This window comes from Falco cherrug, chromosome 8 (assembly GCF_023634085.1).
Source record: "Falco cherrug isolate bFalChe1 chromosome 8, bFalChe1.pri, whole genome shotgun sequence".
NCBI lineage: Eukaryota > Metazoa > Chordata > Aves > Falconiformes > Falconidae > Falco > Falco cherrug.
Window position 1 is genome coordinate 36,210,122 of NC_073704.1, and position 144,179 is coordinate 36,354,300.

A 144,179-nucleotide genomic window follows, 5' to 3' on the forward strand; every position below is an offset into this window, starting at 1 on the left:
ATGCAACAGGAGCATACACATCTTCAGTCCATCTAAAAAGAAAAAGCAGCAATCAGTTTCTTATTATCTGTTACTAGAAGTTAAAAAAAGTTTTTGAAAAACAGCATCTCTCACAGAGGAAATTTATTCTTTAAGACATGAAATACCTAGATCACTATTTTTTCAGCCTCAAAGCATAGGCATAGAAAATAGCAGTTCCACATAGGAGTGACAACAAACCCATCTCCAGACAGCTCGATATTTAATGGTTTTTTATTTAAAAACCTACAGCATAAGACACTGCTAAATACAACAGAAGAACAATGAAAAATTCCTTTCATTTAAAACAAGCATCTACATAGCTTGATGCTGAAAACCGCTATTGGATTATTCTCTTCTGCATCTGGATGATGGCACTGAAACCCAGAATTAATAACAAAAGTAATACATGTGTGTCATTTCTTTAAACAACTTCCCCGTTTAAAAACTCTGTGTAAATGAGCCATCATGTATTACTAACAGCAGATTGGTGCATTCCACAGTAAAGAGTTCAGAGGAATTTAAGACGTTAGCTATAGAGCAACCCTTGCCAGAAAAGAATGCATTTTCCAACATGTAACTAGTCAGCTGTACAATTCAGTTCTCAGCCCTTAGTCTTCCAGCAGATAGTTGGGGTTGACAACCAGGTATGGATCTTCATCAAAAGTCTCCTCTTCTTTGGACCCTCTCAGTCCTGACTGGGACAGTTCTATCAGAATGTGGTCCTGCAACAGACAAAAAATTGTATTCAAACAAGAACAGAAAGATTTATTTGTACTTTCTGAAAGGTGCCTCCTTTTTGTACTGGTACCACCTCTTATTGATGAATCGTTTAACCCTTTTAACTGTGAACTCCCTCTTTAACAGGCTCCTAATATTAACAATTACATTCAGTAGAAATCTCTTATTTGTTGTATGCTTTCTGGGAACACGTCAATCTAGTGGGTTTGTACCTTTTAATTATTTTATTTTTTCGTATTTTTTTCCTCCAAACTGCCCTAGTGCCCCCCTGACTTAAAGCTATCCGTTGAATGAAGTGTTGTTTGTATTTCCGTCTCCTCATGTATAACTAACATTACAAAAAAAATCATTTACACTTCTATAGGGACATAATATGGTACTGTGAACTTATATATAACCCTTAATTTATTTCAGAGTTTTCTCTATAATGATTTTTAACAGGTATTAAACAAAGGTGGCCTTTATACTGCATAGTCGATAACATGGAAGCACAAAACATATTTCTTAAATTAGGAATGTATTCCATAAAAAAATGAATCATTGCACTGTGTAAATTAAAAACCTTTTTCACTATCCACAAATCTCTATACATACATAATGCGTAAGTCGGTGAATGACTCTCTCTATGATCTTCTTTTTATTTATTAGGTCTTCTTCAGATTCTATTTCAGATTCAATTTCCTTTAGATACCAGTTAATAAGTTCACTCCTCTTTAATGATGAATCGTCCTCTTCTGCAAAGAAAATAATTTGCATAAACACAGTAACATTAAGATACCGTTCTAACCACAAGAGAAAAGGATATGTATGTTAACATTTACAATGCCGAAGAGAGAAACGTGCTTTTTGAGATGTTTAAGAAACATCAGACTTTCTTCTGTTTCTTAAGCATCATGTTTTGTACAGAAGGCTGTTGTATCAGGATTTAATTGGAGGTATTTAGATTGAGCACTGAAGCTCCTCAGTTCTATGCATCCAAGTGGCTTTACTGTAGTCTCCACACCCTCCCAAAGACTCCATCCCACTGGTATATGCTATGAAACAACTGCTGCATTTCATTACAGAAGTAGCCTCATTGCAACTGAAATATTTATTCACCCCATGAAATGAAGAAGCCATTTGGCACATACTGGTTAAGTATATACTTTGGGTTGTGGCTGCTGACATACGTTAAAGCTCTTGCTACAGTTTTCATTGCTGCTGACTCTTCCAGCTGGGTTAAACCAACACATACTACAAATCCTTTCCTGGATCTGCTTTGTTGACACATTCCTTTGCTTACCAGGTTTTGACAAATGGCTAAGATACCACAGCCAGAAAGTCCAAGGAGTCATACTTATATCATCAGATGTAGTAAGGCCACATGTGTACAGGTTCACACCTGACCTAACAACTTTCAAGTCTCAGCAGGAGTGAAAATCCCAAATGCAACAGCATGAGACGTAGTAACAGTGAGTCCCTGAATTCAGGGTCTACCACCCTTTTAATAAAAAAAATTTCTTACCTTCCTCTGCTTTCCTGAGGTGCAGCACCAAGAGATTAGAAATGCGGCGATACTCAGAGAAGCCCAGTCTAAGAGAAGCTTTGGGTGCAGCATCCTTGCCCATGTCCTCAGAATGACCATTGATTCCATTTACAAGACCACCAACCACAGCTGGAGCTTCTGCCTCACCTGTTTGGACACATGCCCTGGTTTAATACTGTAACATCTTTAAACGGCTTAATTCTCTGAGCCACTGAAAAGCGTTGCATTGACCAACCAGGTGAGTGGTCCCACAAAGAGGCTGAAGAAGCAAGAGAGTTAAGAACAGGAGTCAAGATTTCTAGTCCTTAGTAGATAAGAAATAGGTGAGAAACTGAAGAGAAGCATATACTCAAACAGGATAAGTTGTAAGCCTAGAAGTACTTTCCCCTTTGAAAAAATTCTCTGCAAGTAATTTACCATTGACTCCATCCTGGTCCTCTTGATCCCCCATTTGCTGTTCATCGTCTTGGTCTAAATTGATGTCAGGAGTCTCAACTCTAATGATGGACTTATTTAAAAGCCTGAAAGCTTCTTTCACATGTTTTGGGTGAACCTGATTTGAAAAAAGATGTATTAAATAGGCACAGTGGCTCTTCTAGTGTTAAAAAGCTTTTTTTCCCCCCCCCCAATAGCTCCAGAAACACAGCTCTGACTGACAGTGGGCCTTTCTAACCATCTCACCTAATTAATCCTGAACAGTATAGCCTCTGCAAATCAAATTATATCCCACTACAAGTACTCTGAGTTCACAGAAGGTTATGGAGGGAATAAGCAGCCTGATGAATCTTTCAGGCTTAAGCGATCATGTGCAGTCGATAAAATTTTTTACTTAAGCCAAGAACATTTTGAAGAAAGATCAGTGGAGCAAAAAACATGAAAGAAATGGGTCTGAACAGAAACAATATAAAAAAACCTCATGTGATTAATGAGACTCTCCTCCAGAGTTGAAAAGCAAAAACTGGAAAAATAATCTCTAGCTGAGCCGTAACCTTAAAGCTATCCGTTTCTTTGTAAGCTGAATTTAATTAACAAGAACCCAATGGGTGTCCTTATACAAGGAGTGAGCAAGCTTCTATCACCGCACGTGTCACATAACCCCTAAATCAACATTTCAAAAGGCCTGCTGAGTTTTAAAGCAGACTAGATGGATAGTAGTCATACTAGTTAATACACACAACGCGATACACATTTCAACATTTGTTGACAGAAGGAGAAGCTCAGATCACAAATACAGGTTCTTTTAGGGAGGTTCAGATACTTTGATGAACTTTGGCTTTTTAGATTGCAGGTGGAAGAGAGCTGTGAGAGATTACAAACTACACAAGATGAGGAGACACACTACCAACAGCCCTGGATGATACTAATAGATGATTGTTCTTCCAATTTGTCATAATTTGATAGTAATGGGCTGAGAGTGCTGATACAACTGTTACGCAAAAAGATGCCATGTTCTCAGTTTGGACCAGCTGATCTCCGTTTTAAAAGACATACCTTAAGCACAGTTTATCTGGCATACAAATTCAGACCAAGCATGACCACATGACAAGTGAAAATATGATCCAAGCTCTCCTCCTCACCCACGGGATTTAGGTATGTACAGTCTCACAGTCAAATAGCAAAGCCAAAACTCCCACAACATTTATATAAACAAACTTCCATCAAAAACCTGATACCTCATCACAGCAATGCATACGGGCCATAGCTTCAGACAGACGAATCATGCTTTCCAACTGCCGCACTGTGATTCTCCAGGATGACTTTGTTGCGCCAGAGCCATCACGCTGCCGTAGTCGTTTATACTGCTCCACTATGAAGTCCTCAGACTCCTTAGATATCTTTGTGACAGCAGACAGTATGACAATGTCATGTTAGAAGTATTAAAGTTCATTCTTTTTGCATTAGATTGGCAGTTCCCAGACTTTTCTGTACTAGCTACTGCTTTTCTCTGAAATAGTCTATGCTATACACATACTACACATAAACATAATGGCGATCATATTATGTTAAAATTATATTGTAATAATAATTACAGTAACAACGATATTAGAATAAGTACATTGACACATTGTTTTACAGCAGATTTTTGATAATATCTATTTTTCTGTTCCACTGACTTGCTTACAGGCATCATTCATGTCTGCCTCTACTAGACTGTTCCATGTTTATTTACCTTTCATTCTGCATGCAAACACACACAGGTGTATACTCAATACACTAACATTGACAACAGCTTTGTGTGCATGCTTTTTAGCCTGAGTCTATCTGCACATACAGAGATCCAGCCAGAAAAAAAACTCGCGACATGGAAAAGAAGTGGGAGTTTTCAAAACTCTGTAAGGGAGGGTAACTCCTTCCATTTAAGAAGAACTGCATTAGAAGTAGTTCTGAAAAATCTAATGCACAGCCCATCCAAGCTGCTACTTGGATTGACCACAAAAATTTGTACTTAGAGCAGTTTCCCATGTTCTGTATTTTACCACAAAGAAATATTGAGGAACAATACCCTTTTAAAATAAAGACAAACTGTTTGATTAACCTATGTCAATAAAAGACAAAAATCTCTGCAGTGTTGAATAACCCATGCGCTTGAGGTATGAGAAAGCTAGGAAACGATCCCTCAGTCATTCCAGACAGAGGTTAAGAACTGCAACCAGAGCAGTTGGTGATCATAACAACTACTGATTCTAACACTCTCAGCTCGACTGGCTGGGTTTCTGGAATTTCAAAAAAAAAAAAAACGAAACAAAACACACACAAAAAAGAGTACATGGTTCCAAATGATGTCATTTTCTAGGTAACTGAGTTTACAGCTCCTTTCTTGAGAGAACACTACACTAATGTCTTTGCATTTGCCGGAAAAAAGCACGCTACAAAGCAACTGTTCCATTGGACCTCCTCATACAGAACTACTCATACAGGAAAGCAGAATTACCTTTGGTTTAAACTGTCTTGCAAACAGCAGATACCTTCTGATATCATCCAATGAATAGACACGATCAACAGATTCTTCTACTCTGGAATGCAGATCCACTATGCGTCTGGCAATGGCGTAGTCTGTAACCTGGGATATTATTGCTCTGTCAGGTCACTTTTACAACATCAGCCAAATATCGAACAACAACTACATTCTTCCTTCCCATTCCCCTCCCTCACTTGCAACTCTCACGGCAGAGCCAGTCTTTCCAGAGGCCAGACTCTGTCAGAAGATCAAGAGAATGTCCTGGAGGTTTTTAATATAAGGAAACATAGAAGAGAAGGGATAAAAAGCAGTTTAAAGATTTATAACCTCCTTGGAACTCTCCTGGGTTACACGTTAGCCATAGAACAGGCAGAAAGCAGCACTTTGCAGCGTGGGAACTGCTTTCTTCCTTTTCAGCCTACTCCGTCTCTTTCACCAGTCCCTTCTCAATTAGATAATCACTCCAAGCAAAACAGCAGAGAGAACAGTGCTGAACCAACATTAATCTCTGTATCTCACGCGTTCCCAAGGCAAATGCCACACAGACAGGTGGTAGCAGCCTTAGCCTTAGTGACCAGCGATTTGTAAAAATGACTAATGGTGTCAAGTTTGCAGGTCAAATCACTACAAGATGAAAAGGCAGTATCCTTGTATTCAGCAGAGCATGTTCAGATTTGTACTGCAGGCTTTTAACTTCAGACAGAGAAGAAAAGCAGAAGCCAGACACTCTCACGAGATCAGCTTCACCTAAAATTGCAGAGGGCCACCAAGATGGTCAGAGGGCAGGAGTACATGAAGTATGAGAAGCTGAAAAAACTGGGTCTGTTCAGCTTGAAAAGAAAGCAACTGCCTCATTGGCGAGTATAGATGTGAGATGGAGCCAGATTGTTCTCAGAATTACAGAATGCACAGAATTATAAACAGAACCAGGGGAAATTCTGATTATTAGATTAGTTATTATTTTCTAAACACATTGAGACTTGTTAAAAATTGCACTAGGGGCCTAGCGAGGCTGCAGAATCTCCATCCTTGGAGATACTCAGAACTAACCAGGTCAAGGTCTTGGCAACCTGTTCCCAGTGATCTGCTTTGAGCATGAGGTTAGACTACAGACCTCCAGAGGTCTTTTCTGACATAAGTTATTCTACAGTTCCTTAAAATTACCTCATTACATTCATCCACAAGAATGAAGAAGAGATCAAAGCGAGACATGATGGGAGCTGACAGGTTTATATTCTGTTTCAGTGACTTGGATCTGTCATAGCGCCCACCAACTGGGTTTGCTGCAGCCAAAATAGAGGTCCTGGCGTTCAGGGTAGCCTGACAATGAGGGGAAGCAAAAAAAAAAAAAAAAAGGGGGAAAAAAAAATAATCTGTGACCACTTTCATTCGAAGCAAATCATTGTTATTCAAATGATCAGCACAACATCTTTTAGATTAGGAGTTTCAATGGAGATATGACAACAATCAATCCTCAGAAGAACCCAAACCAGCCCTTTCTAACCAGGTCTCTGCCCCATGACACTTGGTGAATCAAGTATTTTAACCTTTTCACGCTCTTGACAACGAGCCCTTAAAAGTGCTTTTCACAACTCCCTGTTTTTAACAGTGCAAACAGATAGTTTGCTTCTACAAACACACACAGAAATCTATATCCTCTTTTGGGGTTACTTCAAGGTTAGGATTTCCCCATTTTCTGTTTCCTGTCCACTATAATTTTTTTTCTTTTCCTTTCAGTAACATTTCTGATCTTTTTGGGGGTATGTGGCCCAAAAACTGCAGGCAAGCGATCTCTGTCCTGCCACAGTGAGGCAGCTGCAGAGCTGACAAGAAATTCTGACAGATCAACGCTAGATCAGTACACGTAACTAACAGTCAGATGATTGTACAGACTACACAACCAGTGGAACAGTGCAAGCTACCTTCACTCCTGCTTTAGTAATGGATATAGTCTGCTGCTCCATTGCTTCGTGAATGGCTACTTGATCCCGCATCTCCATTTTGTCAAATTCATCAATGCAACAAACACCCTGCAGCCGAAGAATAAAAAATGGTAGGTCACCCAAATTAAATCATTTTTGGAAAAAACCACCATTAAGACAATTTGGGGCTCTTTGTCATTAATCAATGATGGGATGCGGGAACCTCTCTAATTCCCAAACTCACATTATCCGCCAGCATCAGTGCTCCAGCTTCAATGACGAACTCATGAGATTCTTCATCTTTTACAACAGCTGCTGTTAGACCAGCAGCACTGGAGGCTTTTCCACTGGTGTATACAGCACGAGGACTGAACTCATCTACATGTCTATGCAGAGAAATAACAGTGAGAAACATACTTAAAACGTCAGATTAAAACCTGCAGAAACAAGTCAACTGTAACACAGTACTGCTTTCAACCTCTCAGGCCAGGATTTGTTCCTTCCTTCAGGAAGCAATTAATATCTAAGTAGGCCCTCCCACCTCTAATGATTGAGCGAGCCTTGGAAACTAATCCTTAGTCTATCACAGGGCTGTTATTCACTCACCTCTGCTTAAACCAGCAGAACAAAAGTAATGATCCAGACCTCCTCCCACAAGTTTTCTGTGGACTTCACAAGCTAACCAGCTCCTTACAGGTCAGGTAAATGGCAGCACAAGGGAACAAATGCTTTCATAGTAGGAAGCAGTGAGACTGACCACAGACAGCCCAAGGCAGCTTCTGTGGTGCCTCTACATTTCTGAGTTGCAGTGTACACAACTATTATAAGATGTAGCATAAACCACAATTGTTTCATGATTATTTTTCAGGACTAATAGTTGTCCATTTGTCCAAAGTGTTGGGACCTACCAATTTAATCCAAGCTAAAAATAGGGGCGTGGGGGAATCATTATTTCAGCTAACTCCGATATTTTAAGATGTGCAATAAACTTTGTAATTTTAATATTTAACGTCTTTCAAAAATATTTGGAAATTCATACTTTCATAACTACCTAAAAAACAAAAAAAGTCTTAATTCATTCTTTGTTATTACCACAGGGGCTTTCTGAGTTTGCTTCAGCCCTGTTCAAATACTTCAACCACATCCAAACAATTCCTGGAAAATATTCTTAAATATTTCACTTCCCTTTCCTCTGTTTAACATAGAAGAGACACAGTACACATTTATAGCTCTAGTCACCGTAGACAAATTATAAATACTGAGTTTTAATGAGATGCTTACTTTAGAAATTGACTCTTGGCTGTACTTGGATCACCAACAACACAAACATTGATATCCCCACGCAGTGAAGTGCCTTCTGAAGTGGTCTTAGGAACTCCTCCAAAAAGCATCAGCAGAACCCCACGTTTCACTTCATCATTACCTGCCCCAGAAAAGACAACTGACTAAAAATCCAAAGAAAATACCACATTTTTCTTATTCAAAAAAAACCCTTCATCCCACTATAATTTTAGAGCATTTGAGCACATCTGCTCAGGATTTACCTATTTGCTAAACATCCACTAAAATTGCATTTATGTGTTTGATACAGTTTCAGGGCAGAATGATTCAGAAAGCAGCTGAATTCCTTTATGCTACAGTGGCTCAGAATATGGACCAAATTCAGCAGATCAAACTTTTCAGACCTAAGCAATCCGAGTCCTCAAACTAGCTCTGAGCCAGAAACAACTGCAAACATATATACACACACTTACAGAACAGCATACAAATATTTGGAACCCGTAAATCTTTTGAAGGAAGGCCATATAAAACAGAACTTAGACCCAGCTATCAGTTCTAGGGTTTAGTAGTAGATCACTCAATAGAAAAAACATTTTGACTAGTCTTGCAGGCTTTCATGATCAAACCCAGCAAGTACTCAGCAAATAGGTTCTCCTTTTCTAGCATAACCAGTGCTGGAGGGGAGAGTTTATGGTAGCTGGCATAGGGCTTTCAAGCTTTCACAAAAAGGCACTACACAGACAGCAAAAGGAGTATTTTTACAAGTGAAATCTTCCCTCTCTGAGGCAACAGCTGGACTCTTACCATGGATAGTGGGAAAGAGGCTGGTGCACAGATTATGGTAGAGGTTCTTGTCTTGGCTCATTTCAAAAACCTTCTCCCACTCTTTCACAGACATTTGGTTTTTAATGCTTTCTGCAGTTTGTTCTTCATCTCTGAGCTCTTTTCCACCAAACTAAACACAGGAAATACTTTTTTTAAAAAAAAAGTAACAGAAGTAATAACATGGCCACTACTGAATGAGAGTACTGCAGGCAGGAGGTTACAAAAACTTGCTCTGTAAGCTGAATGGGAGGAACACATTCAGAAAAGCTGACCTTAGGCTAAGGAAGCTCATCAACTTATACCTTTAAAAACCAGTAAGACAATTTCCTAAGAGGGCAAAAATCAATGGAGTGTACTTCAGGTAGTGAGAAAACCCAGCAAAGATGCCTGTCCAGAGATTAAAAAGAGAGTAAACCGGTACACATTCCTTTGGCTAGAATCTGCCTTTGTAAGCATTCTTCATTAACCGGAATTTAGAAGGTTTTTCATTACTCTGGAATGAAGCAGGAAACTTCTACCCCCAGAAAATAACAGACACTAATTTTATCCTAAGTGAAGGTGCTAGCAGAATTATAGATTCAAATATCATACCACGCTCAAGCTCAGCCATATTCAGTATTACTTACTATGTTGTAGTAGCATCCCAAGATGTTATGTGAAATAACAGAGGGAACAAGAAAGAAGGATTGCTGTTTTCCCTGTGACAAAATGCAGCAATAGGACTTCCTGGAGGAACAGGAAATGCTGCAGAAATGGATGAAATCTGAATTGAAATCAATGGACCACATAACTCCTTAGAATAAATTGGTAACACTAGCCAATAATCACATTTGTGAAAACTGCCACGAACAACAAAGAAAAAAACTTGCTGTATAAGTCCAGTCAGAATATATAGACAGTCAAACATACAGGAAGGTGGTGCACACATTTAAAGCTTTATCCATTCCTGCTCCCTGATTTTCTTTCCAGACTCACCCGTGGATTTGTTGGTGCAACGTAACAAGCTAGAAAAACTAGCTTATATGACAGCTCTCTGACTCCAAGGGCGCGAAGTCCTCGAATGCCTTCAGTTTCATAGCCCTCTGTCCCACTCACTCGGGAGCTGGTTTCTGCGCGCACTCCTGCCATTAGAGTGGGGTTAGAACAGCAGTTCCCAGAAAAAGCAGGGAAGGACTTCTCATTGAGGTCATATGCAGTAGCAACAAACCTGGTGTTGAGAGCTGGGACACATCAGGCACGACAATCAGTGACCCCGTGAAGTCACATTTGTCACCTGCCTGAGCAGACTCCACTGCTTCTGCACGCAAGATCACTTCCACGCTGCGAGGAATGCTACCACGCGGCAGCTCAGCCTGTGTCTCCTGAATGCGAACCTGGGGAGGGAAAGAATATTAAGCACTTAGTGAACATCACCAAATCTCAGAAGCTAAACTGTTAATAAATACAGTGAGTAGCATTTGATTGCTGCCATCCATGTCAGTCATGAAATTCCTCTTACAATAAAAAAAAAAAACCAACCAAAAATCCCTTCACTAATCAATTTCTAAAGGTGCCTTGGAGAAACGCAAGGGGATACACAGGGGTTACAATGACAATTCTGAGAGCCTGCAAAAGCAACTTGAAGAGTCCAGATAACATGACTGACACAAAATATTATTGCAGGTTGTGAAGTGCTGAGCATTTGACAGCGTAAATCTACTTGGAAGAGCAAAACAACGTAGATACTAAAAGACCTCTTTTCATACTTGTCTAAAACAACACCATGTGATGTACCCCCAATATAAGACTAATAACGGCTCAAATATGTCTGTTTTCAGTGGCTTGCTTAGGCAATGAACATCATACAACAAAACTACTTTGATGCTATACTACTCATGATTTCCCATGCTTAAACATAAGCCTTCCACAGACAGAAAGAAACTATTTGCAAAAATGCCAGTGCCTTTTGTTGGTGTTGACAGAACTAAAATCAACTGTCTTCAATGTGCAGGAGTACAAACAACACCTTTCAATTACCACAGGAGCTGTCCCCCAACCTCACCACCATACCTTCTGGAAATCAACAAATCTTGATTTGTTTGTGTCCAGCAGGAATCTTCTTCTATTGGCACAGACTGGGTTTCTGCAAATGTTTGGCTGTGTGTATTTAAATTGCTGTTCCACATCTTTAATCACTGTCTGGCAGTCAAGGCACAGGAAGGTTCCACTTACAAGCTCAGGATGGACGGGGTGGGTACGTACCACCTGTCCACTGATACGCATCAGCGAGCCAATTTTTGCTGAAGTCAGTTCTCGAATTCTGTTTAAAACAAATTCATACGGATTAAATTCTGAAGTTGAGCTGACATTTTTAAGCCCAGGGTACTACCCAAGCACCAAGATGCAATGCAGGTTCATTCAGTCTGTGACTAAAACAACAGCTGTAACAGACAAGAGAAAGAAAGATCCTAAAATATGTTATCATTTTATGATTTTACATACTATAAGACTAACACTAGAAGTCAAACCAACGCAAAAGTTACTTCCCTGGTACTTCAAAAGCAACATAATATAAATCATTTTTGCAAACTGAGAGAAGTGACATTTGTTTGTGGAGTATGATAAATGTTAAGCATCCGAGTACAATTCACAAATGAAAAACTTTCAAAAAATACCCTGCACAAGATCAGGAAACTTCTTTGTAATTGTGTTGGTCAACTGTGCATTTCACACTATGTAACAAAAACATTTTCAGTATGCTTTGAGACCTTTTTTCAGTAGTAAAAATGCACAATTTTCTGGAATAATAATCTTACTTGTGTCTGGAAGGTAGGTCTTGGAATGCAACGTAGAAGTCCTTGCTTGAAGGAACATTTCCATGGTCTCTGGCAAAAGTCTTTACTGCTCGGCAAAGGTAAGGGTAAACTCTGAAATATGGAAAATAAGTTCAAATTTTATGGAAGCTATCAAATTGCCTTCTTCACTTTAGACTACATCAAACGCTTGTATCGTACGTTTTCAGGTTCTGGCTTTTACTGCCACATTATGCAAGAACACACAAAAGCTAATTTAAATATGCAGAATGTAAGACTACTGTATAATAATGCCATTTGCTTTATCGTCTGAAAACGGGCTCTTTTAAGCCTCATTTTATGTCATTTCCATCCTTCTGTTAAGAAGGTAGGTCCACAAAATAAGCCACTGGCTCAATAAAATGTTTTTAGAGCAAGAAGTTCTAGAGTTTATTCTGTATTCCCACACTGAGCGTTTATTTCTTTACCAGAATAAATGCAACTGCCTAGTTAACTAACAGTCTCTAGAGAGGAATCTACTGAGAATATAAGGTTTGATCCAGTAAAAAAACAAAACAATAAAAAAATCTTCAGTGTAAGTGTTTTCAGGATACAGAAAGCAGATAAACCTCTTTTTTTTTTTTTTTTTAACCTAACATGTAAGATGTTATGGTGCTGAGACCACAGCACTGCTCAGCTCTCAGGTAATCTCTACATTTTACCTGTAAAATTCCTCCTGAATAGTGGTAGAGAGCTGCTGATTGAACTGCTCCAAATCCGCAAAGCTTACAATCAACGTGTTCCGCTCTGGCCGAATCAGTTCTTCAGCATCACGTAAGTATTTGACCTCCCCATCTCTGCTCTGGAATCTGAAAGTGATACAGGAAAACATTTCATTGCAGTTACATGTCAGGTAGCAACGGAATACTTCTGAATGCAGGAAAGAAGGCGAAGAAAAGGATCGCACACATTCAGGTGTGTGCAAGAGAACGATGACGGCGCAAAGGCCCTTCTGAACAGCCTTTCTTTCTTCTTCCACCCCCTTTGCTGTGTCTGTTCTACCAACACCGCAGCGCAGACACACCAGGTTTGCACCCCATACAGCCGGCCTGCCACACAGAACTGTACTGGGAGTTTAACAATGACTCTGCACCATCAAAACAGGTTTTGTTTCCTCAGGGTGATGATAACGGGCCTCCCAGTTTGCTGCTGACAGGAGCCAAACCTAGGCAACCAAGTGCACCAAAGTGTAACGACCAAGCCGTGAGCGGGATTTTCAACCTGGCCCTCACAAAACTTTACTACAAGGAACCAGAGGCACGGACCGGGGTCCCCCCGAAAGCTCTCCCAGGGGTGCCGCCAGCCCAGGGGGCTCCCCCCCCCCGCGCCCCCTCGCCAGGCAGTCACTTCACGGCAGGGCCCAGCCCGCGGGAGAGCTTTCCTGGCTGAGACGCGAGGGGCAGGGGCGACAGGCCCGGTCACCGCCTCACCCAAATGGCGGCCCGCTCCGTCAGGCGCTTGCGGGCCGCCGCCTCCTGGCGGCCCTGCCCGCCCGCCGCCAGGCCCGACCCCCTTCACTCACTCCTCTAAGAAGTCCTGAAACAACTTCTGGCACTTCTCGGCCACCTCATCGCGGAGCTGCTGGTGCTGCTGCGCCGCGGCCGCATCCCCCGCCGCCGCCGCCAGATCCATCCCGACCCGCACCCGGCACCCGCGCCTGTTCGCGCCACTGCGCGCCCCACGTGCCCCGCCGTGCCGCCGCGCCGGCCAATCAGCGCCCGCCGCCCCGCCGCCCCTGCTCCCCCCGGCGCGTTTTCGCGCCAACGAACGAGGGGCGCGGGCGGGGCTCGTGCCGGCGCTGGCGCGAGGGGCGGGCGGATTCCGCCAGAGCCCCCCAGCCGCTCCCCTCCCCAGCCTTGTGCTTGGCTTTACCTGCCGGGGCAGCGGGTGGGTTGGTTGGTTTGTCAGCAAACTTGTCAGTGCTGTGGAGGACCTCAGCCTGTGCTGGAGGAGTGTGTCCCGCAGGCAGGCAGGCCCCTGCTGCGGGAAGCTGCTGCGAGCTTGCGCGGGGCCCTGGTAGCACGGGGGGTGGCAGAGCTGCAGGCACAGGTGACAGGGCCATGGCTGCCCTGGGCGCTGCCGAGGTGTCCCGGCGCTGTGCGCAGCAGGCCCCTGGGTGGGCTGCCGCTGACAGACCCGCTGGGTGCCGTGGGGGCCTGTCCTCAGGGGTGACGGGTATAAACTGAGCCGGGTGAGGGTCAGGCCTTGGTCTGGCTGCTTGGCTCCTCGTTGGAACCGCTGCGTTTCAGGGGAGGGTGGCGTGAGGTAGCTTGTGCCATTACTACCGGCAGCTGGTGGCACACCATGCCTGACAGTAGGAACTGTTCCGCTATCTATGAAAAATTGCTTAGAATTGCTCTGCCACCTGCAAAGTCATTACTCTCTGCCTAAACTGGTAATTTTGTTTTAATTAAGTCAGTCCTGAAACCTTTTTAAAAGCACTAGCAGCCCAGGCTCCCTGGTGCTGTTATTTCATGTCAAGGTGCACTTGCCATATATTGCACAGAGCCTAGTCTTAATTGCGAAAGGGAAAGGCTGCCTGGCAATTTGGTGGTTTTGGGTATAGTGCTGTGGATTCAGTTCTGCACGGTCCACTCACTTCTCACTGCAGAGGTCAGAGTGGAAGTCCTGGCTCAGTTAGTCTTTTTTGACAGTTATTATTTTAATGCAGTTGTGCTTTGGAAAAGAATTACAGCTTTTTGAGAGTTGGGGGATTTTTTTGCCTTTTTCTTTTTGAAGATGGCTAAGGGTTAAAGTGGTGGCAAAGTAGAAGAAAAACTGCTCAACTGTATACAACTTATCCTGTGCTTCCATGCTTTTTTAAGTCAAAGAAAATGAGAAACCAGTAGAATTAACAGTAACTTTTAAAAAACTTGTAGTGAGTAAATTCCGTATTTTGAGACTCTACCAGCAAAAATGTGCAGAAGCAAAGTTGGTTAGTGAGGCTTATTTTTAAAAAAGTAATAATTCACCCTAGATACTTCTGGTTTTTCACCATTTCTCTCCACCAAAAAAAAAAAAAAAAAAAAATTACCCCACCCCTGCATGCGAATACCCAAACAAGGAATAGTGAATAATTAAAATCTGTTTGGGCAAGTTGTGTACTCTAGAGATGGCTGTCAGGAACACATGCTGTTTTTCCAGGCTTGCTCTTTTTTGGCACACAGGACCATGCCCAAAGGGGAAACCATGGCTGGCAGCAGGGTGTGTGGAGTGGTGGCTAACAGTGGACTCCTGTGGCCTGAATGAAAGCGTGCCACTGTACGGGACATGCTGGAACCCCAGGATGAATGGGAGCCCAAGGCAGCCAAGCAGTGTGCCCCAATGGATGTTGCAAATGTGTTCTCCTCCATCCCTTTGGCAGCAGAGTGCAGACCACCGGCTGCTTTCATGTGGAGGGCTATCCAATACACCCGGAATTGATTGGCCTGGGGTGGCAGCGCAAAGTTTTCCTGCTTTTACTCTTCCTTTCCTCTCCCCCTGGCCCACTGGGCAGGGAGTGAGCAGCTGTGTGGCGCTTAGCTGCCCACCAGGGCTAAACTGCAGCAGGTGTGTGCAGCTGTGGGGAACCCGTCTTGCACTTCGCTTCCAAAAGACCAGACTGAGTCCTCTTTCCTGCTGGGAAGATTCAGACAAGAAGCTCAGTGAGCAGAGATGGGTTTTCACAGGAAAATGCTTGTAGTTAAAACTTCAGAAGCAAACTGAAGCTTTAGTGTTTGTTTTGAGCAGATGACTCCCTGTCTAACCCTTACCAATATCCTTTATAGTACCTCGTTTTAAGAACTGCACGATTGTAATCACCATCTGTATATGATGAAAGGAGAAAAAAAAAACACCCACTGAAAACATTGTAACTGGTGGAGAAGCAGCAGCAGCAGCATGGACTCCATGTAAAATGCTGAACTTCCTGCAAGTTACTGGAAATAAAGGACGATGTACAGGTTTGACTTTTCCAGTACTACCAAACCACAGTCATTACCTATGAAAGCAACATAAAGTTCTAAAATTACTGTTTGCAAGGTTTCAAACTCAGTTCTAACTATGTGCAACTCCCACTAAAGTATCCCATTAAGATTACATTCAGGACACATGGGTTTTGCATTTTGATTTATGATCATAATTATTTTCAGTTAGCTAAGAAACACTGCATGAAAGGATTCTGCATACAAAGGAATCGGGGCCTCCATCTGAATTCTCATTCTTGTGCAGCTACTGAATAAATCAAACTATACCATGAGCGTGAAGAACTCTTTAACAGAATTGGGACAAGCACAGTAGTTAGAGGAATGTATGCACAAAACTTGCTGCCAAATCTAGAGCAAGAAACGTAGTTCTCACAATATTATTTTTTTTTGTTGGCAGGAAATGTAAGTCAGTAATTTTGCTCCTTATTAGAAGGATGCGCTTCTGTTGTGTAATACGTTACCAGTTCTGTGTGAACAAATTAAATTCATTTCAATTGGCCTAGCTGAATAAACTGTTTTGAAACTTGGGTTCATCAATAGGAAGTCTGTGATGACAAGTTATATTTACAACCCACTTAGCTTTGTAAAGTACAACTGGGTACACTGTAAGATCTTAAAGTTAGTAATCTGGGGAAGATTCCATGGTAAATTAATTATGACAGACTCATAAGCAAAGCTGCAAAGTATGTTATTCCTTGAATTTTGTGACTTCTAAACAAAGTTAACTTTTACATTTGTAGTGCTTTACCTAACTGACCTTTAGTATGATTGTTTTCTAATGGAGAACTCATCACAAAACATTAAAATTAAGTCTTGTTCAACAGCAGCTGCAAAAGATGATTTGCCCTTTTATGAATTCTACACAATTTATACACAGCCTTGCTGACCTTTTTGTAGCATATCCAATATGTGACTCCTCTGACATTTAAAAAGCAAGGTAGTAACAATAACACAGACTGTCTAAACTGTACCTCCTCCTGAAAGCCTTATCATGTAAAACATTAAGCAAAAATTAAGTCAGGAATTACAAATACGTATGAATATTAAAGTATTACAGTGTCCAAGTAAGGAATTTGCGCCTTTGCTCTTTGGCATCCATACTTAACAAAAATGTTTTAAGTTTGAAAAGCACCTATCTGATCCATAAAAAGAAGTCTGAAATACACTGGTTCCTCTCCAAATGCAGGGCACATCCTTTGGGTTGGGAGCACGAGGAAGAGAAGTAGCTTTGCACATCACTGCAAATTGAGGAGGTTCAAGCGAGTCGTTTGAGAAAAAGGATGTCTAGAAAGAATTTTAGAAGTACTCTGACTTAGAAGCTAACACCCAGTGTCTCTAGATGTACAACAATCGGGCTGTTCACAGCATTTATAAATGAAAAAAATGACCTGAAATAGGTTGGCTTACATTATTTGACTTTCTTTCATTGGCAACAAGGAAATCCTTGCAAGATTTGTTTTGTTTGTTATCCTGGAGGCTGGGTCAGGCAGGAAAACACATGACCTGCTCCCAAACTCACTGTCCATTTATTTTCTGAGGATATTATATATCCCTTGTGTATTCCATGAGTGTGTGTAATCTTCTATCCTTCTCAAATAGTAACATAAAATAAAAGAACAGGCCTATGGCTTATATACAACTTTCAAAAAAAAAAAAAAAGGAAGATGACAGAAACAAAATAAATTAATAAATTTAAACTTCAGGCAGATACTGCATCATTAAAAAAACCAAACAGCCAAAACAACCCTTATTGATTCATGATTACCTTGTGAGGATATAAAGCAAAACCCAGAAAGACAGATTTTGTATCTAATTTACTTTGAGAGATTTATTGCAATCTATTTTCACAATTTCATATGAAGACTTTCTGTTAAGAATGTTCTTCGCACCTGCTTCTCTACCTGACACTCACATAAATTAACAATTGACTGGCTTCTTCCTGATTTTTAAATTGCAAGCATCCAGTTATTTTAGCTTTGAGCCAATTCTGTACTTCAGAATATTCCATCTTGCTGATGGAACTTAAAAATGCAGAATGTTTATTGCATAATTTATTAAAATATTTAGAAACATAATACAATTTAATGTGACACTAGAATACTAACTCAAAGTATCACATTTTCATTAAAAATATGCAGAGTTGCCAATACAAAGAGTCTTGATCTGTTAAAACATTTTCTTTTAAATAAACAGCTAAGGATAAAAAAATTCTTGTGGCACTTCAGTAAATGAGATGCTCTTTTTTTTATTGCATATTTTAACACTCAAATCGATACAGGTTCATCAGGAGCAGGGGATATGCTTGCAATCATATCATACTTGCAGGGCAAATCATCTCAAACTTTCAAAAGTTGCTCATGTCAGGGTGTCAGCCGTTTGGGATCCCGTGGGAACATGGAGGTCTGACGAACATTATGCAGCCCTAGGTACAGCATGGTTACTCTTTCCAGCCCTAGAACAAATGAAAACACTCCATCAGTATAGTCAGTCTTTTGTTTGAAACTCTTCAGAAGCTAAAGGTACTGATACCTGCAGCCAGCATTGCACAGTAGCGTGACCAAAGACTGAGATGTGTGCATTAGCACGTTTCGCTACAGAGAGGAGCTAGAATCAAAAATTAGGAATTTTACATACAGTGCCTTCTGTCACGACACAGGCTTCATCTGGAGCATGTATCCATAAGCAATGGTACTAGAGATACGACTCTGCTCTGACTCACTTTGGACTTTCAAGAAAGGTTGTGTAGAAAATTGAAAGGGGAGGTGGGTGATCAGGAAAACTGTACCTTGAATACAGTAACAGGACAGTCCAAACCAGCCCTAATGGCCTCAGAGTAAGAGACAATAAGTGCCACGGGCAACTACAGTAAAAAACTACAGCTGGGGAAGTTTATCCCAAAACCTCTGCAGTTCAAAAACGTAGATTCAGCAACAAGTACCCATGTAACCATCTACTGACATCTTTATGGTAGTATTTCACTGGTCATTACGTCCCTTCTTCCTGAAATCTTAGAGGTTATGTGTGTACTGTGGAATGCGGAAGGACTTCCCAATCCATGGGGCTCCCCATGCACCCCAGCCATGCTAAGATGAAACCCAGAGGCACACTAGTGTTCACACACTGCCCGTCTGTGTTAAGGTTTCCACCTGAAACAGCTAGAAACCAGTCTTAATTCTCACAGCATCTGTTTGGCTGGTTCTTGGCCAGACCTCTGGGATGTGCCACAAGGAGCACTGACTCTGCAGAAGAGATGTAGCTTCAGCTTCCTTGATGTCAGTTCTGACCCACCTAAATGATTCTGGATCATCTGCAAATGCTGCACGGCCTCTGCTCACAAGTACTGCATGATCACCAACAACTACATCTCGTAGGTACTGCAAAACAGTTGTCTCAACAGCATATTGCAGATCTAATGCATTTACTGAAGGTGTACTTACAAAGCTGTTCTGAGAGCATGCTGAGAATATACTGAATATACTTTACAAACATAAGGCAAATGCAGGAGAGACTGAGTCGAAAAATCATTGTGTGTATTGATCAGGCCCTACAAAGTATTTTGTCCTATTTCCAGACAGATTTCATCCTGCTAATGAAAGCAATGTGCATAACTGTGAATTATTATCATTAAGATGCCTAAAACTTTTTTTTTTTAATTTTAATACGTAAAATACACCCAAGACATGAAGGTGCAATACCCTTTGCTGCAACAATTAGCATCAGCCAAGCTGACCAGTGACATTCAGTCACAGCACCAAGTAAGAACAGAAGTGATCACTTATTTCTCCTCGCTGCAGAACAGCTTCATCAAATGCACTACAAGACCGGTGCATTCTCGTATTAGCAGGCTACGATAAATCCATACACAACACAGTATTTTCTTGCTTCCTTAATTTTCCTCATTGGTCACATTTGAAAGTTATATGCCTGGCTAATAAACTGGCATTTTTTTATTGTTATCACCTACTTTTTAAACTTGCCAGACTGTGCCGTTAATATTTTGCCTATTTATTTTATGATGATGCTTACATTTTAGCTTCTTGCCTTAAATTCTCCAGGATAAACAGCCCCACACATTTACCTAACAAGGCTATTATTCTGAATTTTGTATTGAATCCTGCTTGAGACTGAGCAGTTTAAATTAAGCTCAGGCTAACACAGAACAAAATAAAATACAGATACTTACCTATTCCACCACCTGCGTGTGGAGGTGCACCAAAACGAAAGGAATCGATATACGCCTTTATCTTCTCCAAATCTAGAGAAGAAAAACATTTCTCATTGGCTTAATGAACCCCAATCCCAACATACAAGTGACTAGAGGACTGCAAACACAACAACAAATTTACCAATTTAAACTAACTAACAGTGGGGCTCTACTTATTGAAGACATAAATTATCCAGGACTATCTAGAAGTTACAACACTTAACAGTTTTGTTTTATAATTTTGTTAATAACATAATCAGGGAAGAAATTCTAGACTGAACTCTTCATTTTAACTTACGGAAGATGAGGACTTCTTGAATAAACTGCAGTGAGAAAGTGAAGATTTAGCAACTATTTTTCCATCTTGCTACAGTGGGAGCTGCTCCTTTGCTACTGCCTACCTGCCACTTTGCCATTCACTGAAAGCATAATTTACATTTTACTCTTGTGATCTCCACCTAATCTGCTCTTTTACCCTTCTACTGTTAACTGGCCTTGTCCCTGCTAAATCTTTTTTTTTTCCTTCTTCTTAAATTTCACCAACAGAGAGCTTATTTGCTGTCAGTACAACATTTAAAAAGGACAGCCAACCAAGACTCTGCTAGAGCACTCTGTAAAGTTTGTTAGAGTACACAGAGGCATAACTGAATGAGACCTGTTTGTCTACCCTCAGTCTGTTCAAGCTTTTCCCTGCATTACATACTCTCTGAAATCCTTGGAAACAATTCCTTTTCATCAAGGTGTTGCTGGGAAACTAACTAGTCTCTTAATATAACCACTCTAGATCAAACAGAATTAGATGGGTTAACAGTAAGAATGGAACCGTACTGCGATTTTAGCACTACTGCCATGTAACAAATTCTGAACCCAATTCTTCCTCTAAAGGAAACAAACCCAATCATGATTTATATTCTTTTAAATTCAGCTTCACGTTGGTTGACTTGTTACCAATGCCGTGATGCTGGGCTCTTTCTGTCAGCAGCTGAGGATCGTGAATTCTCTGAGCTCCAGACAAGATCTCTTCCCCTCTCATGAACATATCATAAGAGTTAGAGCTTTTCTGGAAAAAAAAAGATGAGTTTACGTACAGTTGTTCTATCCTTAAATGGCAAATATGCACCTCTCAATAACTTCACTTATGATACCCAAAGTTGTGCAGTAAGAGTACAATGTATTTGGAGTCTGACTGGGAATTACAGCCCTTTGGCTCCTCTCATTAGACTGGCAAAGTTCATCTACACACCCTCACATGTAGTTATCCTAGAAAAAGATGCTCTATAGATACTTACCCTGGGTTTAGGAATAAACTGGGGAATTTCTAAAAATGTAAGAAAGCATATTTTCTGTTAAAGTGTCTGTGTCTCTGGAAGACTGTTTTTGCCCCTTTTCAGTGATGGCAGCAGGGCTCTTGACCATGGAGATCCTTTCATAAAGCTCTCCCAATTTTAGCTAGATTTGTTTCTTTCTGGTATGTTTTCACCACTGAAGAGTAACTGTAAACCTTTTACAAGTCACGTAACACTAACCTAATCTTGTTCTCAGAACTTCAATTATAACAGCAGATCATATAAACATACTTTATACATTTTGTCAAGATATCCCTACACAGAATAATTTCAACTACGAAAAAACCCCACTGACAAATTTTTTACTTACTGACAAAAAATTTTACTTACAGGATTTACTGGGTCTGGCATTGTATAAAAGGGCCTCACAGCAAGAGGGTATTTGTCAAGAATATAGAAGTCTGTGTCATACTGAAAGAAGGTAATTGAAAACAGTGTAGTAAAGGAGAAAATGATGTAAAGAACAAATTACAAGAGGAGGACACAACCACTGAATCTTTGAAATAAAATAAAAAAAAAATTATATCTTTACAGATATATACAGATATATATACAAATAACTTTACAGAAATTTGACAGTATTATCTTAAAAAAAATAACAGTTATCAATAAAAGTGGTGTATTATTTTTCAGTTTTCCAATACTACTTCTAGTGTAAACCTACAAATGTTTAGCAGTAAAATGTCTTGCTGTAGTAACAGGTACTTATTTTTATGCCAAAGATCTCATCTTCTCCTATTGATTCAGTTAGAATCTGGTTTGTTCTTTTTTAATTATCCTAAGAACTGGTTTTGGAATGTACTATCCTGTTTGGTGTACTCAATGTAACAGATGACAGAAAAATGTATCAAAAAATATATATTAAAAAAATTTAAAAGATTGAAAGTGTTTCAAACAGCTTACTAATGATAGACAAAACTGTCAGTAGATTAAATAAGCTGTGACAAAATGTGGATGCAGTCAGACAATTAAAAAATGCTCATGTTAATCCCAAACTCTTCACAGCTTCTGCATGTTCTGACATACCGTATTCTCAATGAGTGTGTAAAAAGTTGTTTTACATGAAGTAGGCATTTATATCCACCCAAAGACTCCATGACATCATGTTTCAGATTCAATGACAAATCTATTTATTCTAAAACAATTGTTACCTTTTCCTTTACCAGGCGTCCCAGGAGCTTTTCATTAGGTGTGCTGAAACAAATTATCACCAATAAAATTAAGTGATTTAAACTTGTACTGATTACATAGTTCATCAAGCTAAAAAGATTTCAAGCTACAGATCTGCTCCACCCCACTCTTTGGAAAAATCTAGTACTTTGTTCTGAATGGTTTGGTTTGTGCAGACACAAATTTCAGAAATAAAGTATATTTATTTCTGTTCCTAAATATTTTGTATTGGTCCTGGAAATCCCTTAAATTAACTGATACCTAAAGATATTCTTGCTCTTAATATAACTACTTCCTAGTCGTCATATTCTGATTACTGAAGAATTGTGTGCTCTGTTTCCTATTGGCATATACCTTCTACAGCCATTTCTTCTTGGGCACAATAATTGAGAAACATCCTAAGCAGTTGCTGGGGAAATTATTTTGCTCTATCAAACTCTTACAATTGAAACTCCTTTGACGCATGGATTGTTTAACTGTAAAATCACACATTATCCTAATGGTACTGGGTATATTTATGGGAAAAAACAGAAATGTTTTTATTTATTAAGTGTCTTCAGAAAAATTAAATCCATCTTTAAGCAGATCAGTGGAAATGCAATCATGACTGCATTAACCATTTTCCTGAGAGGTAGAAAATAAAAATGGGAAGGTGGTACTCAAAAGAAAGACCTTAATACTGAAGAATCTTTTTGTTTAATCCTATTCAAAGATGTGACAATTCACATGAAGGACTGCGATTATTAGAAAAACAAATGTTTCTTATCCTTAGAAGGTTCAAGTTACTCTCACTTTATGTTGTAAGTTATTTTCTTTTGGATTTCAGAGTTTGTGCATATAGTATATATTAAAAGAAGGGGCTATTTTCATATCCATTCATTTATTTGTCAAGGGGTCTGAATGCAAATACTGTTTATTCCTCTAAAAGCTTGTGTTTCCTTCTTGGAGGCTGTCAGTTGCACAGCACAAAACTGACACGTTACTACCACATTCACAAGACTGACACATCTGTGTACTGCCAAAGTACCTCAGATCTTCTTCATCACCCATCTCAACCCCAGCCTCTCTTAGCATGGCCACAGCTTCACGGTATTCCAGCCTCAGAGTTGGCTCCAAAAATTTAAATGGCTCACATGGGAACTGTTTGTTCACTGTCTGAATTTCCGTTTGGAATCTATACAGGAGGAAACAAGAAAAGAAACAAAATACAAAACAATCAAGAAATGTACTCTTCTTGCATCTAATAATGCTTTTGCAATGGCAATACAATTTTGCCACAAGAGGTCCCTCTTGCAACATAAAAAACTGTTAAAGCCACATCTGGAGAAACTGTTCAATCCTAATAACGTGTTTCATGTAAGTTGATGCATCTACGTCAATTATATATATGTTAATATTTTACTATTACTTCCGTTTTGTTCCTTTTGTAAGAAATAATGGACTAGGTCAATTTTCACAGTAAAGACACTGAGAAACCATCCCTTTGACTTTTAATATTTACCTGGTTTCTTCTTTGATTTGAGTGATATCCTATTTTAAATATAAAAGAGAAATTTCCTTCTAGACAGATGAAAAGATTTTCATTTCACTGGCAAGATAGTCTAATTTGTAAGCAAATGAAAACCACTTCCTAAATTCCTGGCCTGGCTTTTTACTGAGTTAAGACTGTGAATAATGGAAAATAATCTTTGCTGCTTTCAGGGCACAAATGCAGGCTGTTACAATAAATTTGGTTCAGAAAAGCTTTCTTAGATAGTAAATATTAATTTCAAAATAGAACAACCAGTGTACCTGTAGTGGCACAAAAAGGAGGACATTTTAAATTAATGATGGGTTATTTCTGTGAGGAAGTCCATCCAACATTAAACAGTAAGTTTTCTTAGTGCAAGCTAGCATACTCTAGGAGATGCAACCTGGGCTGAAAATAGACAGTTTGCTGGCCTATGGCTTGAGTGAACTTCAAAAATTAGGCACAAGGAAATAGTTAAGAGTAAAGCAAAAACGTTTGTTTCAAAGTTGTGTCATAAATCAGATTACTAACGATTATCTGACAAGCTGAGGATAAAATGCTCGCCCATTTCATACCACAGTGCCAGAGATCTCGAAGTTGCTCACGAAATGGAAAATGCTCTTAATTACCTTTCCTGAAGTCCCTTGAATATCTGCACCAAGGTATCTGCAATCTCATCTACCACTTCATGATAGTGGTAGTTAAAAGCCATTTCGATATCCAGACCAACAAACTCAGTCAGGTGTCTGTGTGTATTGGAGTCCTCAGCTCTAAATACTGTAAAATTAAACAACAGAAATTCTAACAAACCTGAAATGATCATTGCATTTTGAAAAATAACTGACAATCAATCACATCAGCATTTGGATCAAGTAGACAATGCTTTCTTTAGACATGACAATTCTCAGTGAAAAACAAAAAGAAAACTAGCTGCCTCAGAGCATCATTTGTAATAGTGACAGCATTATTGTAGCTGTGGTGCTCAAAGGAGACAAGACACACAAGACCTGTAGAAAGGCAGGATCTCGTTAGACCAACAGACAGAATGGAAAAAACAGACAAGCTTTCAGGCACACAAGAACTTTGAGATTTGAAAACCGCCTTTTTCAGAGGAAAAGGACGTGTGCACCTGTGTGTGTTCTGGGGTATTGGTTTTTTGTTGTGGTTTTTGGTGTGTTTTTTTTCAGATATATGAGTCTAATATAAACATGTCTTCCTATAAACCATGATTCATTTGTCAGTAATTAACAAGAAATTTAAGATCTCCTAAATTACTTGCATCTTTTTTTAATTATTTTATGAATTGTTACTTTTTTCCCAGCATTTCCAGCTTACATCTCTTTAAACTGGTCTTTGACGTCTTAGAAAAAAAATGCTGTATTAAAACTTAATTCAAAAACCTTATTAAAAACTTAGAAAAAAACCTAAAGAGGCCATGTACTATCAGCTTTTAAGAAAGAGAGCATAAGTCTGGAAATTATTCATTTTTTATTATTTAGTGACAGCCCAGTTGAAAGGATGCAGTTTCTAAGTAAAGTTATTTGGTACATACACAAAAGCAAGGGGTAAGCGTATGTTAATATGCAATCTGAAGTATGTAAAACCTAGTTTGCCTATTTTAACTGCTTACTACTGGGCAAATAAAGGCAACTAGGCAACGACTACTGAACATCGTTAATAGGAAACTATGGCTTTAGTAACCACAGGGTTGTACCATGTTTTAGTAACTTCATCGTACTATCAATCTCCAATACAACTCTATATTCTTTCTCTTCACAGAACAGCAAGCACTGGAGTACTCCAGCCCTATTTCAGCATTTTAGTTTTATTCTAGCAACTTCTCTGCCAACTTTACTCTCATTAGTCACCCCAACTGAAATCTGTGTTTGGTAAGTGAAACTATATTAAGTGAAACCATTCAAAGCTTTCAGTGTGCATATTATCTTATTTTTATCACAGGTGCTAAAAGCCATCACTGCATACTTCACACACTTTGGATAAACCAACACTTTTCTTACCTGGCCCAACGCAAAAAACCTTTTCAAAGTCAGCACATATACACATCTGCTTGTACAGCTGTGGGGACTGAGCTAGGTAGGCACTGCTTTTGAAGTATGATACAGTAAACACATTGGCTCCTCCTTCACTGGCAGCTGAAAAGCAAATGCTTGCAATAATTATTAAAATAAAAATGTAAAGAACAAATCAGAGGTAGAATGATAGACTATTGGTCTTCCATTTAGAGATTAGAAGGAGATTTTTCATCAAAGCCTATTAGAGCAAAAAGATACGTCTGCATCCATTAATGCTAAGGGAAGTTTTGCAGCTCAGGGCTGTCACTCATCGTCTTGCAAATCTGCAAATTCAGTTGGGGTAGTTTAAAATGTTGCTATTCCCAGCTGTCCTTTACCTCAAAGTTAGAACAGGGAAAATGCATGCTTGTACCACCACCACCACATCTACTCGTGGTCCAAAACACTTCTGTGGAAACCAATCTTTACAGTGACGTAGGCTTCCAGATGCAGAGCCCAAGACGAAAGTGCATATCCTGTTTTGCCAGGATCATCCTCTCTAACTGAAAGCATAAATATCTCTCTGAGCCAAAACTATTTACCAGAGGACATCTGCCAAAGGTATAAAGCTTTTTCAGTTTAAGGCAATTTTCATAGGAGGTTACTTTGAGAGAACAAGAACCAAGAACACGCACATTTGAATCCTTTACTGCAAACTGCCTACCAAAACTATCAGCTGAGTCACTTCACCTTTCAATTTCCCACTGTGTGGTAGGAGTGTTCTAGTTGCCTAACTTGCTAACAAAAGCATGCCAGAGTGAAATATTAGTTAATAATCTTTAAAAGTTCTAATGTTAAGATTACTCTAGGTAAATTACTAATTATTATTATTATTATTACTAACCATTCCACTGAGATTACTGTTTCTTTTCTTTTCATCACCACTACTCCCACTGAAATGGTTTCAGTGAATATTTACAGTTATTTGTGAATACAGGCAATTTAAAAAATCTCAGATCTTAAAACAGCTATGATATTAAATTCAAAGTTTAGTAAGGATTGCATCGACTTAACTTAGTTATTTTTACGAAGTATGATCTCATTCAAACAATAGGATGCTTGCTTGCTTTCAATGGTACACTGCACAGCAAGAATAGCACACTTCCTCAAAGGTCCTACATAAATAAACTACTTGGGACTCTTCAGTACTTCATGCTGTTTCAGCTGTCTGTTAGGAAAAAAGTTACCTAATCTTATAGTTCAACAATACTTTCTATGTTGAAAGAATAGTGCTTACACATATTCTGTTAAAAAGCCCTTTTTTACCACAATCAAGAGCTGTCTTCAAAAATACAGAGGACTATAAAATTCAGTAGGCAAAATGTATGCATATGAGTGCACATACAATGAGAGTAATACAAATATTCCACCCTACATTTTCCATGCTGTATGTTGTAGTGGCATCAACAAAACCTCAAAGGACACCAATAAGATGGGAGAAAAATACCCATCAGTAAATCAAGTAATTTGACTTTTGAAAACAATACAGCAGATCCAACAACAGAACCAGAAGCAAAATCCACATTTCCAGACCTTTAGTCAGGCTGAAACTGTTAGGCACGCTTTCAGAAAAATGACCTACCACTTTCTATTCAGCCACATACTCATTGCTAAAGAAGTGACATATTGTATATAATGGCATCATCTTTTTTTATACCATGATATGGTTGTTGTAACTTATTTATGATGATGATAACTTTATTTATTATGATGATAACTTACTATATTCTTTAATACTGGGAATGGAACTCACAGTGCTCAACAAGTGGAGAACACAAATTTGAAGAACAGTGCATACAATCAGACATCTTTATTTAACCAAATTAAAGCTTTAAATGCACTGCAGAGTACATAAATCAGATGCATGTATTTGTCTTGTCATTCGTTTAACATCCAAAGTCAGGAGAAAAGTAAAGAACAACTTTGATACCTGCTAGGAAAAGTTTGCTATGTTGCGCCTGAATTAGAAATAGAACTTTATCTTTTTTAAATAAAAACTTATTAAATTTTTGGCAGATAGGTATGCTGAGCAACTGTAAAAGAAGCAGACCTGTAGCTGCTCGATCACATATACAGTACCTGAAATGATTTTGGGAGTCTGAATTTCCACAAATCCCTTGCGAATAAGAGTTTCTCGGAAAAGCTGACAAATACCCGACTGAAGGCAGAAGATTGCCTGACTAGTGGAGGTCTATAAGAAGAAGATAAAATAATGAATCCTAAGTTAGTTTTTCCTGACTCTGTCTCTTTTTCTGGACAGCTGGAAGGGTGAATTTCTTCTCTTAGGGACACTTGATCATTGTATTTGCCTAAACAGAGAAAAGTGCAAATTGGTAATTGTTTATTACACAAAATGAAACAGCAAAGGAAACAAGAGAAAATCCTCATTTCAATTTATGGCATGTTCAGTTACAAAGGAGGCACTACAGTCAATTCTACGTTTAAAGAATCACTGATTTATGAGAAGTACTTCTGCAAATAAAGTTTTCATAGTAATAAATTGAATAAAACCACTAAACCTATTAAAAAGCTTTCAGCACACAACTAGAACAAGTGCAGTAAATATACAGAGCATGATAAAAGCAAAGCCCTCAATAACTTACATAAGGTAGAAACGCTTGTGTCTATTAAAGGCTACCAAATAAAACATTTTTACGTAAAAACATAGCCATGTGTTAACCACGTACAACACTGCCACAAAAACATCCCAAAGCCAGGGTCTGAACTCCCAGCACTTAAAACAGTCCATATAACACCTGATCATGTGAACTGCTGTTCTTTTTAAAATCTACTCCAAAAGTACATTTAATTGAAAACAAAAGTAGATTTACCTGAATTAATCATCATCTTTTTGTTTATGCATGTGGCATAGTCAAGCTACTTATCTGGTTAGCAAATACCTACACTAAATGTTCCTGTAACACTCTTGGGCTTTGGTGTGAAGAAAAAAAAACCCTTCGAGAATGCTGAAAACACTGCAATACGTCAACACTGAACTCATATCTGATTTTGTGCTTGCAGTGTTTAAGACCTGACAGTTAGCAACCCAGAAGCGTTTCTAAAACCTAACGAATTCTTGCAAACAACTAAGAGAGCAGTTCTTTACGACAATCTGCGTCATAGCACTGTTTACTTCTCCTTTCTGAAAGGTACCCAACTTTTCAGTTAGGGTAAGAGCAGCCTTGTGGGCTTTTTCACATGACTCTTACCAAACCACAAAACAAAAAACCCCCAACCAAAACAAATTGTATAACCACCCAAATTTAGACAGGCAGTCAGTAGGTATGTTGAAATAAAGCTACATAAATCATCTCTGCAAGACAGGTAACACGTCACTGAAAAAAACAAAAGAGAAAACGGTAAGAATACTGCAAATCTGTAGTAGTTTGGAGTTATTTGCAATTTTAGCTGACTGATAAAGTATCTCAGGAGTGTAAGTGGTTGAGTCTAGTAAATAATAGCTAGCAGTTCTCACTGTCTGATAGCATTAACCGCAGCTGCTACTTCCACTACTTTCAAAATTAAGGAACTGAGGTTTTGAGCAACAGTTACAAAAGTACCCTCAAACTTTTTCACCTTTTTTACATGCGTCTCCCAGAATCAGATATATGCGAACACTTCGCCCAAGTTCTGGGCATAATTTGGCAGTGTAACATCAAAGCACCAGGATGATTCAAAAAGGTATTTATTTTATTTTATTAACCATCTCCTACTTGGAAGTTAAAAGCCATTTTTCCAAGCGATAACAACTTAAAACAGTCACATTTGGGTTTACCAATACAGTTTTTGATAAACTAAACAAATTTCTAAAAATGCAAAGAGACAAAATGTGTAACATTTCTTTAAAGCAGCATAGTAACAATTCCGCCTCTACCTTTCTAATGAACTCCCACCAGTTTCATGCCAGAGCAGCTAAGAATGGAGTCCTAAGTTATACAGTCCTAGAAAAAAGAAAAATGGTTGCTAAACCCCATCTCAAAGCAATTACTTGGTCTGACCTAAAAGTGTGCACAGAAACACATCCAGTCGATAACTAACACAGCTCTCCACTAACAATAGATCATCAGGTAGTAACTCCTTCTGGCTTTAGAGAGGATGCAGAGCAAAGACTTTGTCTTCTTAATCTGATCTATAATGATACATTATGCTTAAAAAAATGGAAGCAGCCAAATTCACAGATCTGGACACTAAAGCTTTTTTTTTTTTTTTTTTAACTACAGACCAAGAAAAGAAAAACGGCTGTTCTCTGTAGGTCAAATTACATCTGACAAGACCACTCTTCTTTCTACCAAAGGTAGCTGAGTTTCAGTGCCCATTCATTCAGACTGCCAACAAGGGTAACTGTTGAGAATTTGTGATACTGCAGTCTCCTTGTAAGAATTAAACAGACCAACAAGACATCTGAGATAAGCTCCTAAAGAACTGCAACTGTCAACATGCAGTGGAGTCAAATGGATGACCTCAAAAGTTCTGTGTTGCCACTACAACTTTCCAAAGATTTTAAACATGATTCTGTATCTACACACGGAGCAAATCTTCTCAAAATTAATTACATATTTTGCACTGGTATAATGTTTAGGACAAAAAGCAAGAGAATATACCTGAAGAAAGTAATTCAAGCTGTTATCCTGTCTTTGGAGAGATGCTGGTATGTGTATTACCATGTATGGTACAATGGTAGGTAACGCAGTCACCATTTGCACTACCACACTTAGGTACAACACAGCAAACTTGAGAAAGACAGCTGTCAAAATGAATTTAATTTTACCTTAGCCTTAAAAAATATTTTACCATGGCATTCTTTTCCTGTAGTGTTTACTCTAATATGAACTCTTCCACATATATATTGACAAACTATCTTACCTGAGACTATGGCAAAGGCAGTAAATACGCAAGAGTTAAACAGAAACCAAAATAAACTCGGGCCATTTAAATGCTGTTGCAGTTAACAGTGTTAATGTTTTAACTTGGCCTGCAGAGATGATTTTACAGGAAAACTTGTTATTTTTAATAATCACCTTTGTTACAGAGAGCAGAACATACCTTTAGCTAACAATGCTGAAATACGACGGTCATAACCTCACTCTAATTTCACCTGCCTGTTTATTATTTTAATGCCACAAAGGAAAACACTAATAATAATAGAACAGAGATTATTTTAACACTTTAAGCAAGATTATAAAAACAATTCCCACATTTCATTCAGCACAAGCTGCAGTGTTAGAATAATAGCCATGTAAATTGCCAGAGACCAACAGATGTGTTTCAACAGAATTGAGGGCAGTTAACACCTTAGGAGAGATCGTATCTCAAAGAGGTGCGACTGAGGCACTGACATGCAAAGTTGTGAACTTTTGTTTTTACTCTCAGATCAGCTGTAGAACTTATTCCACTCTCACCTCAGTTTGGCTTTTTTGTTTACTAGCTGAACAATCACTAAATTCGTAAAGTAGGCTAAATAACAAGGGGAAATAATGTAATCTATATTATTTTAGATATATACATTATTTGAAATAATTTAAATAATTTTGCAATTCCTCTACTATATATATGGGAGATTAAAGTTTTTCTAGGAAATAGGATTTATGTTAAGTAACATTTTTTTAACCCCAAAGCGACTGAAGTAAACTTTTATTCAAATGTCAATATTACTTTTAGTATAAGAAGATACCAACATGAAGTTTGTTGTCAAAACAACTGGAGCTGTGTTATGTCTTCACTACCAAACCACTATCCACAATAAAATAAACCGTACATCTGCTTGTTCATTACAGCTTGAATTCAGTCAGGAAAAACAAAGCTGGTAAAATGAGTAAATTGAATTCAACACAATGAAATCAAGCTTGAAGTAACCACTTATTTTGAAAAAAAATGCATTAAGATCAGTGTACAGTTAGATTATCATATAACATAGTCTGACATCCATAAACTACTAAAGATACAGTTTAATGTTTATGCTTTACCCTGAACAGTTTAAACAGGATAATACTGACCCTAAAAAGACTACGCTTTGGTCTCAATTAGCTGTGCATTAGCAGACACAATTATAGCATCAGGGCTGCAAAATGCATATAATTGAAGTCAAATTTGGACAGATACTGTTAAGATAAAAACCCTGCTGGAGATAGCAAATAAGCCAGGACAAGGACATCAGTCAGGTCCATTGTTAAAACTGAATGAGCTGAATTAATTTCTTCTTCAGAGGAAGAGAAAATAAGAAGCAAAATCCTAAAATCAGTGTTTTACGTGTCTTCATTTTTTGTCTACCACAGATCTTAATGAAATATGGTTTCTGTAGGTGTTTTTATAGACATGGAAAGTCTACACATCACTGAATACTTCAGTTAAACTTAACAGCAGAAAAGTAAAGATGTAAAAACATATCAGTGGTCTAATTTGCCTTTTTAAATTGTTCTGATAAAGGAACAGTAAATCAAACATCTCTAGAACCAACTGGTTTGACCCTCATTAAGTTATAAGGAAAAATACATACTTAGGTAAACAGTGGTTTCCTCACAGTCACCTGTGGTTTATGTAAAAGAAAATTTGGTCTGTATAAGGGCTTTTATTTTTTCTTCCCAACTCTCTTGTCTCTATACCCCTGATTTTTCTACTCCACAAGTACGTGATCTGTATTTTATGAGTTAACCCATCAGGAATAGATTCATTCTTCCTCAGTCCTCTTCCTTGGAAAGGATTTTTAACACCTCTCCACCCTAATTAGTCACCATTTTCCCTCCATACATCAGAATAACAACTATGGCAATAGCTTGGGATCTTGGCATTTAAGTACTTGGCATCCCTAACCTCAAACAGAATTACCAGACACCTCTGGGAGATCTTCCTCAGCAACTACTCAGTCTATTTTTACATGTACACACAATGGAAGTCTTACAATCTCTGTAGAATACTTTGCGTATTACATCTCCACCAATGTAACTTCCTTATTATTAACTGCACTCCTTCTATTACATCATAATCAAAGTCTCCTTGTTATACATCATAGCTGGATGGAGTGATGCTATTTTTGGAAATCCAGTCCCTTTCACTGATGTAATGATTCGAGTCTCGCAGCTCCACTTTATCACAATTTGGCCCTATCCAATGAACTCAGTGGTTAATCACTACTTAAAATTTAACGGCTTAAATACTTTAAAGACTGTACTTAAAGGGACAAAAATTATTTTAGTTCCATACTAGGGACTATTTTTAGTCTGAGTCTAGCCAAGATCTATGCACTTAGTTTGTTAAATCTTTCTCCAAAAAATAGTATCTCTTATTTTTGATGTTTGATGACTCCTCCTTCCTTAGAAAACTGGGGCAGTGAAGAAACCAGAACTCGGTACATATATCTGTGGTTGGACTTCCTCCCATACTTGTAGGAACAGATCATCACAGCATCTCTGTTAGAACTATTCTGTCAGCATTCTTCCCTGCTACCCACGATTTGTTTTTCCTAGAAGGAAGAGGTATGGGACAGCAATGCTAATAGTTTCAGATATCCCTCTGCGCTTTTAACATTACCATGTCTTCTGATCCTCCTTACAACATGCTTACTTAAGCTGCACACTTAGGGGCTCTCTGAAGTTCCAATTCATACTACAGCTCCAGTCCATGCAACCAAATCATTGAAAACAAATTACTACTTTTTGTTTTGTTTTGTTTCAGTTACTTTGAAGGACAAACTGCCTTTGTGCCCCTGCTCTCATGATTCCACTGCACACAGTGCTTAGAATGTGCACATACATGTGTTCTCACTGGGATTTCCCGTTTCTCCATTAAACACCTTTTCTGCTTATTCAGCTCTCCCTTTTAAAAAAAGGTCAAAGTAACACATAATTATTTAGAATCTTCTGCTCCTGCATAACAAACAAAGCAAGTTTATGGTAGGCATGAGCCTACTGTTACAAAATCATCTGCTTTTGTTCTGAAGCAAATAATGAAATGTGCAACAGAAAAGACACACAGACAAGTGTGACACAGTCAGAAACTTTTTCCATACATAGGAGGAAGGCAGGATAGATACCTAAGCCTAATCAAGGGAAAGCTGCGGCCAGTACATCCAGCCTCAGATACATGCAGATGATGAGACTTAAGGCAATGAAGTACTGAGATTTGACATTTCATCCTTTCATCAATTTTGTAAAAAGTTAACCTGAATTTCTGTTCAGCATGAAATAGCTGTTTAGCACCATGCTGTGGCTCCTGTTGGAGCTAAGGAGAAAAATAGCTTCTGTAGAAGGCAAAGTTAAGGTTCAGACCTCAAAACAGGGTGCCAAACGTTGCTGAATAAATGGTGTACTGACAATGGTTGGGACACGTAAGTTAGAAAAGGTTATAGCAGCATCCATTTAGCTCACCATCTGTACTCTCCAGGCAAAATACTGACAACTAATGTTCTATTACTATACCGGCAGAGATGCAGAAGAAGTATTGGAAGAGTGCTGCTGGACTACTGAATGTGTACAGGGATGGAAGAACTTCAGCCCACTCCTTTCTGTTACATCTCTTGTGTTTATTCTGGCATTACAGTCTCCCTTCTTTTTCCATTACTATATACCTTCTTAGGTTTTACTCTTCAGATGCCCTCATCTGAAATACAGCCAAGGATACTTTCATGCCATTATTTTCAGCTCATATTTTTAACTGTTATTTCCCTTTGTATTATTTCTCTGTTTTCTTTGGGGTTCTTGGCTCTTTCCCATTTATTATACAGGTATTTCATTAATTTCATGGATTTTCTTAAGTTGCTCTGAAGTGTTGTTGAGTATTGTTCTTCATCACCAGAATTTCAAAGCCCTTCAAGCATCCCATAGTTGCCTCTTCAATTTAGTACACTGCCTTACCACTACCATAAGTCCATGATCCTTTACGTGATTTCCACTTTCAACCATTAGCATAGAATTCTTTTCATCAAAGGCTTAATTTAAGACGCAGATGAAGAGACCAATAGGATGACATACTGAGTATCCTGAAAAGTAATCACAAACTGAAGTCGTTTACAGTATACATAAGGTCAAGTGAGAAGCAATTAACTTTGGTCCAAGCAAAACAATTTGCACAAGTAGTTTTAGTTGCTGAAATAAGGAGATCAGATGTTCAAATGCTTTAAGCATCCCAGTGCCAGAACACTTCCAAATTTTCCAATAACTGACTTTTGATTTCCCAGGCCCATAGACTGATTTACTGAGAAACTGCCATTATCAGAGCTTTGAAGGCAGTGCTAGATACACCATAAAAATGAGCTAAGCACACTCTTCATTCAATGAAAAGTTAATTACAATTTTGTTGTGCAGAGCCAAATATGGGAAAAGACCAGAAAGCCTCATGTCAATATGAATGGTTACTTACTTCATACGCACTTAGTGTTAGCTGTGGTTTCATTATAAAAGAAAAAAAGTTCTGTAAGTGATTTAGTAGATCATTTTCTGCTGATGATCAGAAAAAGTAAATATTTGGGAGTTTATGAATTCAAAGAAGTCTGTCCCTCTGAAATGAAGAAAGGTGTTTCAGAAAAAAAAACAAAACAGCATATGAATGCTGTGGAAGAACCAAAGAGAATGAAATTGGTATCATAGCCTTGTACAATTTCACTTGCGAGATACGCATTACGGCACTTAAGTTACATATTAAATTCAAAACTTCCATCTTATGCTCCAAAACCAAGCTCTTACTACAGTTTTTGGTTATCAAAGACTACATTTGAGAAGAAATGTTGTCTCCAAATTGTTCCTATTCAGCCACCTTTGACATTTGTAAATAAAAAAGCCCTGATGTACATAGTCACATGACAAATCCTAAATGTTGATCTTTAAGCTACCAGTAAAGTCTTCTTCGATTAATGTCAGGAAAAGTGAACACTTAGGATTAAAAAACCCTGTGTTTCACAATGCCACTCAAAAAAAGAAAAATACATTGTTTATTTTTCCTCTGGCCAGCAATACACTTCCATCAAATCCACAGCTTTTATTGCTTCACGGGTTAGAAATGCGAAGAATAAACAATTGCAGGCAAGCATGCAACACAGCAGGTTTCTTACCCTCAGATCAATTACTCTGTTGTCCAGTCTTGTATCTTGGTTTACAGTAGCTCTTGCATCCTAAATGGTTGTGCAAAAATATATAATGAATACATACACCTCCAACCCCTGCACCCAAAAAAAACCCAACAAAACAAAATAAATGGAGAAAAACATTCTATGGCTAAAAGCCAGGGCTACTTCTAAGTTCAGTAGAATTTCTAGATCATTCTAGAAAGAACACACAGCAAACTGGCAGCATAGCAAAGATTAAGGTGTAACTTCTGCCAGAGGTCACAGGCAGAACTCAGCTATGAAGATCCAGAAGACACACACACAAGATTGCAAATGCTCTGTTTTTGACCTTCTACTGCAGTTCAACAGACATCAAAGCTATGGAGATTTCTAACACTGTTCTGGATAACATAAAGGAAGTAAAATGCATGGCCAGCAAACCCCCAGAATCACTGCATTAAGGCTTTCATGCTTTTGTTCAATTACAAAGACAATAAAAAGTATCTGAGGATGCAAAGTTTTCACCTCCTCTCCTTCCACTTCTGGCCGAACAGCATCATCCAGCTGTAAGGGCAGTCGGGGTTCAGCTAAACTGATCACATAGATCTGAAATTGAGACAGGAACAGAAATAGCATGAGACTCAGCTCAAAAGGAGGTGTGATTTACAAAAGGGTATTTCTGGCATACACTTGAAACAGTGTTTGCATAGGCTGTTAGCTGAAAGACTGTGATTTTATTCAAATACTTGAGCTACACGGGTGCATTCTCATGACAATACTCAAAATGCTTTGCTCTTATTTTCCTTTTGAAAGATTAAAAATGTCTTTTTTCCTTCTGGGAAGCACTGAGTTGAGCAAGTACACACTGCCTGAGGGAAAAGCCTACTGGCATGAACGCCAGGTCTGAAACTACCAGATTTCACAGAGTTTTAGGTTCCGATTCGAGCAAGATCATCCTCTTCTTGTCATTGTTAATGTAATATTTACTTATCATCTGATTATATCTGAAAGAGCCATTTCAGACTGAAAATTTATGAGATACCTAAAATACAGTAAGAAAATGAAAACCACCTTCCCTTGCCTTACAATCTAGTCATAGGTGAATTTGATATTCTTTCAGAAAAATTGAAGCATATGGTAATCTGCACATATATTTCTTCCAGATCTGCAGATTTTCCCCAACCATGTTAGTTAAAATTTACCTTACTGCTCTAACTATAATAGCCCTTGCACTCTACTCTTGAGATGACTGTTTCAGCTGCATTGTAGGCATACAGTTTTGGTTGAAAACCTTTAGAAGGAAAGGATATTACACAAAGGTTTAAATACGCTTTCTATTTAAACAAATTACAAAGTTGCACTTCCTCCAGCCCTACAGCACAAGCTACAGATATTTTAGATTTCAAGAGCTTCTATACTGTTAAGCCAGCGCTTTACTTTTGCTGAGGATTATGTATTCCATTCCATGGTACTAAGGGGAAGATTGTAACATTTCTGATAAAGAAGAAACTTCTGACTTGCACTTAGAATGAAGTAGATGCTTTATTACAGTATCTGCTGCAGTTAAGAATAAAAAACCAGAATTACAATCATTCCCAGCCGAATTATTCTAGTGAGATATTTTATTTTACTTGGTACTGTAATTCAAATGGCAGATAAAAATAGGAAATTCTAAAAATCTGATCTCTTAAAACCAGAAATGTTCATGTACGATACACTGAAATTTGTAGTTTAAAGCAGTGTATTTCTCTGATATAGGACTGCTTATTGACAAAGTTTATATATGCAGATAGACAGACAGCCTAGCAGATAATCTCTCAAACAATTAACCAGTGCTCCATTTGCTAAAAAATTTACCCTTTGAACATGAAGCTCAACATCTTGCTGAGTACAGCCTCCGATTTTCTGATATGCTTTCCTCACAACGCCTTCTACATCCACAATGCTCTCTTTGTTGATGCTGTCAATAAAGATAGGATAGGAGGCTTACTAAATCTCATTGCACACTTCACCAGACTCAGCACCGAGCACTAGGATGTTCACGTACTGTACGGACTGCTCGAACAACAAAGCAGAGTTAAGGATTTATGTAAAGTTACTTATTATATATATAACTGAATAATGAAAGACTTCGCTAAAATATTCCCAGCCACAATAAATTCAAACCGGAAGACTTGGGAGGGAAAGAATTATGATTAAGCTTAGTGCTCACTCATTCTTTTTGTGTGTATATATAAACTGACAAGCTGCACAGTTCTTTTTCTAGGCCACGTACACTCATGCATGTGTCAGCTGATGCAATTATCTGAAAGATGTGTCTTAACCAGCAGAACAACAAACTGAAAGGAAGTCCTAGATCTGGAGGGGAAAATAAAAACTGATTGAGCTTGTTTAAACTACATGACTTGTTACTGCAAGATTCTTGTAAGTCATTTCTTTATGACAAGGGACATCTTAATTGCTCTCTGCTAACAGTCACTAATAGTACATTAAAACACCATATAACATCTCGAAAGTCTTCCAAAAATACGATCTAAAGTATGTGGGCTATAAGTAAACAATAACAAAATCCTCAAGAGTGCTAGGTGAGAAAACGATGTGTATGAGCAGTTTTTACTTAGGTATTTAAGGATACTGGACTTCAAACCAGTAATTTTGTACATATAATCTCACCCCCACTGGAAATACATTTTCACTCTGTCTCTGCTAGCCTGCTTACAAAAGGCCAAATACCATAAAGTATTTCTTCTTACGAAAGCTAACTGCTACAATTAACCTAATCTGTCAATTCTCAGGCCTGGAAAGCACTTTATATACATCAACTGACCACATAAGCCTTTAGAAACAGAAGTAGTTGGCCCAAAATTTAACTGCAAATAATAAGAGGTCAGAGCAAGGATGTTGTCAGACAAGCTGGCTGCTACTGATCTCAGTAAAGCAAAGAACAACTAACAATCTTCAAGTTTAGAAGGCTGGCTTTTTTTTTTCAGTAAGACCCCTCTCTCCATGCCCCAAAAAGCCCAACACACAAAACCCATCCAGCTAAGCTGGAGGGTTGTGAGATATGATTTGGACGCACAGAAGGTATTATCGGACGGGCAGTAACCCCTAGTTAAAGGAGGTAAGGACAAACAGGTACAAGCTATTGCTGATGGTAACTACAGTCCTAATCACTTGCATTTGCATCAGTTTGTCTAGCACCCCTGGAGTAAGTCAGTTTAGGAACTGTGAACAAAATCTGGGTATTCTAGCCCTACAGTCTTTTTGTACAGCTACAGTAAAAGCACATGAGAAACTTACTAGGACTGAGAAATTTCTCTTTAGAAGTATCTATGTTTGAAATTAGTCATTCTCTCACATTTTCAAGGTAGGATTTACCTGGCTAAACAATTAAGTTTATCTTTTTAGTTGGTGTTGGAAACTTGGCTTTCTTCTCTGATAAAGCCCGAGTGGTGTGACTCAGAAGCAGCTGAGATACAAATCACCAAGTGTTGCCAACTACAACTGCTTGCTTGCCCTGCTTTCTATTCTTCCTGAAGCATCCATATCAGCCTTAAGAAAAGCTAGATGGATCTTTGATCTAACCTGGGACAAACTTTTTAACGTTATAATGCTGAGTTCAAATTTAAGTTATTCAACAGAGTTTTTAAATAAAAACAATCAAAATGTTGAAAAATCTGATATTAAAGGAACAGTGGAAAATTCAAGCATCAAAATTCTCAACACTTAACAGCAGCACTGTAAGTAAATTACAAGTAATTAAATAAAGCCAGATTTGAGCACTTGAGTTGATTACACTATTTCTTTGATGGTAATACTTTCAAGGTGACAGAACTCATTGTCAGCTGCTCTAAAAGTTATACAGACCATGGTGCTTCACATGCTTGACTTGCTTAACCATTAGGCAATTCTACACTGCGTAAAATTTGTAAATAGTATGTTTTCTGGTACATTTATGCTCTAAAAGAACTACAGCTGCTCAAATCAATATAATGAACAAATAACTAAATTTGTACAAAGCAGAGGTCGACAGTAGGCTTTAAATCAGAACTCATTTAGTTAAGGGTGAGCTTCCATTCATCTCCATTATTTAGGTGGAAGCAGTACATTCAAGAAAGACGAGGAGAAATGACACTAAGTGCTTAGAAGTACACTCTCTTACAAATGATTCAGTTTAAAACTCCTTAAAAAGACTGAGGCAGCAGTACAAGGCTTTGGATGCAAGAGAACATGATGATAAGAAACACACAGAGAATATATCATGCTAAAATAGTATCAGGTGTACCTATAAATTCCCTTTGATTTTCAAATAATGAATGTTTAAAAGAATAAACGTTTTATTCTTGTGCTAACTTTTTTTTCCCCTAAGCAGTTCTCCTCTGTTTTTCCCCACTTCCTTTTCCATGTCAAATTTCTGGCAAATGCCCAGAGAACACTACTAATTACACAAATAGCAGTGTCTTCATTGAAAATATGAGTTTCTAATCTGCTGAACAAAAGCCCTCTCACTAATAATTGCAAATAAAAATAATGCTTTAAACTTATTAAAGCAAATTCTCCGCACTGCAAAAAAGAAAATAATAGTTGTAAATGTGTTGTATGATGGACTCATAAGCAGATTACTGATCCCATGGCTGAGAACTGGTGCTACTGAAGTAACTACAGACCTATGATGAAAACATGCACAGAATTCAAGACATGCAAAAGCGTATCATTCTAAAAATACAGGAAGAAACTGACTTTTGCATCATTGTAACTGTAATATTGCTTTGCGAACTTGCATAACAGAACTTTTCAACTTTGCACTTGTGATTAAATGCACTGTTTCTCTCCCTCTAAACTGGAGTTGCAATTAAAATGGTATGTTTCTTAGTCTGGAACACACTGCAAAACTTTAACATTCCTTAGTCATTAAATTTGCCATGATTTTAAGACTTATTTCAACTCAGTTCCTACCTATGTAGATCCCTGTATCCAAATATGCATATATAACTGCCTGGGCACACAATAAGTGCTACCAAGTTTTCTATGGCATAGGACCATCTTTGTATTTACAAATGTTCATCATCTACTCTAAACTTTCATTTGATAATTAGAAAATATGTTTTTGCTAATTCAGACTACATATCTAATCTGGCACAGAAGTAAAAGCTCATGTTTTGAGTTCTGTTTGAACCTTGCTCAGCAAGATCTAGTGCTGTAAAAACCTGAAGTCTGTAACATAGTGCATCAAATGTAAACTACAGAAACCTAGAAGATGCAGCTTTGATCCCACCAGGTAATTCTAAGAATGTCACTGAAATGATAATTTCAGCTCAAGTTACAACAAGAAACACAATGATTTAATTAAATGCCAGTAACTACAGCAAAGCATTCTCTGCAGCACCAGCACTAAGTCATCTAGGTGATTTTCTGATAAAATTTTCTTGGGTAACAAAAAAGACCCAAACAAACCAAAAAAAGTGAACAAGTGGCAGAAAACCATGCCAAAGCTATCACCATTTCCATTAAAGACAACAATACTTCTATCTGTAATTAGTATTACAAAGGACTAGAAACTAAACTGAATGCATGATGCAGAAAGAAAAGACAGATGACATCTTTATATGGTTTAATCCTTAAAGAACCTATGTTAGTAAAAAATTCATGAAGTCCAATGCTAAAAAATTCCTCTGTATAGCAAACTGCTTCTTTATATGTAATGTTTCTTCCAAAAAATCGAGACTATAATTACTAAAATGTCCACTAGATGCCTTACATCCTTCTTAATTATCTGTACATCTATTAGCCAAGACTTTCTCTTTTAACCACAGGATTGCATTATTGCAGTCTGTATGACAACATCTTTCATCAACAGCTTCATGTTGCAAGCTGAACCCCATGCAGGCCTCCCTAAGTGAATCACAATCAACATTTTCTTGAACAAAAGTCTGAAGAATTGGAAGAAACTTGGTTATTTATACACTTTAAATAGATGCTTTACTTAATGGAAGCATCTATACTTGTTCAGACATTTTCTTGGGTTTTTTCTTCAGCCCTGTTTTCTGTAAGCAGACTGCACAAATTATTATATTAATACATTATTAAGTCTAAAAATATGAAATAATTGTCAGAAAACATAATAATCAATGATCCTTTATCTGAATCTCAGTGAAAGCTGAAGGCAATAGAGTTTACTTTGAAAAAAAGAGTCCACTTTGTAAATAGTTGAAAGTATAAATATTTTACACTCAGCTCAATAAAAGCAACTGTAATACTGTCTGCACAAATACAATAAGCATGCATTAAGCCCTCTGAAAGGGCAGTTAACTGACACTGTATACATTAAGACCAGGTAAACCCCTATTCTTATTCTCTTTATTCTAAAAATATAATAATCTGCTTTCTATACCAACATATCTGGGAGAACCTGGGTATCTTCTGGGGAAAAAAAAGCCTATTTCCTTTTAAAGATTTTAAGTAAGAAAATCCACTATATATTTTAAATTTTTTTTCATTGAAAAAAAATCCACTTTATTTCCCTTCCAAATTTACCTAGCTTCACCATCTGTTCATGGCATCTTGCATACCTTTGTATCTGCAAAGTAAATAACTTTCCATTGGCAGAAAATCGTCTTGCATAGGTACCATCAGACTGGGATTTAAATGATTTACTAATTTCTCTTGGACAGAATAGAGAGTTTCCTTTAGTTTCACAGGAAGGCAGACTTGCCTGACCACATACCATTTAATCTTGCAGCTTCACCATCAACCTTTTCCAGTTTGACATATAATCAGACACAAAGACAACAAAAGTGGACAAGATACTCCAGTAATGGTCTAATGACTGGCATATATTACATTTATGGTATTTTATTCCTCTTTTTTAAAACTCAAGAGATCTCCTAGCATAGTAGGTAAGAGAACTGCATGGACTCCTGTTAAGTCAGTTATCTATCATGACCTCACATTTCTCATCATTTACTTTCTTACATATTAGTCCTGAACATATACAGAATCTGAATGAATGATCACCAAGGTACAATTTCACACTGAAAAGCATCAAAGTGATTATTCTAAATTAACACTGGTTACTATACCCTCCTAGCCCCCAGCTCACCATTCCCATTTCTGTGTAACCAGCAAACTTAACAGCTGCAATTTGACATTTTCTTCCAGATCACCGATACAAAAATCAGAAATGCTAAAGAAAGTATTTCTGCAATATCCAACATTTTCCTAGTATTACCAATTTATCTAGCTGAGGAACTTATGTATATTTTTCTACATTGTGAAGTATTTTCCTACAGGTTTACCGATCTTCTACCCCCCCACCCCACCCCGCCCCTCGTCTTTTAAATCTCTTTTCTGGATTTTAATTCTTTAACCTACTAAGAAGAGCCCTCAAGTTACTTTCTGAGTGAGGGTGTATTGTTTCGGCAACTAAATAAAAACCTATCAACTACCTCTCCCAACTGCTATACTGTATCACCTGGCTATGGTAGTGGGGGCTGAAAGGCTCAATGCTGATACAAAAAGAGAGAAAGAAACCCAAAACTGACCACACCCAATACTTTATGGAAAAAAATCAGGTTGATAAATTACTAATTTCATCACTTGGCACCTCTTCTGGCTGAAAGAGACAATTTAACTCTTTCTTTTACACAGCATCCCTTGCAGGGCTAGGCTGAACTTTTTTTCCCCGATGAAAGCTCCTCAGCCGACAATTCAGTATCTCCACTGATTCTATGTTCTTGCCTACGTATGTTCTGAAAGTTCAACTAGAAACTTTCCATAGTTAAACTCACAGAAATGTCTTTGTAAAACTGAGTTAAACCTGTATTAAGTATCTTTCACTAAACAGAATTTACATTCTTATGATAATGGAGATAATTATTATATGAATGTTGCAGGACCACAGAAGGTTATGAAAGTTCTTGGTTTCCATGTGCCAATATCTAAAAGAGGAACTGGTTTGTTTATTATTTATGAAAAATTGTACAAAAAATGCTCATGATTAAATCAGTTCTCATTAAAATTTAAAGATCCAGAATTCCACAAACTATTTCAAAGGAACTTTTAGACCCAGTATCAAAATGAGAAAGCAGCACATGAAAAATAAAGTTAATGTACTACCACTGAAGAAGTTTATTTCAGTTAAATATGTAAGGTATTTAAGTTAAATGTTTTCTTCAATATTGTTGTTTATTTAATGTGTAGGAAACAAGGAGATGATGAAAAAACACACTGAGAAAAGCAGAGAAACAGTTACTGTTATTTCTAGACATTTAAGACCAGCCTCATCTTCTAGTAATAATGGCATCATCCCACAGCAGGTGAAAACTAGGGGGAAAAGTGGCTGAGACAAGGCATGTACTGTTACGTGCTTCAGGTGTTACTGACACAATGACCACAAGTGCACTTGGAAGTCAGGAACAGCAGCAGCCTATGAAGGATGAGAGGCAGCTGCAATGGTGACATCAGACAAAATTATAGATGAAGATAAAACATTGGAAAGTCAGAGCATGGCAGGATATTAATAAAATTGGTTTGCTGGTGGGAAGGAATCATGAGAAGATGACTGCACTAATGGTGTTCAAAAAAAACCACAAAGGCAAGCCCCCAAAAGAAAACCCAGAAGGCTGTAGCAGAGAAAGTTTTATCATTCAAAGAACATGGTGAAAAGCATGTAAGCATTTCAGATGCACAAATAATGAGTAAACCATGCATGCTATAGAGAGGCTGAAGTATCTGGATTTAGCTAGCAAATGTTATCACAAAAAAGAAGCAGCATGAAAAGTTCAAAAGACAGTACACACATGAGTGTGGCTACTCATAGAAAATCAGGTCTGTTACATCAAGAAAAGTGGGAAGATGACAGCGAGCTGGAGAGAACCTAAGGATGAGGTTCCATCTGATTTAACAGCTCAGTGCTGCTGAAGAAGAAAGGGGCTTTGCCCTCTACTCTTTACAGATACCCTTTTCTACCATTTACCACTGCTGGTTAGCTCTGGACCTCCACGACCTAGCTGAAATCACTAACCTGACAGAAAACTGAGAAAAAAAAAGAATAATGAATCACAAAAAGAGTCATGGGAGGCTTACAAGTGGCAGTCAGCACACGGAATAAAAGAGTAAGGACCAACTTCCCTCTCATGAGCTCCTAACCACTGACCTCTGCCACTCCATGAAATGTAAGAAATTAATTCGTGGAGCAAAGAACCACCAAGAAAACTGAAAAAGAAATCTGTTGGAGAGAACTAGAGAATAGGAGAGTAAGCATCACAACTGTAAGAGCTGTTTCACTGTTCTGTAGTGCAAATTCCAGAGTACAGGCAGACTGTTGGTAGGTTAGAGGGAGATGAACTGGGGAACAAGCAGATTATACACTGAATTCTTTTCAAAGATTCTAAGCATTGGAGAGGCGAAACTATTTCATGAAGAAACAGAACACTTCACTTTGGCTCATAAACACCTGTGAACAGCATGCTTCACACTGGCACTGCCAACAGTAAGCACCGCCAAACAAACACTGCTGGTTCTGTTCTCCCATTGCCTTGAACCTCATCAGCAGAAGCATTATCCTAACCTTCTTAACTTGGCTTCTGGAAGTCTATACTATAATGAATCCCTCCTCTCCCTGACATATTGAAGGTTGAAGGCTGTAGCACTTTTGCAGCTAATTAGTGGGGGCTCCCTTCCCAAGCATGAGAGTAGTGCCAAGAACTACACAGAAGCAACTCAAGTGCCACATGTTAACATATTATTGCATCGAATTGATCCACATTTCTATCTGTGAACAAGTAAATATACATGTTTAAAAGCTCCTTTGTCCTGGACAAAGCATTTAGTTAATTTTATATATATATATATATATATATATAAAAATTAAAAGCATTTAGTACTGGACAAACTGAAAGCACAACCTTGAGGCAAGTAGCAAGGAAAGGTAATTTTTTATCTTTGAGAATAAGACAAAGCAAATAACTGAATTTAAATTGCTGCAACAAACACTTGTTTAATTAGCAAGTCGAACTATTGCCCCAAAAAATATTTTAAAAAGTAACTGAAATCCCTCCTTAAACATTCTAGTTACAAAACTACGGTGCAAGTAAGATTAATCCAGTGCACAGAAGCTACTCTTGGTTTCTTCAACTCAATAAGCCACATGCAATGTGGAACTTCTTCACACCAGTTCTAGCTATAAAAAGTATTACTACACTCGCACATCTTGTAGAAGAAAACCCTGAACATGTGCAGACACACACACCACCACACACAAAATGAAGTGTCCCACTAAGCTCAGCTTGCCAGACTTTTTGTTAGCCAGCTTGAAAGTAAATGCAGGTTGTCTATGGCGAGAGAATGCTGCTTCAGCAGTTCAGAATGAATTTCAAGCCTGTTCTCTGTTTTATCTTTTGTCACTGTAATGTATTCAACCTAATAGTGAGCTGACAATTTAAATAACTACATTTTAAAACAAACGAAGCATTGATGTTAATGTGTGAAAATGGTCCCAACCCCTGGGAGTCCTGGTTCCCACCATTGTTTACTCTGACAACAGGATATAATTGCTTACTTACTTGGCAGCAAACTTTACCATCTGCTTGCTTGCATGCTGTCCCACAGCCACAAGAGCCTGGATATTAAACTGCTGCTGACGCAGGACTAAGAAACACTGCTTCCCTGAATACAAAGAAAAACAACGCAGGTGTATTAAGGACAAGTTACTCGAGGACTTTGTGAATGAGAAAAAAAGCTTTACTACTTTAATATTAACCTGAGCTTTTAAGGGGGTGTTTGTGTGTTTCTCTCTCTCCCTTGCTGCCCCTGCCCCAATAGCTACATCAAACAAGTCAGCTCTGCATGCACAAACACACACACACACACCCAAAACACCGAGATAAATCCAGTAATTCTGCTTTACAGCTATAAACATGTGAATGGACATTTTCTAAAAATAACAATCAGCCTTCCAAGATAAGTAATATCTAGACAAAACAAAAAATAGAAATCATAACTTTTTAAATACCTATTGTTCCTCAACTGCAAGAAGCAAATCATACTCTTCCTTGTTGCTTTGCTCACAACTACTTCAAGTATTATAAAAGAAGGTTTTTTCTCATCTTCTCACATTAAAGCTATAGTGTTCACTTTACAAAGCTCCTCTGAGAGAAACAGGGTTGATTTTGCACCACAGGGACTAAACCAACAATGTTCATTCTACAATACACCACACATTCAGAATGAAGGGGAACAAAAGGAGTATTGATTCTGGTGAATGACAAGAACCTAAAAGACCCAAGTTAGAATTCCTGTAAGAGCAATTTATTCATGAACAGCTTTGGGAAAAAGAAGTTAATGGGAATTAATAATAATTTATAAAGAACATAATGCACTTCGTTGACTTTTAAAATGGCTATTTCCAAGTCAACAAAGTTCTTTCTAATCTGTTCAGCTGACAGTTACAATCATTTCATATTTCTCCTCACATCTCTAATAATCATTTACTTCTTAACTTAGATGTAAGGAAACATGGTGATTTAAAATGCTTCTTCCTCAGAAAGAGAAATTAACAAACACTTCATTGTTGTACCAGTATCTGATAAAATGCATCAATATAATTTACTTCCAAGTTCTGACTCATAACATTATAACATTTACATTAAAATGGTGAGAATAGGAAGAAGCCAGAAGCTTTGTTATAGCTCTTTCCCAGTTATCATTGACTTAAGACTATAAAACATTAAAATCAACATGTATCTAACTTGAACACTGACAAGACAGTTGCAGTTTTCATTTGTAATTATGTAGATTACTATTTCTAACACATAGCTGAAGATAATTTAAAGGGTATCAGAAGATAAATACAGAACATATGACACAGATTCTGATAGAAATAAAAGCAAACATACAAAACTAATACAACATATTATTACAGATTAACATTATAATTATTGGAAATAACTAACCTTGTCCTATGATTGTGATTTCAAATAAAAAACCCAAAAATTTCAACAAAATTAACTCCATATTTTCAGAAATTGGAGTACAAATATTTCTATAGCCCAGGGGCAGCAATATCTAAGTAAAGAAGCCAATATGGTACGGATGTACCTATTTCTTGCAGGCAAACATTACACAACAGATTTAAATCGGAAAATTACAGGCTTCAGAAATTAAATAGAGCCTTCAGAGGTACACACACCTGTGATCCAGCAAGTCAACAAATTAAGTACAATTCTTCCATAGGACACAATATGGTAACTTTCTTTGGATAAGCTAGGCATATCTCACATCTTTGACATCTAAGTATTTCTTACTTACAATGTGGTTTGATACAGTATTTCCTAGAAAATTGTGTTTGTCTCCATGATTTTAGTCACACATCATTCAGTAAAATATGACTGAAGTTTCAGCAATGATGCATTAGGTGTTCAAACAAGGAATACACAGCTGAAGACAGCAACAATGTAACTCAACTAGTAAGTATTTAAGAAGATAGTGAAATAAATGGAGGGACCTGCTATCCTACGGATCAGAACAAAGTCTGGCAGTTGTACTTAATCCCAAACACTAGAAGTCTGACCAATATCTGCATTATAAAAGGACTCAAATCTTTTTGTCATGAGTAACAGTAGTTGTTTTCATAAGGAAAGAGAATGTTTTGTAGAATATAAACATTTCTAATCACACAGAAGACAAGTGATCAAACAAACCCCACTGATAGGAGTAGTTAAAATATCACAGTTACAAAGATAGAAGGAGGAAACAGAAACTTTCCCAAAAGAGCTGAAGGCGTGCAAAATAAGGTATCAAAAAAGACAAGCCATAATCAAATCTAGTTCATGATTAGATGTCTTTCCAGATCAAGAGACAGAAAAAAGGAAGAATCAGAGTGAGAAAAAAATTGGGATTATGGGATGTTCTCCCCGTGTTTCAAAATATTTACAGGGTATTTAAGTGAACAGTGTAGAGATCAACTTTACTGACATTCAACAGTAAACTACTCTGTTTCTATAAAAAAACCAATACTGTGTCCCACAAGAATGCCTAAAAAGACAAAAAATTTCAAAAGAAATTTGGTTAAAAAGGTCTGACTTGGTCTATTGCAAGGAGCTTTTAGTCACTGAACCAGTAAGAGAAGACACCACACAGAGAATCCTGTCAAAAGTAAGTACATAAAACCAAACAGGAATCCATTTCCTTTCTTGGATGTAAGTACCGAATGACACAAGACTTCATGAAAGGAAAGGATGTAAGGAATGAATATGTACAAAGAGTAAAAAATGTTTAGTCATATCAATTAATACATTGCTACTTGCAGACATCTGCCAGCAAAGAGAAAACTTTATACGGTTTATTATAAAATTTGGTCTAGTATTTAAATTGCTCCTGGTGGTACTCTTTATTTTCAGACATACTATTCTGATGTTTTAGAAACCTTTACATTTATAAACCAAAAACATGTTCAGGTCTAACATACTGGGCAAGTCCCAGATGCCTGGCAGAACCCAGAATGATTTCCCAACCACTTTTCAATAACAGACATGATCAGTAGCTGAGGCTGGCTTTAAAATAAGGCCAGAAATAACATTTATTCAATCTACGATAAAAACCACAGGGCCTCAAGCACTTTAATTTTGGTACAACCCACAGAAATTCCCAACACCCCATTCTTTACACATCCTTCAATTAATTTCCATCAGATGCCATGAGTGGCTTGCTATACAAGACAGCTGGATTCTGCAGTTGTTCACATTAATTTTTTTTGGTTTATTGGTCAGAACTAGACCAGGTTAAATAAAGGGTATGTTGGTTATTTAGGAGTCAATTCGAGCTTCTGAGAAAGCTATTTTTCTGCAAGACCTTCCTTTCCATAACTGTAGGAACAGCACCATGCGTGTGGGAAAGGCTAATATTACTTTTTACTCTTAAACATTTGCTTTTCTTGTAAGATTCTTTCCCCTAAAGCTTGAGTAAACAAGCACATGGCATTCCCTAGCAGCATTCCCTGAATGTGTGAATTGTTCTGTGTTGTCACACCAAGTCTGAACAAAAAGCACAATCAATAAATTGAGATTCATGCCAATAGTCAACTCCTTTTGCTTTCGTTCTTCAGGCTATGTTAAAGAGTTTTGAAAATAAACACTGTTATTTCATGAAAAACAAGTTTTTCCTGAGGTCAAAGAGGAAGGATGACAACAAGCTTCTTTTAACTTAATATTACCATGTTACATATATGTTACTCTAACTGAATTAAATGCAAGATATCCTATATAAATGCAATACAGGGACAATAATAAACAACCATTGAACTTTATGTTGTTTTCACAGTCTGCATAGACACCTGTCTTTATATAGTAAATTCTGTTAATAGTCTAAACTCATCCTACAATTGCAAAAGAAAAAGCCATAAGGATACTCTTATTTGTATGCTGATAGTAACATTTAAATTAAATAGATTATTTCCTGTCTGAGCAACTTCAAGTTGTAACGACCAAAGCTTTTACAGCTTTTGGAGTTTACAATTTCTATACATACCTAAAAGAGATTTCCATGTAAGAACACACATTACAGAACTATTGAGGAAATCACAGAGAACTTCCCAAATTTAAAGATTTAAAATGTGCATTGTATGTATATATTTAGATGCAGTTCCTTATTTTAACAGACTGCAGTATGGACACTCATTAAGAAACACACTTTTTAAGAAAATGAAGCCTCCAAAAGAGAAATTAATCTGGTTATCTGTGACAATATTCTGTACTGGATTCTCTCCCCTAATTCGCACTATTCCCAATTCTAAGACTACTGTTAAGTTTCATTTGCAAAAATAATTTCTTTATATATGCTCTTTTCTTTCAACTCTTGGGAAGACAAGGTATTTATATCTCACTACAGAGCTGCCAAACATAACCGAAACCAGTACAACAGTTGTCAGCATCTGATGTCAACTGAAAAGGCCAAAGCCTATTTAAGTTTGCATATGGCAAACTGATCTCCAGAGAGCACTTCTGATCCCAGGGAAGAAATATGGCTGTCAGACGGCCAAGTACGACAGCCCACACTACTGAGAACCTATAAAAGGATTTTCCCTTTGTCTTGTTAAAGAAAGATGAGGTTTCTTACTTTATGTTCATATTCATATAATCAGATACTGGTAACTGAAAGTAAAAATTCTGAGATTTTTAACACAGATTTTTGTTTCCTGTCAAAGAAAAGGTATAATGAAAATATTCATACGCAGCAGAATAAATATGGCCCGTCTGACAACTGAGCCATTTAAAATAAAGATACGTTTTACAGCAAAAGCTTGTAACTGTTTTGTCTCAAAACTACTGACACCCAAATGAGAATGACGAGAATATTTTTAAATTCCTATTATTTACAATTGTCCACACATTATTTAATAATATGATAAAACCGATATTCACTTTTACTACAATGTAACAGTAATACCCAATTTCCACTGAGCTGAAAATAAAATTTCCTTTTCCCATCTTGGGAAAAAGAGAGGCTGAAAAAAAAGAAATTAACTGAACACAAAGTAACCAGGTAGCAAAGTCTTGTATGCAAGGCATAACTAGCAGGCCATGAAGCCAAAATAAACATTCAGGTTACACTACCAATATGAGAAAATAAAAATAAAAACCCTGGAGGCATCTCACCTTTAGCTCTGCTTGTATGAATTCTGCCACGAACCCAAACCACTTCATCAGCCTTCTCCACTGTCAAATCTTTTATACGAATCAAAGCTCTATCTAAATCACAGAAAAAACCACATTTTAAAACATTTTTCACTTTAAACTCCAAATACAATTTCTATCATTACTAGAATTTATCATAAATCCGAAACATAATTTTTTGTAACTACAGCATAACAGACGTACTGAGAACACTTAAGATCCCATTTCCTTCTCAGTGAATTGTACTTGATCAAGTAGTTTAAATTGGTTCAACCCTATTGTTTGACTTATATGCAGGGGTCAAACTACACTAAAACAAAAACAAGACTTACTGTGGTTCACGGATGGCAGGACCCAGCATGACTACACTATTTTTGATAAGACTTCGCTGTGCTGCACTGCACTACCTGCACTTATTAGGCTGAATTTCTGCTGGCAGGTGTCTGTCCTCCTCCACTGTGCAACATGAAAGTTGCAAAACAAAGGCTCAGAGATGACATAACTATTCCTTGTATCTAAGTAAGTATCACCATAAAACAATTATTATTTAAAATAAAAAAGAGAAACCACAAATAAATGTGTATTAGAAATTAAAAAAATATTTACTTTGATAAAAACAACATCATTTTGGAGCAGTAAAAGTATTAATGTGTAAAACCAGTAAAAATTATTTTAAGGGACAATCTCTTTGACAACCTGCTAAGCACTACTATCGTAGGAGCCAGCATTCATCAGAAAGAACCCTTCAAATTCTATGAACTCAAGAAAGCTAAATAACAATAGAAATGCAAGGTTTGGAAAGGACAGTTTCTGGATAGTAAAGGAAAAAAAAATACACAGGAAAATATTTTTTAAATAAATCAGGACATTGAAAATTGTGTAAAACCATTATGAACTGCCAATATACTGGCTGCATGCCACTGTTCCTTGAAATGTACTTGTTTAATTGTATTTTTCAGTAGATTTTTGGCCAAATGTATATTTGCAAGGTTTCAAACATTTATTTCTTAGAGTTTCTACAAATCAGTGGACATACTGCATAAAACCTCAACGTTCTAATGGCTGCACTTACTCATTTACAGTTCACACGTGGTTAAAAACACTGCTTTTTAGACAAAGAAAAAAATCTTCAATGGAAATACTGATCCTTATGGGTCTCTTCCAACTAGAGATATGCCATGAGTCTATTGGGAGATTCTGTGATATGTAACACAAGCAAATTCACCTTCTGTCTTTCCTCAGACTTCTCCATTGTTTCAAAACAGCATTAAATTTACTGAGGCACTTCCACACTAGACTTTTTCTGCCAGAACTTTTCCAAAGTTTGCCTACCCCAGGTTACCATCTGCCATTCTGGACTCCTTCCCTCTGACTCCTGAGTACCAGTCACAGCTTGTCCTGCAAGCCTATTATTCTGCACTGGGAATTTAGGGGGCTGAAAATGTTTATTAGCTTATGCTCAGGGCAATGCAGTTTTTTATTCACAGATAGACATTAAAACCAGAACAAAATGAAAGTGCACAGAGTAACGTGATAGGAAATTGACTCAAATGTATTAATAATATGTGCATGTGTGTGTGTGTGTGTGTGCACACGCGTGCACTGGGGAAGGGAGAAAGGGAAATAAAGATGTTATCACTTGCCAGCAACTTCTGATATTCAAACTTTACCAGCATAGCACTATAGGAAACATGCAACCAGCACAACCCATAAGCTTTAGTCTAAGAGTTTGATATTCAGACAGTTTAAATTACCTCAGTCCACTTAAAACTGTATTGTTAGAAACTTAAAACATTTTCCAGGCACAGAATGAGGTGTTACCCTTTTTATGGATCCTTAGTGTTTCAGGAACCATCTGCATTAGATAAATATTTTTAGAAATCTTTTGGATACATAATGGTTCATGCTTCATCAAAACTAAACAAGGCATGTTTAACACAAAATTTTATATGTTATGAATTGTTAAAAAATATTTCACCTTTCATAAAAAGGGTAATAAAACAATATAAAAAAAGAGACTTTATAAAGTAATTTTTTCCAACAGCAGATCACAGAATCACAGCGTGGCTGAGGTTAGGAGGAAACCTCTGGAGGTCATCTGGTCCAACCCCCTACTCAAGCAGGCTCTAGGTGGACCTAGAGCCCGTTCTCCAAGACTGCATTCAGTTTTTTTAACATCTCCACAGAAGTAGACTCTGCAATGTCCCTTGGCAACCTCTGCCCATGCTCCGTCACCCTCACAGTAAGAACTGTTTCCTGATGTTCAGAGGGAACCTCCTGTGTTCTTGTAGGTGCCCATCGCCTCTGGTCCCGTTAATGTGCTCCACTAAAGAGAACCAGATGTAGCAACTTTTACATCAGTTTGTTTCCCTTCTTCAACACTTCCTGAATCTAGTTGTCTTTTCCTCTCATTTCTAAAATGCCAGTAGTTCATGATAATGTCTCATCTGTTAGTGTAAGCAATCGTTTGTCTTCATCACTGATCTTCTCTCGTCCAGTCAACATACTGTAGCTTACATCTTCCCTTTGTACTCTCACATATTTCACCTGGATTTCTTTTCAGGTAATTTCTACCTCTTCCACAATAAAAATAAAGCTTCCTTAAGGTCCTCTCACCATACTCTTCAGACTACCACTTACTTGTACTTTCACAAATGCAAGCTATACTTACATTTTCTGTCTTACTGCCACATAAACACTTACAATTAAACAACACAAAGATAAAAGACATTTTAAATCGTGCTATAGTTGTAGTAAAGACAAGGGAACAAAGATTTTAAATGAAGTTTAAATGAAACACTCTAAGACTGAAATTACACTTCCAGCTCCAATTCAATATTCATACTACCTCAACTTCATTGCCATTTTGTATCATGTTTATGGAGAAACTGTATTTTTTCGTTTCCTTCCTGTAGAGCACAATCTTTTCTTTTCAATATACTAAATGTCCTTCTCTTTCTCTCAGAACTCTAACCTCTTCTAAACATGGCAGGAGAGGATAAAAACCCCAAAAGATGTGCAGGTTATACAAGACAAAATCGCTTTTCCATCCCCATTCCCTGCCTGTCACATCAGCCTATTTACCAAGTTCGTTTATCTTGCATCACGGAGTTTTGAGCAGTATGACAAATATTTCTGCTGTCTCTGTGAAGTGCCAGCATCTTTACAATGTTGGATAAATTTGAAAAAGAGAAGGTAAGTTTAATAAAACAAACTGAAAGCCAAAAGCAGCATAAGATGAAAGCAGCTTCCAGGGAGGGGAGATTAACGTAATGGGGCTGAAGGGAGAAAAAGGGAAAGGCAAATGGAGCTTTACTAGCAATCATAGCCTCAAGCAGGCAGGAAGGATTTAAAGACATGATGTAACAGGAAGCAGGAATGTCAGATAGCCAGTTCAGCTAACATTAGTAGAAGAAAGACTGAAGTGGGCCAAGAATGAAGACACAGATGCGTGTGTGTGAGGTCAGTAGAGCTGGGTGGAGCATTTATGCAATTACTTTGTGAATGTGCGAAGAGTTTTAATTTGCCCGCAGAGGAACAAGAATCTATGAGTATGGCAAAAGGACAATACGCCTATCTCTTGGAAAGGGAGTAATTTTCTCTGATCACCCTAACCTTTTTAACTTCTCATGTCCAGCCTGTGTCCTCGGGACAGTGCAGCTACTACAGCAAGCCTAAAAGCAATAACAGCGCTGCAGACATCCCAACTGAGCTCCTACCCGCATCTGTGCTGTTTGTGTTGTGTCAGCCCCAGTTACCAGACGGTATGTGGATCTGCACATGTCATACCACAATTTGTTATTCTGACTTAGAAATGGCATGTATCCACACACACTTCAGAAACAAACAAAATTAATACTGTACAGACGGATGGGAACACTCGCATTTGTGCTTCCCCATCACCCCCTGCCGCAAGCAGTAGGTCCTCCAAGACATTCAATGCAAGCAGAATAATGTATCAGTAGCATATATACACTACTGATGATGAATGAGGACTTCACTGTCCAGTGAATCCTTTGATAAGAGCTCTCCATGGCAGGAACTACTGAATCTTTAAATAAGAGGGAATTAGTCTCAAGGAAGGGACTAGGCTGATCTTAAACTTATTTATTACAGGCATTTTGGGTTTTATCGTTACCTTATTTTGGAGTTCTGGATAACCATCTTCCAAAAAATGGAACAGCAGGAGTGTTGTAGATTGTATTTTAAGCCCAATAGAAAACCTATTCCACCTTGTCCATACATTGGCTTTCTTTATTTTTAAATGAGGATCAAAGAGTCAAGGGAAAACAGATCTAAATATAGCACTCAGCCTTTTTCATATAATCTCCTGTAGCTTTTTTCACCTTCCTTCTCAACATAGTTTATTTCTCCACAGTATTTTTGAGCGGTTTTTTTTGAATATGAGACAGTTGGCAGAGTAGTCTTTCTCCATGAGAACAGAAATTAACCCACCATCTCAATCTACCACGTTGGGTCTCTCACACAGTTGTTTGCTATGGGGTGTGAAACTGGCAGAGGAAGAACAGTTTGCAGAAACTCTAGTGAGCCAAATGCCATCACAGAAGAGCACAGGGGAGAAGACCCAAGTGGGCAAACTTTCAGCCTACAGTCAGCAGTACAGGTTAATCAGATGCTAACTTGAAGAAGTTCCCTTTTTCTTAATATTATACCTTTTAAATTGCAACTGCACACCAATTTATGGATTGTTACATGGTTACAACTTAACTATGGATGGCTGCGTTCCTGCCCCTTCCAGCAGTCACCAGACCCCCAGCTAAATTCTTTCGTTTTGCTAAGCTGCTTAAACACGTTGTTACTATTAACATGTTGAAACATCAGCAGAAGACTCAGTGTCAGGAAGAGGGAGACCACTGCAGCCAGCAGCTGGGCTGGCTTACAATGGGATTTCAACTTTGGTTCCCTGACAGGCAGTATGTATTTTATTCAATAATGACTGTTAATACAGCCTCCAGTGATTTTCTTGTCCTGTTAGGTTCTTAACATAATGTTCCCCTTCAGATGGTTTCAACCTATGATTGCTTTTGTGGCTCCTCCTCTTCCCTACGTTCTGCATTCCCCGTCCTAAAGCAGGTCAACCAAAACAATTCAGAGGAGAAAAAAAATCACCTAATCACCGATGATGTTCCTTTTTACGTTTCACTATGAAGAAGCTGCAAGAAGCCAGTCTATTACCTTCCCTCATTCCTGTTTCATACATTGAATAATATGAAGATTTATATTTCTGGGATATTGGCATGGAAGATTGCTCTCTACCTGACAAGTCTTGCTGAAACCCAATTCCCCATCAGTAGAAAATGAGGATTTCCAGGATTCACAGTGGTGTGAATAATGATAAAACTCATAAATATTAATATGTAATATTAATGGATTTGGTGCTCATATGTGGGAGTAATGAAGGCTGCGTAAGCAGACAGATATCCTACTCAGAGAGACAGCAGTGCTGTTGCAAGCCATAGCAGAACTTACTCCAAACAAAGAAAAAACCTGACATCTCAGAACTCAGTACATTATAAATAGTAATAATTTAATCCATAAAAAGTCAAGCCTGCAGTGGTGGACAAGCTGTGTAGGGTGTGGTCCACGCAAGGGCAAAGACTGAGATTCCATAACCTCTCTGGACCTAATTCCAATATCCAACCATAATCATGATTTTTTTTTTCCTTCTATCTAATCAGAATTTGTTCTGTGTTCCAACTCGCACCCATGACTTTATGTCCAATTACCACATACCTTCAAGAGTCTGGTTTTACCCTCTCTACACCCTCCCATTAAACAGCTTTAAATGGTAGTAAGATGAGCTTTCTCTTCTCCAGGCTGATCAACTCCAGCTCCCTCAGCCTCTCCTAGAAGATCCTGTGCTCCAGTCCCCTGAGCAATTTGGTAGCTCTCCACTGGACAGGCTCTAATGTTTTCCTTGCATTGGAAAGTCCAAAAATGAACACAGCACTCCAAATGCAGCCTCAGAAGTGCCAAATGTATTCAAATAAAGGGAAAGAATGGGAGCAGGATTTGAATGAAAAAGTTTGGTACATAATTTCTCAAACAAGTACTGAAGATATAAAGTACATAACTTCTTTTTTCCTTCTTCCCCACCCCCCACCTCCTCTTTTTTAAAAGTTTTTTTAGTTTTTTAACTAACCTGGTTTATCTTGGGATTGTATCATTGATGACACTCCATATCTTTCCTTAGCATAATCCTAAAATGGAGGTGAGAAACATATATCAAAGAAGCATATACAGAAAGATGAACAAAATCATTACAGAGTTAACTCAGGTAATCCGAAACAATTAGCTGCAATATTAAAGTAAATAAATTCTGTTTTAGACTCTTAAAAGATACACAAGTGAGATAATTGTGCCCTGTAAGAAGAAACCAAGTTCCAACAACAACAAACATGCATTAGAATCATTATTTGCTACACAGAAGTTAGTAAGACCCTACCCCTGAAAAAATACGAGTCCTACAGAAGCAGATCCATTAAGTACTTCTTTCCCATATTCAGGCACATTAAGAAATCCAGCATATTGCATAGTATTATGACAGCCAAAGCAAGCTTGTCTGACTACTAACAAAATCTGTTAGATAAGACATAGGGGGACACGGCCTTTTCATTAAAAAGATCGCAATTCTAGTCTCCCAACTACGCCCACTCATTTCCAAATAAAAAAAGCCTTGGTTTATTTAATTTATTCTACTTTATATATGAACCTAAGTTCATTCTAAATACTTTACTGGGGGAGGGCAGAGTGTCTTCATTTCTGTGCTTTTGGTGAATTGCAGCCCATGTATAGTTTTACAGAAGCCACTTATACTCAGAATTCTGTATTGCTGATGCATTTTTGGCCTTTCAAAAGCAGAAGTGATTTTATAACAAACTGAACCGATGCTCGCCTTTAATACTTTTTTTTTTTCCTTTAAGAAATACTGGCCTACAATTTTTCAACACAGCTCTGTGATCTTCAAGTACAAGACAGGAACACCTGCCAGGCCAGGAGCCACCGGCAGCCCTGCATAAGTGGCCTGCTAGGAAGCAGCAGCAGCCCAGACGCTTCTGCAGGGGGCTGCAACGGGGAAAGGCTCCGGGACAGGGCAGGGCTGTGCAGTTTCCCATCGCTCAGGCAGGGCCTCCTCCATCCACAGACGCGGGGAGCGGGCTCCGGCGGGGCTCTGGAGACGCTGTGTGACCGGAGAGGGGCTGAGCTCCTCAGTGAACGATGAGCCGACTGCGCCTGGCCGGCCACGGGGGAGGTGGGCAGGCAGAGCATAAAGCAAAGCCAGCTCTGCCCTTGGGCCCGGACAACCCCCCCTCGGGCCCGGCCTCCCCACCCCGCGGGGGACGTCGCCGCCTGCCCCCCAGCGCCGGCCCCTGCAGCGGCTCCAACACCGCGCTAGGCCGGACCCTGCCCCTTCCCCCTCTCGGGACGGGCAGCTGCGGCCGCCCCCTCCCTGCGGACACCCACATCAGCCGGCGACGAGTCGTCGCTCTCCGGGCGGCGGTCCTGGCCCTGGCCGCGGCCGCCGGCGCTCGGCATCCTGCAGCGGCCGCCACTGCCCCTCACGACTCGGCACGGCCCGGCCCCGCGCGCCACGCTGCTTCCGCGCCGCCGCCTCTCGCGAGAGTTGGCAGCGTGGCGGCGGCAGCGCGAGAGTGCCGCGCCCGTCCCGCGCCGGCCGACCTATCGCGAGAGCTGCGCCGCCACCCCGGGGCTGTTGCCAGCGGCGGGCGGGTCGCGCGGGGCCGACGGCTGCTGCTGCTGCTGCTGCTGCCGCGAGGCTGGGCGGGGCGGGGCGGGGCGGGGCGCGCGCTGCTGTCAGCCCACGGTTCCCGCCGCAGCCGCCTGAGCGCCGAGGGAGATGTGGCGGCGCTGCCTGTGGCAGGTGGGCCGGGGTTTGCCGCCCCCCTCCCCTCCGCAGTAGGCGAACAGCAGCCGAAACAGGCGTTTTCACCAAAGTGCCATCGTCCCGACGAGGCTCAGCGCCTCCAGTCATGGCCTGTAGCAGAGGTGTGCTGATGTGGGCCACGGCTCTGCGGCTGGGCAGTGGCTGGATTTGGTCCTCGCTCGCCCTGCGGTCAATCTGGCATGTTACGGCCTGAGGTAACGTGAGGTGGCTAGCTAATGTGCCCGGCTCAGCTTGGCCACCAAACTTCTGTCTCACTGGCAAACTCGGTTTGCCAATGCTAACCCCGATAGCAGTTTAGTCTCCTGTCCCCCAGCTAATCCCACTTTTTATTATTAGCTAAAACCCAGAGTAGGTCTGGTAGTTTGGTGAGAATGAACATTAGTGCAAATCCAGGTGTTTCCCTGCAGCTGGGTGCTTAAATCAATGCTGCAGTACTGAGGCCGGGGCTTTGCTGCAGGTGGCAACTTTCAAACAACAGAAATCAAAGTTGCAAGCAACTGTTGAGTCCTATGGCCATAGATAGTTTATTTTGTACAGGACAAGAAGTAGTTAGCTGTCCTGATTTAAATTGCAGTTTTGAATTTTCACATTTGACTAACTAATCCCTCTTGCGGTATCGATTAGAGTTCTTCATTTCCTGTCCTACACTTGTTTATTTTACAGTGCTTAGTACTGCCTTGGTTCAGCATCTCTTCTCGTGGGAATCCCCTTGCAAAGTTCCCCTTCTGCCTCCGTCTCAGAGAATTAGGCACTTCACCATAAGACCACATAGCTTTCACAAAATCCTTTCTTCTCATGCAAAACACTGTTGCAAAAAATTAAGATCCAGCAACAGAGGCGGCAAATCACAGTCAGTTTTCATACCTCCTTACCACAAGAAGCAAAAGTTCTGATAGTAAGGTATCATGTAGTGTACTTACACGCTAATGTAATAGTAACAAAACGTGGGTTTCTTATAGCATGTCAGTTAGGTCTTTTCTGTTAACCTGCCACTTAGAGCACGAGGCTGAGCAGAGCTGCTGCTGAACGTTAACTAACAGACAGATGCAAATCTTGTGCCTTGCTGCAGAGTAGACAGTACCATCTGTATGACTGAGTGCTCTGTAATTCTCGGCATTTCACTGACTGCCACGAAATTCAATCAAAACAAAACAACTCTGTAACCCTTACTTCTATGCTGTGAGCCTTCCAAAAGTGAATAGTGTAATGAGTATTTCCTCTGGGGCAAATAACCCGAAGGTGGTTCTGAAGCAAAAACCCTTTTAATATAATGAGGATGTTAACTGAAAAACAAAACGTGACCATTTAAAGGGCACCATACCAAATTATGCCATTTTCAAGCTTACAGAAGAAGCATTTTCCAGAGTTCGTGCTCTCAGGTCATTTGTCCAGAATCCCTTTGTCTTGCAGTGCATATGCAGATTTTTTGAACAAAATTTTACAATACACTGAAAACAGAAAAATAAATTCATTTTAGGAAGAATTACTGACAATAATAATTTCATATTTGGTGAAATATACCCCCTCAAAATTCTCCGTTTAATTTGGGTGTGCACCAAAAATTTATTTTTCCATATCCCTCTCACTAAATTTATCACAAGTCTTCTGTTAAGAAAGCAAAATACTACATGCAGATGATGTAGCTCATCTGCTGTACCTTCTGTTTCATTGCACTATTATTGAAAATCACGTAATTGGGGCAGTACCTGCAGTGAACCTTAGAGTGATAAGTAGGAGCAAAGCTGGTGCTGGGCTCGGGTGGGGGGTGGAGGGGCTGGGGGACCTGCTGGGCGGCCAGTGCTGTCCCTTGGGCCTTCACTGAGGATTACCAAATGGAAATGACATCACCCGCAGCCAATCGGGGGGCCCCGGGGGTACAGCTGGATGGAAGCCATATTCCACTTAAGTAACAAGACATGACATACCATGTGCTAATGCTAAATAATTTATCCCTCAGGCATATAGTGAATTGCCAAGCCAAGCTGAGGCCTGGTCAACAGTTTGTAGTTTAAATTAAAACTGGCTTTTCCATCTTAAAAGGAGGGAGGGGGTTGTCAACTGTTATGATCAAAAGTGGAATGCAGAACTCAGTTTTTTTACTCTCCTCTCCTCTCCTCTCCTCTCCTCTCCTCTCCTCTCCTCTCCTCTCCTCTCCTCTCCTCTCCTCTCCTCTCCTCTCCTCTCCTCTCCTCTCCTCTCCTCTCCTCTCCTCTCCTCTCCTCTCCTCTCCTCTCCTCTCCTCTCCTCTCCTCTCCTCTCCTCTCCTCTCCTCTCCTCTCCTCTCCTCTCCTCTCCTCTCCTCTCCTCTCCTCTCCTCTCCTCTCCTCTCCTCTCCTCTCCTCTCCTCTCCTCTCCTTGTCTCTTCTCTAATTTGATGTAATCAAAACACTTTTTAGTGATTTTTGGGATGTACTCCACATATCTCTATTAATATGCAGGAAGATCTTAAAGGAAGTTTTAGGTCACCATGAATAATGATACCCAATATATCCTTGAAACTTAAGCGTTAGCCCCTGTAATATCCTAAATTGAAGTTATTCCAAAATTTGGTCCTATGTGTATTCATGTTACAAATGTTATATGAGTGTTTTCATAGCAGAGCCATAAATATGTCTCATTAGGAATTTAGAGGCATTTGCTTCTGCTTAGGCTGAAGATCATGCCCAGTCAGTCTCTCTTCTGAGTGGATTGAGCTAGCGGTATACAGAGACTGGACACAGAATCATGGAATCATTTAGGTTGGAAAAGACCTTTAAGATCATCAGGTCCAACTGTTAACCAATGACTGCCAAGCCCACCACTAAACCACGTCCCTAAGTACCACATCTATGCATTTTTTAAACACTACCAGGGATGGTGATTCCACCACCTCCCTGGGCAGCTTATCCCAATGCTTGACCACCCTTTCAGTGAAGAAATTTTTCCTAATATCCAATCTAAACCTCCCCTACTGTAACTTGAGGCTTTTTCCTCTTGTCCTATATGATGTCATCCACAGCATTTTGTTGCCTGCTGTTTGTATTGGAACTTGCAGCATAGACTTTCCAACTCAGTGGTCCAGCTAAGCTTGGCCAAACCTTTGACATTTGTTAAAATATAATGCTGATTTTACTTAAGAGCTGGGTGTCACAATATGCTAAACAACACTTCTACTGAAACCATCAGAAGTGGAAAGTAGTCACCACCTTCCGTAACCTATCCATAAATAGCACTTTACAAAAATGGTGGCTCAGATATTTTTTAATCTTCCAGTGTACTATTGACCAAGAAATGAACAGTTAAAATATACACTGTGTTGGTGGGAAGGAGGTAGGAATTGCCTTTAAGTTATTTTAGAATAAGAAATTTAAAGGACCTCTGGCCTATGGAATAAGTGAGAATATGTTTATATAGTCTCTACATGTTTGGCTAGGTAAAACCTAGAGAGCATGAAGTGGTACAGAGTTAAAAGGAGCATGTGGAAAAAAATACAAAACAAATTCATAGTGTCTCTGAAAGGTCTTCAGGGAATTCAGCTTTATTGCCACGATAGTACACTTTCCAGTGTGCAATTACTCGTTGTCATGGAAAGGGATTTTGAAGATTTATTTTGGATGCTGCAAAGCATGCTTAATTGTAAGTAAGAGGTTGCATTTGAATTTTCCTTTCCATATTTATTTACTTATCTAGGATCTTGTATGATTGTCAGGCCAGTATCCAAGTTCCCCTTAGATAACAAAAAGAGAAAAAAACCCCCGCCACTGAAAAAAATGTAGCAGCAGCTAAAAAATGAATAAATATTCTTTTAAGTTATGTAAGTTCATGGTGTGCATTCTGTGATAGGCAAAACTCTTCTATTAATAATTTTCAACCTTGGCAAAAATGCATTTTTGTAATTGATCATTCTTTTTTCCTCAAACATTTGCACAATGAATAACAAAGCCTTTGCATCTAAATCCAAGTAGGAGCAGAATTTGGCAAATCTAATTCCTTCCTGGATTTTCGCAGCTCTACTTCCTTTAGGAAGTTTTTAGTCAATGGGAAACAAAGGCTTATTGAAAGGATTAAAGTTACGACTATTCTCTTTGTTTTAGAGCTTCAGTCATGGTTTTCCTCTAGTAAACAACATTTGCAATTAATGAAACTTCTAAAAAAACAGGAACTTTGGGGAAGTACGTGCTTATGATAAGCAGCAGGCTTTCTTTTAACAGAACTCTATACAAAGGTGTAGTCTTTTAAAGTTCAGACAATGATAACAATTGAGTTTCTCAGTGCATTTTAAAAGTGTTCCTTCTGATAAACACAAGACAACATGCTCTACAGTCAGGAATGGGCAATACATTTAAATAGGATATATCTTGTCAACAGTTTATTGTGTCCCAAAATGATTTTAAATAGCTGCAAACAACTCACATTTCATATCATGAATAAACCTAGTAATTATGTCTTACACAATGAAATATCTATGCCCATTGGATGTACAGTACTGCATATATTTATGAGCTATTACCCATAAATTGTTTATTGTTTCCTTTATATGATGCTTGAAAAAGACATTTGGATAGCAGTTATCTGTGCATGAATAAGAACACATGGAATATTTAATCTTTATAATTTATCTTTTACTGGGTTTATGTCATGAAATATGCATATTTTCATGTTTATGTCAGCTATATTTCTCTTACTCGCTTTCCGTGTTTACTCCCAAGGAATTATCTCCTGTCAGAGGTAAACTGAGGGAAACATAGTCACTTTGTTGATGGCCCTCCCTGGAGGGCAGTGTGGAGCTGCGGGATGGTTGGGACTGACTTGCAGGAGACATTTCATGAACAGCTCAACTATTGTTCTCGCCCAAGCGTCCAGTTCTTTTTCTAGGGCGGCTTATGTCCCAAGGGTTCTGAATACAGCAATCTGGAGAATAAAGGGACTGCAGTTCTGACTGGCCCCTTAAGCACAAGTGCATTGTTGTTTCTTACATGCCACTTTTCATTTACAAAAATAATCTTAAGCCATTATCCTGATGATGATAATTTTTACACTTTTACCTCACATGTAGACACATCTTTTCTGTCATATTTTTTCGAGTAAATGTTTGTATGAACTGAGAGTATCTTTGCTAACCTCTAACCCAGAGTCAACTTCTTCTGAAGTTATAAACCTTTCGAAACAGAAGATTTTAATGGGAATTCTTATTTCAGCAGCAGGAGCAGTGCTTTGTTATCAGTAGAATGTGAGTCAGGCACCAGCAGTAAATCTGATCTTTGAGGTCATCCATTAAGAGTAAATGTTCTTTGTTGCTGTTTGAAACAAACAAGAAACAGAGACGAGTCATCTCAATGATTAAATGTGACACAGAGGATGTTAAATACTATTTTTCAGACATTTTCCTACAGCAATCATGAGCTATTTTGTAAACAAAGTGTCATTGATTAAGGGTGCTACATCAGACAATCTGCATGTATACATTGAATCAGACTGAAGATAGTCACACAGAAATTTGTAGGTTAGTGTAAATGGACAGACTGATTCCTAGAGGAAATAAGTGTTAGCATGAGAACAACAGCTGAACTAAAATCCCATAAGCCAGGAAAAACAGCTACACAATTATACTAACAGGTGGTTGGTTTCAAAACAAATTTCAAGGTCCGACAGCTCTGTGCACCTGCTTTGGACTGATTTCTTTTAAGGATTTGAATTTGGCATGAACCATTGATAAAAACCGTAATTCTTTGTGTCTGAGAAAAGTCATCATTACCATATAGTGATGATAAACTACTAAAGCTTTCTAAAAGTAGTACTTAGCCAAAACATAATATGGGTTATTCTGAAAACACTGTCATTATAGCTGAAGCTTTTCTCTACCAGATCTGCCAGGCGAACATGGTTAGGATCAAACTTCTCCTTCTGTAAACTGAGATTATTCCATCTCACTAGAGTCGTGTGATTTGAATTAGGTATGACTTCAGCCTTTGCCTTCACCATTATAAGAAAAATCAAATTTTATTTGACAGGGGATTTTGACAAAAATATTCAGCAAGTTCTGTTACAAAGGTTGTACTTTCTTCTAAATTTCTTTTAATTGTTAACATTTCATTTGGGGAGGTTTTTTTCCTTGCTTATATTTGTTCTCAGTTTATAGGCATTTTTCCTGAGGTTTGGACAAAAGCAGGATGGTCATTTTCATTTTGGGGAAAACATGGAAACATGCTTTTATCATTTAAATGTCTGTACTGGTGGTTGTTTATGGATGACTCCCACATGTCAGTGATTTGATCAGATTTAATCAGAACAGATTGATAAACGTAGCATTTGGAGTTGAAGTTACTTAGTTTCTACAGAATTGAAATGAGATTTTCAGAATGGTCTAAATACCTAGAAATTCAAGTTCCTCTAATTTTTGGGTAGCGAGATTACACACAGTGCCAAGTTTATCACACCTCTGTAAGATCTGGGCTTTCATTTTAAACACCTCACTTTGCAAACCTAACATGTCATGATTTTATGTGAGTTATCCTGAGTTCTAGAAATGTGTTTTCTTAGTCTGTTCTAGAGCGAGCAGGAAGAATATGGTGCCAGGTTTTGACTCTGAGGAAGTAGTGTGGTTAAATGATATGTGTACCTACAGCCTAGTATCATTCTGGGGACACCAGTATGACTTGCACACTATACTACCAGTATGAGCTGCAAACTGCAGCTACTTTTCACTGCTGTACTTCCTCTCTCCTCTTCTGTGGAGCAAAACTTGTAGGCATTTATAAACTTTATGGTGTTCAGGGTTGTGGGGAGCCATACAGAACTGCTGGTTTAGTTATTTATCTTACTGTGAGGGTTTCCCCTGTATATTTTGCTGTTTTTTAAGACATAAAATGGTGAGTATATGGTTCACAGCTGGTACCAGAGAAACAGATAAACAAGGTGATTAATCTGACATATCCCATCTCCTTTCTACAAATGAAAATGCAAATCTACATGGTAACAGGTTTTTGTTTTAATTGTCCTTCATTCAGAATGACTAAATACATTACCTGACAGCAGGGTTGGGTTTTTTTGCTGAAGATTCTGTTTCTCAGACCCTGATAGAGGACTCCTTTTTTTTGGAATGTTGAGGATGTTCTGGTTAATTTTGCTTGTATGCTGTATATGATTTAACTATGTGACCGTCAATGTCTGTCTGTTAGTTTTTTGTATTTTTGTAGTTACATTCTATATTCCATGATCTGTAGGCTTGAACCTGTCTACCTGGAAAATAAGATATGAAAGATACTAAGATATACCTTGTGAAATATACTTAAAATATATATCTTTCAATTTGCTATGTAAGTTATATAGGTTTGCAGTGGGTTTGCCTTTGTTGTAGTTATTCAGCTAACGAAGACTGGCGTGCCCTTATTTTTGGTTGTCAAATTCAGACAGACACTAGCGCAAAGCCAAAACCTCAGCTGCCTTCCTTGAGGAGGAAGAGTTAGCAAAGCTGAACATTAGGTTCAAGAACTGGGTGCAAGGTTTTATCACTTGAAGAATCAAACTACAGGAAAAAAAAATTAGTTAACATCATACGGATGAAGAATCTGAGGATCTGCAAATTTTCCCTAGTGAGTGCCTAACAGCAAGCCAGGCAAAACAGTCTTTTCTACCAGTGAGCTAGTAGAGACCAGCTATCCACAATACCATCTTAAAGGTTAGCTTCTGTGGTAACCTGCTTTTATACCAAATCAAATTCAGTGTCAAGCCACACCCTCAGACTGAACTACTCCTGTAAATGCACCCCTGTCCATTTCTGACAAAATTATCGAGGTTAGTGAAGCTCTGCTGTTTCTTTAACCTGGCTGACCTTACTTGAAACACAATGAGAAAAGCGCTCATGAACAGACAGCGTAGATATGGGTTAGTGATTTCCACTGAAGTGTAGTGTGATGAACAATTGAGAAAGAGCCAGTGGGCAGTAGCTTGTGCGATACAGCTGTTTGCAAAGGCATGTTTGTCTCTAGCGTGAATCATTCTGAGATGTGCATCTTGGGTTTTCAGCGTTTGGTACCACTGTGCTTACTGCACTGCTGTGACTAACAGTTTCTTTATCCAGTATGGAGGCTGCTTAGAGTTGTGTCGTATTCTAACATACTGGTAGATTTCAACCTGCTATGGAGTGATCATTTGTCACTCTCTTAGAATGTGGCTTTAAGCTTTTCAGAAGGTCAGGACACATCAGGATTTGGATTTGAATGTTTTTCTCAGAGACCTGACTGTTGAAGAGTGCTCAGATTTTAAATTGAAAGATCTGACCCACTTTGGAGAGGAAGAAGAACAAATAGAACTGGAAGTGGGAAGGTCACCTTTAATAGCACATGAACTACTTCTTAACAAGCTTTACAATTGCTTTGTTTCTTCCTCTCCTAGTGCTGTAAACATGACTGGTCAAAGGAAGACCTTAGAAAACAACCCAAGGAAGCTATGAAGGCTGTTGAGAAAGCAAAGAAGCCAGCTGGACCGGTTAGTGTTCAACACAACATTTTCTATTAGTAGTGGATTGATTTCTCCACATTTCTCAGTAGCCACACATCACATATTTTGAACTGTTACAGTGAAGCAAGTGAGGGCATTCTCATACAGAAATGTCACTTTTTAATGCCTGATAATAGGCTGGGTTCTATTTGTAGTCTCCCTAAATCCGTGGTAAATAGACAGCTGCTTAATCCAAGTTGAATGGAAAAGATTTTAATACATCCTTTTTTTCGCTTAGAGTTTAGCTAATGGGCTTTCTGTTAAAAGAGACCTTCTCATTTTTCTTGGTTTGGGCACAATTACTAGACCAAACACATTTGTCAATGACTTGAGAAATATGTGGGGATTTATGTGATGTCAAAATTCTGAACCTCAGGCTGTATTGTTTAGAGGGAATGTTGAATTGCTAGTGGTTTGAGATGTTTTATATTTGAAGAATCAAGGAGATGGGATAGTACTGACAAGTTATAGATTAAACCTCTTAGAATAAGTTTGTAGATATCAAATCTAACTCTTCTTACTTTGTGATGTCTAAAAAAGGTGTTGGGACTAGGATGTACAGTTGATGAATGCAGGTGGTATATCTGTGTCTGTAATTTGAAGTAGCCATTATGTATTTTCGGACTACCTATTACCAAGGTCACTGTAAGGATACGTGGCATCCATGATCCCTGTCCCTCCTTTCCTAATTGTGCCTAAGTAGAGAGATGAGTTGCTCAAACAGTATGCGGTGCCTTTGTTTTCCAGGGTGATCTGCACAAGCGTTTGCACTCGGTGCAGTGCATAGTAGGAGGATCTGATATTTCCTGGCTCCCTGATTGCTTTCCTTTCCCTTTTGTTCCTCCACCGGGCAACTTGTGTTGGTCTCCACAGTGTCTTAAATCTTTCTTGCAGGCAAACATGGTCATTTGGTACCTGTCAAAGAACGGCAGTAGGGGCAGGTGTTCCTCTGTCACTATGTTCTACCTCTTGCCACAGTATTTAATCTCATTCCCTCAGTATTTTGTAGCCTCCCATTTGAAGTCTAAGAGGCGACTCTGATGTAAATCAAAGGATGTTTTCTTTTCCTGTTATGTCTTCAAAAGCCCAATTCTCCTTGCATACACTAACTCCCATTTGTAAATAGTAACTCTGTCTCCGTGGTTGGTTAGGTTATTGAACTACATTTCTCATTCTGCACTTCATTTTTATTTTCAGAAAAGCAACCTATGACTCTTTACATTAGGAACCAAGGGATGGTTTTGCTGGAATATGTTTTGCAAGTTGAAATGTTTCTGATAGTAAAAACAAAATTCTCATCTCTGTTAAGGGCTTGGATATGTTTAGAATAGTTTCAACCAGAATGATTTATCTCACGTTGGAGGGATATTTGATTCTGAGGTGACAGCAAGTGAAGTTTAAGTTGTAAGTATGCACAGCATGAACAAAAAGAAAGAGTTCTTTACAAAAGACAGAAAACCTGAGCAGGTAGGAAGAAGGAAAATGCAGTTTTTGCAAAGGGAAAAAAAAGGAAAACCTCTTGTGCTATCAGTGTAGCAAACAAGAATAATAACAACAGAGACATAAATGCAGTGAACAAGAAAGGGTTAAAAAATGTAGTTATACTTGCTGAGCTGATTGAGCTAGAGTTGCCTTTGTATGATATGCTGTCTTGTACTTTGAAACTGAAGTACATTAAACAACAAAAATGAGAAAAATGCCTGATAAACTAGTTTTGACTTTGAATGTCTGAGCTGTGAAATGCCTTTGTTTCATGTATTTATTTGTTTGTGGTGTTATCTAGAAGTGGTGACTGATTCCTTCCTGTACAATATCCATTCACTACAACTAAAGAGGGATGAGGCATTCAACCTTTGTCCTTGGAGTAACAAGTTGTACATGCAAAGAGAACAGATCATCTATGTTATTGCTGTGTCCACCTCAGTGCTTCTATATGAAGCTCTCAGCCTTTATAAGTTACACGTCATGTACTTTTTTCTAGAGTACCTTGAATAACATTTTAAATGATGGTCTAGTGATAAAAGTTAAAGCTGTATACTGAGGTGGACATAGAATAGCAAAGGAAAATTATCTCATTTTAACTTGCTCTGTAGGTGGTACAGTGTTCTACAGAATCACTGAGGCATTGCTTGCTCTGTAATTGTCCCTTCGTTTTCCTGTGCTGAGAAGCTATTTAGTGCGGGATATAATTTGTGTCTGTACTAGTTCTCTGCAGCTAACCCGTAAGGAATCAAATTTTTAAATTGTTGCATAGAGGTCCTCAGACATCTCTGCAGCTTCAGACCTTCTGAAACCTAAAGTTTTTTGACTCACCTATCTCTTCTTAGATACAGCGTTGCTATTTTAAAGGCTTTTTGGTTGATTCGCACTCCCAGACACATTTACTGTGCAATATACTGCTTCAGGTTCATGGGTTTGTAATTGGTAGGGAAACCAAATTCATAAGGCTGATCACCATTTAAAGGATCCTAGTTCAGGCTTAAAAGACAGTTCATTACTTCTTTGTCTTCATTACAGTTAAAAAGGTGATTTTTACATATTGTGCCTATTTGATACAAGTGAAGCCATGGTCCCGTCATGAACCCTGTAGCTCTCTTCAGCTTTGGGTTCTCTTCAGCTTTGTCACAAGCCACTTTCTGCTGAGGTGGTTAATTGTAGGTTTGCTTTGGAAGAGTGTTGATTCTGGCTTATTGTGTAAAAAGCAGTGTCCTTAAACTCAACAGGATATAGTCTGGATTAATTTGAAATCCTATTGCTTCCAGTAACATTGAGAAGGCTCACAAAAATATGACATGAGCTCTGAAGAAAGAAATGGAGAGATCTGATTATGAATGAGAAGAAAAACTTTCTGTCCAGAGTAAATGATTAAACTCCATGTTTCCATTTCCAAAACCACCTCCAATCAGCATCAAAATGATCCCTAGGATTTGCTTTAGCTATTACAATCAATGTTTTAGTTTGCTGTAAGTTTTCATTGAATAGCAGAAAATGTATATGAAGTATTTATGAAATTATTCTTCTTTTTACCTTTATTGTGATCTTTGCCTAGTCTCAGTTGGGTTTTTTCCCCCCTCCCTTTTCTCCTGTGTATCTTTCTAGAAGTTCCTATTTTGATTTTGAGTTGGTTTCTCAGGAGTACTCTCAGGCAAAAGTTCTCAATGGTACAAAATCAGGCAGACTATTATTGTTTTAGTTATTATTTAATATTTCTTCTTCCCTTCATAGTCGTTACATGTTTTAGCCCAATTGGAGAGGTATTGCATTTAAATATATGCATCATTAGTGAAAATCTGTGTGTGTACAACTGAGAGCAGAATTGGCTTAAAGTCTGCTTCAAAAGGAAATTGAGTAGGATCCTGCAATCCCGACCTGTTTCCCTTTCCAACAGCAATGAGCTGAATCAGAAGGGAACTAATGAATTCTGGTCGATTTCCTTCAGCGCACCAAAGCTCTTTAAACACATACTAAAGAAGGGAAATGAAGTAGGATTAGTCCATTTTCCTTTGAAGCCAGCTGTGTGTTCACAGTGCAAGTACTGGAACATTATTTCACTTGCCACTTTCTGGCTGTGGGCCAAACTGTAGTATCATCTTGAACTGATGCAAGATCTGAAAATACATAGAGAAAGACATACACTGCCTCTGGACAGTAAAGAAATTGGTAGCCATATGGCAAATTGGTTTGTGTTGTTATTCTTCAGTTCTTTACCTATTTGGCAAAGGATCACTTAATATTTTTTTTATTAGCTTTGCCATGGTCTTTTAGATTGCCTTCAAATAGGAGTGTGAATTTTTAAGGTAATGCTAAGACATTTTGTTGTTTCTTTAGTGCTACTATGTTGTGGTTTTGCAGGAGAAAAGTCCCACATTTCTTCTTATACAGAGTGTGTTTTGGGAGGAGGGATGTTTGAGAAATTGCATAATACTGAACGTTGTATGTGTGACTCATGCAAGTACTAACTATTGTTCTGCCTGTATTTAGCACCTTTCTTTCCAGAAGGTCTCAAAATATTTTGTAAATAATGTGGTGATTGCTTAGCCCCTGAAACTCAGGGACTGAAATACCCTTTTGCTCCAAAAGTATAAGACTTCACCACTCCATGGGCATTTAGCGTTGCAGAACTATGACTACCACACAGTTGAGCAGTTCTGATCCTTTGTGTAGGAGGTAAGTAAAATATAAGAAAAAGATAGGCAGAATCTTATCCACAGCACTACACACATAAAGTACACTGGAACGAGAAGTGTCTGCAATCTCATAAGTACCCTGCCGCTGGGAAGAATTTGAACATTTGGGCTGGGACCTTTTTTGTACAGAGCTATTTGATCTCCGTGTCTTGCAGAGTCTTTCTGGTAATGTGTCCAAGGCCACTGGCCCTGGTTTTACCTGTTACAGGGCATCTGCACCATGCCACTGTGGTTTTTGCCAGTTTAATTTCAGCACATTTCTGAAGGCACAAACTAAGCTGACAAATGCACTGCATTGATGACATAAATGAGGCTGAACCAGGCATTTACTGGTATGGCGTGTCAGCTGGAGGTTATACATGTTTTACAGTTTCTGTTGATGTAGCTATACTGGCAGAAGTTTGTAGCATAGTGCTGACTCTAGGGATTAGTGGATGAAGGATCTTGGCTGCCATTAAAGTAGATGTGCACTACCCAAATCAGGGATTTGTAGATTAGAACTGGGACTTCGGAGCTGGTCCAGAAGCAAGAAGAGGATCGGTGGAATACCCAGAGCACCAGAGCAATATCAGACTCTGTCAGGCTGAATACAGTGCAGCTTCTCTGTGAGGTTCAGGTTTGCTTGCAGGTTGAGTGAGGTGCTGAGTTGGTACCAGAACTGACAAAAGACAAGTAACATAAGCAACCTTCATATTAAAACATGCTAACAATAAATTTAAGGAACCTAGCAATAACTGTAAGGAAACTTCTTGTTCTGACTGCTGTTTTTTACCTAATGATAATACTGTCTGAAATAGACAGTGAAGGATTGTGATGGCAAAGTTGAGTTCAAGCCACAAAACCTAAATCCATATGGGCCTGCCTTTTGAGAAGATTAAGCAGTCCAAAACTAAATCCATGGATAAAGCAGTGATCTTTCCTCAGCCTGTGGAAAAACCAAAGGAATTTCTTAGTTTGCTGTTCTTTGTTCTCAGCAAAGCTCAGTGAAAGGAGGGAAAATGAGAAAGGCTATGCTTGCATTCCTGAAGAGGCCTTTAATAAAAACCCAAACACCCAGGCAATAAAGAGTCAGGTAGAAAAAGATGAATGGCCTTGAGAATTTACATGCAAAACTGCCCTTATGGGAAAGCTACAGGAAAGCTTAACAGATCTCCGTAAGTACTATTAACTCAGCCAAAAGCTAACAGAAAATTGCCAGTATACTACAAAGCCCATTCTACAAATGCATGTGTGCAGATTAGACATGCATGACTTCTGAGGGCCCTGAGATGGAAGGGGATGCACCCGATCAGGAGAGTGGGGGAAAAACAAACAAACAAAAAAAAAGGTGCAGATAATTCAGTACTCCCTAACCCTCTACTCTGGAGATGTTCCCTTTTGTATCTCACACAAGAGAGGTAGAAATTAGGCCACAGCATCACTGGAGCAGACGGGCACGCTCTGTCTGTGCAGCAGCAGCATGTGCTTCTTTTCAGGGAGTTGCCTGGCAACGGAATGCTGTCCGCCTGAGTAACTGCAGGAGCCCATTGAAACCCACGGACGGCAGAGGGAAGGAGAGAAAGGAAGAAAGAAAGGAGGAGGGGGGGAGAGTGAGCTCACCAGTTCAGAAATTTCTGGCAGCAAAGCAAGGACACTAAGCATGAAAAAGGGAAAACAAACTAGGAAAGGGGGGGAAAACTCCTTCAATTAAAGAGTAAATCTCTCTAGAGATGTCTAATTTTATTTCATACAACAGAGAGGGATCTAATTTCACTGATTTTATAGAATATGTGAGGATGGTCACACCTAAAGAATATATTACTTCTAATACACAGAATATGCATGCTTCTGAAAAGCAAAAAGTGCTGTGGAAAGCCAAATGCACAACTTTCCTGCAGGTAATGAAAGGCTTCCTCTGATACAACTGCTTCCCTTGTAGCCCACTCCAGGTGACTGGGCTTTCAGGCCAGTAAACTCAGCTGCTGTTAGCCTAGTGGGACAGGACATGTGAGCTCCTATAATGACGTCATTAAATGCTGTGCTGGGAACGGAATCTTTTATAGTGACCAACAATTAGATTGCATCGTTGTGCCAGATGACTAATTTCTATTAGTGTGGGAATTTAGTTAAATATCACGTCATCTGGGATTTTAAAGAACCTAAGGAGTCAAGTGTTTAACTCTCACTGAATTTCAATTGCATATCTCCCAGGGAAAATTAATGAGCTGAGTCTTAGAAGACTTGCTGCTTCCAAAGGAGCTTAAATTTATTGTTTGTTGTCCAAGCCTCTTTCCCCCCTCATTTATAGGTATGGAGTATTTATTTTTACATGCAGAAGTATTTATCAGAAAATTTGGTTATTAACAGTTTGGAAATTTGGAGTCCTTGCTCTTATGGAACAACCTTTCAAATTATTCCAACTAAATTCTATTGCCAGAGTTGTGATAAATAATTGTGAAGGCAGACATCTTGACCACTTTAAGAGTTAGCAGCTCACTGAACTAAATGGTTAATTCTCTCAGAAGTCAAGAACAGATTCAGGAAATGAGCCTGAAACAGCCCTCACTGGGGGCTATTGCCTATGCTTTCTTAGTGAAAACTCAAGCCCTGGAGAAAATACTTGAATTAGTTAAATATCCAAACAGGAAATGCTGTATTAAATCAGACCAATATTCCATCTGATATGAAGCCAATTTCTGACAGTTACAGGAAGCACAGGAAAGTATATTATGAATAATTTTGAGGAGGGTTGCCTGTAAAGGGAATGAATCTCTTTCAAACTGTAATCTATTGATGGTAGGACTGGTTTTTTTAAATGCAAAGGTTAAAGAAAACGTATGTCGATATGATTGGTCATTGTAACAACTCTAGAAGAGCTGTAAGTCCCTACAGACTATCTATTATAAGTCTGAATTATTTTTCTACAGTGAACAATTTCTATGGTGCATGCTTGCCAGGAGCTCTGCTCACACTAAGTTGTTCAATCTTCTTTGGTTTTCCTCTAGGTATGTATAGGAATCCAACTAGTAGTGTGAATGTGCTTAATATTTTCAAATTAATTGGACAGTCATTATTGTACATGAGACTGGTGAGGTGTTAGGGATTGAATATACCTTCCAAGGACATGGATATCCTTATATACTGTCCTGTTGTGTGAAGGCCACTCTTCTGCAGAAGCCAACCACTTTTGAATTTGAGGAATGATACAGAGAGACTCAGGTGGAAGCAGCATGGATCTTTTCTCAATTACATAATTGATGGTGAGAGCAGAGGAAACTCACTTTGCAAAAAATAACCAAAGAATTGGGAATAGTAGTTCCATTATATCTCAAAAACTCTGTCCTATGATGTAACAAACCCAGTCAATTATGGGTTTTTTGCATCATGAGGCACGAGAAGAAGCTATAATAAAATAAAACGTAGATAAACAAAATAATTTTCTTTCCTTTGGAAACCAGAATATAAATTACTGGGGTTTTGTTGTCTTTTAATAACTGTTGTGATCATTTTAGAAACAAGTTAGAATGTCTGGGGAGATTTAACTATCCAGGTAATGGGTGGTTGTAACAGTTACAGCTCTAGCTTATAGAGCACTGACAGAAGCAAATCTTTAGGGATCAAACATCCTGTGTGCTGTCCCTCTGACATTCATACTTTAATTCAAAAGTGCAGTCTTCTGGGGTATTTTTTAGGTTCTATGTTGCTGCTATCATCGAGCATATCATTCTTATTAATCTCAGTTCACTATGCTGTGCAAGAAACAGTTTTTCTCCCAAAGTCCAGAAAATAAGCTATGTTGATTGTTCATCAGAGAATACAACTGAAGTTTAGCTTTGTGTTTGAAGAGAATTTTCTGTAATCAAGAACTGTATATCCATTCTGTGTCTGAAAGTAGGATCAGAAATTCCCAGGTTTTCCAGGATATGTAATTATTTCAGCCACTCTGATACAATAAGACTGGGCTTAGTCTCTGCTTTTCTCTTATCAGATTTGCCATACTCTACAATACAATAAACGTCCACACAAAAAACAATGTTAAAATAAGGTTAAGGTGAGGACATATACTCACAAAGGAAGGAAGTTCTGAAATACTGTTTTCATTAAAATCTTCACTCAACGAGCAGAGTGTTATCAAAAGATGAAGGTGCTGTTGCTGAAGACTGAAAGTATCCTAAAATTTTTAGTACTGTGGTATAATCTTTATTGTACAAAATGATTCTTCAGTGATCTGCCCCAGCTTGATAGTCCCATCCACTATCAAAATGAATGAGAAGTTATTGCAGTAGATTAGTCGCAATACTTACTGCTGTATATTTTTATGCATCAGTGGTTTTTTTTCTTTGATGTCTGAAGGCAGCATTCAAAGCTGAGAGCCTGTGTTCAATTCTGAAATTCTCTGCCTTTTACAAACCTCCTCTGATCATCCCGTTACATATTTTAAGCTCTGAAATGCCAGCTTGAGTACCTGATTTGAAAGATTTGCTCACAATTGTTAGTCTAACTTTTACAGACCCACATTGAGCTATTTAGTTTTATTGAGACATAGATTTCCAAGCATGTTTACTCAATTTCACTTGGACATCACAAAAAATGCCTTTGATACAAATGTTGTTCGCTTTGATGGGTTTTTCATAGAGTCCACAAATATGATTTGACACCTAGATTTTTTTTCTTTTACTTCCTCTAATGCTTGCCTTCATTTTGGCATGATACCATTCCTACATATCATTTAAAAATCACCTAGATGATTTTGAGGAATTTCATGCTGTTTTGTCTAAGATTACTTTACTGGAAAGCCACAGTGTATTTTAACTACTATACCATACTCCAGTGGCAAATTATTATCAGAAATGTGAGTTGTCATTTTCAGTCTGTTTTTCCTTATGTTATCTGCTATCAAGAAACAGAATTTTTCAATTAATTGGCCATTAAGCATATTGTGATGATAAAATAGAGTCAACTGGTAATAAACGTATGTCAAGGAAACCTACAGTTTGCTAATTCCAGTAACGAGGTAGTATGGAAGTACTGGGAGGAAACTATAATGCGCATACCAGCTCAAAAAGTCACACTATTTGCAAATGTTCTGTGCCTTCAAATGAATGATGAACAAAAATATGTGGTGTTCATTGTGCTATCTGAATAGTGTAGCAGGAGCTGTGATCTTTTTCTCAGAAGGTTCACATGTACAGGAGACAACCTATTAAATGTATTAAAACAATTTCTGAGGATTTTCTTGCTACTGCCACTTTTGGATGGAATAGGAATGTCCATACATAGAGGGTTTGGATTTTTTAAATTTTGAAGTAATTGTTCTACTTTGAACATATATCTTATTTGTATGAGCGAGTTTAGGCAAGGCCTTAGTTTTTATCAAGATGCCATTCCAGTATATGCAGGTTGTTATTGCAAGTTGCTATGGAAAGCTGTGGTACAACGTAGACTATATTCAGTCTAAAAATTCAGTAGAAAAGTCTGAAGTTGTATCTATGTTTGTATATATATATATATATGTTATGTATCTATCTATATATGTATCTATAATCCTGTACTCAAGAAACTGCTGCTGTAAGGCACTCTGTATTTCTTGTCATTTTATTGTCCATCTTTTTTTCTGTTTGTTTCTCTTTCTCTTTCCTGCTCTATTTTTATTTTTTTCTTCTTCATGTTGCACAATAAAATCAGTGAATTAACAGAAAAAAACACATAAGGTAAAAGATTTTCAGTCATAGTGAACATTTCAGTTATTGTGAATTGGGATGTGTTTCTTTAAATGAACAAAATTAACTGTCAAAATATGATGGCTAACAGATTAACAACAAATTTGATTTCATTTGTTCTGTGTATAGGTACAGATCCTTTGTTGTCATAGCTGATGACTTGTTGAACTGTGATATATTACTCCAACTGGGGAGCAGCCAGTGTAAGAATATTGATGGAACAATGGTTCAGTTTTTCTTTCGTTTTATAATATTTTCCCCTATATTTTCCTTGATTTACTCTCCTGTATTTTCCTGTCTTTTTGTCAGCTGCATTGTTATTTAGGGAACAATCATAGTGTTTATAGCATTGTTTAGTATAATACATGTTTTTACATTTGGTTTGGTATAAAATTTACATATGTTTGGCAGTGCCGTGTCAAATGGGAGTAAATCCTAAGGAGGTGCCCCTTACTTAACCCAGCATCTTGTGTTATCCAAAGAATAACTTCAAAGCTGATTATTTTACCAAGAGGCACCATGCAGGGCAACCCTTTGATTTTCTTTTTTACTGCTCACAAGCTCTGATAAAACAAATTAAAATAAAAATTTTCAAAGACGACTTCTTTATATTTTTAGTTGCCCCAATAAAAGAGAACACCTCCACATTTTTGGGTGTGCTGTAAAGTCCTTTTCTGTTAGGCTAGTGTGATTACCATTTGCACATTCCTTAGTTTAAAGGAAAAAAGAAAGCTTTATAACATGGAGCTGTATTACACAGCCCTGTCATTGTGTTTAATGTGATTCAGTACTGCAGCTGTTTATTCCCCTTTTTCTTTTCTCTGACAACAATTTAAGATTATTTTGGTTAAAGTGAAATCATGTTCCTGTTATTCACCTACGTTATAAAAATCCTACCACACTTGAAAGTGTCATCAGTTCTGCAAATGTTTGAAATTGTATTGAGAATTTAATAGATAGGAGCAGATGGGTCCCCAGCCTCAATCCTTGTAGTGAAAGATGTGTATTGCTGAGAACCTGCCTTTAAATGATGACTATACCATATGTTGTTGTAAAGAAACACATTAAGGTTTGGCAAATTGTTTAAAAAAATACTTTGTATCATTCAGCCTCTTACTTTCAGATTACCGAAGTTATCTCAAAACATGGAACAAGTGATCAAACACTTTAGTAGTGCTGATGAGCATTTAACCTGGTATGTCCTAAACTATGTGGATAATTAAGAAAGACTTAGAAGATTGCTAGTGCTATATCAAATTGTATGTTGGCAAATCATTTAACTGGGCTGTCCTGAAATTTTGTTTGATATGTGAGAACATAGCCATTTCACACTGTTTTTATTATGAATGTAGGAAGTAATGGTTATTAGGGCCTGGGAATCCTGTTAAAACATATACTTGAATTAACATGTTACCACTGACAGTAGGCTTACTTTGTTACCAAAGGAAAGAGTTTGAACTATTCAAGTATTAGAAGTATTAAAAAAGAAAAAGGTACAGTAAAAAATAGTGCATTCAAAAGTGTAATAAATGATGGAGTCAACAACCTATCCTTTAGTGCATTGAAAGTAACCACACATTTAACATGTGAACTCCGTTAATTTACAGCAGTTGAAAACAGCAAATAAGAGAACATAAAGTCAGTCAAGGCTTGTATGAAAGAGTAATATCTTTTACTAGACAAATGACTTAAGTGAAATAACAGCTGGGCTTTCTGGAATATAAGCTCTTATTTAGGCCTGTGCTAAAGCAAATATATTGTTTTGTTTAGGAAAAATATTACCTATCCCTGCACAGCTTAAATCATTTATATGTGCAGACTATCATCGTGGCAGCATCATTGCTACTAGAAACATAACATATTTGTGAAAAGAACTTTTTTTTCCTAGTTAGCCTCCCTCCATTGCACTTCACAAAGTGATTCCTATGCTTTCGGGGGGGGGTGTGAACTCACAGTGTGGAAAAAGTACAGAGTCAATAGTAGTACCACATGCCATGAGATCCCAGTTAGAAGTGGTATGCTTTGAGGTAGAGATCCTTAGATGCAGCTTGCATGGAATTACCATCAGATTCCATTAGATCTGTTCCAAATTTGTGGCAACAGTGTTTGCTAGAGGCTGTTCTGAAGACTTTACTTCTGTAGTCTACACCTGAACGTTTATTCTCCAAGGCTGAACTCTTGATAACTTGATACAGTTTTAAGTCACAATTTATAGTCTTCACACAGGGAAAAAAACAATTTTAATCAATATTTGGTATTTTGAGCTGTTCTGAAGTCCTTAGTAAGTTCTTAAATTTAATTTCTGTACATATTGAAGATACATGATAAGATTAATAGCGTACCCTGGAAATATTTTCAGATAGAGAATTGATTCCCTCATTTGGTCTGAATGAGCAGTTGTTTTGAGTCATGAAGTCTCTTGGGAGCGTGCTGCCTGTACAGTTTTTGCATTCTGGCTAACCATCTAGGGGTACTTTAGATTTTGTAATTGATTACTAAAATATTTAAAGCAGTGTAACTCTGTAGTATAAATACAGTTGTTATAATATGTAGTATGTGTTACTTTTGAATTGGAAGTGAAAGTTTTTCTAAAACATAGATGATAATTAGGTGGCGAAGGAATGCATGTTTAAGGATATAATAATGTGATACAACATATGGATGGTACAAGCACATCCATCGTGGTGCTGTAGCTATTGTGATCTGAGAGTGTAGAAGCAGAAGCAAGGCAGGAAAAGGCAAAATCTTATTATACCAGTTTTCAGCTGGAGAATTGATAAATTTTTGAGAACGCAAGACAAAGAGACATGAAGTAGAAGCAGCAAATATCAAACTGTATTCCATTTGGGAATAATTGCTTTGATAATTTAAATTAATTATGTTAAACAGTTTGAAGGAAAAAAGGTGGTAATCACTGCTGTGGCACAGGGAGAGATGGAAAAGTCATTAGTTACTGGGAGTCTGGAGGATGGTGATGGAAAACTACAATAAAGGCAAAGTTTAAAAGAAACTACTAAAAAGAAAATAACCCTTATCTATTGAGATAGAGAGTTTAGTATAAATAAAACCACAACTACACTGTTCCAAAGAAATCCTGTGAATTTTAGTAATTCCTTGTGGGTTTGTGTCAGAACAGAATTTCTCCGCCAGCATCCTTGTCAGACTATGATTTACTATTTTTAATGTAATTGTCTTCAAGTTGGTATTTAAAGTAACTAGGATCTTTCTTTGTTCTTTCATTTCCTTAAATTGAATGTTTTCTCTTTTTAAGTGTGACACGCTTTTCTTTTATTTGGTGAGAGAATCAAAGCAACTCGGACAGATTGCATAGCATTGTCTCTAATCAAATGAAAGTAGATAACTCTGTAGTTCAAAAGTGAAACCCAGCAGCAGTTCAAATGAAAACAAATCTCATTAAATGTAACTTTTTTTTCTATTTATATTGTCTTGTTTTCCATCTCATTGCAAATTGCTGTTTCTTCCTTCTTCTTTTGTAGTTCTAACAAACCAAAATGAAACAAAACATGCTTTGATTGCATTTGCAACATCATCCAAAATAATTCAGTGACTCTTGTATCGGATGAAAGGTACATGGTCTATTTTTTTAAAGACTCAGTTATGTGAACTTTGTAGAAAGTTTGTTGTTTGGTATTATCAGTACTTCTTCTTCCATAACAAATTTGTCTGAAATACTTTCAAAGGAAGATATCTTACAAAATTTCAAAAGATGATATGGTTGGAGTCTTACTGAAGTGTTTCCTGTAATAATATGATTCTCCAAAGAGCATTGATTATGGAATGCCTTTGTTAGCATATACTTTTTATTTTTAGTAATGATGAATGTAGATGTTTACAAAGCTTCTCTTTTTGCCTGTGAAGTGTCCTACCAAAATGGAATACAGTTCTGCTCTGAAGCAGAGAACAAGACTTAACGATTAGCATTGTTCTGCAGTGTTACTACAAAAATCCCACTGAAAATCTACTTCTAAGTAATTATATCTCACATTACTAATATGATATATTTTATTATGAAATTGATAGAATGACAAATATTGGTCTGATTTGCCAATATATATCATAACAAAGAACCAAATACCTAAACTAGTTTTCAAAGTGGCACTTGTAATCATTTGTGAATGCTAGCATTTGCACACAGCATGATTGCATATACAAAACCAGAAATTTATGTGTTCTAATCATTCCTGTACCTGCAAAAAAGGTTTAGTATGTAAATATGCAAGTAGATAATTTGAAAGGACAATTCCTCATGTAGCTCAGTACTTCTAATATCAGCAGGAGGTGAATACATAAGAATTGTGTAGTGTTAATTCATTAAGCATTTCTGTGAAAAGTGTTTCTGTGGAAAAAAAGGGTTGTACATTTAATTGACCCAAAACATTGCATATTGAATGTACTTAGTTTACAGTAGACATTCAAGGATCGAAAGCAAAGATTTTTGTGTGCATGATTAAAAAATAATTTCTTCTGAACAAACTGGATTTGTCTGGATCAGGTGATGCATGGGCTACCAGTTCCTTAACAGCAGCAGTCTTAGAAAAGGTATAAAATATACAAAAATATAATAAACTACCATAATTTCGAACAATATATGGAGATGACACTTAAACATTTGATGCTGTTGAAAAAGAACTGATAATAAATGGAAATTAAAGAAAACTCCTTAACACTGGTATTTTCCACATTCACAGAATCACAAAATGGTTAACGCTGGAAGGGACCTCTGGAGATTTTATAGTGCAAAGTCTGTGCTCAAAACAGCGCCAACTAGAGCAAATTGCCCAGGACTGTCCAGTTGGGTTTTGAATATCTCCAAGGATGGAGCCTCCACAACTTCCCTTTGCGGCCTGCTCCATTTTGTTACCAGCTTCACAGTGTAAAATGTTTTCTTCTTATGGTTAGATGGAAATTCCTGTATTTCCATTTGTTCTCATCAAGAAACTATACTAAACACTAAACCAACGGACAGTCCTAAACACTGCATTTTCAATAAGGAATGATTAATTTCTTTTTCCTACACTGACTTATATAATATTGGATTTTGAGCATAAAATTACTTTTTCCTTATGTGGAAGAGTGTGACCTTTTGAAGAAAAATCTGAAAATTTCTGGGCAGAAATGTTTTTTGGTCAGCTGCCACTGAATAATAGCGATCTTTCAAGTGATTGCTGTAAAATACTTTTTATGAGAAGAAAACTACATAGCAGGTTTTACTTTTAAAATTCATACTAGATTCACCTCTGTCAGTATTGCTAGGGTGCAAGTGGCTAAGGGTAACGAGTGCCTTAAGATTTGGATCTCCTATCAATTAATATTATTTTGAATAATTGCTTGCTCTGGACATCTGGTATGATTACTTCTGTCCCATTGCTTTTGTTTCTGTTTCCACCAGACATCTGCCCTACAGACATTGTTTTCATTGCCAAAAAAGTCTAGCAAACCTGAGTTACTGTCAGCTAGAGGACAAACTGAAAAAAAAATCTTAGTGAACATAAATCAGTTTGTGATTTCCATAATGTTTTTTTTAACTCATTATATTTGACCTGATACTTTAGCTGAAATTATAAATTGTGTCATGTTCACTAAAATTTCTCTTGAGCTGAGAAGCTCTCGTTTTTCTTAATTGTCTATTGGTTGTATATTTTGCCAAGTGCAACTCATCACTAGGTAGTAGTGTCCTAGAGATACTGTGAAACAAAAACTGTTTCTCTAACATTGGCAAAAGGCCATTGTCACAAAGATGTTGCAACAAGACTTCAGTTCTGAATATTGATAATAAAGAATATTCCTTCATTTGCTGGATACTGACCAGCTGATGATTACTTACATACTAACTCTGCACTTCTATTCTGTAGAATACAAGAATACTGATGAATTTGAAAGCTTTGTAAAATGAATTATCAGCTTATTGGTTCTGCTTTTATTTAAAATTATTCCTTTTACTGCAAGAAGTCAAATAACATGTTACAAATTACGTGGCATTACAAGTCCAGTTTTGGACTTAGAGAAATGTAAGTCTCTTCACAGTTCTAAATTGGTAACTGAAATAGACACTCAGACCTGAAATCTGTGCATATTAGCCCTATGCAGTGCTTCTTCCTCAATGTGGGTATTCTTTTGGCTGCATTGGAAGAAGTTGCTGAAAGAGGAAGAAAATCTCATTGTATTTTCACATATCAAATTTACTTGACTATGTCTAATTATATCATGCTTGACTGTCAGCGGAAAAACTGCTTGGGTAATCATTTCCAAGAGCGTAATAAAAAAAATGTAAAGAAAAAACCAGCAATACTGGGGGGTTTTTTTGTCCCTGTTATGTTTGCTGTGATCGTGGTGTTTCCCTTTTAGGCACCTCTGTCTGTTTCCATTTTTTTAATTGTAGCCTTGTACTGAAATACTTAATTTTCTACCTTCTCCATTTTTCCCTACCCACTCAGAGTTTCCCATGCCAAACTGCTTTTACTAGACAATCCTATGACAGTTCAAATTCTATAAAATAACTATGGAATTTTGAAAGTATACATTGATAGTCTGATCCAGAAATGTTGTAGCTTATTCCACTGTCTCAAGTAAGATACTAAAATTACAGCCCACTTTTCCAATATATTTACTTGAATCTGCATACTTCACAGTAGGCCTTCCAAATAAAGTAGTTGCTTATATAATCTAGAAGCCACAGGTTATCTTCTCTTTTATATCAGATAAAAGGAGTTTACAGTATTTATTTTCTAGTATCAAAAGAAGAAAAGAGGCTAGGAAACCATCTCAGACTTTACTTGAATGCTTTATTGTCAGATTCAAGCCCAGGGTGATGATGATGGTAATAATACCATTATTTCAAAGGGTTAACTCACTTTTCTCGCTTAATTTATTTCCACATTATAATCCATTTCATAGGAAATGTCTTCACTTTGTTGCAGCCCAGTATCACTGTTTGTACAGGATTGTGCAGTTCAATCTTTCTGTTACCTTGACGGTCAATATCAAAGGTTCTTGCAGTGGCAGTTGTTCATACCAAATTATTTTCTATCCTTATCTTGGTAGCTGGCAGATGAAATGTTTTACAAACTCCACAGTCTATTTTGCACTTCTTAACTCTTTGAGACCCGTGGTCAATATGTAACAGTCTCCTCTGAAGCACAGACCATGATGTATATGTAACAACCCATCTTGATTTTATTTCTACATGTGGCTGGAATCAATTCCAAATGTTAGGCTCTATCCTTCAAAAGGTGGAGGCTTGTTCTTTCATGTCACAGAAGGCCTACTTAGCTTCGGGAACCATTCCCTTCCCTTGAAAGTTTTCATTCCAGTCATATAAATATGACTTGGAACTGTGCACCTCCAGTGGACATGATGAACAAAAAGTTCACTAGGAGTCAAATTTTTCACGAGGTAGTGGGAAAACCCACACAGTGTTAGCAAGGGAATGTTCTGTTATCTTCAGTCACTGTCTAGGTCATTGGCTGTGTACACTTGGCTCTGGCATTTGGACAGTCTGTGACACAAAGTCTCTCCTGAGGATAGCAGTCTACATACAGGTTTATGAAATTTGCAATACTTTTCTCATTTTTACTAGAAGTTATAGTAATGGCAGTACCACGGATGCATTTTGCATCAACATACAAAACCAGCATAAAATCCTCTCTTCTTTGCCTGTTAATGTTCTGATGTTGAAACTGGCTTGTTCAATATCAGGTTGCCTTGACTATTCTCTACCTCTTAAGAATCTGAGACACATTACTGTACAAGCTGTGCTGCTGAAGTCTAATAAATTACAAATGAGAGATGTGGAGCAATTCTCAGAGTCCTTTCCAGGATTTGTGGGTACCTTGAAAGTTATTTCCTTCCTTTCAGGACCTAGAAGAAAAGCCACTCTGTCTTTGGCAGACAAACTGTCTTCTGGATTCTTGTTACACATATTCCAGCTGCTGAGGGAGAAAGTTTCTCATATCTTCAGCTTTGCCTGATGGTCATCTGGAAGATAAAGCACAATGCAAACAAGGTAATTACCATAAGCTAGGGTTGGCTAAAGCTGTTCTCTTCCTGAATTTGTTCCAACTCTTAGAGGAGGCATGCAAAACCTTGTATTAATTTCCAGACTTGCTTTCACATCATCTTCACCTGCACCTGAAGGCTGTATGCCAATTGTTCTTAGGTTTAGTACATGCTGGTTCTTCTCTGGTAGGACCTAGACTCCTTTCAGCTGTTATGAAGGCTATCCGATGGACATGTGTATTCCCAGAGGGCTGTGTTCTCAGTATGGAGTTTAGCCACTTCCCAGTCTCAGCCAAAGACTCTGGTCCACATAATTGTGGATGATCTTCTGAATTTGAAAAACAGGGAGAACGTTTATTAGTTAGCTAGCTAGCCAGCTTCTTCTGCTATGTGTCTTCCTAAAGATGAATAGCTTGTGTTCTCCCTTCCTGTAATACTCAAGTTCCTAATGTTCCAGTTGTGGATTCCCAATGTGAAAATAAAATGGATTTACATCCTCAATTGGAAGGGCTGTTTGAGCCACAAACTCGTTGATGAGTTCTTCATTTTAGGAACAACAGTATTAATTATGCCTTTTACTACTTCCAGAAGTAGTGGTAGAAATTTAAGCCGTGTTACTTCCTACTCAACCTTTTATCCTGGTAAAATCTCTCAAAATTCATCCTTTGTTCAAGGTAAATCATTATTGCCAGTTAAGTCAAAAGATTATTTTGCCTGAGTTTCTTCCAAAAGTGGATTTTTTTCAAAGCTTTTTTTTCAATTCAATTTTTCAATTCAAGAAGAATTTACAAAAAGCTTGAAAAGCTGAGGGGCTGCTTCCTGCTGTAGACTTTGAATGCCACCTTTTTTTTTAAACAGACAAAAAGTTGTCATCTCTTGAAGCCCCTTTAAAATGTTGGAGCTGAAAGCAAGTGAAAGATGGAGAGTACAGTTTATGCTTTTGTGCCTCGGGGTGTGTGTGTGCAGAAAGCTGTCACTAGGTCAGGCATGTTCTCCTGGTATTATGGAGATCAAAAAAGGCCTCCACTGTTCCTCACCTGGTGTTTACACAAACAATTTGAAGAAGTAGTTGAGCAGCAGATGTAGAAGAAAAACAATTCCACTTATTATGGGCAGAGATGTTGGAGGCCACTTTCATAGACAAGTTGGCTTGCTTGCTTATGTATAGTCAAGCTTGTTTTGCTTTCTCCCACTTCTATAAAATCTTTCTGTATTAAAAAATGATAGTAAATGGAAGAATGTGATCATGTCCTTAGCACTTCTAAATCACGTTCTCTTTGTTTTTATGCTATCTCTAATCTTACTTGTGATAGTGTCACATTTTACTTTTATATGCAAAATAGCTAAAGTCATGCTTTCCATTTTCAATTTGCATGCTAACATTTTCAGTTTTCACACTTGTAAGTGTAACTAATTGTTTCTAGCACTTTGATCACAAACTCTAAACAGCACCTAATCTCTGTAAGTTTGATTGTAGGAAGAACTATGAGAATAATCGGAAACCTTCATGCTGTTGAAGTGAAGTATTTTTGAGATAAGTATAATGGACTTGTCATGACTGAAGCCTGCAGTACATTTTCTCCTGGGGTAAAATGTCTTCTGTCTCTGTATCTCTGGTCTTGCCAGTACTCTTAATGCTGTTCTTTCTTTTTACCTTCAGGACCAAAATATTGGAATTTATCTTCTCACACTGATCTTTTCATACTGGGTTAACCTTTCTTATTGAATAGTCTGCCTGTCATCATGCCTGTGCTGTTAACTATGGACACTGTGTGCTCCCAGAGTCTATGTCTTGGTCTCAGCTGCAATAACTATTGTAACTGAGGTTTTTGCATGTTCCTAAATTTTTGAGAATACATTTTTAGAAACGGCTGGTTATTGAGGGTGCATATCTGGCAATTTCTTTTAGAGGTGCTGAAATTATTGGTGCTTAAAGTGAGACACAGGTGCTGAATCCAAATAAGTCCAAATAAATCCAAATAAACAAAAAACCCCTGACTCGTGTTGTCCAGAGTAGGAGGGCAGCAATCATGCCACAGTCTCACTACAGGAGTGTTGTTCTGCCATCAGTCCCAGCTTCATTAGCTTTCTATCTAGTGCCAAATCTGAAGCAGAACTGTCTTCCTGCTTTCTGTGCTTTCCCATGAAATTGCTTCATCCTCTCTCTCATAGAACTCACAAACCCAGTCTCTCCACTGGTAACACTATTTAGCTGTTTAAAAAAAAGCGCCTCTCTGGTTTCATGAAGCTCTCTGTTTCTGAAGTTACAATATTGTACAATACACTTTCAATACCTTTCTTTCTTCTAGTAAGTTACTTTTTCTCTTGATTGTTCCTGTAAAATGGTAGGTGTTCAGACCTGTAGTGTATAAGAATTTAGACATCCTGTTGATTTCAGTAGGACTTTTCAAATGCCCAAAAATGAACATAAGAACAACTTCACTGGGTCAGACCAAAGGTTTGTCTGAATCAGTGACTCATCATCTTGGCACTGACCAGCATCTGAGTACAGGAAAGAGTATAAGAAGACAGCAAATATATAATGATATTTCTCCAAAAGGTTCTCCCAGCCTCCAGTGATTTTCAGAGATAAAAACTTCTTAAGCCAATATAACCTCTTTGCATTTAATTGTCCACTGTCATTTCTTCCATAAATTTTGTGATATCACTTTTTGTATCCCTATAAACTTGTAGCACCTTTTAGTTCTACAGATTAACTATACACTCTGAAGCAATACCTCCTTGTGTTGGTCTTGAACTTGATGCTCCCTAGTTTTTAGCCTGATTGTATACTCTCTCATCTATTTATCTTCCTCATACTGCAAAAACTGATTGGTCTATCTGTCTGTCTATCTAGATGCTGTAGACTCCTTTATAAACTTTTGTTCCTCATATAGAATCCATTCCATACCAGTGTTAAACATAAACATATATGTGATGAATAGGAATCATGGCGTTGGCATCTTGCCAGACTGAACAGCAAAATAAATACAATCTATTAATTGATTAAATGACTGAATCATGGTATACATTTTATATTACTGGTTTTCAAGCTAATTCTCTTGTTTTATTCAAATATTTAAACTTCGGGTTTAGAATATTTAAACTGGTCATAGTTCTTTAATTTGTAAAATGCAAATTACATGCAGTTTTTCACTTTAGTGCTCAACATCCGATATATTGACACAGAAATCAGGTGGGGTCTCAAGATAATACAATTGCAGGGAAGTATTAATGTTTCCTTATCTCTGAACTTTCCAGTCTGTTTATCAACCTGACGGGGGTTACTCGCTACTTACCACTCCATTGTTTCATTAATGGATTCAGCCATTACCCTCCCTTCTCTTAGCCTGTGAGTTAGCTCTTTTAGCTTAACACTGGTTAGTTTCTTGACTAAGCAATTTGTTAATATCCCACTCTTTTGTCTTCATAAATTGTTCTTGTGACTACATGTGCATCAATGTAAAGCAACTAGTAATATTTGTGTAAGACAGAAGCTGTCTCAAAATTATGTTTATTACACAGGAGAATTAATGCAGGAGGAGGGGAATGCACTTTCTTTAAGGATCCATAGACAGGAAAATTAATTTGTCATATAGACTGAAGCAGAGTAAGCACACAGGTGCTATCAGGTGCTCATGGGAGAATGCAAGCTGCTTGGCTCATTTCAGTACTCGAGACCAGTCATTGTATGTAAGCTACAGAAAAAACCCTAGGAGACAAATACCTTGTTTATGTGATGGAGAATCAAATACTGCAGCAAAAAGTTCCCAAGAGGAAAACATGAAGCTAGGAAAAAGAAAAAGAGAAAATTACAGAAAAGTATCGATTGGAAAGAAGTTTTTCCCTTGGTTCTTTTTTAAAAAACTTCATTTTTTTAGAGACATGTGGCAGAATGTTTTTAGACAGTTCTAATGTATTTTATTCTCCCCTCATCTCTTTGCTGTTCATTCCTTTTTAATACATATCTTTTTTCCACGCTTTCCTTCCTACCTTACTCTTTACTCTTGTCATTTGGCCTTTGATTGCTTTATGTTTACCTTTTCTTTGTTTGGATCAGTTATTGAAAGTAAGCAACTACTTTTGATGTCTCATTAGCACTTTTGAAAGCTTTCTTCTTGCTTCCCAGTTTCTGGTTACAGAAGCATGACAGTTATGAAACCAACACAGTAAATAATGGAATTTGTATATTTGATGAATATATAGTAGTCAGTTCCCATAATTAAGGCAACTGAAAAGATTTTAGCATATAAATAAAAAACTCCACTGTCTGCAGTTTAAGCTCATGAAGCTGCACACAGGCAGCTTCAGAACAGCCACCAGCAGAGGTGCCAGCAACAGAATCAGATATCACTGCTGGGAAAAAATACATTCCTGCATTTGACATCTGGGTTCTGCAGCTGGAGTAACTAGAAGAAGAAAGGGAAACAGTACAGACTGTCATCAAAAGGAGATAGCGGTGCCAAGTGAGCATGGAAATTACATACAGATGCCACTTTTTTTACTTAAGACAAATAGCTCAACTATATAAAAAAAGACAGCAACAACATCCAAAGATGTGCTTAGAAGTGCCTGACGGGAAAATAAGCATTGCGTTTCATGAATATAACTGGCTTATAACTGGAGATGCGAGATTTTGAAGTTGAGTTTATAGTTAGATACATTTTAACATTTGAACAAATACGCTCAAAAGCATTTTTATGTATAAAAAAGCAAAGAACAAACATGGTGTATTCCAGCTATTTTCTGAGTAACTAATTGCTTTAATTTTTCAGCCTGATACTTCACTTTGCCTAATATATCAGTTAACCACGCAAGCCCCACTGTATTGACTCTTCTGAAAAGCCCCAAGTATCTGATGCAAAAATTAATCAGAATTACTTAGGTAGCTGTGATGGAAGTAGAAAAGAGTAGAGAAAGTCAGTGTGCAAGAGACCCTGCATTAGTGTCCTGATCCAAAGCTTATCGATCTAGTGAGAGCCTCCACTGAATTTAGCAGTTGTTTGAATAAAGCTCTAGTCTGATGTTCTTTGTTTCTGTTTAAGAGGATGAGTGTGGGAATATGGAAACCGGGATAACTAGGTATTATAAGATTTGCTAGAAAGAAATATTGCACCTTAGTTCTGCCTTTTTTGCAGGAAAGTGATACTTTCATTGGACCATTCTGCTCCGTCTCAAAAGCTTGATTATCAATAACTTTAGTGAAAAAGAAGTTGTAATAGGATCCATTTTGTGCCTATAATCTTCACTAGACCTTGGTTTCACTTCTAAATGGTTTATCATATCTAAATTGATAACAGTTATTTGCCTGTATATAAAACCTCTGAAATCATTGGATGGACTACTGGTTTTAATTTCTTTGTGGCTAGAGATAGTCTCATGAATCCTTTAATTTAAAAAAATTTTTTTTGGTTGACAACTTATTCTATTTTATTTTACTATGCCTCTTTTGTGTGCAGATTAGGCATGCTTTACTTCTTGTCTTTCCATCAGTCAAAATACAACTTTCCTAGAACTATGTGATTTAAGCATCTCAACAGGGAAATAGTGTGTTTTCACAAATAAAATGGAAAAAGTAACCGACACTTTAAGCTGTTTTAGGAGTTGCTTAGCTGATCAATATGATCTTCTGGGGAAGACAGATATCAGGTATATCCACTAACACATATGTAGTGCTGTGTGATACCTAATACCTGCTGTGAATACAAAATTATTGTGTGCCCTCTTTCTTGAGGCAACTGCAGTAAGGGCAATAAGAAAACAAGAAAGGCAATAGCATAGAAACTCATTAGGGATGTTCTGACTAGCAAAAGTACTAGCAACAGTTTTAACTATAATGTGACTGGAGAAGACACTAGAGAATGCTATAGAAATAAAGAAGAACGAGGAGGAAGATTGTTCGGCTCAGAAATTTTCTAATGGGTTAAAGAGCTATTTCTCTTTGAGATCCAAAACTAATCTGCCTTGGAAATAGTTGAAAGCCATCCATCAAGTGTTAACTGTCTTGAAATAAATTGACGGTCTAAATCTATTGTACAATGGAAAGATGTCCCTATACTGGAATCAGTTATACCCTGTTCATAACCTCAGCGGGAAAGCTGGGTAATCTAGGAGTCCCAAGGTTTTTCCCTTGTTTACAGAGGTAGTCCCAGGAAAGTTGTAACATCCTCAGTGCTGCAGTTTTTCTGTAAATGTGTACAGGTTGTACAGACTCCAGGAGCATCAAACCAGGCATCTTCTACAGCAATAAATGAACTTTAATTAATAAAACGGTGTCATTGCCATAGTATCTGAGTATTTAAGGCTTCTCTTTCTATTACCAGACCTTCTGCATCTGCAAGGAGATTCCAGATTACTTTACTAAGAAGAGTAAATGGGAATGCATATTTGGGGAGTAAGCAATTGCATAGGTGGTTTTGAAATTCTGTCTACTGAAATACTTGAGGAAAGGTAATGGAGGTTGGCAGCTAAAAATCCTCCCTGAAGCACACTTTACATAATATACTACAAACTGAAAGGAAAAAAGCTTGAAGCCAAATCAGTCCTATACAAACAAGACTCTTTCTTGTTTAGCTTGTATTATAACTTGCTGTCTTGGTGCTATCTGAAGCAGCATCAATGGGTCTTGCCACCATTTGGGAAACCTGTGTGTATTTCAGTCACACATTGTTCTTGCAGGATTTCCTTAGGCTAAGCTGCAGAAGTGAAAGAGCTCCATTTAAGTGAGTCTGTGAATAACTAGGAAACGAGCATCAAACTAGGCATTATCTGAAGATGTTTGTTAACATGCAGGATGTTCCTTAAGGCCTCTATCTTGAATGAGAAGAGTTTTTATTCAGGATTGCTTTTTTGAAAAAGCAAGAGTTCTTTTGCATGCATGTCACTATGGGCCCTACTCAGGCAAAGAACCCTATTTGATGCTTTTGGCACATGTCTACTTTTCTAGTTTCCTTGGATATACTGCTATATGCAGCCTTATTTGGAATAAGATTTTATAGCTTTTCAGTAGTGAGAACGGGTACAGTTTACGACTTTGCATACTTGCTTATAAACTACTCCTTTTCTATTGCAAAGTCATAACTTAATTCATAAATCAAAACTGGATCTTTACTGAGGGATATCTAGATAAAAAAAATATTGTGGAGAAAAGGCTTTGCACATTCACTGGAAGATCAGTTGTGACCCTTCCCTTATCTGGAAAAGATACTACATTTCATTTCATATCTAGCTGAGAAAAAGGAAATACCTTTGTATAGGCAGTAGGCTCTGCTTTCTAGGGTGTTAGGCAAAATGATTTTTTATTGTATAGTGGAAGGACAAGCAGCTGGAGAAGCAAGTTTTAGAAGGGTTCCAACTCAAAAGTAAAGCCATGGAGATAAATTAAATTGGAGTTTTCCTATTAAAATATAAGATTACAATCCAAAGTCTAATCAGTTGGATTTGTGTGTGCATGCCAGTGTGCTTGTGGATATGAATGAAGACAAACGATGTATCTTTCCAGAAGAATTTTCTTACTTGAGGCCTTGCCTACAAAATTTATACCAATGAAACAAAACCTGGTTTAATTTCCTGTAGTACTGACAGTCTCAGAAACAGCTTAAGAGAAGAGACAAAAAATAACCTTTAGATGGTGAAATCCTTAAACAGTGAAAGCCATCCGCTAAAAAGTTAAGAAGGCATAAAGTGTAACCTTGTTAATTCAAAGACAAGAGGGATCCATTCATACAGTCTTGTGTTCTTTGTGTAAGCATTACCCTCATCTCTAGGGAAGCAAAGACTTAGAAGAATATACATGCTATATTCATGTTTATCTAATTAATTTATAGAGAGATCCTAACTCAGCAGACAGTTTTTGTATATCAAAGTCAAAGGTCCTAACATATGTCAGCCTTCTTACACAGATGTTATACATTTGATATCTAATAAATAATTAAACACTGGATTCAGCAAAGCTGCACAGAATATAGATTTGGCCTATTTAATATTTGGAAAGCCACTTATTTTTGACAAAAATAATTTAGATACAACAATTATTTTAATAAAGCAAGGTGAGTTTGTTAATGAGATTCACTTTGAAGGCTATGTCAATTTATGTTCACGCAGTGCAAAATCACACTGGGATATTGAATACATTAACCATTTTGCACTTTGTGTTCACTGACTTGTGAATCTTGAATTATTAGCTTTTTACTTCTGATGGTTTTATCAATTGCCTGTTGTAGATGGAAGATCTTTAAAAAATGTTAGAACAGCATAAGCTATCCAATTACGCAGTCTTCTCAGCTATTTTAAATTGGAAGTGAAGCCATCATGTACTATATATGAAGATAGCTGCAGTTCAAAAACAATAGGAGTGTGGCTGAAGTGTGGCTACGCCAGCATATGTGATCTAATTTCTCATCCCTTCCAAGTCGTAAACAATTAACTGTTTCTTTTCCATAAACCCTGTTGTAATGTAATGGAACAAATACAAAGCATCTGGAAAGAAAAGAATTATAATTGAATTTGTCTTTACAATTAAAGAAAATGGTGGACTTTTCCCTTGATTTAGAGTTATAATAGTAATAATTCATAATCTGATTTGAAAGAGTCTTATGGTTTCATTCATAAAACTAGGAGACATTAGGATTGACATGACCTCTTTGGTATCTGAAGAAATTATAGGCCTACAGCGGGAAGTATACATCACTAAGTCCTGAGCTGACAGCATTTTTTATTTCTACTGACCTTTGTTTGGATTAAGTCCAGGCATCAGAAAATAGTTCAGTTTCAAGCAACTGAGAGTTATTATCATTTTTTGCTGATTCAGAATTAACTAAGTGTACCTCAGTGGCTGATGAGCTCATTAGGATGAACTGACCATTCATTTATGGAGTTTGTGAAAGGAGTAAGGAGGAAAACATGTTGTAGCTTTATTATTTCTGGTGTAAAGCTTGAATTACTGGTGTGTTAATATAATCTACAGCTCTATTTTGTTAATGTGGTAGAGAGTTCTGTAGTGTTCTAGTCTCCACTTACAGCTGGATTTAGAAGACAAATTTACATTTCTACAAATGATACGGACACTTAAATGTAAACATGAACCTGGAAAAGCTTTTGGCGATTTCTAGCAGATCTAAGTACCTAAATATCTACTGCTAATGATGTACAGAACCGTTTCAGACTTGATACTGCCAAATGACAAAGTACGATCTGCCTAATCCGAGCAGAAGTCATAAACAAAGCACTTCTCAGCTTTTCTCAAAGGACAATGCTTACTCCTATAGGTACCTTTTCTAAACGCACCCTTAATCCTATACAAAACATTGAAGAGGAGGAGGAGGAGCCCACTTGCAAAAACGACATCCCTTGTCAAGGGACATCGGTGCAAAAGCTCGGGTTTCCTTGCTGTCTAAGAGAGCACATGCTCTCCTGGGAGGGTGCTTAATCGCCCCGCTTTTGTGTTTGATGGGGTGCTTTTGTCTTGTGAGTCCTTTTGCAAATGTTTAACTTTGCATACATAAATATTCACTGAGTCAGAGACTAATTCTGTAGCCCAGTGGTCGGGACAGTCGGAATGGATAAAGGGACAAGTAATCACAGCTGCTTCTCTGGCTGGGCTGCAGTGATTTCTGAACGATTAATATGGCCAAACAGTACCACTGTCAGCTCTGTCAGTGTAACCTCAGCATTTCAATACCAGGTTCCAGTTCAGGTATTGTATCTTCACTTTCCTTGCAAGGCATGGCTTATAGACGGCATAATGGGCACCCGTTTGGACGGCAACTGAAAGAGTACTTGTGAGTAAAGTATGTGATACTAAGAACAGAGGATTTTAAAAATTATTACCTTTAGAGACAGAAAATATTCTAAAAGATATACAAAAATCTTTGTTCTGATTTTTAATTGTTACTGAAACTGCTGAATGAATGAACAGATTTCAAACACCTGGGTAGCAGAGTGGTTCTTAAATATCACAACGGATCTTGTGTCCTTCATCTGTCACAGTTTTTATTACAGAGTCTACACAGAGTGCTTGATGAAGGGGCAAAGTTTGTTAATACTTCCTCCATATTGTAGGAAGAAGTGAGAGTGAGTAGATTCAAGGATTCGTGGCTCTGTTGACTTTTATTCTCTAGGCTGAAGTATGGTTACTGTTGGATTGGTGTACACTACACTGAATATTCATGCAGTTGCCAGGCTCTCCCCTTCACTGCAGTGTATTAGGAGAGCCAATAGCTCTCCCCTATACAATCTGAGTGTATTTAATTTGGCTTCAACATAACTGGGCTGAGTACCTTTCTTCAGTGGAACTAAGTTTGTATTTGAGGCAGGGATCTAATGTTTTCTTCCTAAGCAGATTTTGTACCAAGAGGCAATTTCTTCTCTCTCTGGCTGATAGGTTAATTTTAAGGAAAGAGTCACAGCATAATACATAAAGGTAATGTTTTTTTTGTTGGTTTTTTTTTAATTGTTGAATAGGAGAAAAGCTGCTCTGCAGTTTTCAAGGATTCTGCTTTTAAAAATCACAGAAACATCCATCATATTCAAAAATCCTGTATACTATATAGATGAATGTAGATTCACAGTGTGTCTTAACAAATGACTACATTAAATCTGATGAGCAATATAGGTGATAATCAAGAACATGATTAATCATGCTATTACAGATCTCTTTAGTTTAAAATACTGCTATTTGAGACCTCTTTCTTGAGCCTTGTTTCAGGGGAAAGTCCTCTGCATGGTCACATAGTCAACAGTTAATCATATTTTGGTTGTGGAGGAAGCAGGGCTTGCTTCCCTTGAAGAGAAACATCTATTCCCTCCATGCCTTTTCAACCTCTTACCCATTACCTGAGAACTGGATTATGTTTGTTTAACAGTTGGCTGTTTGCTTAAGGAAGTTTTGGCAAGATAGCTAAACCAGTCTAACAACATGCTGCTCCCAAAAGACGGGGTCTCACTTCTTTGCTCCCCCCACAGCTCCAAGGTCCATGATTCCACTCTCATGCTTGCAATTGCTGCAGTTTTTGACTTCTTAGTGAACCAATTCAATTCACTATGCTGACTGAAATCTATTTGGTTTATTTTGTTGGTTCATTTTCTGTGGCTGGTGGGCTTCACAAATACAGTGAGTCAAATTAAGAGCTCATTGCTGCTGAAAGAAAAACTGCAAAAAAACATCTGTGGCACAACTTTTCCTTCTTTGCTGAGCCATGTGCCTGACTGCTTATTTTTTTATCTTGAATGTAGTCAGCCCTCTTTCTGAGCTGACTAACTTCATTAAAATGGTATAAAATAAAATAGAAAAAAATAGATACTATCTATTTAGTCAATTAAGTCTGTTCAAAAGAAAGTGTGACAGATTCAATAAATAACGCACAGCAGGAGACAGGTCCACAGGCCTAAGAATCAGAGTGTATTGAAGATATCAAATGACAGGATTAGAAGAGGAAGCAAGGAAGGGAGGGAGGAAGAGAGGGAAGCTGAAGACCTTCCCAGCAGAGGAAGTTAGACTGCTTCAAATTCCTGTGAAAAGAGCTGAACTGCTTGCCATGGAGTCACATGAGGAGCAGAGGTTGAGGGTTGTGCATAGTTAAGATTAAAGGAGAGGAGGAAGGGGCCTGTGTGGTGTGAGACTATGCTTTTTGGTCCTGCCAATTAGTATACCAGCTCAGTTGCCTTGCCTTAGTGCAATATCAGTGCCCAGTGCCATGCAGGATAGTGCTGTTAAAGAATCACCACAACAGGGTTGGGGAGAAAGAGAGCAAGCAAAGGGAGCAGGAGCATGACCTAAAAGGCCATGAAAAGGAAATACTAAGGGGTAAAGGAGGGCAGGGACTCATTAAATCTACTTCACTGTCAAGTTAAATCTAACATGAAACCATGCCCTTGTGCAATAATCCCTTCTAACCTTTTATTTGTGTTAGAGGCTCTAGCTTCTCTTACCAATGCATTCCTGTACTGAGTTCCAACAGTGCACTTAGCACTTGTATAAGAGATATAGATCCTCTCCCAAAGAGCAGGAATAATAGATTTCAGACTTGCAATGAACCTCATATTGACAAGACACATCTACTGCTGTCACATTAAGACATGTCTATAAAACCCCAGAATTATTCTCTTACTTTTCACAGATATTAGAGATGGAGTTGATCTGTGGAAACGGAGGTCCCAGTTTAATCTTTTGCTATCAAGCCTACCAACATTTCTTTCTTTGGTGAACTTAGGTAGATGGACTTGGCAGAATGAATGTTTTTAAAGAAATCTTAAATATTAGATATTTTATCCAAGGAAAACAAAGCAAATATTAGCCTAAGAGGGGGCAAGATTGAAAAGGAATAACCATAAGAAAGGTGACAAATGGGATGTCCAATAAAAGGTTGAGTAGTTGTGAAAGGACGGTTAAGGATAGATGTTCTATTTGAGCTTTTCAGTTTTATTTTGTATTACATCTGTTGAGGAGTGTCATGCTCACCTTTGGCAAGGTGATACATTAGGTGTATTACCAGTGATAATTATTGCTGTACAGTCTTAATGTCTCACAGAGTACATCAGTAATGAAAGCAAATTTATGGACAGCCCATGTTCTTGTAGCTGTGTTGGCATCCGTGATGACACTGACACACAGGTAAGGGGCCCCCTCAGCTTTTCTTATCCAGACCTCTCTTTGGGAGATCTGCTGGATTTCTGAGTGCTGAATAGGAGATAGCGGGAAAAGTAAACAAATGTGTGCTGTCATTGCACTTCAAGAAACTTTCAAGAAAACCAACATCTGAGTTTAAATTTTTCATTCATTATAAAAGTAATTTATCTTTTGGCTAAAGAAAAGCAGATGTTAGAAGACAAATGTTCATGAGAAGACATAGAAACTTGTGAAGGATGTATTTTTTGTTTGAATAGTCTCTCTTTACTTTTTCTTTTCCATGATACTGTGTGTAGTCTTAACAGAGCCACTAAAAATTCTATAAAGGTATATTTTTAAAGGAAAAGTCAAGTAGAACAGAAGCTGTGAGAAAATGATAGTAGAAACAAAAGGCAGCATCAACAGCAAAAAAATCCAAATCAAATCAAAACAGAAACCAAGGAACTCTTCACAATGTAACCCTTCAGAAAATCTCTCATAATTTCTACTTATTAGGACATGTTTGTGTGGTGAGAATCTGCTCCTGGTGTGAATTTAATAAATTAATAAAAAGAAAAGTAAAGATAAGGATATTTAAAATGTTGACCTATTTCTTTCAAACCTTGTGCCACTGAAGACAAATTACTATCGGACTGTTGATAGCTGGGTATGCAAAGCTTGCATGCCTTCAGTAAGAGAAAATGATTTTGCTGAAAATATATTTGTTACATTCAGCAGAACAATTCCACCTGCTCCATACTGAGAGATTTAATTTCTTGTAGATCTCTGTAGCTGAAATCAGAGGAACGTGTAATCTTAATTTGTAATTGATTTGGCCTATAAGGTTATACACTTTAGGAAGCGTAATTCTTTAGGTACCCTGCTGTCTTTGAATTCAGTGGGAGTTTGTCACTGAAGCCAACTGTCCTTTAAAGAAAATAGTAATTTTAATCAATACCTGCTACATCCATAATGAATCCTGCCACCTCTGAAGTCTGTAGTAGCTGTGCCTGGATCACTTGTATCAACAACTGAAAATGGTGCTTATAATCTGCATTGTTATATATATGCAGATATGTTTATGTTAAAAAAATATATACATAAACACCAAGTATGCTTATAATCAACTGCTATTAAAATATGTTTCTAAAAACAATAAGCATAGCATTGTTTTATTGTATGTCCTGTTAGAACAAGAATGGTGGGAAGATGGTAACAGACTTGATGTTAAAACAAATGATCGTTAAACTTCATCCTGTTAAAGATTTTCAGAGAAAATTAAGAGTGACAGAAAATGTGTTGCCTAAAGAGAAAAAATTTAAAGAGATGTGTGCCTTCTTTACAAGAGATTATCCCAGTGCTCATGTAATTTCAATTGACACATGATTTATGGCTGTGGAAAAGGAGTCTGTATAGCTCTTTCAAAACATAAAGTGAGGGAGTGGCATCCTTTGAGAAAAAACTCTGATGCCCTATCTGCTTAAGTGTTTCCTAAATTTCAGCACTATGAGAGTATGAGAATACTCCATTGTTAGGGGATTTTGGAGGCATGCCTGGATCAAGGAAGTACTTCCTCGTCATGCTGTTTCCTTTCCCAAACAATGTAAAAAATGGCCTTTTCAACCAAACATCTAGAGGTGGTCGCTTTGTACATTGTCCAACTAGAGCTCAACCATCATAAGATAAACCATTCACTTGTATGAATGGCTCCATGTTATTACTGCTACTTCCTTTTTATTTTCATGGTGATTTTGTTTTGATTTATGTATGTGCACAGAAGTTGAACCCCCTGTATAATGATTGTGTCATAAGACTAGCTAAGAAAAACTAAGAAACTCCACCTTCCTCACTGCCCTCTATAGCCTGCATACATTAGCTCTGACACTCTCACTACCACCACTCATCCTTTCACATGCTCCTGTAATTGTGGACTCTGTACAATCTGATTAGACAGAGTAAAAATATACCATACAAATAATGGATTATAGTGTAATTTTATCCCATTGCTCTAAGTATTATAACTTTACTTCCAAACAGCATTTCAGAGGAAGCAAAAGTAAGCTCATGTACATGTTCTGTTCTTGGTTTAGCCTTGCACGATCCAAAGGATTTCCAACTAATCTTAAGCACTCAAAATGTGCATTATAGTATTAGGTGAATATCCGTGTTTTAGACCAGCATTGCAGTTAGCACATTGTAACAACCTTGGCAAAATACTTCGTGCCTGAATTCTGTGGAAAGAATCTTTGTAAATCCATTATAAATCTTTTAAATTACCATGTAACATTTTAAACTGGTTTGTAACCAATAGTCACCCGTACTCCCATTTGTTTTCTATTCTGTATCTTGAGTTGCATATTTAAAATTACTTGGGCACAGCTATTATTTTATGATATCAAGGAAATACTGAGACTATGTATTGTGTACTTCTTGAAGAATGCCATTATGATGTCTGTATACTAGAGAGGACTAGTTTGGAAAAAGACTTGGAAAGTCTCTTTGAAAACTTTGAAAAGTTCTTGATGTATGAGGACTTGTCCAATGTATGAATTACAAAATTAGATCTATCGACCTTTGTCACTAGACTTACACTTTGAGAAATGCATTTACTGGGACTACTTTTGATTCACAAAGATGTAAAAAGTCACAGCCTCAACAAAAATCAGCTTAAAGGTGATTTTGTTCTAAAAGGGAATAAATTCATATACTTTACCAATGTGGTCTATTTGGAATAGCTCAGTGGCTTTGAGAGAAATTTGCCTGGTTTGCTCTGACTTACTCAGGGGTGAAAGGACAGAACTGGATTCATAATTTCTTGCTGTGTTTCCTCATGACAGCTTCATTCAACTTGCAAATATTTGCTCTGTAAACAGTACAAATATGTTATATTCATATTTATAGATATATAAAGTTATTTAAAAATAAATACATATGGCTTTTCACTCGCTTTCCTTGCTGGAGCAAAACCCTAATGATCTTGCAACTCCTTTTCAGGATGTTCTTCTGTCCATAGTTTCACTAATTCTACTGAAAACAATGGCAGTTTTATAAAACTAATGTAGCTCTCATCCCTCTGGGGTATGGGTTATGTTTTAATGTTGCTAATTTATTTTCTACACAAATGCTTTCTGTTGTTTGTTTAGTGTCCTTTTAGTGGTCTTTGGCAGTAACATGGACTGCTGAGTTTATTCTCTCTTGCACCCTTTCCTGCTAGTTCACTGCTTGAGGTAACAGTTGGCTGACTGAAGTATAATGGGAATAATCTAAGTTAATGCTAGAGGGCTCTAAACATTTCCTCAACAAATAAGCAGCAGTGTGTTGATAGCCAATAAATATTTTATAAGTGCAATTAAATCACAGTGATTGATTGGGCTGGGGTGAAAACCAGAATCATTTAGAACAACAAGTTCTTCACAGGGAAACCCTCACTAAATTAAGAAAACACAAACAACAAAAGGGAACCGTCTAAGAAGTTCTGCTCCTATACCAAGTTCTCATTTTTCAACTCTGTTAACGAGGAACAACTTGATGAAAGTGAGACCTTATGTTTCTTGAGAATGCATCTTTTCTGTTGTTAATTTGTTGAGTGAAGACATACATATTAAGAGTTAACAGATCTAAAAGTTAAGTTGCTAAAAGAGGGGACCTGCTTCCTCTCCCTTTTATCTTACTTTTCTCTCCCTGTCCCCGGCTCCAGAGTACAGGGTCTTGCACTTTTGTAGTGCTTTTTGGATTCCTCATTGAGTTCATTCAATTCACTAAATTGCTGGAAAATTCATTTTTTTTCCCTGCTAGGTTAGTTTTGTGCTGGTTCAGCAAACTGAATCAGCTCAACAGAATCAGATGACTACTACCATCGTTGCAAGGGAAAAAAGTGTTCACGATGCAGCCAAGGTTGCAGCCTCCTGAAGGGAGAGGAGGGAAACTGAAAACAGAAAGGTCTTGTATTTATGAAAATATCAAAAATAAAACATGCAATTCAGTTTATCATTTAGGATAGTGATACATACTCCACAAAAATCACTAGTGCTGTACTTGTGAAAACACACTTTCTGGGCCGTATTGCAATATCCATGTTGCTTATTTCAGTTCTGTGTGACTAGTATTGTTTATTTTTTTTGGTTCTTTGAATTCTAAACTGTTGATTTGATTATTTATATATCAGTAACAATTGTGTTTGTTTTTTTAATGTAGGAATATACAAATATTCTCAATGGCTCTCTTCTCTTGGGTATTCATTACTTTTGAATGCACTCTAGTAACATGAAGATATGACTAACTTAAGACAATTAAGATTACATTATCTCAAGAAAATCAGAAGGTACACAGCATAGGGAAAGCTCCATAGAGAGAAAAAAAAAAAAGTCTGTCTTCCACAGAAGATACTTCAATAACTTGATTTCTAGTCCAAATGCAATTTCAAATAGCAAAATGGCTTTGATCCCACTACTTTTGATTACTACTAACATGTGAAACTAAATTTAGAAGAACAGCAAAAGGCAGAAGAAATGTAGGATTGAGTTTATATATGCATAGCATAGAGGTTAATCACATGCAGTAATCTTAGTTTGACTCCCAAAAGGCTATAAACTTTAGCAAGTGCTTAAATAGACCGTTTTTCACATGTAGGTATTTTGCCCTCAAAAAGTTCTTTGTTTAGAGTGATAGTGTAAGTCATTCTAAAGATAATGTTAATTGGAGTAAATGTATTCTGGTGAAAAAAAAAAAGCAACCCAAAAACCACTTGGAACTCACAGGTGTCAACTGAATAATCAATATGTACTGAAACTCATTTTCCTGCTTTTCATACAAGAGCTATGCAATTTTCAAAGGAACAATTGTGCATTGAGAATTGTAAATAAAAGTGTTGGGAAAAACATTTAACCAGGAATAAAAATACCACTCAAAATAACTTTTTGTCATAAACTTTTATTTACCTTGAACAGAAAACTTTGCAAACCATCAGTTACTGAGAATGGGGGGAAAAAACCCTAGCATGTAACAGAGGAGGTTTTGGTTATAAGTGCCATTTCTACAGCAGAGTTAAGCTATTGTAAACCAAACATCTCGTAGTAAGGTAAAAATCTCCTGCCAAAATTTTAAAAATTTAAACAGCAACACTGAAAACATTTACATATAAACAACAGAGAAATACTTTCTAAACTTTTAGCAGTCACTTTGCTACAACCCAGAAGTGTTTAGTTCACATACCTATACATACAGACAAGCACTAAAACTTTTGTGAACTAGCCACTTGTCCACAGGACCTGCCTAGACAGTTTGTCATCAATATGAAAGTTTTTTTTATATATAAATAAGTCAATTAAACCTCACAGAGACTAGAAGAAACAATATAAAATTCCCACTGTAAATAAATCTGTACATTATCGTCAGTCTTGCTTTTTCGAAGTCTTGCGCAACTTTAAAGTGTCTATTTATAAAATGATGGCAAGGAGCAGTGTTAGCTGGAATGGAAACTTGAAGACTCGGACTCTGTAGAAACAGAAGAATGTCCCCCACGTTTGCTTTTTGAAAGAATCTTGAGGCTTGATCCTCTGCTAACTGAGGTCAAGGCATTTTGTGCTGATGTTTTGAATTTGGCACCCAGGAAGGCATACAGAATTGGATTCAGACAACAGTGGAAGAATGCCAGGGCTTCGGTAATGGAGATCCATTTATGCACTATCGTCTCCAAGCTACAACGATGTCTGATGACTCCCAGCAAGATGAACGTGTCGATGCTAATGCCGATATAGTATGGCAGCCAGCAGGCAAAGAAGGCAAGGATGAGGATAACTGTTGTCTTCAAGGCTTTGCGCTTCTGGTGGCCTTTTGAATGTGACAGCTTAGATATTATAATACAGTAGCAAGTCAGGATTATTAGACCAGGCAAGACAAGTCCTACCAAGATATGCTGAAATCTGAAAGAAATCAGCCAGTTTTCGTGAGGGTACATGCGATCACATAGATACTTTCCTTCTACTTCACTAGTACTGGCAAAAATTATATCAGGCACTGTCAAAAGCACAGCTGGTAGCCATACACCTACATACACCACCTTCTCAGCCAACAGCTTTCGTGGTCGCTGGCTGTTGGTAGCGTGGACTATTGCCAGATAACGATCTAAACTTATAAAGGCCAGAATCAAGACACTGCTATAGAGGTTGACTGTGTAAATGACATGAACTGCCTTACACAGAACATTCCCAAAGTACCAGCTTATGGCCGCGTCCACAGACCAGAATGGCAAGGTGATGACAAAAAGAAGGTCAGCCACAGAGAGATGCAGCCTGTATTTATCAGTCATGCTTCTTTGCTTCTTCTGGTAGCCCATAACAACAATAACCAATCCATTGCCGATTATTCCTGTTAGGAAGATGATGGAGTAGATTGTTGGCAGGAAGATCCGGTTGAAATCAGCATTCTCATGCTGGAAGCATGGCTCTCCATAGTCTCCATAGTCACCTGAACCAATCTCATCCGTGCCGTTATCAGAAAATTCAATGATTAACCCAGAGGACAGCTGAAAAAAATAGAAGAAAATTAGATGTTAGCTCCTCTGCAAAAGTTTACTCTGTATGTAAGAGTACGTTAACACACGGTATGTCAGTATGCTAAGAGTTGCCCGAACAGTCTCCATCATCATAAACAAGCAAACTTTTTGAAAACCAGATGGAAAAATACAAATTTAAAATATATATGTATATATATTAAAAAATATACAGAAAATAGGAACAAGTTCAAAAAACTTTCTTTGTTTTTTCTCCAAGGACTAAGATCTTCTAACTAAGGACATGGGATGAAAGGGAAAAGAAAGATAATGGCAACTCCCAGAAATATCACTGGTTCTGGACACTTCAGTGCTCTAACCAAATACACACTACAAATGGAAGAGCCCAGAAGTGCCAGATGCAAGAGGTCAGTCCACACAGAATTATTACCTGTGACATTTACAACAGAGAGCTATAAAAAAAATTACTTGAAATGCTGCTGCCCCAAAGTCCCTTCTCATTAAGGGGATGGGGTCAAGGAGAAATAGAGAAGGTACCCTTGGCTGATGTAATAAAGGATAAATAATAGCAAGAATTCCCTGCTGAGGAGGGATTGACAGCTCCACGCACAGAGACAAGAAAAAAAAACCCCAAAGCCCATAAAGAAGAGAAAGCGAGAGGTGACCTTAAGCAGGGCAATCAAGCCCCGTGGAGGGTCATCGCAACAAACCACGTTCCCCTCCCTTTGTCCCCCCCACCCGGCGGCGGCGGGGCAGGGGTGAGCTGGTGCTGCTGCCAGCCCGCTGCACCCAGCACGGTGGTGGAAAAAGGAAGCGAAATTCTGGTGAGGGCACGAAAGCGCATCAGGAAACCACCAACGGTTTTGGCCAGCGCGCTGAAAAGCAACGCAGGCGGGCAAGTGCCACCTGGCTATGCACAATTCCTCAGGTTTTCAGATTTTTCCGTTTGTGCCGTGCATGCCAGGCCCCCCCCGGCGCCGCGCAGGATGCGCCCTGCGAGTCCCGCAGCACTTCACACGGGGGTGCACCAGCTCCCCGCTCCAGTCGGGACCTGCCAGAGCTCTCCCTCTTGGTCCGAGCCGCTCTCAAAGCCCCGGGGCAGGAGAACGGCCTCCGGCAGCTGGGGCCACCGCCGCGCTTCGGCCGAGGGGGGCGGCTGGGCCCCCACGCTCCGGCACACCGCGCTCGGGGCGGGCACCGGGGCAGGGGGATGCCGCTCCCGGGGCGGGCACTGGGGTAGGGGGATGCCGCTCCCGGGGCTCAGCTCTCTCCAAACTTCCTCGCATGTGTGGCCCCCCGCCACTCCCGTGGCTCTAACTGCTCTACCGGCGTTTGCCAGCCCACAAAGGCGCCACATGTCACTGCAACTGACGGCCAAGCCCGAAGCAAGAAGCGGGACTCCAGCGGTGGCCGTGGCTGCAGCGAGGTCCCGAGCGCTGCAGCCCGACGCAGCAGCGGCAGGAGGCCAGGGACGACCCCTGCTCCCTGGCGCCCCGCAGACCCTCGCAGTTCCGCGGGCGGGGAAGCAGGACGGCGCCCGGGCTCCGCACCCCCGCCTCGGCCCCGCTCCGGGGCGACCCCCGCCCGCCGACTCCGCCGGGGGCACCTTTGTTTGCAAACAGCACGCACATGGGCGAACGCGGCGGGGAGCCAGGGCTACCGGCGGGGAGCCAGGGCTACCGGCCCGCCGCAGCGGCGTCGAGCAGCCAGCGCCGGCCCGTGCCGCGGGGACAGCCGCAGCAGCGCCGGCCGGCCCTGCCCCCGGCACTTACATCCAGGCTGTCGAGGCTGTTGTCCATGCTCTGAGCCATCTAACGGGTCCGGGCTCTGGAGGTGGTGGTGCTGCTGCCGCCGCGCCGCTCCCAGCGCCACCACTCGCCGCCGCACCGAACACACGCCCCGACGCTTCTGGCGGGACGCGGCTCTTATAAGTTCCCCGCTGCCCCCCGCCCCCGGGGCAGCCCGCCCTGGCTCCTCCCCGGCGGGTGGCACCGCGCCCCGGGCCGCCGCGCTTTGTCTGCGGCCGCGGGGCACCGCGCCGCCCTTGCCCCGGGGGCTCGCGGGGGCGGTGCTGCTCGCCGGGGCAGTTGGCCCCCCCCCCTCCCCCCGGGTGATGTTCGCACAAGCGCGCCTTTGAATTTCCCCTCCAGAAAATTCTTTGAAGTGTCTGGCGCGGCCCCGTGTTGCCCTGGGTGCCACGGGCAGAGGTCACCACTCCAGGGATGGAGAGGCGAGGTCCCGCACACCCTTCAAAATACGATCACCTCGGTCCTCGGGGTGTCTCTCATCCCTGCTGAGCAGAGGGTGTCCAGGGAGAGATGTGGGAAGCGAAGCCACGGCCCGCACTGAGGGGTGAGGGGTGCTGCAGACCATCGAGGGACTGCCATGTGCGCAGGCTGCCCACTCCCCTCCGGCCTCTGGTCTGGGGTGAGAAGTCTGAGGAGAAGCTGTAGCTGCTTTTAGCGTGTCTGAGATACAGGGATGGTTCATTGTTCCAAAAAGCTTTGGAACATTGCAAGAAATGCATTAAGGAAAGAATAGAAATCAGGAAGAAAAGAAAATCTTGTCAAAATATCGGTGCCGCCAACTTGATTTAAAACCATGGATATCCATGCTCACTGTCATGCCATCTAAAAATAGCAAATGGTGAGCTCTGTATTTGCCTACTTATATTAGGAATGCTACTTGTCTTTCTCCTTAATCTCGAGTTTGGTAAATTAGCTTTGTAAATGTGAAGGGTAAATATCTTTAGTAATGATCTGTTTCCAGTAGCCAGATAATTTAAAAAATTAAAAAATAAAAAAGAGGAAAAACCTGAAGTGGTATCTGTAGGATAAAAATAGTAATCATAAAATAGTTTTGCAAGGGAAAATCAACCCAGATATAAAGAAAAATAAAACAGAATAATGGATTTCCTTTGCAGTTGTCTCTGAGGCCTCAGTACTGTTGATATTAATGCAGGTAAACTAATTTGCGTAAAAAATTTTGATTAGAGTATCTTCTCATCTGTCCCGTCCCCCCCCGACTTCACAAGTCACACCATAGTGAGTAACTACATTGGGAATAATTGATTCTGTTATATAGATTTACTTCTTACAGTTGGAGTTTGGAGTGGAAAGAAAGGAGAACGGCATTCTTTACATAATAATAATATGCTCAAATTACTCTGGTAGCCAAAGTTTGATGAAAGTTTTATTTTTAAATGTCCCTATTACCGGTTTACATGCTCCAAGTTCACCACCAGTTTTTAGACGCAAAAATTATTTCCAGGTATTTGACAAGAGTTACTCTCTTACTCTTCCCCTAAAAGCTCTAGAACTCCTTCTCATGCACTACAGCAAGTATGAGTTTGGTTATGATTAATAACACTGATTATCTTTCTTTTTGTTAAAAAACATGGTATGAAAGGTATGAGCTATAATGTAATTATGTACTTTAACTACATCGTAATTCAATAGTAATTCATATTTTGTGAGCAGGTCTGGAATATCACATACAGGTTGCATTAAAAGCAAACTAATTGATTGTAACTCAGGAATTACCAGTCTTCAGAAAACTCAGTATCTACTTTGAGTTTATATCCAGAAAAATTTGAGAGGGATACCATGCTAGAATTCTATAGAAATAAAAAAAATCTTCTAGTGAATCCCCATTTTTAGATACTAATCCTAGCCTTAACATTATCATAACTTTAAAAGCAAGTGTGACAAAATTATAATTACTGCTATTTGTTCTTTAGTTTCCACAGAACCTGTGATGTGTTCTCTACTTTCTAGACATACAAAAAGGAAAGCACATGTCCCAGGTAATCTGCAGCCCAAAGTTAGATGACCAGGCAGATAAATGAGCGGATGAGGGACTTTTATATATATAGATGAGTAGGATCATCTCTATATAATCATCTTTCACTTTTTCACTTACGGAGAATGCCCAGCTCATGGCACCAGCAATTGCTGTGCAGTTTTCAGCAAGGCTATGCTGCCTGAAAGGCTCTCCAGCCTACTGACTTTGCAAACATGTGAACCAGATTTTCAGAAATATGCATATTGAACAGGTGCTAAAAACTAGGCGGGACATGGAGCTGCACCTAGCAGAGATGAACTTTTAGGAAAAATTGGATCCTACCTTGCCAGAAATTCATATGGGTGACACGTGTTTTTATGGAGAACATATTCTCATCTCAGAGGGGCACAGAAGATTAAACACTGATCCTTCTCTGTGTATGCAGTGCAGGATGTTAAAATACACTTGTGCAGGTGGCTTGTAGCAATGGTTGCAGATGAGCAAATATATATGTACATGAACTCTAGAGCTATTTGACAAGTTTGAGTGTTGGCTGGTTATTTATTGGGGTGGATGGCATGGGAGTGCATTGACATGTGGGCTATCAATGCACAGAACTGCAAGTGTAATTGAAGCCCAAGCAAGCGTTACCACACCTCCATTTTACTGTGCAGATAGGCCCGTAACAGCAAAGTGTATTATGTGAAAATTGATTTAATGAAGTAATGGGATATGGGACAGTGACTCAGTTATTTGTGTTCATAGATAACACAAAAAATTCAGAACTGAGGAGTGATCTAGTTCTATGGATTAGCCCTGAAGCATGGTAGTGCTGAGTAGTGGGAAATCTGAGGACTGATACCCTATCTGATGAGGTGTCACTGAATCCTGTTTGGATGAAGGTCCTCTAAAACTATCATTCACACTGCTATTTTGTTATCTAAGATCTCTTTTGTTTCTCCTATCAGAAAATCCATGTGAAAACTTCCTTTGTTGCATGGAAGACCATGGAGGGCAAGTTAATGATTTCCAAAGTGATAAAAGAAGGGAGCTGTTGTTTCTGCAGAGCATGTAATTCAGAGTTAGGTACAAATCTTAAGACGGAGCTAGCAAAGACCAATTTCCAAGCTTATGTTTTGCATTATATGTTTTTTTCTGGTCATAGAATTACTGTGAAAATCAGACCTTTCCTAACCCATGTAATACATATTTTTGTTAGAGAAAACATGCCCTCTGAGATTCAAAATCCTATGTGTTCTTACACTGTTATGCTAACAATACAATTCCTCAGGCTGTGAATCATTAACCTATTTTTTTGTCTTCTAAAAACGGATATAAGTCCTGGTCATGCAAAAGCGAAATATTTTCTAATAAACCTTTCTAATGGGAAAAATATCCTTTTGATTCAGTATCCACAGAAGTAGAAAAATAAATTGCATTGCATTTAAGTATGTTAAATGACTTACTTAATCTAAAGACTTCACAAGTGTCTTTAGCAAAGTAAACTTCTAGCTAATAAAAGTTTAATGATGCCATTGTCTGTGGATGACACTTAACACAAAGGAGGTATGGTCGGTCCCTGGTTTATGTGATATATGAGTACCACCATATTGTATAAATTACAACGGTGTACTAGCAAACTATTCATTATTTTTTAGCATTAAGGGAGCTATTCTTTCAGGACACATAGATGATAGTGTCTTAAAAATACATAACCAGCAATATGGCTGAAATTACGGTACTATATAATAGGGAGTGAATAATTTTCAAATATTCACTGGTTTTCCCAGTACATGTCAATTCCTGTGCTGGAAGGCTTCTGAAAGTGGGGGGAGTGCTTTCTGAAGAAATAACAGAAAATGTGCTGAGGATTTGGAAGATGTTAGCTTTGAGTAGCGGATTTTTCTATTCTAAAAAATACTGAAGGGAACTGATGTTGTGGACTTGCTTGCCACTAGTTGAAAGGTGGTTTCCTTATAAAACTTAAACGTTTATTACCATACATTGGATTGACTTAATGACAAATGGGTCTTCAAGTAGCCTGAAGTTGTATACATAGAGAGGAAAAGGATATACTCTGCCTTTTCCATCTGATCTTTCTGTTGAAGTGGGAAAGGTATCAATCTTATGCCTGTTAGGATGGTTACAAGCGGTTTGCTGGAATTGGGTTTCAGTTAATGGCTTGCTTTGCTCTTGGTTCTCAAAGCTCCCTGTCTCCATTTCTTTCTGCCTGTGCTGCAATGGAACAAGGCTACCAACTGTTACTCTGATCCTGGAAGAAGAGTGTCTGCCCACTTTGTGGGCAGTGCCACCTAAATTGACTGACTTGAAAGCAGAAAGGCAAAAAACCTCTGCAAAGGAGCAGGACACATATTTCAATTGGTAGCATATTACATTGCCACAGGAATGGTGTGGTCTCTGTATGAAGGGAATGATACTTGAATACCAGAACAAAATTAAAGGAAAAGACTTACATCAGTATAAGGCAACAAAAATGCTATCAACACTGGTGTAGAAGGCAGATTTCTTCATGGTTCCTTGCTTTTAACAAGGATAATTTATTTTGTTTCCTTTAAGTATTGCCACAAGGCCGAGATGTCTAAAGTCAGCACAGAAAAGTCAGCAAGAAAAAAAAAAGTGCTTTTCTCTAAAAGGAATGATAGTCACTCTTGTGTTTTAATCCCACCTCCATCTGTGGCCTGCAGCAAATCACTTAACCCTTCTGACTGTGTTCACCCAACTGTAAAATGGGGATAACAATACCTACTTACCTACCTCAGAGGAGAGCTGAAGGGATTAATTGGTTGATGTTTGCAAGGCACTTTGAAGACAGAAAGTGCTTATTTTAGAGCCTGTTGAAATTATTGGTGACACTGATCAGCTAAAATTCAAAGGGGACCAAACTCATTAAGGTTCTGATCTTCTTCCTCCATTTGGCTATGTTTATGGGTTAGCAAATCTCACTGCATGCGGACAGTTTATTGTTTGTTTGGAAGTAGGGTAGACTGAAAAAGATGCTTTGAACAACTTTGTTAATCCTTTCAACTAACATGTCTTCATTTGCATATCACTGAAGCTGAAGGTTTTATCTTTGATGATTATATAGCAGAACACTTATGGAGACATGTTGAAGTGTTTTTTTTCTAGAATTGTGGTCAGATCAGAATTATGGAAACAAACTAAACCTACCTAATTACATCACAATTAATTTCTTTACTATAAACAGGTAGGATTTTGGCTTTCATAGCATTCAGATAGATTTCTGTTTAGCTATAAGACGTGTTTCTTATGGTGTTCTTTTATGCTGTAAAATGCCATTAGAAACTTGCTCACAGTTCAGTCTGGCTTACTAAGGACAGGATTTGCTTCTGTGGACCCATGGATTCCTGTCTTAAGAGCATATGGATAAAATTAGAAAATCTAGTTCAGATATTCATATACACATCTATGCAGTTTCACAATTCCATGAGTTCTTAGTGCATAGCTTTAGAGAGACAGTTATATCTGGGACTGTGCGTTGCTTCTCCTACCAGTGTAAACAGAACATAGCTACTTGGAGACTAGTAGACTGAACAGGGAGGGCCCTAAGCGACCTGGCCTAGGTTTGACTCCAGAGGCTTCTCCCAACCTGAATTATTCTATGACCCACAGTAGGTCCATCAGACCATGTCCCCGTACCTCTGCTACTAGCAGTGCCCAGAGTCATGTGGTCAAAATACACCCACTTACTTTTGCATGCATTAAGCCCATTTGCTCTACACAATGGAAATAGCATTTTGATGTTGTGTTTCCGCCCTGACAGTTTTTGATCAATCTTTTGTTGAAATGGTGTCTGTGGAACTGTTCGGATGTAGCGAAGTATGCTAGCATGTGCCATGTTTCTTTATCATTTTCACACATTTCTTCTAATTCATTTCTTTGGATGTAGTAGTAGGTATTGATTTTTCACTCGTGAGCTTCTAAGCTTGCCAAAATAATTCCTTTTGTTCATTTGCCCACTTGTTTTGTGTCTAAAAAGTGGCATTGAAAGCAGAGTAGAAGCAACAACTCCCTGTTTAGCTCAGTTTAGCAGTCTGAAGCTCACAAATGTTTTAGTTTTATTGCAACAGCTTTGAAGTGAGGTCTGTACATATGGGTGCTGAACTTCAGCTTGGATACTTGTTTTTGAATCTGCATGCCAGGGATTGCTCCTGTCTCTGCTTCTTGCCAGCATTGGTGACTGAATCTGTTGTTCAGCAAGTAGGGAGGTCACCCAGATTCAGTGACATCCATTCCCATTGTTTCTTTCTTTTGGATCTCTCCTCCCACTATTTCCCTGAAAATTCACTTTAGAATTTCAAATATTTTTTTACTGCTGGATGTCAGGTTTGCATATGCCATTGAAATATGGCTTTTTTCTATCAAAAGGTGCAGGAGTAAGACTGGGCATACATTTCTAAGTCCATGCTTCCTACTTTGGTAATATAATTGATAGCATTTGCTCAGTAACTCTCTATTAATTTGATGTTTGTTGAAAACATGACCCAACATTTGTAAAACAACCAAAAAAATCTCCATGAAATGTTGCTAGACTTTCAGTGCTGCAGTCAAGCCGCCTATATACAATACTTGTTGAAATACCATGGGTAAATACACATATACAGCCTGCTATATCCATTTATTTATAGTCAAATATAAGGATGTAGATAGAGAGCTGTAGGAATATTTATGGCAGGTACATTCCTTTCTCTGTTCATTAGCTGCTGGTGAAATGAGCATGATATTACACACTTGTTATTTTGAGCTGATTGGTTATGAATAGTGAGTGATATTTGCTTTTACTGTTTTGAAAATTGGCTAGGTAAGATTTGGGGCCTGATATTTGTAAATATTCACTGAGGTCGCATGGTGTGATTTCTTCTCAGTCATTAGGTGACCAACCTCTATGAAAGCAGGAAAACTGTTTGAAGTAATGACTGGGATACTTAACCTCTGTTTCTGATTTAATGGGGAGGTAAATGCAATTTTCAGGGTCTCTCTTACTGCATAAAGAGTGCTCCAGCCACATGATATAAAGAGCTAATCTCTTGCAACTGAACTTGCTAAATTTTCATCTTGCTATTCAAATTCATTTTTAGAAAGTGGAACAGGCAACTTTGGGCAAACTTTATGCTGAACGAGGCATCATCCACATAATTTCCATAATGGCTGGAATAAAGACTTTACAAACATCATGGCATGTGCTCTGGCTGATGTGGCAGAAAAGTGATAGTGTGCTAATGCCTGATCCAGATCAGACCTATACAGTTGGGTGATTCAGCCACAATCTCTCTTCAAGAGAAGGTGAGGCAGAATCCTTAAGGAGCATAAGGAACAGAAGATGAGCATCCTAGAAAATGAAGGACATTAAAAATCCTTCCCTGCCTTTTCCTTTTTGACAAGAAGGAGAACTGCATTTGGCTTGTGCATGGATCTTACTGTGAAATAGCTGTGTTCCTTCCTGACAGGGAGAGAGGAGCTTACCATCCAAACTCTTCACTGTTGAACCAGATTATTGCACACATAGGAGAAGCATCTAGAAAATTAGTTGTTATGAATTCATTCATGTGTGCATGTTTGTTCATACTTCAGTATACCTAGTTATGCATCAGCATACACTTAAAAAAAATTCTTCCCCAAGCGTACATATAAACAGAGGACAGGTGAGTAAGTGTCAGAGAAGAAGTAAGAAAAAATGCCATTCAAACAAACTTTCCTCTGTGTTTAGCTGTATCATTACTCTCCAAGGTGCAGCTGAACAGAAGTACAGGGAGTCTAGAATCTTCAATACTGAGCAGTGATGGTTCTAATTCAGCCTAATTTACACTTCAAACTTCTTCCATTAAAAATTGTGGCCTACAATCCTGTTTCTTCATTCATGAGTTCAGTGCAACCGAACGTGGGAAGAAAGACGTTAGTCTTGAAATACTCTCTTTACAAATGAATTTGTTATTCTAGGAATTTGCCATAATTTTAAGCAGATGGTTCTATATTTCTGAGGTTATTTTTCGGTACTGAGTGAATATTGTGAAAAACATGCAAGAGGGGAATTCTAAAAATATTACTAGGTTACAGTCTGTGTTCAGGACAGTCTGTACTAAGTGCTATTTTATCTTCTTTTTAAACTTATAAAAACAGGAAGAAGCTTTGCTACTTCTGAGGACCCTGATAAATGTTTCTACCTGTCTTTTTCTAGAAAGATCTCTTCAGGTGCCAAGCAAGGGTCACTGTAACCATGGATACTTATACTCCATTTTCCCCTTGGGTTTCTGTGAAAAACTTGGTATGGTGCCCAGTTTAAACCACATTTTGTGTTAGGTAATCATAGGCTCAGTCTGTTCTTGGGTATTGTGGTTTTAAGTTTTCAACGGTTGCTCTGTGGTTTGAAAGCTGTGTTTTTTATTCCCTCTTCTTTTCTAAGCAAAGAAGATGTTAAAGCAAAGTTGCTTGATAACAATGATTCCACCAAAATAAAGTCTTTTGGGAAGGATTGATTGTTGTGTGGTTTAAAACCGAAACCAAACTAAGAAACCACTTTGCTCTAGCATCAATGCTAGATGCAAAATATATAACAATCTATTGGATTTGGAAAGAGACTATTCAATTTCTGGATTTTGCCAAAATGCACTTAGGAATTAGAAAAGACTTGATCTGTTTTAACATGTATCTTACAAGTCAGTCTTAATCTAAAGGTATTTTAGTGAAAGGTGGAATACTCATTTTCCATAAGGTAGCCTGTCAATCCTCCTCTGCTGCTTTGATATAGACCTACAAAGGGTCTAAGTCTAGCTGAAGGAGCAATGTAATTCGGCTGAGGGGAGAAACTACAGATTTTTCTTACCTTTCAAAAACATTGAAAGTGTTGAATAAGTGGACAATATACCTAATATGAATGAGTATGAATGACTATATAGAAATGGAAATTGCTCTACTCGATGTGGAAGCAAAGCTCAAGAAGTGCCATATGATCAGATCAGAAGAACTATATCAGCTTCATCAAATTCTGAAAGAACTATGTTGAATGAGAAGTCTTGAAACAGATTTTAATAAATCTGTCAAAACTAAGACAAAGTAATGTGACAATTGAATGGCAAATGCACAGCCTACATGTAAAAAGAATAACGTGGCCTACTATTGCTTTAGTTGTCTTATTAGCATGCAAAGCTTTAGAACCTCTAGTGGGAAGAATATTTAAAAGTGTGGCAGTAAACAGAAAATGCAGCAAAAACAAAGTTGAATTTATAAAGGCCTATTGTAGTAAGAGTACTTAATAGCTTTCATTAATAATTAATTTTCTAGGCAAAGGAAATAGATTCTGCCTGTCTGGACTTTAGTAAAGTATTTCATATGGTGCTATTTGAGTGTGGACAAGCTTAGTTTGTTAAGTTAGACTCTGGGAATTAATACAATATATCTAATATGAATGAGGAAGTTTATAAAGGGAAATAATGATGACACTGAAAGGGAAATAGTAGGCTGCAGGAAGGCAATCAGCAGAGCTCTTCAAGGTTCATTGTTGGAACCAGTTACACTTACTATTTTGCTATAGCTTTGGGACAAAAAGTAGTAAGCTACTGAAATTCACTGCTAGTGGAAAATGAGGTGTCACTGTTGAAACTAGAATATCCTCAGACATGACAGAAGTGAGAAAAACATAAATATATTAGCCATTTGCAGGATGAGTCTGAATTTCTCATCTATAGCTGAGAAAGAGCTGTTCTTGCTTATTGAATGTATCAGTAGGGTATACTGAAGGGAGAAAGAAGTACTATTGATGCCATACAGAGCATTGGAAAAGTGTCTTCTGAAATATTTTTTACAATTCTTGACAAGAAAAATGAATTCAAATGGAATAGATGCAGAGAAGGATGATGGGGGTGGTGTGGAATGGAGAGTTGCTCCTGCAAGAGGAGACTGAAAAAGCTTTTGTTCCTTAGTTCACAAAATGAATGTTGAAAGGGGCAATGAAGCAGGATAGTAGACATCTGAAAAGGAAAAGAAATACTTGAACTAGTATTAGCACACAAATGGCTGGATGTAATATTATGGTGAATACACATTGTAAAAACATGAAAAAAAATTTAACTGTCAGAGGAACAAGCTTTAGGAACAGTTTCCCAATAAAAGAGAATTTTAAGCAATTGACTGTTTTGACAGATCTGTTGGGACTTGTTGACCCTAGTTCAGTCCCATTATCCTAGGTTCTGATCTGAAATTCTGTTCCTTTGATGGCTGCAATGTCTGTGAAAGTTAGAATATTACAAACCTGATGATCACAGGATCTAAGCATTTGTGTAACTTTAATACTATGCATTTTTGTTAAATTCAAAAGGGTTTATGTCCCTTTCTTTATGATTTCAGGTGCTATTAAGGTAGCAAGATCAATTTTATGAGACGGAAATAACTGCTGAGAAAGTACCCTTCTGGTGCCTAAACACAAAGTAGTATTGAGTTGTTCATAAAATCCTGATTTTGCTCTAAGAGAGAAGCAATTTCCAGCCACTTTCAGGATTTTAGTGTCCAATCTATTCCAGAGCTGGTGAGTGAGTCTCTGTTGACCAATATGGCAACTGTACTGCTAGTATCAGCTGTAAGTATTTGCACCTTGAAAATGTGGACCTTAGAGCAGCATATAAAATCAGTCATGTTCTGTACTGCTGTTTATCACAAAAAAACCACAATCAAACCCATTAATTCAGTAGTTCCTGACTGACTGTCTAAGGACCACTATTGTAGAGAAGATTCAAGAACAGCCAGTCATAACCAAAGTGTTAGTCTTCGAATATTAGTCAAACACAAACAATTCAAATCTTATGAACAAAGAGACAGAGGAGCCTTTTCATCAGCTGTCTGCCTTATTGCCAGTGGAAGGTGGTTTCCTATAAGAGAGGTAGCAATCAAAGTCAAGAAGAGGCAAGTAAAAGCAAAATGTAAACATACAGAGCCAGAAACCAGGGGTTAGGAGGAGGTCAGTACCTGGTATCATAACAGAAAAGTTTGTGTTCTTAGGCTTCACTTTTTAAATTAGCACCCCACTGAGGGAAAGGCTGCAGTCTAAACAGCAAATACTTTGGGTGCATTGTGTTAGATATTAGGAAATACAACCACAATCACAAATCCATTGGAAAATTGATTTTGTTATTATTAGAATGGTAGCCTGGATGCTACCAGAACATGTTATTTAATATTAAATGCTCTGTAGGTTTTGAATGTGCATTTATATCTGTTCTTGTAAATCGGATGTAGACAATGAAATAGAAGTAGTGTAATAAAGAACAACAGGTTGTCTCTACTTCTAGATAATGTCTAGTTGATTGCAAAGCAAAACCTGTGCAACTTCTTACACTCCAGTCAGGGACAGATGGACAAGAAATGGCAGTGAGTGTTTAACTGGCCTCATGCCCAATCTTTGTTCTAAAGTCCCTGAAAAGCTTCTTAGGTCTGGGTAACAAAACACTGGTAAGTCTGCCTGTGATTCTTTGTAATATTAATTACATGGAAACCACTTTCCATACAGGTAAATGCCTTCTTAGAGAAATAGCTTGTGAGCAGGGCCCACAGAATAAAACTAAAAAGGCAGTTAACTTCATAGTGAAAGATAAAACAGAAACATGTAAAAAACCAAGACTGTATATACAAGGGTTGTACGTATAATAATAAAATAAAGTCCTATGTACAAACATCCCAAAATAGCTTGTCCAACAGAAAATATCATGCAGGAAATGACAGAAGGATCAATATCAGCTCAATTATTTACTTGCAAGTGCTAGAAACAGAAACGTAATCTCCCTGGGAGGCAGTCTAACTTACGCATCTGGCTTTTCAAAAAAGCAATGTGGTGAATTAAGAGAGGAGGATGGAGTGGAGCACAACCTGAATCCTGGTACTGTTCTCAAGGTGGAGAAATCACCTTGAAGTTAACAGCTTTTTATCTGTGGAATGAGGGCTGCTTTGGGAGAAGTTTGGCTGAACAGTGAAGAGAGTGAGGAGTAGCAAGGAAGGAAAAATGAACAATAAGCTCAGAAGAAGCAAATAAATAGGAATAGAGACAGTAGGGTCATTGAGAGACAAAAGCATGAAAAGATGGTGACAGATGAAGTTGGTAGTCCCTCTTTTTTATTTTCAGTTGTCACAAAACCATAGAAAAGCAACCTTATCCTTGTGGATTGGAAGAGGTGAAGATTTCTCAGTCAAGGAGCAGGTCTGTTTGAATTGCTGGAGGCTGAGCAGAATGACAAATGAAAATGCAGAGGAAAATGGGGGCCTTAGGGGAAATTTGTCCTAGCTCAGCAAGGACAGGCATAGTAGCAGATTCACAGAGACTTATTTATCATCTAGGGAAAAAAGACAAGAGAAAGTAGAAAAAATAATGGACTTACTTAAACTTTATTTCTGTGAGAAATATTTAAAATGCAAATAGACAGACACAAAGTTCTTTAATAGGAAATGTTGGTGCATATGTGCTTGTGTGTACTCTAAAAAGAAAGGAGTGGAATGCCTGTGAAAATGTAAGACTGGGAACTTTCAAGGCAGGAAACCCAGTTTTATTCCTAGCGCAAGTAGAACACAATGAGTAGAAGTCAAATAAGGATCACACTACAATTTCCATCTCTTGCTGTTAAATAGCAAATCTCTTTATCTGTTTGTCCACTATGTTATTACTGAAACATTGAAAATGTATTTTTATCTCTATCAAATAGCAATTTTCTTTCTACTACTATTAAACAGGAAACCTTTGTGGATTATTCCTCTGGTTTCTTGCATGCATACCTGAGTACACAGACACCCACCCACCCACCCACCCACCCCCACACCCACACACATTCTCTGCCCTTTGAACTGTGAAATGGTGCACAGGGGACACTCTCTTTAACTTAACAGTGGACAAGCTGTAGCATATTCCCCACTGAACCACATGAGAAAGATCCTCCAAGGACCAAAATAATCACTACAACAGTTCACCAAAATAGCATTTTATCTATTCTGATTACAGGAGTTCCGTAGATGGAGGGCTTTACTTTTTGTAGACTAGTGCTATAATAGCCCTGAGGGTCCCGCCAGTCTCACTCCTAATCATGAGGACCTACCTACAGAACAGAAAGGGTTTATTTAGTTCTTCCCTGCAGTAGTCAACAGGGTGTCATTTGGGTCGAAGTGTAAGATGGGGCCACTTGTCCGTTAGGAAGTGGAATGAAACCACTAATTCATTTTATGTAGACTGCAAAACAGCTGCCAGACAGTAATAATTTTCAGTCACTGCTGACCTGGGGTAGATTTAACAAGTGACCTAGAAATAAAAAGCTTGGTAGGCAACTGCAAATCCCCTGAGTTATTTGAAAAGGCATGCTTCTAAAAGATTTTGAAATGTATAATTTAGTAAGAGACAGACAATATGTTTTAATTAATATGCTTGTATTTTTCTAGGTCAGATTTTCTTTTCCACTTTACTTGATACTGTCATTTATATCAGTAAAGAACAGATGTAAAAGACTACTTCATAAGAATAGTCGTATTTTGTATCAACTTTGCATGAAATTATATTAACTGATGAACAGGAAAGTGATACAGAATCAAACCGGGAGTGCAAATTTGCATTTATGAAAATCAGTGGAAGTGGTAAGAGTAAATGCAGTGCATTTGAAAATTGGCAAAATATTTATTTGGTTGTCCCCGTCAGGGAGGTATCCAGGACAGGGTAATGATATCCAGGACAGGGTAATGAGACTGTTTCAGGGCAAGGGCGAAGGCGAAAAAGACACTTAGGTTTTGAACAACACGGGGGTAAATTAGAAAATAATGAATGGCCTAGAGAAAACAGAGGAGGAGGTTATTGTCTTCTAATTTTACAAGACTCAAAATAAGGATACAGTCAATGAACTTAAAATAGTGGTGACCTATTGCTCTTTTGGCCGAGGAAGCCACACAGCTGGTGTGCCTGAGTACAGTAGGAGAGGGAGGTCACTGGCCAGACGTGTTCTGTGTGCTGTTAGAATTTTCAGATCACTGAAGCTAAAAACATAGAGCATATCCAGAAAGGAGAAGATGCTTATGCAAATATTGTACATATCTAAAGCTGTTACAATCAGTAATATCTGCTTCCATAGTAATAAATTTCAGGCAGAAAAGGTATACATGATTATTCACTTTTTTTTTCTGCTAGGGTTAATTTTTGATGTTTCAGCTCCCTAAATTGGTTCATTGTAGAACTGGAGCCCATACAAGGGAAGTGGTGGGATTATATTGCTAGGATCAAGGCTGACATTAGTGGGACAAGCCATTAGATCTTTTTACCAGTAACGTGAAAATGCATTTTTAGAGATCTGTGGAAAATATAATGAATGGCATGGGGGGAGGGAAAGCAAAGCATTTGTCAACTGGGAGAGGAGTGAGTTGTTTTTTTACTGCTGGCCACTGTCAGATGAAGGGTACTGTGTAATATGCACTAGGGTCTAACACAGTGTGGAAATTCCCATATTGACATAAACCACAACATTTTAATTTACCTAGAGAGGAACTACACTCCAATCCTTGCTACATAGAACTTGTCAGTTGGGACTCCAGGGTTTTATTAATGGCTCTACCTTTCATGTGCTGGATGACTCCAGGCAAGCCATTTAACTGCCACTACATCAGCTTAATGCTTTTTAAAAAGAAGATAACAGTGTGTGTACTTGAATCCAAGAAAACCTTGAATATTAGATGTTCTTATCATATTGGTTGGGTTAGGAAACATGCATGCTAAGTTAATGTTTATTAAGTTAGGTTGTTGTTGTTGGCTTTTTTTTTAAAAAAACAACAAACTAAAAGTAAACCAGCTTTGGTTTTGATCTGTTGATAAAGATGACCTCAAATTACCTTACAGTGACTGTGACAATACTGTCCCTAAGAATGGAAGAGAAACTATTAGTGTGGTCTGCTTGGCCTTCTGTCACAGAGGCAAAGTTGCCTCACGTTTACTACAAGGCATCACTCCCCAAAGGCTGACCATGAACAGCCTTTGCCTCTACTAAATCAAGGTGATCGGTTGTCTTATTCCATGTCTGTCATAGTACTGTCTCCTCATTTTCTGAACCTGTAATGTGTACAAAATATTATTCTTTTACTTCCAGCCAGCAAGAAACTGTTAGCTATATTATTTTGGGCTCTTTGATGGAAATATTGAGTTTTGCAGTTTTACCCATAGATGCTGAGGTTGTTGACCTCTATTGAAAGAGTTTGTGGGATAGCTGCTGAGCCATTTCTGTCTTCTGCACATCTAAATTTTGCTCTTGATGTTGACAGTTTCATAGTTCCAGTAGGATAGAGCTGTCATCAAGGGAAGTTGAGATCACACAGCATGAAATCGTCCCTCATTTAAGAGACACTGAAGGAGAGTTTTGAATGTGAAGAACAAATAATTTTACCTAACTGAATGCTTCGGATGAGAGGAATGAAGAGGACTGAACATGCAGATGATGATGATGGTGGTCTTCTAGGGGTTTGCACTGGTTTGAAGATGTAATAAAAAATGCTTCTGAACATTGATTACACATGTAGGGACAAAAAATTATGTTCCTCAGATCATTAGTCTATGAATTTCTATGGTAAAGTTCTAATGAATTGGTTAAGAACAATTCTTTTACTGATCAAAGTAGAAAAGTTTTTACTGGCCATGAATTCATAGATAGGACATACAACACCTTTTACTTAGGTTTGTATTTTGGTTGTAGTATAGAATCTGTGCACTCTAGATAGAAATGTCTTTACCTGGGTTTAGAAGGGATGTTTGTCTGAACTAAGTTTACAAGCTCAAGGGGAATAAATTTCTAGCTTAGGCAGAAACTCCCTTTTTTTTGCAGTATACATCCAGACTGAATGGCTTCAGTATTAATAGTGCCCATCTACAGTTGTCTGTGGAGGGAGTTACTCATCAGCTGGTTAGGGGAAAATTCTGAGGCTCTTCATTAAAAAGAAACATGTGATATTACTTCAAAAATATAAATGAATTAAAAAATAGTGAGGACCAGTAAACAGAGCAGGACTTTGCAGAGTGAGGATTTTCAGCTGGCATAAGTTGACACAGAAATGTATGTCAGTTATTCAGGCTAACTGCTATGTGTAAATGTAATACTTATTTCCCAGAAGCAGTGAGCAGTCAGGGAAAGCAGTAAGAAATGGTGACTTGTAATTTGCTGACCTGAAAATTGTAACTAGTTCTGATATATTGTTGTTAGTTAAGTACAGGGTAACAAAATACTTTAAATAAATATTGAGTAACAAATGATATTAAGATCTTCAGGTATTTATGGTGATATTTAGAATGCTTAACGAGTACTAGATGTGGAAGAGATTATATTTAAACAGAGGGTACGTGATCTTGGGAAACTTTCAGTGCATGAATTAATATACTCTGTAAAACTCCATTTTACAGTTTATGATAAATTATCTTGACATGAATAGCAATGAATTCAGAATGTAGTTTAGTGAACTGGACCATGGGTTAGCATCTCTTCTCTTAAACTCTGAAAATTAAGAAACATCAAAACAATGACTTCTGATAATCCCTTCAAATAAGGCTTAAATTCCTGAAGTGATTCCTTTGCTGAAGCAGCTGCTTTGTGTAACAATTGAGCCTTATACAAAGACTCCCTAAGGCAGGAAGATATGCAGGATGCAGGCTTGAAAGTTTGCTGGCCCAATCAAGATTTTTTATAGCCTTGGGCTACATGGCACCAGTTAATTTGGGGAACTGTTTAACTGACTTATTTATACAATGTTCCTCTCTGTGTTTAACTGAAAGCTCTTGGCTATACCAGTTGGCATCACCATAGCCCTTCTAAAATAACTAGAAAGCTGGTATCAGTGAATCGGTGATGCAGGTACAAGTATGAGTGAATAGAATGAAAACAAAGAAGTGAAATAGAATTTTTGAGTAATTTTCCTTTTCCTCTTGCTGTTGACCTACCACTGACTGCTTAACACTGCAGCTCCACAATATAATCCCTGTTCCTCCAACTGAGTCCTCCATCCTTAAGAATCCCCTCCAACTTCACATTTCATTCTAAAATCTGAAGCAATGACACGTTATACCAAAATATTTTCTAGACGTCCAGTAGTTAGTAAATACATCTATATTGGTAAATGGATTTTTGTATAGAGCTGAGACTCACCGAATTTTTTGTGTATGGTGTTCCCATGCTTGTATCAATCAGAGGTTTGTAAGAAAATGCTACAGTATGATGTTTATATGCATCATTTTAATGGAGCGTTACTTCATTTGAAAGTTCACACCACATGTGACCAGTGACAATTTAATGAACACTCTGCAGCTTGAATACAGCAAATCACCATTCAGGGGGGATGACTCATATCTTACATTTCTACCATAAGAGATTGTAACTCAAATGGAAATGAGAGAGCAAAGTTAAAATGGAAAAAGACGTGTAGCACCCTACAAGAACATAGATAATACATTGCATTTTATAAACACACAAACTAATAATTCTGATCTTTAACATAACTTTAATCTATTGTCTTGCTAAAAGGAGGTCTGTTGCACTCTTGAGAGTATTGATTTGAAAGAGAGAGAAAGGTGCAGTGATCAGGTTCTTCTTTCCTATCCTCAACAACTGCAGGCCTGGCTCACCTCTAAATATGAAGCCTTAACATGGTATCACTGGAGTGGAGAAAAAGCCATCAACCTGCCACAGATGGCACCCCAGGTTCTGTTCTTCATGATGAATAATATCTGCTGTTCATTGATGTAATCAAAAGGTGACATCAATTGATCCCAGACCTGCATACTATTTTGGTACTTTTTCTGGTTCTTACCTCAAGGTTTTCCTGTGCTTAGTTTTGACTTCATAGGAAAACTGATTTGGACTTATCTCTTGAGCTGAGTATTTCTTCGTATAATTTGTATTAAACATATTCTTTTTTTTTCCCCTCTGAACAACAGTAGAAACACATTTCATACAATCAGTTCTCTGTCAGAGAAATCTTTGTAAAATTAACATTTCCTCTTTCTGGAAAAGCTACTTTTATTTGCCTTTGTTTTTCAAAGGCATAAGAGGCATCTAGTCAAAACCAATCTGCTTCCTTATGGGAACACATCCAGCTCAATATTTTCACTGTGTAATTCCTTCCTGCCACACTCTTAACTAGGAATGCTTTGAACCACATTGCATATCTGTATGGTCATAGCAGATATTTTGAGCTGTAGCATCTTCTTTACTTTCATGTAGACTACAGCAGAGGTGAATGGTTTAATTGATCCATTTGCTTAGGTTCCTGCAGAATGTCGGTGATGAATATCTATTGCAAAGCTAACAGGAAGAATAACTAGTGCTTTCATTAACTTTGCTTGCAACCTGAATGGACTGGTGCTTTAGTTAGAGTTCCTTCAGTGTTGTAAGCAGCATACACAATCTTACACAAACCACCTGGTTTCATATCTGTGAGATATGTCCCCAGAAATCGTAGCATCATACATAAATGGATGCAGTGTGAATAAAAGCACAGCAGTTCCAGTAATTTTTATGGAGTGGATGCTCTCCTTTAAGCTACTAGATGGATTAGAAGGAAGTAACTCGGGTCCAGAGAATGTGAATTACATGACAACGCACACTTAAGAACAGATTTGGTGAGAGTACTTGCACAGCAAAGTATACAACTAATGCGAGCTCCACAGATCTTTCTTTTTTTCTCTCCTATTTCAAAAAGAAGAAATTAAATTCAAGAGGTGACACCAATTCTTACATAACTGAAATTTTTAAAAAAAATTTACAAATATATCTGTATACCTACTAAATCCGCTTGTTTGCAGCAAATGCTTGGGTACAGTTTTCTATTCTGTTTCTATTCTGTGTGTTTTCTTCTGAAGTCATTACAATATACTTCTTAAATGCTTGAGATAATTCAGCTTTTCTATGTGGTAGATACAGTATAGCTTGGTAATGTTGACATGACAACCTTCATTTTTAACCTACACAAGGCTTTTTTACATTTAACATTACATTTAACATACAGTCTAGGAAGTATGGTCTTCACTTGTACAGTGCTTTAAGCTACACTTTCTTTTTAAGGCATTTGTTCTATGAGCTATAGTATTCATGATTGCATCATCTATTGCATGCTTTGTGGAAATTATTGCATTAACGATCAGAATAGCTAGTAGCTCCAGTGGGACAACAAGAATAATGATGCATTAATAGAGAATGAAATACATTATTTTTGTCTCAAGAAAATTTTAAATAGTTAACTATATAGCTGTTTCAGCTACAGGCAGCAAATGGGACAGTGTACAATAATTATTGAAGCAGGTAAGAGATTTCAGATATTACAGGCCTAACATGTAAGAACTCTGAATAAGAACCTGCATTCCAGCAACATTTCCTATTGCAAGATTTCCAAGATTTTGATGAGAGCTCAGAACAAAAGCTGCTCTGTTCCTCCTGGGGTTTACGTCAACCAGTTGTCATATTATTCCTGATACTTTGCCAATCATATTGTATGCTTTGAGAAAGGGATGAAAAAGAAGCTTTTTTCCTTTAAAGAGATTTAAACTCCAAAATCTTATTGCTGTGTCTATTAATTGCAGAAGGGACAGGCTGAAGTGCCAGCTATAAAGTACTGCAGAGGTACTGCTGACAACATTTTTACAAGGTTCCACATAATGGCATTTCTGTATGGTGACCTTAAGGTTATAGATGGTCGCATAAACTTTAGATCTGTTTAATTTTTTTTTTTTTATGGATAGAAGTGCAGTACAATGGATGGGAGGATGGGATTAGAAAGAAATCTAGTATCATTAGCAATCTTTATTTTCTAGTTTTCTTCAATATTCTGGCGTTTTTTAAATTCTGAGTACTTGAATTTACAACTTAGAAAAATTTTTACACATTTTTGATGCAAATACATTTCATTTGGTTGCCTGCAACAGCTTTAAACATTATAGCAATGCAAAGAGGTATAGTCTTCCATGCACTGTGCTCAAAGAGAGTATGCTTAGGGGACTGAAGTCCTGGGAACTGTAGCTACTTTTTTTAGGGGAATATGCTTTTATACTTGTATCTGTGGAATAGCTTTGTCTTCACAGAAATGTATTATTTGCATTTGCATTGTACTGTGTTGATAAATACCCTTTAACACAGGTATCACAGTGCTACAGAATAATTTAGTTTGGAATCTTGTTTCCAGCTCTTGATCTGCATTTTGAAATTTCATTTCTAAACTAGACAGTCCTGCAGTCCTGCAATCCCTTTGCTAAGACATTTCCCCAGAACATTTCCCAGAGAGTGACTGGGATTGTGTCCACAGATGCATGGTTACAAACAATCCTTAAATTGCTAATGCATTGAGCCAAATAGGCTACCAAGAAAAGCAGCAACATTCCCTGGTAGCCAAATGGCCTATGCACTGTACACCAAGCGCATTTATTTCTCATCTTCAAAGTCATGGGTAAAACACATATTTCGAAATGTTTGTCAAACAAGATGATAATCCTCTAGCTTAACGGTAAAGAAGAGGTACAAGTGCCCTTCAAATATCTCCTTCACTAGTAGTTTTGCTTCTTTTTTCTGTGCCACTGGAATGATTGAGAAATCTCGATCTATCCATAAGCCTTTGTTTGAGTTTTCCAGAGATCAAATTTCTCAGGATCTTGCCAGGTTATTTCATTATGGGCTCGGTATTTTCTTGAAAGATATTTTTTGCAGTCATTAACTAGCTTTCACTTAATCAAACCTTCTATTTAAAGAGTCTTGTGGGGAATAAAACTCCACTGATTTCTTCCATTTTTTAAATCAGTTTTCTAAGCTACTTTTGATAGCTTTACTAAGGTAAAATTGCCACTGAACATGCTCAACACAAAGTGAGTAATTCTGGATTCAACTATATTTTCTTAACTAAAGGCTTCAGAATTGCATTTATCGTGATCATTAGCGCTGTCTTGATTGTTCTATAAGGTCACAATTTGTAATAAAAATGATATTTCTAAAGCTCAAATTCATGCATAGCATGGGCTGAACTAGTGTTGACTGAAGTGGAATAACATTCAGCGATTTTGATCTGATGTGAGAAACTTGTTCTCAAATTTTCTTCATATGGGCATTTAGAATTGTAAATATTAGTATTATATTATCTGAGACATGCTTGAAATTTTAGCATTTTAGAGTGAGAAAACTATCAAATTATTCATGTATATACATATATATATAAAAAAAATCAAATATAACAAATTAACTTTCACTCAGTTTATGTCAATTTTTACAATTTGGTTACCAGTACTGTCCAGAGTTAGAAATGAAACTGAAAGCTGGCTCATGGGACAAATGGTCATGTGGAGTCAATTCTCTTTTTCCCAGGACTGAAACCAAAACATGCTTAAGTGCTGAACTATGAAGATAGTTTTTCCCAAGAAAAGTTCTATGGCTGGCAGGAGGTGAGACATATCCACAGACCGCTAACAGAGCTGCAAATATAGCCTTGGCCAAAGATACCATTGCATCTACTTCCTAATTTTTGACAGTGTTTTCAATAGCCGTTCCTTATTTAACACATATTATCTCTGTATATATATACTTACAGCTTATTTTTGCTGTAGAGACTATATGCTTTTATAATATGCATTTTCTATATAACATATAGCAAGGTCCCTCTTAATTAAGGAAGAGAGATTCTGGTAACTATACAGAAGATTGCTTTACGATCTGTTACACCAAATACCCATAAGGATCAACAAAAATTAAATAAATCTCAGCAGGGTGCCCCACCAGTAGTCACAAGGCTGACATTTTCATAGCTGATGGCAAAATCACGTACATAAGACCATGGAAGTATTAACAGAATTTTAAGGATAACTGAAGTCTTGATATGCTTTTCAAATCTTTACACTTTTATATAAAATACTAGAAGCAAGCAAAAAAATTGGTTTATTACTGCAATAAATTAACCTAAAAGAAAGACTTAGAAGCCATGGGTCTGAATCATAATGTTGGTATTAATGATACAGGAAGGCAGTGTTCCTTGTGTAATACTGCAAGTTTCTAAAATATGAAATGTCATGCTTGTGCTGTATTTCATAGATGGGAGATAAATGGAACTACATAGCATGAAATATGAGGGACTAACAGAATCTGGTACAAGAACTTTGTAAAATTATAAAGGTTAAAAAATGTTATCACAGTAGAGAAGATTCATCATAATTAAATCTGGGGAAAATGAGGTATTTGCAGAGCTTATTTCATTACATTGACCTTTTTATCATACATTACTTAAAATGTGATGTTGAGGACTGTCAGAGGGCATGTTGCAGCAAACAAGATCAAAGGGAAAGGTTTTGCTTTGAGACCTGATTCCGTGGAGAAAAAGTGTGTTAATGGTATTGAACTCTTATGTAGCATTTTGTTTGTATATATCCAAAAGCTTCGAGAAGAAAACCCGTTCTCTCTGTTGTACAAATCATGAGATGGAGGCACAGAGATTTACCTAACAGTGTCATATTGAAGATTATGAAGTTGGGAGCAGAACTGAGAGGAAACTCTAAATCTCTTTAACTCCATCTCAGGACAACACTAAAGGTATGTATTTGTGTATTTTTAAGTGGCTACATTAACTGTCGTATGTGACTCTCTTCAAAAATAAGTTCAGTTACTTGATTGCATAGCAATGCATCCTTTCTGTTGTAAATGTTCATAGCATTAACTATATTGGTGCGATTAACTACAGGCAATTTTACTTAAGCAATAAGCCAGGTTACAATTCCATTGAGTTTGATAGGAGACTTTAGGGGACTGCTGGTATGGGGTCAAGTAAACCTCCTCCTCCTCCTATTTTTGTTATTATTATAGTTACTCTTTGTTTGGGTAGTGTCTGCAATGTTCTGGGCAATTTCCCAACATAAAAGAAGGCAATATTTCCTTCCTTAAGAGGTTACATGATTGAAAAAAACAGAGGAAAAGATAAAGAGTAGAAAAGGTCAGAATAGAAACCACTAGTGTTTAACATCTTGTCACATTTAGTGAGTTTACTGAGTCACTGAGTAATCTCCAAGAACACCAGTCTAGCCATAATCAACCTAAAAGAAGGCTCATCCCATCTTTAATAATTTAACCTGTTTGTGTGCAGGTGACTGTTGGTCTTTCGTAAGAAAGTAATGTTCTTTGTGCCAGCTGTTGATTTGGGAGGGCACCATGCAAAACTTAATGTTTAAATAGGTTTTAGGCATACAGCACCTACTGATGGTGAACCATTCTTATCTGCTGCTCCGTGCATAGAACTTCTGTAAAATATATGTAATGGGTGATTTTTTTAATGTGTGAATTGGTGCTAATGTATTAAAAATACAAATCAGCTCACAGAGGTAAATCTACACATACAAGCAGTTCTTAATAAACCAGTTAATATTAACACTACAAAAGAATAACACATCAAGAAGTAAAATCCTACAGAGATTAGTAATGGGACAGAGTGTCTAAGGCTTTTAAGTTCCTAATTCAAATTGAGTTTAGGTCTGTATCAGCCAAATATTACTGTTTGATTGTTTTTCACAAGTCTATAATAAAGACATTTACTTGTCTTAATTTGTGTGCCTACATCATGACAATTATGACTGCAATAAAAATCTTGTTTTAGCAGACTTCATAGATGCACTTAATTAACTGTTGATTGCATATGGAGACTTGGAAACTCTTAATAACTCTATTTGGGGGATTCCATCTACATATAGACCTCATCAGATTGGTTATCCTTACAAGCACTAAATTTAGATTAAAAAAATGTGTGTTTATAAAATGCAAGCACCAGAACAGAGCCAAAACCAGTGATTACACTTCTGAGCTTGATGGTTTTTGGAAATTCAGAACTCAGCCAAGTATTTTGATATTATTAATTAATATATTTTTATCTAGGATTAAGTTAGTTATGCATATTACCTGTCTGTTCTCTAATGTAAACATTAAACTTCTTGATAATGGTATAAGTTAATTAAAGCAACCTATTTTTTCCACATTATTCTATTGCTGTATCTTTAGCTGCCATGAAAGATACATTTTCTTGTGTTACAACCCACATTAGATGGTAGATAAAACCAGAAGCAGCAAGAAAGAAACATCAGAAAGGAACAGTATGCTTTTTATCACAATACTGCACAGATAAAATCTAACAAACACAGAAGACTGGAAAAGGGGAAAGAAGACCTTCCTAACTGCTTTACAAGCAGGGTTAGCAAAAAATACCTGATAAAAAAATTACAAATTAAAAACTCCAATGCCAGGTTAAAAATGCATAAAAATTTAAAACAGTCAAGTGAGATAAATAGTAACAAAAAATCAAAAGGAAAATGACAAAGTTTTAATTATTATTTTTCCTTGGATTATGTTTCTCATGTGAGCTAATTATTTGTAGATTTTAAATAAATTTCTTAAAATGAGTGTATTGCTATTATTTGCTTCATTTTAACTGTTCACTTCTTGTACATTAGGATCTGTGTAGACTAGGGGTTTTTCTAAACTGGAATAAAAATTGTTCTTTTAAAATATTGTAATTGCCTGTAACAGACTGCCAGGGTTTTTTGTGTGCTAACTTATTATTTTTCAATTTGCTTTCTGTCTAATGCTGAGGTTTCATGAACATTTTATGTGAGGGTTAACTGTAGATTGTCAGGGAAAGGGGTGTTTTCAAGTATTTAGAAACTGGCTGAAAACTAAGTATTTTCAGTGTTAGTTTTCAGTAGGATCAGTGAGCTGATCTTGTTTATCCTTTGTCTGTATGATCTGTCGAGCCCACACAAGGGAAGTGGTGGGAACAGGCAGCTGGAGATAAAAGGAAGTTGGATTGCCCTGTTCAGGAGCAGCACAGTCTTAGATCAGCTTAAATTGACTGTGAAATCTCACTTTTAGTAGAGAGGGAAATTTGCTGATTTACAGAGCAAGAACATTTTTACTAATGTCTGATTTCTGTCTTACATGGGTTCAAATTTACAGTAACTTTATTGAAGTGAATAGACTTAAAATAGTAGGGAAGTGTTAGGGATATTTTTTAAATTAGGAAAATCGTTATACCCATCAAAAGAAACAGTTAATTTGTTCAGTGATAGATAAAACAGCTTTTTGATTCCTTTCATCTCAGCCTTTACAGGCTTCCTATTTAGGCCCAGGGTCTGATGGGGCTGTGGGATCTGCCCAGGCTGTTTTTGCCCCTTAATCCATTTATGAAAAAAATCAAAAAACAAACATGGAAATGTGTGTAGCAACTTCCCCAGTGCCAGTCTGTAGATCTGTCAGAAGGGTTCTTCTGATAACGGTTCTGTCAGTCCTCTGCTGACTCATCTTTGCCACAGAAATTTGTTGTTGGAGGTGAACATTACTGTAGGATTTTATTTCAGTAGATAGGTCTTACTGACTTACTGCCAGGGCACAGGGGGCTTTAATAGCCCTTAATGGCCCTTACCAGTCTCCATAAGACCACTGCCACCCCAGCCATGGCACAGGACCCCCTTTCAGCACCCCTGGAGCCATCAGTCCTTGCACTGGTGATGCTGTAAGGTGCCTGCCTCCAGCCCTGCCACATCCCTGCCCTGCCTGGCCATAGGCACTGTCGAGGCAGGGCCACCTGTGGGCTAATGTCCCAACCTGACCTTGGTCCTTGCCTCCACCACACACTTGCCTTGGTGCTCTGGGGTGTCCCCAGCTGCCCCCTAGCCTGCCCCAATCCCTCATAGGGGTGGTGAGACAGGCCCTGGCTGGGGCTTTTAGGTAGTTATAACTGTTGTAAAGCAGGCAGTGGTTTCAGCCATTCAACTATATCATAAATCAATATTGAACACAGAAAAAAATGGAGATTCTGCCAGTTGTCCCTTGCTTTTTAATTTTTCCATCTCATGCTCCTTCTGGGGAGATCTGTTTTCACAGTAATTTTGCATGAAGTGGAATGTATCTTTATTACATTTAATAAAATGTGCCCCAAATTACAATTGCCTAATCAATAACTATCTGATACAACTATTTCTAGCAGAAAGGAAATTAAATTGATAAGTGGGCAATCTCTGTGGTCAGTAAAGTTTAATATTTAATGAAATTATTGACATTTTCTTACTGTGGTATTATTTTTTGTATTGAAAGTTGCCACTGGAAGCATAATTTATGCTATTTCGATTGGGTTTCTCTTAACAACCAATATACATTTGTATAGTTTATCTTAGAAAAGATTTTGCACAACATTGATATTTCACATAGATGTCTAGCTTGAGTAGTCTGAGATTTCTTTTTGTTGTTAAATGAGGAAAATTGTTTGTCTGTCACTCATCTTTGAAACAGAAACAACACTTCAGTGAGACCTTCCCTGTCACCTTCTCGTGTCTCCTTTTGTTTACCTGACACTGTTGTGAGACATTTGGAACCCTCCAACTCAATATAAAACATTTGCTTGGCAGGTTGGGCCTCCTCTTCCTTTGATGGATATAGCACATGTGAAGGAGAGTTGTTGGACACATCTGATCTTGTCCTATATGCTTGTGGAGCTTAGCTCTTCTGATTTAATAACTTACAAAAATTCTTCTCCCTGTCCTTGAAAAAGAGCAGCTCCAAACTCAGTCTACTGAAAGCATTTCAGTCTCAGATCAGAGCAACACAACATACTGCTGCTGTTGTCTAAGCACAGATGTTAAATACTTTGTACTTCACATTTCTGCTCAGTCTCTTTGTTTTCTGAGTGATCTTCACTGGGATTTGAAGCCAGCTATGAAGTGTGCTTTGTGCTGTATGTAACCAGGAATAGTCCATTCCATTTCAGGTACAACAGCAGAAGCAAGACCTTTGCTGTTTTCCGTAGTTAACAGGGATTAGTTTTTGAATGTTTACACAATTTCATTATGGGGAAGGATACAGAGAGAAATAAAATAAGGAAGAATATTTGAGATAAAAAACTTCAAAAAATTCAACAGTGCGTATATGCACTTGGATGTTTGTTCACTTTATGTGAGGGAGAAAGTTGGACAAAGTTGCTCAACTCAATAACAATGCCACCAGATTTTATTTTCATCATGATTTATACAGATGCACACCTAAAACTTGAACTGTTGTTGTTCAGCACATGGAAAAGTACCTATTCCCCTTATTTTGAGTAGGCAAATCTATAGCTGGCCTCTTGCAGATCACTTTTTTCTACTATAAAGATTTACATTTTGCCTGAGACTATTCTTCAAGCTACACGTAGCAGACATGGAGAGCAGCATTTGAGAAACTGGGCAACATACCAGTAAAATGCACTAAGAGCTGGTTTGAGCATCTGCTAGTTATTGAATTGCCCCATTTGATCAAGTGGTGGACAGGCATGTTTTTATCGTTTGAAGATGCTAGGTTCAAATCATGCTGGCTTGTGGAAATAACCATGTGATTTTCCTTAAGGATCTCAAAAGGGGCTGTCTACCCTGCTAGCACTGTCCTGCGTGGGAAGCGTGCTGTATCACAGAAGTGCAACTACAGCAGGCCTGAGGCGAGAGCTTTCTTACCGCAGTTTGCAGATACCGGGATGTGGGTGTTGAAGTAGGAAGGCTGGGTGCAGGTGAAATCTTCTTGCCACTGAGTGGCCCAAGGCCTCTGGTGAGATGTAACCACAAGTGGCCTGATAGAGTTGTCTGCTGCACACCCTGAACTTGCTGTTGAGATGCGATTTGTTTTGACAGCTTGTGCATTGGAGGTAGCAAAATAATCCTCATTGCTTTTTTTGAAATATTACAAAAGCTGACAGCCACCAATGGTCTCAAGTAATGTGTATGCAAATATACGTGCATGTATATGGATAAATAATAAACTATACTGTATGTGCATGCTTGAGGATAGATAATAAATCATACTGTATGGCATAACTATCTGTATATGGTATCTTAGTGTGTATGTATATGTGCAAAAGCCTGCCCTTAACTACGTAGTAATACTGAATTATATCTAAGCCATCCTGCTTGTGTATGAGAGGAAATCAAACATTTATATTCAGATACAGTACTGGATGCAATGACCGCAAACCTCTAAGACAACTTTAGTAACAAATAGATCTGCTTTCTACTATCTGTGTACCTATCAGTACTGAGCCAAGGTTCTGCAGTATAATGTTGATGTAACATTCACCTTTGAGTTGTATGTCCTATGTACTTAGTGCATACAGTTCTCTAGAATTACAAAATCATGATTAGAAAATGCTGAAAATACTAGAATGGAATTAGAATTCCTAATTTATCTAAAAAATAAAAGCTTTTTTTTTTTCCTGAAGTGATGTTTAGTAGCCTATCATCACAGTTAAACACGGAAGATATGAATTATTTTCACTTCCTAAACACTTCTAATCTCTTTATGCCAAAGCAGGTAAGGTATAGAACATTCTGTATTAACCGTCACTGATCTAATCTGGGACACAGATAAGGCGTATTTGATTGGTTCTGTTAGCCTTGACTATGAAGTGGAAAGATGAATCTGAGGAGAAGAATAAGCAAATTGAAATTGCATATTCAGGAAACAGTATTGCAACTTAAATTATTTGAGTGAGGAAACAAATTGAAGCTGTGTCACAATTTAGATTGCAAAATGTAGAAACACCAAACATATGTAAAAACAAACCTGTCATTAAATCTATTTATTTAACTATCTATTAAATCTATTTATCAGTTTTGACAATTATTTTCATTTTTTCCCCCAGGATTGTAGACTTCTTTACCTTAAGTGAAATTGTGTAGAAAAAAGGTTTAAGCACTGTAAATAGATCAGAAAAGTTTTACAGAAACCATAGAAACTGTGCTAATTACATTGAAGAATCCAAAGCTAGCATTTAATTAGGATAAACTAAGTGGCACTGAATACTTTACTGAGGTACTTTCCAGCATATTCATTTGCCTTAATACTGTGCAACAGCTGTAGCAGTAGTCTGGGAGAGCAAAGTTCTGTCCCTAGATCTTCAATTTATTTCATATTTTAAGCTCAGCATGAGCACTTGGAGCTTTAAAATGATTGCTAGTCTTTGAATATCCAGCTTAAGAATACTGTGTTTGGTTTTCAGAGTTTTGCTCTCTGTATTTTCACTATAGATCAATGTACATGCAGGTACGAGTTTCTCTCACACTTTAAACTGGCTTACCACTGCCTTGTGTTTCTCCACCATGCTATTGCATCATAGAACAATGTGGTTCAGTAGTTGACCCAGCAAAATTAATAGTAAATAGTGGCAGTAAAACTGCCTTTGATGAAAAGGTGCGTCATTTTAAGATTAGTATACAAAGTTTCAGAATGTAAAATGCTAGATTATCTTCAAAATGCAGACCCTATCCTATGTGCCTCTTAATTTTGCATTTACAAAATATTGGTGATGAAGGGAACTTCAGTCATTAATATTGTAGCTTTTGCATTTCCTTGAAGTGTTTTGACATCTATTGTGAATAAAATTGTTAAGAATGATGGTGGCATGTGATAATGGCCTCTGTGTAATTCAGTAACTATTAGCAGAAAGAAAGCTTTTGGAAAGCTTCAGGATTTATGTGGTTTGCAGTGTTGGTAGCTGTCAGGTAAATTAACAGTACTTTTCTAGGGTTTCAAATGCTAGAACCTTTTTTTTTAATACAGAAATTGACAAAACTAAGATGAAAAGAGGTATTCAATAAAAAGGAAACTCTTAAAAAATTCCTGTATTTTATTTCAGTCTTTCCTGTTTAAGTTTTCCTTTTATGTTGTGATCTAAAAGAATTTATCCACATGCTTAGATAGAATTGAATTCAACAGGACATACTGTGTGTGTGTGTGTGCTGAAGCCCCCTTGGCTTCAGTAGGTCATTAGTGCATGTGTAAGCTGAGCATTGACTTATTACAGAATTTTAGAAAGGTTGCCGCTCTTTTAGCAGGGTATAATATTTTTTTAGATTCATTACAATAAAGGCAGCAAGAGAATAAACAGGAGAAGTTGGAAAGCAAAAAGGCAAACAAGATGAGAAAGGAATTTCAGAGAAAAAACCCTCTGAGCCAGATTTGTGGAAAATACCAATGTTGTTTGTGTGGTACAATAAAGTATTAGATCAGCTGTGGTCTATCACAGATGTTTAACAATGCAAATCTTACCTTCTGTGTCTGCAGGCTATAGTGCCTTTAGTTCTGTGGAGAAAAAGTATATATATAGGATATATATGGTGCAGTTGATATTAACTCTTTTTTCTCTATAGGCATAATGGGGATAACAGTTATTCCTGGCAAGAGGCAGGCAGAAGTGACCTTTCAAGTATTTGAGTGCAAGGCTATGGGGCAGATCATAGCAAATGGAAGCTGGCTACAGAACACAAGGATGCAGAGAGGTCATAAAATGAAGCTGGAATACACAGCTGGTGATTAGACAGATCACCTTGTCAGGAGTCTAGGGACGGATTACATTCCCAGAGAAACTAAATGGACATGAAATTAAATTTAAAAGTTCCATTATTTCCTTCAGGGTGGCATTAGGAAAATTTGAGTGTAGCTGCTACAGCCTGGTGCAGAATCAAGCTCCTGCTTTTAGGGATCTGGAGATCTAGATCATGGCTCTGGCAACCACCAGTTGCTCGGATGTAAACCTTTCAGGACTCCGTTTGCTTCAGCAGTGTTATTCCTGACTTGCAGAGCTAGCACCCATGTTAGGCGTTTGACTTTCTTCTGTACTGGCTTATTCTGTCCCTAAAGTGAAAGCTTCACTTGGCTGTAGGCAAATATACTTGCCTATATACAGTTTAGGTAGAAATGGAGTCCCCAGAAGGTAACAGCAGTAGACCAAGTATAGTTGCAGGGGAAATCACTGGGGAGCTGTGATGCAAACAGGATGTGATACGTTTCTGGATATGGGCTGTAAAGGCTTTCTGTGAACCTGTGGAAGACTCTATAGAGATCAAAAGTGCAGAGGCGCACGTCCCTAGAGAAGTAAGCAGTGCTTTGCAAGAGAGTGTCAGAGGAGCCAAAAAAAGTGTCTAATGCAGCAGGGACTCTAGCAGTATCCCAGGAGCTGAGAGGGAACTAAAATCAAGGTTTAGGAAACCAAAAAATAAAGATAATTAAAATGCAGGGCTTTTGAATGGACTAGTTAACAGAACCTTGGGGAGTTAGGCATCCTGTTAGCATTCAGTTCATAGTGTACATACAGCATTTACGAAAATGTATGCAGAAGATTAGCTCTTTGGAACACTGTTGGTAATTTATCAACAATTCTTTGCTCTGTTTTTCTATAAACATTTATATTATCAGTCCTTTTATATTTTTTGCCTCACAATGACAATTGGCTTTGCCAAATGCATCTCAGAGGAACTTTATTTTTTTTGTATTGTTTGTGGTATGAGCATGAACTTTGACTTCCTGCCTTCCAATTTAGTTTGGTGTCTAGCTTTTTGCTGTCTGGCTCACTCATGTTACAGCTGGAGCTTCCTGTTTTCATACCCATATCAGCCAACCATGTAAACCTGAGGGTCAGCTCGTTCAGAAATGATGCATGATTCCAGTCACTTGTTTGCTGAAATAAATTAGATTTACGTAATGAAAGCTGTCAGGTGCTGTATCAATCTTCTGCACTAGTCAAAGCACTTCCTTATTTACAATTCTTGTTTCTTGATGCGCAACTTAGCCACTTAAAAATACTTACGTTATTTCATTTAGAGGACAACTGAAAACCTCAGACAAAACTCCTACTGAATTTGTGAGCCTAATACAAAAATCATTACTAATGAAAGTTTCATTTGGAGGCAAAGGGTATTCCGTGTGTAAAATTTTGGGGTGAAACAGTAATTATTTGGGTCTAATTGCATATTCTGTATTTGCAAGTAAGGATGCCCATCTTTGTATGTGTATTATACCTTCTATCTGGAAGAGGAAGGGAGAGTGGAGGGACATCTCTGGGTCCACACAGTCCTGAAATCTAGGGCTTCCAAGAGATGTTTTATTAGGAAATAGGAAATACTTTGTCCTGACTCTGGAAAGACACTCCACAGTTTTGTAAGGGTGACTCTCATGGGTCACTGTGGGCTCCCCAGGTCCATTCCTGCAAGAGTGGAAATGCCAGGTCAGACAGCATTTTAGAGAAAGGGTCCCTGCAGGGGGTCTTGTGGAGATATGTTCACTTTGTGCTATTCTGGGGGTTCTGGCAGGCAAGGCACTTTGCCTCCCTGTTGGCTGTATGTGCTAAATTTTCTCAAAGTAGCTTTCTGATGCTATTGTTTCTGAAATAACAGCAACATTGCCAACCACAAGTATAAGCTTCTCCTTCCATGCCTATAAGTCAGCCTTCAAAGCGTCATGAGATTTGCTTAAATCATGAGAATCTGAAGCTGCCATGGCTAGGAAGTTCTTTTTATTTGACTTCTTGTTTTTGCCTCTTCAGGATACACCCAAGTCACACTGGCAAGCTTTCCTCCAAAAAGGTCACATGCTGACCGGTTAACATCAGCTGAGGCCTGAACCAAGACAAGAAGATAGGTTAGGTGCAATAAAATCCTGAGAGTTAGCAACCCTGTAGCAGATGGAGTGCAGTCAAAACTGGCTTGTCCTTCCTTTTCTGATTCAGCATGAATTCAGACTAACTTTTTTTTTTAACTCTGAAGAGTGTTTATTCTGCAGCAAAAGAAAGTACGTATTCATCTGTTTTGTGTTGCTTGATTAATTAGCTCCCCAGAAGAGATGATTACTAACTTAAAAAGAAAAAGCATTTGGAACATTTAGGTGTTGCTGTTATTTACAATTAAGGAACCTTTGCAGGGCTCTAACAAAGTAGAATGGCCCCTGAGTGCATTGAAATGACATTTAAGCTATAGCAATGTAATAAAAATAATTTCCACTGATTTTTTTTTTTTCCATTTAGGGTTTCTGATTACAGCTAAGGAGCTGTCTGTGTTTGGCAAACAGGCCAGCTGTTCTGCCTGAGCAAAATGCGTATACCTTCTTCACATCGGAGATATTCATTGCCAACACAAAGTATCTCCTAATTGTTGTACTTGTTTTTTCTGTGTTTTTAAAAACCTAATTTATCTGCTAGATAATAATATGATGTGAGTTTCAGCTCAGAAAAATCCACATAATCAAAACAAATGCTGCAGTGAGAGTGTGAGTAGTAGTAATGGAAATAACTGGGTCACAGGCAACGATGAGGGGAATCAGAAAATTAAAATTTTCTTTTACTTCAGATTCATATTATATGATTGAGAGCTTTGTGCATGAGTTTGCCATTGTCAGCCTCAAATCTGGTTTTTATATTTTTATATTCATAACTTACAAAATTCCAACATCTTTCTTATGAGTTAATTTTGTTTGTGTGAGCTTAGAAGAAATTATGTAGTTGAACTTTATCTTGTAACTTTTAAAAGACAGTGTGTTGGTGGCAGATGTGGGATATTGCCATGTTAGAATTCTCCAGGAGTGGAAGTGGTGGTGGTTTGTTCCAGAGAGACTTAGATATTATGTTCATTCCTGGAGGTCCTTCCCATCATATATTAAGCCAGGTGCATTGTGGCTGCTATGCAAGACTCATTTTCTTTCTCAGCGTGTTCCCTAAGAGAAGGCAAGCACACAGTGAATTAATCTGTCAAGCTTTTAATATGCAAACATATACATGGATCCATACACACACAAATAGACAGACAGAGTGATATGCAGGTACCCATAAGTAGGCACAGTGATTTTTCTTTGCTTTAGAGGAAAAAAAGTTGGACAAGTATAATATAAACACGGAGAAGGCAGCACATTTTCCTGCTTGAGGGAGTTTATTCTGTAGGCCTGTGTCAGCAATTCAGAATATTCTTACTCTAGTATGGATGAATAAGTGTCATCATTTATGATCAGGTTCTGAAGTTTCTAAGCAATGAAGCTGTCAACCACAGTCTTTAACCTAAAGGTGTATAAAATAATTTATACATTTTGCTAGTGAACTGGGGAGTACCATATGATTAAAATAAATGATCTTCAACTCTATTCATCATTCTACTGGATGTCAGGGTAGGACACGTTTAATACATTTATGACAACCTGTGTTTCAGAGAACATGTGTTGCTCTACTTTGAATCGCTAGCATTTCCTGAGGGTCAGCCCCTTCATACTTGATGTACTGCACTGTTATAATCTAGTTGGTAGGTGGCAAAGAGCAGCCTCTTGGGTCTGATCCTAGCAAAGGATCACATAGGGTGGATCTATATTTAGTGCACTGGAGGCATTCTTTTCAGCTGTGGGTTTTCTGTGTCTGTAGTTGTGTGGTGCAGTCTAGAGTCTCTGCACTACTGATCTGCAGGAAGCGGTTTCACAACCGATGGAAAGCAAGGTTAAGTTGCACACCAAGCACCATGCAGAGAGCGATACTTACAATGCGGATGCAAGGTACCTCCTCCAGTGGAAAGTGCATCTTCTCTGAGGATGATCCCCCACCAGTTTGCTTTCTGCATGTGGGATGTTGTTAATAACAGAGGAACATCGCGGTGGTGATAGGATTGATGAATTCAGGGCTGATTACAGCTTATAGATTTTCCTAGGTCTTTGCCTTTGGATGGCTTTTTAAGGAGAATTTACTAAATGCTTGTCAGGGTCAAAGGTGAGGGTCTGACAGAGCCAAGGTGATGAGAGCTAGGCTAGCCAAAACGCCTGTCTGGTTTTAGTGGATAGGACTTGGTGAGACTTACATTCTGTTATGGGATACACATAACCATTGTATCCCATATCAGAAATTGCTGTTCTCAGATGGGAAAGTCCGTAACCTCTCCATGATCACCTGGCACTCTTGCCACATAAGACATTAAATAGTGATAGAGGTTGTGACCAGGATAGCATTCAAATGGTTACCTAGGCTGACACCACTGATGAATAAATGAGGAGTCCCTCATCTATTCTATTGTAGCATACATAATTTTCTTCAAAGGTGTTCAGCAGCATTCATACTAGAAATAGCATTTAATTTAAATTAATACAGTATACCTTAGTTCTCCAGACTGCTGCAGAACTTGCACTGACAGTAAAGTAGCATTAGATTCTCTATTTTCCTTTTTTTTGCAGTATTATAGTGGTCTCCGATGCAAGTTAAGTTTCATCCCCTACCTAATTAAAGCTCAAATTTATTAACTCATGCAACATGCTCAAGAAATTGACACCTTCAAGCTGCAGTGGTAATTTCCTAATGCTCTCATCTTACTACAGTAGAAATGATATATACTCTTAGTTTTCCTGTCAGGAATCCTCAGTAACCTGTATGAGCTCTCTAACTCTGCCATGAAGTTTCATTTGTATTTGTGGTGATTATTGGAAAGAGAGTCTTCCTCAACATTCAGCTAGGTCAGGCTTCTCCTGTGTTGTGATTTTACCTAACAGTGATGCAGCTTCTCCATATAGCGAATAAATAAAAGCATGAGTGACTGCAGGAAATTTTCTGTGGTTAAATATCTTTCTTTGTTTTTTTCTGTCTTCAGAGATTACATATGATAACAAAGATTTGAAAAAACCTTTTCCTTATTTCTTGGATAACCACAAGAAAGAAAAGGGACAGATATTTGAAGGGGATAAGAAATGAAGAGTACTAGCTAGCACCCAGTTCTGGATATTAATTTAGCCCCACTTTAAATCCAGCATTTGACTACAGAAAGCTGGCTGCCGGCTGAATTTCTACTTGAGACAGAGTCTCTACAGACTTCCTCATATTCAGTTCATGTGAAGAGAGAAAACAGCTGGGACTTGTGTGGTTTACTGAGTAGACAAGTCCTGTGTGCTGGAGCCAGGGAGTATCCCGGATTTAATCTGGGCTCAAGATTCTGACTCATTATGTGACCCCAAGCAAATCATTTGACCTCCTTGATCTTCTGCCAGCTCAGACGGAAAATTAGGTAAAAAGCAAAGACTGCAGTGGAAATCTGGTTCTGTAACTGAACTGGATAGATGAAATGAAATGAGTAAACGTACAGGTGTTTCCCTACACTCATGCTATTGATGCCAATGGGAGCCATAGCAGGATTTAAACAAAAGACAGAAAACAACAAATGTTTGGCATTTTTTCTGGCTGAGCATAGTCTTTCATAATACATAGCTTCTAACTGGAATCAACCTGTCACAAATAGGTTAAAATGAAGTAGTTCGATGTGCTGTGTTACTAAGGTGCCATCCACTAGGAAAGTGAATTTGATAGTCAGAATCATTTTTTCTGCTCTTATATTTCTCCTTGGTCCTTGGCTTTGGCATGGCATTTGATAGCACTCACTTCCACTTGCCCTGCCTTGAACAGGAGAGCCCTAGAAGTTCATAAACTGCTATGGAAGATTCTACACAATGGGTAGAAAGGGTTCTCACTGTCAGATTCACAGGGTCTTATTCCTACCACTGTCTCACACTGAGCCTTTGTTTTTACCTTACCTATGTATAAAATGTTTGCAATGAGACATTCTCTAATATATTGAAATTAGCAGTACTTTGAAATCCTACGATCAAATACCCAATTAAAAAAAAACAAACAAACCCAAGGTATTTTTGTTTTGAAAAAAAATTAGTTACTTGCAAAAGTGTGATGAAAGCAATAGCTGTGATAATGTGCAGACTGGGTTTTTAGTGCCTTCAGGAGGGAAGATCTGAGAAAGACATCATACAGTTAAAAAGACAAGGGAATAAAGTGCATAAAGGCTGAGCAGGAATTGGAAACAGATAGAAAGTTTTACGTTATAACCCTTCTCCACCCACATTCCCAAAGCTCCTTTAAAAACTGACGTTCTGGAAAAAAATGTCACAGTTCTGGTTACATCACAGGCCACTAGATCAAGCTTGCTATGATGTCACCACAGCCACAAAATTATTTCAAGTCTTATTACTCATATTGATTTTATAATTTTTCATTATGTATAGCTGTTACGTTAAAAAATGTAAACACCAACTCTAAGTTTGTTTGACCTTCCACTAAGAATTCAA

The 144,179-nt window shown here is 38.1% G+C and overlaps 3 protein-coding genes across 3 annotated transcripts; all 3 read right to left on the reverse strand.

Moving 5' to 3' along the window:
- Positions 1-236: 236 nt before the first annotated feature.
- Positions 237-13,770, reverse strand: MCM6 (minichromosome maintenance complex component 6). The gene is made up of 17 exons (XM_055718723.1): positions 13,625-13,770; positions 12,765-12,911; positions 12,067-12,177; positions 11,321-11,570; positions 10,479-10,644; positions 10,247-10,392; positions 9,251-9,401; positions 8,447-8,588; positions 7,410-7,551; positions 7,166-7,273; positions 6,408-6,563; positions 5,217-5,345; positions 3,958-4,119; positions 2,702-2,837; positions 2,264-2,431; positions 1,354-1,493; positions 237-743 (listed from the first exon to the last, which is right to left on the reverse strand). The coding sequence occupies exons 1-17, from the start codon at positions 13,732-13,734 to the stop codon at positions 630-632; spliced, it is 2,478 nt and encodes an 825-aa protein (XP_055574698.1). The 5' UTR covers positions 13,735-13,770; the 3' UTR covers positions 237-629.
- Positions 13,771-18,292: 4,522 nt separating this feature from the next.
- On the reverse strand, positions 18,293-59,707 carry DARS1 (aspartyl-tRNA synthetase 1). Its single transcript, XM_055718160.1, has 16 exons — positions 59,556-59,707; positions 58,234-58,291; positions 52,053-52,145; positions 46,965-47,067; positions 38,260-38,362; positions 36,928-37,008; positions 36,409-36,468; positions 28,449-28,560; positions 26,316-26,450; positions 24,927-25,074; positions 23,815-23,961; positions 22,769-22,811; positions 21,948-22,028; positions 21,220-21,331; positions 20,251-20,322; positions 18,293-18,519 (listed from the first exon to the last, which is right to left on the reverse strand). The coding sequence occupies exons 1-16, from the start codon at positions 59,625-59,627 to the stop codon at positions 18,428-18,430; spliced, it is 1,512 nt and encodes a 503-aa protein (XP_055574135.1). The 5' UTR covers positions 59,628-59,707; the 3' UTR covers positions 18,293-18,427.
- A 44,183-nt stretch (positions 59,708-103,890) lies between these two features.
- CXCR4 (C-X-C motif chemokine receptor 4) lies at positions 103,891-107,421 on the reverse strand. Its single transcript, XM_055719277.1, has 2 exons — positions 107,265-107,421; positions 103,891-105,504 (listed from the first exon to the last, which is right to left on the reverse strand). The coding sequence occupies exons 1-2, from the start codon at positions 107,301-107,303 to the stop codon at positions 104,443-104,445; spliced, it is 1,101 nt and encodes a 366-aa protein (XP_055575252.1). The 5' UTR covers positions 107,304-107,421; the 3' UTR covers positions 103,891-104,442.
- Between the last annotated feature and the right edge of the window lie 36,758 nt (positions 107,422-144,179).

What these genes read in the sequence shown, in the direction of transcription:
- MCM6 (XM_055718723.1), bottom strand. Translation starts at nt 13,734, where the DNA reads ATGGATCTGGCGGCGGCGGCGGGGGATGCGGCCGCGGCGCAGCAGCAC. An exon ending in CCTCTTTCCCACTATCCATG is followed by an intron (nt 8,589 to 9,250) that starts GTAAGAGTCCAG and finishes TTTCTGGGGCAG; the next exon opens with GTAATGATGAAGTGAAACGT. An exon ending in GGACCAGGATGGAGTCAATG is followed by an intron (nt 2,432 to 2,701) that starts GTAAATTACTTG and finishes GTGTCCAAACAG; the next exon opens with GTGAGGCAGAAGCTCCAGCT.
- DARS1 (XM_055718160.1), bottom strand. Translation starts at nt 59,627, where the DNA reads ATGCCGAGCGCCGGCGGCCGCGGCCAGGGCCAGGACCGCCGCCCGGAG. An exon ending in ACAGAGTAATTGATCTGAGG is followed by an intron (nt 28,561 to 36,408) that starts GTAAGAAACCTG and finishes TTCTTCTTATAG; the next exon opens with ACCTCCACTAGTCAGGCAAT. An exon ending in TTCAAGGGACTTCAGGAAAG is followed by an intron (nt 23,962 to 24,926) that starts GTAATTAAGAGC and finishes CCTCCTGTATAG; the next exon opens with ATTCCAAACGGAAATTCAGA.
- CXCR4 (XM_055719277.1), bottom strand. Translation starts at nt 107,303, where the DNA reads ATGGCTCAGAGCATGGACAACAGCCTCGACAGCCTGGAT. An exon ending in ACAGCCTCGACAGCCTGGAT is followed by an intron (nt 105,505 to 107,264) that starts GTAAGTGCCGGG and finishes TATTTTTTTCAG; the next exon opens with CTGTCCTCTGGGTTAATCAT.